At 44.4% G+C, this 144,179-nt stretch overlaps 2 protein-coding genes across 2 annotated transcripts; one reads left to right on the top strand and one right to left on the bottom strand.

Annotated features, from left to right (window-relative positions):
- Positions 1–22,387: 22,387 nt before the first annotated feature.
- Positions 22,388–23,312, bottom strand: LOC147424258 (uncharacterized). Its single transcript, XM_086501118.1, has one exon. It carries the CDS (start codon positions 23,147–23,149, stop codon positions 22,388–22,390), a length of 762 nt encoding a protein of 253 aa, XP_086357244.1. The 5' UTR covers positions 23,150–23,312.
- Positions 23,313–36,581: 13,269 nt separating this feature from the next.
- Positions 36,582–100,303, top strand: LOC147424257 (long-chain-alcohol oxidase FAO4A-like). The gene is made up of 3 exons (XM_086501077.1): positions 36,582–37,057; positions 37,357–37,626; positions 98,460–100,303. Exons 1-3 carry the CDS (start codon positions 36,800–36,802, stop codon positions 100,170–100,172), a joined length of 2,241 nt encoding a protein of 746 aa, XP_086357203.1. The 5' UTR covers positions 36,582–36,799; the 3' UTR covers positions 100,173–100,303.
- Positions 100,304–144,179: the final 43,876 nt, after the last annotated feature.

Below are 144,179 nucleotides of genomic sequence, written 5' to 3'. Positions count from 1 at the left end.
AATCAGGAAATGAAAGAAAAAATAAAAAGCTTGAGTTGGTTCATTCTGATGTTTGGGGTCCTGCAAGTACACCATCGCTTGGTGGCTCATTGTACTATGTAACATTCACAGACGATGCGACTAGAAAAACATGGGTTTATGTCATGAAGAATAAATCCGATGTATTTTCCATATTTCAAAGGTGGAAAGCCTTTGTGGAGAATGAAACAGGTACCAAGGTTAAATGCCTCAGATCCGACAATGGAGGCGAATATTGCAGCCAAGCTTTTGAAAGCTTTTGTGCTAGCAATGGCATTCGGTGGCAAAGGACAACCCCAAGGACACCTCAACAAAATGGGATTTCGGAAAATATGAACACAACAATCATGGAGCGAGCACGAAGCATGCGGCTACATGCAGACCTACCGCTTGAGCTTTGGGCGGAAGCTGTAAGTACGTCTGTGTACTTAATCAATCGGTCACCCTCAACGGCATTGGATGGGGGAGTTCCAGAAGAGGCATGGACAAGTAAACCGGTGAATTATGCATTTCTCAAAGTTTTTGGGTGTGAGGCTTTCATGCACATAGATAGAAGCCTAAGATCAAAGCTAGATGCAAAGTCCAAAAAGTGTTTCTTCATTGGCTATGGAGAAGGTGACTTTGGGTATCGCCTATGGAATCCTGAAGATGGTAAAATCTTAAGGAGTAGGGATGTAATTTTTAACGAACAAAATATGTACAAAGATTACTTGGAAAGAAAACAAACAAAAGAAACAGGTGATGAGTACATGGAGCTTGAGGACGGTGAAGACTCAAGGACTGCAAACGGTGACAATGTGCAACAACGTCAACCAAATGAGGAGCCTCAACCTATTCCCCGAAGATCTACAAGAGCAAGTAGACCTCCAGAAAGGTTTGTTCCTTCCTTCAACCATCTCTTGATCTCAGATTCTGGAGAGCCAAAATCATACGAAGAAGCTATGCAACATGAATCCAAAGAAGAGTGGACGAAGAGCATGCAAGTGGAGATAGACTCACTACATCGCAACCAAACATGGGAGTTGGTTGAGTTGCCTAAAGGTAAGCGGGCACTTCAAAACAAATGGGTGTACAAGGTGAAGGAAGAAGAAGGTGGGAAGAAAAGGTACAAGTATAGGCTTGTGGTAAAAGGGTTTTCTCAAAAGAAAGGTATTGACTTCAATGAAATATTTTCTCCTGTTGTAAAAATAAACTCAATTAGGCTTGTCTTAAGCCTTGTGGCTGCTCATGATCTAAATCTCGAGCAAATGGATGTAATACAGCATTCCCTCACGGTGACTTAGAGGAGGAAATCTACATGCTTCAACCAAAGGGGTATGAAGTAAAAGGTAAGGAGAAAATGGTTTGCAGATTAAAGAAGAGCTTGTATGGTTTAAAGCAAGCATCAAGACAATGGTACTTGAAGATTGATCGATGGATGTTGGATCATGGATTCACAAGATGCAACTCGGATCACTGCGTCTACACGAAGAATTTGGGAGATGGGAAAATCGTCATCCTAATGTTATATGTTGATGACATGTTGATTGCAAGTGCTAACATGCAGGACATCAAAGACCTAAAAGAGGAGCTTTCTAAATCTTTTTCAATGAAAGATTTAGGTGCTGCAAAGAGGATACTTGGTATGAAAATATCAAGGGATAGGACGAAGAAGACAATAAAACTATCTCAAGAAGATTACATCAAGAAGGTACTAGAAAGGTTTGCAATGCAAAATGCAAAACCAGTTTTTACACCTTTGGTTGGTCACTTTAAACTAACGAAGGATATGTGTCCAAAGACACAAGACGAGATAGCCTATATGTCTAAAGTTCCATATGTTGCAGCGGTAGGTTCTCTAATGTATGCTATGGTCTGGACAAGGCCAGACATGGCACATGCACTGGGAGTTGTGAGTAGGTTCATGGACAACCCAGGTAAAGAGCATTGGCAAGCTGTGAAGTGGATACTTAGGTATCTAAAAGGGACAACAACAAATGCTTTGTATTTTGGAGGAACTGATATTTTTCTAGAAGGGTATGTTGATGCAGATATGGCAGGTGACAAAGATACTCGAAGGAGCACTACTGGCTATGTGTTCATGGTTGGAGGCATAGCAGTAAGCTGGGCTTCAAAGCTGCAGAAAGTGGTTTCACTTTCTACCACGGAAGTAGAGTATGTAGCAATGACGGAGGCAAGCAAAGAAATTCTGTGGCTTCACAGATTCTTAGAAGAGCTTGGATTCAAACAAGACAATCGTGTCTTGTACAGTGATATCCAAAGCGCTATCCATCTTGTGAAGAACTCAGCCTTTCATTCAAGGACAAAGCACATTGAGGTGAGATATCACTTCATACGCACTCTTTTGGAAGAGAGACAGCTAAAGCTAGGAAAGGTGCATACAAGTGAAAATCCTGCAGACATGTTTACAAAGGTGGTCAACAAGGAGAAGTTGATCTTTTGCTCATCTTCAATCCGCATTCAAGGATAAGAAGCCAGGATGGAAAGCAGTCACACAGGTTTGGTTTGGAGATCAGTCTCCAAGTGGAAGATTGTTAAGTATGGAGCCTGATTTACCCTTGTAATTTTCTGTGGTAAAAGCGCACATTTGTAAGGCCCCCATTATGAGGAGAAGACATCGTGCGTGAAGGAAAATCACTCACCGGAAAATCAGGGGCCAGTGGCCGGTGGCTGGTCGTCAGAAGTCAATGGCCTGTGGCTGGTGGCGAATTCAAAAGCGGACTTGTCTTCTCAAGGGCGGCCACACATGGGCAGATTGGAGGGTCCAATTTGGACTTATTCACACAAGGGCGGCTACACATGGCTGCCTCTCATAAGAGAGGGCAGCCCTTTTGGCCTATAAAAGGAGGCTATTTCTACACACATTTCATTGTGTGAAGTTGATGCAACAAGGTGAGTGTGAGGTGGTGAGAGTGAAGCAAGGCGCGAGCTCCATTAAGGGTATAATCCCTTTGTAAACTACTTCTTGTTTTGAATTACTAAAGCCATTGAGTGGCTGCTTTCCCGTGGACGTAACCCACATTGGGTGAACCACGTATATCGTGTGTACTCTCTCTCTCTACTCTATAATCTCGTGTATGTAAATCTGTCTCTCTCCATTAAGTAATCTACTCAATTATCTATTTGGCTACATCTTATTTCCTAACATTGAAGACAGGATGATCATCATCAAAAATCTTCAAGAACAAATGAGAGAGCTCAAAAATGAAGCAGAGAAACACCAAAGTGTCAAGGAGAAGCAACAAAAAGAAATGGAAGATTAAGGAGAGCTTCTCAAAAGCTATCGGATACATGCAAAAGCAAGGACCGGCAGCTGACTGAAGTGACAAATGAACTTTTAATCACTACTCAGTCATTACAAAAGCTCCAAGTGCAATTAAATGTAGCAAATGCTTCATTTCAATACTCAGCAAATCAATGACCAAGTGGCATTCCTAAAGCAGATCACCAGCTGTAGCTTCACTCAAGGGAACAAATGAAGTCTACAAGACTTTGGAAAAGAGAACAAGGACTTAGAACTTGAGCTGAAGCTAGAACAGACACAAAGACGAGACCTCGCCTTAATGCATATGCAAAGAGAAGAGCAGTTGCTCAAGGAGATTGAGGAATCGTAGAGAGCTAACCAGCTGCTGGGAGAAGGATATAGGAAAGCTCAAGAGGAGGCAGGTACCTCTAAACAACCAATTATAGTCATACCATCAGTCTCCTTTGCAGATATGGAAACACAGCTAACAGAAGGGCAGATAGGAGAGTCTGAATTCCAAGTACCAATCACTAAAGAAGAACAAGTGCCAATGGTCCATCTTTCTAGAGCTGAAGAAGATGCACTTAAAGAGCAGATTGTCCATGAAGTGGATGCTGAATGGAAAGCGGCAATGGATTGGGAGTTGAGAGTTCTTTACTCAGCCAATGTAACACAGTTCACTCCCAACCAAATCAATGCTCAATGGCATCAACACTCCTGCCCTACACTTTGATAAAGGTGGAGCGATGGCAAGTCAAAGAAAGACTGTACAAGGATATGCAAGAAGAAGGGTCAGATGCTCTTCACCCCAAATGGAGGAAGAACTAGCTCAACAAGAACTCCAGGTACCTCATTCTGTTTACACAAGCACCTCAGCAATCTAGAAGGACCCGACATTCTATCCTATACCAAGTGTAAGGACATGGTAGCCACACGAAGCCTTAAATAAGAAGAGGTCGACTTGGCTCAATTACCCTAGACTGCTAGCTCCATAGCAAGGACTAGCAACTGAGGAATACATGGTGAAAACCCTAACGGGTGCCATGAACTTCTTCAAGAGCCTTCCTGACCTCTCATGTGCAATGCTATATAAAATTTTTAGAATGTTGTTCACAGGTATTCAAGTTTTTCATGAGCATGAGCAAGCAGGAGCCCCCTGGATGTCTTTCTTAGAAGGTAACAAGGGCTTGTGCTACGATTTGAGTGGACAGCCTTCAGAAGAAGTCCTCTACGGCTTCTATGCTAGATGTATGTTTTTGCCATCAAGCAACATTGGCATTCAAAGAGGCTTTTTACACAAGATTCTTCACGTGGTACACAAAGATATTCGGGCCAGTGATTAGCAATCTAATAGCAAAGGTTTGTTGGCTATCCTGCCATCGAACTTAAAAATAAAGTCACTATTCAATTTTTACAAGTCCATGAGAAAGAACGGCGGATTAGATATCAAAAAGCGTTACAAGCACTTAAAGACCGCCTCACCAGTCGTCAACCCGAAGACTATTTCGGTCCATGAAATTGTGTCAAGGGACGGTACGATCGAGGAGGGGGGGATGTTAGCAGCAAGCTAACCCATGTATCATTTTTTGGAAGCTTTTATTGTAAAAACACTTATTCTTTTGATAAATCGAGAATATTGTAACTCCTATTTTCTAAGTGGATATTGTAATCGATGAGCCCACTTCCAGATTGTATCAATTTATCCTTAGATAGAGCTCCCAAATTATTAGTCTTTGACAAAAGAAACCTTGGCTAAGGTATAAAAGCCAATTTTTGTAAGTTAATATTAAGCTTTTGGATAAGAAATACACAGCGTGAGCTAACGATGTTGACTTCTCTTCTTCTCATGCTTCCAACTCCCTTGTCAGTTATCACATTGCAATGTCGTCTGTTGTGTTGCAATCGCAGGTTAAATCTTTACACATTGACGTAAACATATCATGGTAAATTGTAGCTTTTGGCATTGCCAACCCGTGGCCTAATTTCATTATAAGTAGGAATTTAAGCTAGGAAATCACAAAGTAAGCATAGCTGGGATATTGGGGCATCATTGCTAAGCATTTGATGCATTCGGGGTCAAAAACAACTAGGTCAAAAACTCATTGCTGTTAATAATCATGATTTTTGCACTTCATCAGGTTTCAGACCATAAGAATGTGTGCTTAGGTCTTATATACTTGTCCTAGAAGTTTTGTAACATGCGGATGTCGTTTGATGTTGTAGCTGTCATGTTTTTTTTGTCGATTAGTGACTAGCTTTTAATGACTTAGATCATTTGAGTGTAGCTTGTGTTAGATGCGAGTTGTCTATTGTTTTCCAAGAGATTGACACCCTCTTGTAGCCTTTATGCACTAGTTGAGTCAACTTTGTTCCATGGATTGACAATTATGTTTGTAGTTCTCGCTGTGTCTGCAATAAGATAGAAGTGAGGTTAGAAATCCATCCCACAATATTGGTGTTCCAATGACGGACAAACTAAAACCCAAGGGGAAAATCTTTCAATGGGAAGAAGCTCAATAGAAAAGTTTTGATGCTTTAAAGGATGCATTAGCTACACTCCTATCAGGGATTTCATTAACGTGATCACGAAGATGTGAACACGTTAATAATGTTGAGTGATTGCACACAAAAAACATGTGATTATGTTAAACATTAACGTAACCCTCTTGGTAACTTGCAAAAATCGCTTCGATCGGTAAGCAATGAACTAATCTGTCTATAGTAAAAATTGGGTTGTCTTTAGATTTTGACTAGCAAATCCTTGGGGAGTGTATCCTACTGTCCGGTACATTTATTTCTCCTTGTGACCTGACCTAAGGTTACAGAGTCATAGGTCCTATTTTTGGGATGAATGTGATTCTTAATATGGTAACCACTTCTTGAAAAATTAAAATACTACACTGAAGGAAAAGGTACGATGCCAAACAAATTGAATCTTTTAAGAGTCATGCTCATTGCAACGAAGCCACTAGTCCATAAATGGGCTAAAGTTGGTTTTAAAAGATCGCATATTTGAAAAATGAGCTGTTAGTCAAGGGTTGAATGTCCTGTACTAGTGTGTAGGCCATATAAATATCCTTGAAGTTTTTTATTTCACACCATCATAGGTTGTAATTGATGTATAATGTTTGTCACTACACAATATGAGAGCTACAATTTTTAATTGGGTGAAAATAGCTTTTATATATTTAATCAAATGTATATGGGGGCTACAATCCTTGATTGGGTAAAAGTAGTTCTCAAGTGTATAATTGTATTAAAGATTTCATAGTTTTTTTATGCATAATGTTAGATAGAGACTGCATTGTGTATTGTGAAGAAAGATTGTAGGTGTATGAGGTTGAAATCATACATATTGTTACTTTTGTTTCTATTTTGCAAATGATTATCATCGTTTCAATGTCTAAGTTGATTATCATATGTTGCATGTGAAAATAAGTGAGCAAATTAAAAAAAAAACTAAACGGCTACATATAGACAATGTGATGTTTTTAAATGTGTCTTATTGTCTGCAAATCTTAGAGTGTGTAAAAGTAATCCTCAAGAGTGTAATTGCATTGAAAAAATCATAGTTTTGATAGAAAGTGCATTGCAAATCGCACAATGTGTAAATTTGATTGCTTTCTTAATGAAGAAATAGTTTTAATATATATTAAAAAGTAAATAATTGTTTTTATAGCTGAATATGTAGTTCTTATGCCTTCATCTATTAATGCAAGCAATGGACCAAAGTGCCAGCACAAGTAGTATGCAATTGGGAAAGAACAAAAAAGCTCCCGGCAAAGAGTGGGAGTTTTCTCACAACATAAGTGGTCGATATATGGAGTGGCAATATAAATTATACTTCACCACAAAATCAAGTCGAGTTTCACGTATTAGGGACCATTTTTTGGTAGTTTAAAAAAGAATTGTTGCAAATGAGATCATCCTTAGGCACATACAGTTGCAAAGCATTTGACAGAAGAGCTTTCGAAAAAGGGTGGCAAGAGGCAACTGATAGAGGAGTCTATTATAGATGCATGCCAAGAGCAGCCAGAGCTAAATACCAATCATGATAATCCTATAGTGAATCCAACAAACATTACATAGCAACATGTGCAAGGAGATAAAATACCAAGCAATGTTTCTTCTAAGCGCGCAATGAGGTTGGGCTTGGGTAAATGAGACAAAGATCATTGCACCAAAGCTTTCAAACAGGGATGCTAGAAGAGGCACAAAATGCACTTGCAAAAGAAATGTTTTTCACTGAGAGTGCATTAGTCATGGTTGTAAGCCATCTTTAAAAACATGCAAGGAAGAAAATTGGTGAGTACATTCCAAAATATTCAGCCCTTCGTATCATGCGATACAGAATGATCTCTTGGACAAACATTACGTTGAAGTGAAAGAGTGTGTTTCCAAAATAATTCTTGGGAATGTATCTCTTTCAGGATGCACAATTGTTAGTGACGGTTGGTCAAATGTTCAAAGAAGAACACTAAATGATCATTGTTATGTTGGTTTGTCCAAGGGGAGGTATATTCATAAAATCTATTCATAGTTTTGATGCTAATAAAAGTGGCAAATATATTGTTGAGGCTTTTATTAATATAATTAAAGAAATCGGTGTTGAACATGTCATCCAAGTAGTCATGGACAATGCAAAGAATTATAAAAATGTTGGCAACATAACCAAAAAGTGCTTTCACACATTTAAGTCAATGGTTGCAATACACATAGGTTAAACTTGGTGCTAAAACATTGGTGTGAAAAAACTACATGGTTTGCCAAAATAATTGACATAGCACGAAAAGTTTTGAAGTTCATCTTAAAACGACAAACAGTGCTTGATTTTTATAGGATGCACATATCAATTATTATACATTGCAATCACTCCTATGCAATAAGTATGTTGTGATTGATACGTTCAGTTTTGCAGGGCATTGATGAATGGAAGCTTGACCAATCTCAATGATTGAAAGAGGAAACTACGAGTCTACATGGATCCATAAACAAGCTTGCTTGGTGGCAGAGTGTAATGGATGCATACCACGTAATGATGCTAGTTATGTTTGCGTTTTGTAATCTTCATCAAAAGGTGCCAAATTTGGGCAAAGCGTGGATGACTTGGTGGATAGTTCAACAAAGTCTAAAAAATCTTGAGAAACTAAAAGAGTCCATAGTATAGAAGGAGTGGCGATTACCATTATCTGCAAAACAACATAAAGATTTGTCTAAATACTTTCATGCAAGGTGGAAGAGTGCTCATAGTCCACTCCATAGTGTGGCTTACATGCTAGATCTTGAGTATTGGAATTTAGACTTGATGTCAAATACAGACATGGTCAACAACTTCTACCAGGTAGTCAACATGTTCTACTCCGATGTTCATGATCGAATTAATTGCATCAAAGAGATAAGTGCATTCGAAGAAAAGGAAGCAAATTTTGCGAATGATTTTGTCCAGTCGATGTGGCAAAAAGAAACCTGTATGGAAGTGGTGGATGATGAATGGTGGGGAGCATTACTTGACTCTACATCCTCTTACAATGAAACTTTTGGTGCAATGTGTAACAAATTTGAGCTCAAAGATAAATTGGCATATGTACAAGTATGTTCATAGTACATCTCGCACAACAGGTTATTAGCAGACAGAGCTGAAAAATTACTGTACATGTTTTGCAATGAAAATATAGTTCATCATACTGAAAGTGTTGGCTATGAGAAAGAAATGCCTATTTGGGTTTATGATTGTCAAATAGAAGATGAAGGTGAGTCAATGTCCGTGCACTCACTGCACAATAGCCAAAATCGAAGAGAATCTCATGATAAATACACACGACTCAATAGAGGAAAACAAACAATGCTCAAACTCAGAACAAATCAATGACTGCACAGATTCAGCCTAAACGATCATGAGTTTTTTCCATTATTGCATGTGATGCTTGAGGCGTGTGGGTTACTTCAAGCAGGCTGTTATTTTTGCATCCTTCTCTACCAATTGTGTTGTCAAATTTCTTTTTCCTTTTTCAAATTTAGATCGACGCCTTCAACTATTAGAGCCAACTCTTCCCCTATGAATGTCACACAGCCCTCCCTTAAATCATGTGTGGCCACAGTTGACTCCTTTGAGGAGAAGTCTACTAGACATTGCTAGACAAATTGTGTGTATAACATTTTCACAAAGTACATTGCACAATTTGCATTGTGTAATGGATGTCCATAAATTTCTAAGTAGATTCTCTCCCCGTTTTTCTTGATTTCATGATGCTGGCACTTCGACACTTTCCATCAATCTTTCTTGATCTTTGCATCTTCACACAACCATATTGACTCAATAATTTTCTATGTCACTTCTTTAATGATGTCTTTCCATTGCACGTGGTTTGAATTGTCCCATTTTGATAGTCAACGAGTTGTGTGTGTCACTTGTTGCGCAAACATGTCGTGTGCTAGAGACTTCATGTGTTGAAAATCATTTACAACCAATTGGTGTTGATCTGCTGGCACAATTTGCGCTTCACATGCTTGCTTTTCCTCACCCATGGTGTCTCAAAACTCCAATTTCCAAATAGACAAATATTAAAGATCTTGGGAAAGTATTTTTTCTCTCGATTCAGTACTCTGTAAATATTCATTTCAAAGTGTTTATAAACCATGACAAGGTCTTGTCACACCAAAGATATCAGAATACTTCACAGTAGATAACTCAACTGACTATATATACTTCAACTTAAACACTTTAGCAAATGCCAAAGACAACTCCATTGATCCAAACATACGCAACTCAAAACATTTTAGCCAGCGTTGGAGATAGCTCCATTGACTATGGATAATTGATTCAAAATATACTTCTACTAACATGAACAACAATATCATGATCGATTATAGATAAATGGCTTAAATTAAAAAAACCCAAATGATAGATCATTTACGATAATCAAGAGCACCCTTCAAAATGTTTTAAGTCGAATAAAAAGATGGCATAAGTTCAATTAGAGGTCATTGAACCGGATTAGGGTCTTTCTTTAAATGCTCTTTAAAGAATAGTAAAATGTAACAAGCATTTTGCCTAGCTTCATGCTCTCTCAACTTCATCCAAGTGTCAAACCTTTTGCTGAATAGCCCTGAGAGTGTCTTGGTTGCGGTGACACAACACTTCATCTGAGAAGTATACGTTTTTAGCTGTACTCCAAAATTCTACCAACATCTCGTACAAAAAGTTTAATGCATATATTGCTAGCCTTTGTGTATGCATATGAGCATTATGGATCATTTATCTCTAGAGAAATCCATGGCTACTTTTGAAGCTCATGTTCTCTTGCTTTCTTAGCCTCCAAAATTGCAAATGAAGACTGAGCCACATTATGTACAAATTATTGGCAACCCGCTTAGTTGGGATTCTCAGCATCATACCCTAATCAATAATGCTCATGCGAGGTGTATTGCCCACCCACATGTGTACATACCCTTATTCTTTGTTATATATGAGAATAAGGAGCTCTTCATTATTACTTTCTTGAGGTTGCTCCACCCACACCGGTTTGTGCTTCTCCCCTTCTCTACATGCACGTATGCACGCATCCGTGCACATGCGCACTCACAAGGGGTATCAGAGCTACGACTCGACGGTGGAGGTGATCTCTCGGTGGGAATGGAGCTCGGTCAGAGCTCAAAGCTTCACGGCCCCGGATCGGGTTGATTCGGCGGCAAACTCGGCACAGATCAAATAGATTGATTCCCAACTACCCCGCGCGCAGCCCCTCTAGGCTTACAGGGCATCTTGAGAGATTTTGAAGGAAAATCTACAAAAACATAGTCGAGCAGTATGCAGAGAAATGGGGAAGAAGCCTAACAGTGCAGGGAGCTTCAAGTACAAGCTTGAAGGGCATTGCTGTGAGCAGGCAACATCATTTCCCTTCTTTAATTGCCACAACAGAGATGGCATTGTGGGGCGATCCTTTATTACGTATTATAATAAACACTACAAAGGTAGCGATAAAGATTAGAGGATGTGAAGGCGGAGTGGGAACGAAAGTGTAACATTGAATGGTCTAGTAACTTGTGTGTAGCGGAAAATAGCATGAACATAGTGAGCATTTCATTAGAATATCTTCCTAATGAGAATAACAAGAGTGCTTGGGTGGAGAGACCAAGAAAAAGTATAACACCTAGTTAGATAGCATGAACAATACTTCAAAAGAGAGAGAAATTAAGTAATTGACAACAGTTGAGGACCGGATTTGCATGGAGCCGGTCCCCCCTCCAAAAGGCTTTGTATTATGGTTTCTCCCATCAAGAGAGACATTTTACAATACAATTCTTTGTGTTCCTTCAATACTAGCTAGTGCAATGAAGATGAAAACTTCAAGCACTAAGCAAAACACTTATCAAACACAACATCAATTCCCTCATGGTCTCATACCCAAGACCTCACACACCTTCGAAGATGGTGAGAGCTAGCGGGGTATGAGAGTAGATTGAGAGGAAGAAGGAGTATTCTTACGAGAAAGATGTACATCTCCTCACATAATCACTCATATTAGCATAGCTTAGCTTAGTAATTAGCATGGTAGAGGAGATGAGCATGCATTGAAGCCTGGCATTTGGTTGGATTTGCATCACAAAGCCAAGAGTTGTTGGTGTAGGCCTCCCTTCTCACAAGCTTGGAGTAGGTGGTAAGCTTTCCATTAACGCTTGAGAAGGAAAGAGAGTCTTCTTTGCTTCACACATGAGATTGTGTGAGTATGTGTGTGATTATGCCTTGCAAAAATCAGCCCCCTCTCTCTCTTGGTCGACCTCCCTTGCTAATTACTCATGCTACAACCCTATTGGACCTCCCCTGGACTAGCCAATGGAAATTAAGCAGCATAAGTGATAGCCTTCAGACATGTATCCCCCTTTCCCTTTTTGTGAGAGCTTTAGGTAATTAATAAATGCAACTAAACTCTCATTGGACCCCTTTGCCTCCTGGCCAATAGGAATCAGGCAAGCCATAGGGCTGTTGAATGCTCATTGGACCCCTTGGGAGACTGTCCAATAGTCTTCTAGAGAGCTTAATTCTTATTGGCTCTTTTATAAGTGTTTTTAAATTAATTAAACTAGATTTACTCTAGCCTAATTCTCATTGGTCCACCTCCAAGGCCATCCAATAGGATTTGAGTACACCTTGTGGGCATCTGGGCTAGGGAACGGACATGTGTCCCTCTTTCCCCTTGTGTACAAATGAAGCTTGTGAGTGTGTGTGTGTGTGTGTGTGAGTTTCTCTATCATCCCCTACTTGCAAGGCTTGCCCCCTCCTATGTAGGGATTATGAAGACTTTTTGTGACACACACAAAGCATCCAATTCCGCTAATGTTTGACCTTTGGACACAACCTTTGAATTATGCAACCTTAGCATTTTGGAAGTCTTAAAGGGCTGAACCATAGGTTCTTTTAAGTCCATTGTTTCACATTGCTCTTTTGCAGATGCCCCCCCTTTGGATCCCTATTTTCCCTCCTTTGGATCCGTATTGTGGCCCGTCTGCTAGCTTAACCAATATTCTAGCTTTTTCTCCCCTGTCACTTTCCCATATTAAATGATCAGTTTAACATGAGAAAATCATTTAGGAGAATTAGATATTTATTATTATGACATTACCTCTCTCTTGAAATCATAGTCGTCCTCAACTATGGGGTAGAGAAAATAAAGCATATTCATTAGTCCTTTTTCCTAGCGGGTAGAGGATCCCTATGTTACCCTATGACATCGTTCCAGAATGGATGACTAGTCCATTTGGTGCTTGAGAGCCTAAGCTGCCACAAGCAAGTCTGCACATTAGTCCTATCAGTCTTCCATAGTAGAGTGACAAGCTCTACTTAGTGTTCAGGAGACGTCATCTCCACAAACTTAATCTAAGCATGCATACTACTTCATTTTTGTGCACAATAAGGAAAGAGAGTCTTATAAGACAAAAACTTTGTTCATTTTTAACATTTGTACATTTGCTTACTCTAGGGAAGCATTGTAAGCACTGACAAGGTTTAGGTTATCCTTTAATTGTATGCCTTGCATCCATCTAGCATCTTCAAAAGGATAATTTTTAAACTTAATAAGATATCATCGGATAGTCTTGCCGCCTTTTAGTACCTTGTCTTCATGTCGGAGAACGGACGTGGGCTGCAGCCTTTCTTCCTAGTCCTCGATCTCCGGTGCATCTTCAATAGTTGGTTCTTGAGGTGGCTCTCCTTTGTAAGGCTTTAATAGACTCACATGAAAAGCATTGTGTATGAGCCAATGACTGGGCAACTTGAGTTGATAGGCCATCTCATTGATTGGCCTAAAATTCTGAAGGGACCATAGAACCTTTTGGCTACCTTAGCATAGTACTTTTGGTGTCCCATAGGATTCTTGCCCGTGGTGTGCCTTAATCGAGCCTTGGGAAATTTGAATAAGACCCAATCATTTTCTTTAAAGGCTTGGCCTCTTCTGTGCTTGTCAGTAGTAGCAGCCTTTTGCCTTTGCTGTGAGATAGAGATAGAATCCTTAATCTTTTGGAAAGATCTTGTAGGTCTCGACTATACTCATCTGCAGCGAAGATCTTCCCGTGTACCTTGAGTAGCAAGGGACTTTTTGATCTTCCCTCAATTACCTCAAAAGGTGCTTTTCCCGTGGAAGTATGTACAGTGTTATTGTAGGCATACTCCACTAAGGGTAAGTACTTCTCCCATTGGGATCTTTGATCTACTTCAGTTACATAGGATTTTAGTAGATCGAGAATTGTTAGGTTAGCTATTTCACTTTGGCCATCCGTTTGCGGGTGATAGGCCAAAGAGAAGTTTAGCCTTGTCCCTAAATTCTCAAAGAGACACTTCCAGAAATTACTAGTCATTCTATGATCTCTATCCGACAGTATGGACATTGGCAAGCCATGGTACTTGAATATGTGAAATGAAGAGGGTTGCCATTTGATGGGCTTTGATAGTCTTTTTGACAGGTATAAAATGAGCTTGCTTACTGAATCTATCTACTATCGTCCATATTCCCGTATTCCCATGGATAGACTTAGGCAATCCAAAGATAAAATCCATGGATATGCTCTCCCATGGTGAATTAGGGATTGACAAAGGTTAAAGCAATCCAGGTTGCTTCCCTCTATCAAACTTCGTCTTTTGGCATACCACACATTTAGAAACATACTCTTGTATGTTTGCTTTGATGGTAGGCCAATAGAAATATGTTTCAATCCCCTTTAGGGTAGACTCAATCCCTCTATGTCCCACATAAGGAGGAGCATGAGATTCATACATTACTTTCTCATGGAGTGAGTTAGTAACGCATAGTCTATTGCCATAGAGAAGATAACCATCTTGTAAAGTAAATGGTTCCTCTTTCTTCCCTAGTGCAAGGGTTGAAATCACATCTCTAAAACTGCGATCAATAGCATACTCATCTATCATAGAAGATAGATCATTGTGAGTTTCTATGGAAACCTCATTCACTCTCGGCCATCTTGAGAGTGCATCGGCTACTTGATTATGCTTGCCAGCAATGTGAGCAATATGAAAATGAAATTGCAAAAGGAAATTTGCCCACCTCATCTATTTGTCAGAGAGCTTGGTCTACGTCATGAAGTACTTAAGACTTTGGTGATCCGTTCGCAAAATGAAAGGAGTCCCCAATAAATAGTGCTTCCATGAGTCTAAGGCATGTAGAACTACGAGGAGTTCCTTTTCATATATGCCTAGATCTTGTTCAACAGGGTCGAGCCTTCGACTTTCATAGCCTATGGCGTGCCCTTCTTGAAGCGAAACAGCTCCAAAGCAATCGCCACAAGCATCACATTGGACCTCAAATGGCTTTGAGAGATCCGGTAGTGTAAGCACAGGTTGAGAGATAAGCTTTTCTTTAAGCTTTTCGAAAGCATTGTTCTCTTTGGCAGACCATGTGTACCTAACGTTTTTCTTTATTAGGTCATGTAATGGTCCTGCTATTAGTGAGAACTTTTCTATGAAGCGTCTATAATATGTGCACATACCTATAAAGCTTCTTAACTCATGAAGATTCCTTGGTTTAGGCCATCCTTTTATTACCTCTAACTTTGATGGATCCATTTGGATGCCATCTTGAGAGATAATGTGACCTAAATACTGAATCTCTTGTAAGAAAAATTCACTTTTCTTTCGATTAACATAAAGTTTATTCTCTTTTAAAACTTGAAATATCACCTGGAGGTGTTGCTTGTGTTCGTCTAATGAATTGAGTAGATGATGATATCATCAAAGAACACTCCAGTAAAGGTTCGGTGAGGCCTGAATAGCTTCTCCATCAAGCGGTGGAATGTGGCTGGTGCATTGGTCAAGCCAAAAGGCATGAAAATGTATTCATAAAGACCAAACGTAGTGCGAAATGTGGTCTTTACAATGTCTTGATCAACTATCCTTATTTGATGATAGCCACTTTTTAGGTCAAGCCTACCGAAGTAGGTGGACCCTTTTAGCTTATCAAATAGGTCTTCTACTCGTGGAATGGGAAACCTATTTTTAATAGTGATCCTATTTAGTGCTCTATAGTCGACACACATACGATATGTGCCGTCTTTCTTTTGCACTAGTAGCACAGGAGAAAAAAATGGAGATGAGCTAGGCCTAACCATGCCCTTCTCAACTAATTCATGCACTTGCCGCATAATCTCCTCTCGTTGAGCTTGAGAAACACGATAAGGAGGTTTGTTAGGCGGTGAACTTCTTGGAAGAAATTCAATTGCATGGTCATCATTACCTCTTTTAGGAGGTAGCTCACAAGGGATGTCGTCAATAAAGACATCCTGAAACCCCTTGAGAAAATTGGATAACTCTAATTCCTTTTCATTGTGTATATTTTCTTTTGCTAAAACATTAGGTAAGGAAAGAGATGCTCTTCCCTCCCTCTTTGAACTTCTTTAGCTTGGACGACCTCTTCCATGCAGCATAGGATTTCCTATGGCCTCTTCTTTTTGATGGTTCAAAGGTTGCACCATCACTTTCTTCAGAAGATGAATAATTTGAGGAAGATGGAGAAGAGGGTGACCTCTTTCTCGCCTTTTTCTTGCCTTGATCTTCTTTATCTTAACCATGACTTTCATAAGAGGAAGAGGATGGAGAAGATGGAGAAGAGGGTGTCTCACCTTTTTCTTTTGTTGCTTTTTGCCATCCCCCTTTGAAGTATGGTGTGGAGAAGTATGCGATGGCCTTCTCTATTTTGGAGGTGATGGAGAGCGTTTAGCCCACCGTCTTCGTGGAGCCATCTCTGCCGAGGTGGAAGGAGACTCACTTCTTTCTCGTTCCTTCGATGGAGGCTCTTGAATTCTCCTTTGAGAAGCAGATGCGTCATCAAGGAGAAAATTTCTAAGCCCCTCATATAGATCCTCTTCTTCTTCCCGAATCAGAGAGAGGCCTATTTTGGAAGTCTCGCACGGAGGCTTCCCAGGTGCTCTCTCATCATGGTGGGGAGATTGGAGAATCCCATGAGCACGAAGCTGCCAATGCACTTCAGTTTGGAGGGATGGATTGCCCATGGCTTGTTGAAGCCTAGAAACAAGATAGTTAACAAGTATTGGGGCATCATTAGTAGCTTGCTCATTAGCAAAATCAAGGTTATCAACATTAATTTCATTCTCTTTACTATTGTCAGCCATTCTAACAACTTTTAGGTGTACTTTGGCACTTCAAGCCCTAGTTGCTACTCCTCTTTACCCCTTTAGAAAAAGCACTCAAGCTACTGTACCTGTGGCTCGAATACCATTAATTGCAAGAAATAGAAGAGAGGGTCGTTCAACACCAAAACAACACCGGCTCCTGTCAAGCTTCTAATAGCTCAATAGTGGTTAAGCCGTAGGCAAGCCCCGTAGGACTCCACTATTAAGACCATAGCTCTCAACGGTGATGCCCCATTAACTGCACAAAGGCAGGCGCACTGCAAGGCTGAAAAATCCCTATTCTACTTACTCACATGCAATTAATAATACTTACCATTTATAGCTAGCTTGAGGACCTCCCTTCGAAACTTTGTGCTCTGATACCAACGTAACATTTAAAATGGTCTAGTGTGTAGCGAAAATTAATAGCATGAACATAGTGAGCATTTCATTAGAATATCTTCCTAATGAGAATAACAAGAGTGCTTGGGTGGAGAGAGCAACAAAAAGTATAACACCTAGTTAGATAGCATGAACAATACTTCAAAAGAGAGAGAAATTAAGTAATTGACAACAGTTGAGGACCGGATTTGCATGGATCCGGTCCCCCTCCAAAAGGCTTTGTATTATGGTTTCTCCCATCAAGAGAGACATTTTACAATACAATTCTTTGTGTTCCTTCAATACTAGCTAGTGCAATGAAGATGAAAACTTCAAGCACTAAGCAAAACACTTATCGAACACAACATCAATTCCCTCACGGTCTCAGACCCAAGACCTCACACACCTTCGAAGATGGTGAGAGCTAGCGGGATATGAGAGTAGATTGAGAGGAAGAAGACGTATTCTTACGAGAAAGATGTACATCTCCTCACATAATCATTCATATGAGCATAGCTTAGCTTAGTAATTAGCATGGTAGAGGAGATGAGCATGCATTCAAGCTTGGCTCTTGGTTGGATTTGCATCACAAAGCCAAGAGTTGTTGGTGTAGGCCTCCCTTCTCACAAGCTTGGAGTAGGTGGTAAGCTTTCCATTAACGCTTGAGAAGGAGAGAGAGTCTTCTTTGCTTCACACATGAGATTGTGTGAGTGTGTGTGTGTGTGTGATAATGCCTTGCAAAAATCAGTCCCCCTCTCTCTCTTGGTCGACCCCCCTTGCTAATTACTCATGCTACATCCCTATTGGACCTCCCTAGGACTAGCCAATGGAAATTAAGCAGCATAAGTGATAGCCTTCAAACATGTGCCCCCTTTCCCCTTTTGTGACAGCTTTAGGTAATTAATAAATGCAACCAAACTCTCATTGGACCCCTTTGCCTCCTGGCCAATAGGAATCAGGCAAGCCATAGGGTTGTTGAATGCTCATTGGACCCCTTGGGAGACTATCCAATAGTCTTCTAGAGAGCTTAATTCTTATTGGTTCTTTTATTAAGTATTTTTAAATTAATTAAACTAGATTTAAAGATAAGAATTTTCAAATCATACTTGTCAAAAAAACAGTGCTTAGTATTCTGTGTCAAAATATTATACAGTAAAAGAAAAATTTATGAAACTAAACAACATAGCTTATGCCTGCCCCGTCATCCACATACTACCTATTCTAGTGTCGCATATCACTAGAATAAGCAGTATATGTCATACACTGATGAATCAGGATATCATTGGTCACACTCATCATTCTATAAATCAATACTCATCAATCTCAAGTTCAATTCCATAAATACTATCGTGACAGGAAATTGTCATATACTAAGTCCAAATCCAATATAGATCCAACTCCAAATATCTGCCAACATATACCCGGGTAACAAAAGCATGCTAGGGATAGTGGTGGCCAGCCACTGCAACATGATCTTGTGATCGGTGTTGCCTAAATCGACGAATCTACACCCGATGTGCTGCTTAAATCGGCAAATCGGCAATTGTGTTGCCTAACCGATGGATCTGCACTGACAACTGATGTTGCCTAAATCGGTGAATCTATACCAAGATGAGCGTTTACACAGTACTTTTTTTTGTCAGATACTTCTTAGAGAGCAGTCTTTTCCATATGCTTTGTGGTTCACTAGTGATTTTCAGAGGAGCCCGCAGTGGCCCGGTATATCCTATGCATTTGTCTGAGGTTTGAGACAACGTACTCTCGGTCTTGTTGTTGGCATGCTTTAGCGAGAGACGAGACATGTCTCTTTTGCAGGTGAGCTTCACCATGCTCACGAGATAGAGCATTTAGATGTGCAGGTCATGTCATTAGACTCTATAGAGATAGAGATAGAGCGGCATTGCTCTAGTGAGACACAACAGGTGTTGTCAGACTTTGTGCAGGCAAAGGTCGAACAGGTGTGCTCCCTAGAGACACAAACGGAGCTAATAGATATGGAGTTCTTTGACATGCTCATGTTAGAGGCTGAGTGTTGGTGCCAGGATGCACAGTTTTGCCTATGGGTGAGAGGGACATAGGTTTCCCAGTGTTGGTGTTAACACATCCATATCAGTGAGTACTCCTGATCATGCAGTGTTTGTAGATAGCGTAGGGGAGGCAAGTACAACCAGGTTTGTGTAGATTTTGTTAGCGTTCAGGCGTCTCATGTTCGACTTATTAGTGTCGAGGCCCGATCTAGCAACTGCAATGGGAGCATTTGCAGCAGGGATAGTCAGTCGTACGGTGATTGACACTAGCATGATGCTTCGTGGAGCTTTGTAGACCATACAAAGTAGTCTGTCAGATTTACATGCAGGCTGTAGTGTGGGTATGCACACTAGCCTACCACCAGAGCCAATACGACTCCGTGTAGATCGACAAAGTGAGCCAGTGGACATAGGTTGAAAGAGTCTCTCAACTAGTTTCATGTACATACTAGTATTTTAGCTACTAGTACGTCTCACTTATTGGCATATCGCCTTTAAGTGGGAGATTGTTGGGATAAAGGCGCAATGCCTTTTGCCCGCCCGGACGACCAGTGTTCGGCCGGCCGTCCACGTGTGTACATACCCTTATTCTTCATTATATTTGAGAATAAGGAGCTCCTCATCATTACTTGCTTGAGATTGCTCCACCCACACCGGCTTGTGCTTCTTTCCTTCCCTGCATGCATCGCACCATGCGAGCATGCATGCATCTACGCACACGCCCACTCACAAACTTGATTCACTTCAACAAAGTGGATTGATCTTGGACCTTTTCCTGCTTCATCTTCACCTTTTTCTCCTCCCACTATTTGTCCCATAGCTCTAATTTGGTCATATTGCAAGTGGGAGGCAGGTCTTCTTTTTCACATAAGTACTCATGGAATGCTGGAACTCATAGCTAATAGATGCTCCCGTTGACACACATGTGTCCAAGGAGAGAAGAATCGACCTTGTCAAAATTTCATAAAGAATCAAAGCAACACTATAACATGTATGATATCTTAACTGAATATGCTATGATGAGCAAGCTATTGTATCTTATACAAATAACTAAAAGGGTTATCTGAAAGGGTAGATAACCACTAGAGAGAATGCAAAAAACAATTGATTGACTACTTAGTATCAGAATGCATTAAAAGCCCTATGAATCCAGTACCTGGGGACAATGTTTCAGTTGATGTTGTCCCGTACATTTGAAACATAACTTTTGCAATTTGAATTTCTTAAAGTCTACTATTGAAAGTCTACTATTGAAAGTCTCCTCTTTGCCACATTGGCTGAAACTGGTTCGACGACTGCCACCACAGGTGTAGACACTGTAGCCTGTGGAATGCACGAGATGATCAACTCCGTAAGGTGATCCACCTTTGTAGCAAGCAATTGGACGCGAACCACCAATTTTCAAAACCGTTCTTCAAACTGTTGAAAGTCACGTCTTGTGACGTATTCTTTTTCGTCGATTAGATTGCTAGTATCCTCCAAAATTTCAAGCACACTTTGAGGAGATTCTCTTGAAGGAAGTTCAAATTCAACAATATGATTCTCAAAAAGTTCCTATCCAGAAAATTGAACAAGGAATCCATGACGGTTTTGTGTGGTGCTTTTTGTAGAAAATGGAATACCTTGGTTTCAAACAACGTTTGTAGCTGTAGTATAAATTGTAGACACCGATAAGTAGCTGTGCTAATTACGCCCGCAATCGTCCAATTTGTTAGCTTTCCAATTCAAAGATGTTCACCAAAAGATCGTGTCGATGCCGATTGCAAAATGCTTCATGACTTCATACGTGGAGGTTTTGGATGTTGCCAATTTTTTGCAGCTACAGCAAATGGGCGGCTTGCCAAAGATGTGTTGGAATTGTTGCCAGAACCTCCCAAACCCTTGCTGAAACACTTCACAACCCCGATGAAACAAGGAAAAAATTTCGTGGGCGCTTGCCCTAGGCTTCCACTTAATATTGCCCCGAGGCCAAAGGCCATTGGGTGCTCGATGTGAAAAAAACAAAATGAAGGTATGGTGGTGGTGCAGCATAACAGGGAGAGCGAAAGCGAGTGAGTGAGAGAGAGAGAGAGAGAGAGAGATAGATAGATAGATAGATTTAATTATTGTCCACGAAGGTCAGATATGACCCATGGGACCAAAACAAAACATTACATCTGTTCTTTCGGTGGAAGCATTAGATACATATCAGTTAGGGACTGAGGGTCCATCAAGGGTAAAGGAAAAGGAAAGGATACGGACAAAAAACAAACAAAACCTAGAGGGGGTCAGGTAGAGGGGGAGCTGGCTTGGGAGTTCGAAACTCTTGAATGATGGCTTTACTACCACGGTAGACTGCCCATTTACCTTGTTTACGAGCTTCATGCATCTTTTTGAGCTGGCTTGCTTTGTGCTTGAGTTGGTTTGTAGTCAATTCCTCAGCAATCCAAAGCTTTGTCCCCTTGAGGTGATAAGATTGGCGCAACAGCCGTGTCCGTTCTTCTTTTTTCTTGAAAGTGAGGATGCATTGGCCAAGAGGCACACGCCTATGTGTGTCGTTGATCCACGAGACAGTGTCGGGCTTGATATTGATTGGTTGAAGAATGTCATTGAGCTTGACGATGGATTCTTCGAGGGAATCCTCCTCGGTGCACCATGGTGAGGAGAGTCCTCCAATCCTAATTTTAAGGGCAAGGGATTCTTGTATCCGACATTCTTGTAAGGCTGCTTGTATGTCGTTCTCAATCTTCTTATGCGATGCCTTGTTGGATTCTTTCTGAGTTGTCTTGACAGTCTCGATGAGAGTAGCTTCAACTTCGAGTTTCTTTGTGAGCAAAATTTCAGCTTGAGTGACTTTTTCTTCGACTTCTTTCACTTTGTCTGTTGTGAGACCGACCATGGAATCAAAGCGTGCCTCGAGCGTGCTAAGGCGCGCTTTGAGATAGATAGATAGATAGATTATATTATCGTCCACGGAGGTCATATATGACCTATGGGACCAAAAAAGAACAAAACATTACAATGGATAGGGTTGTCATATACATCTCAGTTAAGGACTAAGGGTCCAACGGGGGATAAACAAGAAAAGAGAACAAGAAAAAACCTAAGAGGGAGCAAGTGGGAGGGAGGCTGGTTTAGGAGTTCGAAACTCCTGGATGATGGCTTTACCTCCTCGGTACACTGCCCATTTTCCTGCTGCACGTGCTTCGCGTACCTTTTGAAGTTCTACTTTTTTTTGTTTGAGTTGAGAGGGTGTAAGATCTTCCGCAAACCAAAATTTAGTGTCTTGGAGAAGCCTTGATTGTTGAAGGAGTCTGATTCGATCCGATTTAGTCTTGAGAGTGAGGATGGCATGGTTGGTTCGATACTCGTGTGTAACTACGGTGATTGCCTCTTCATCCCATTGTATCATGGGGAGTGCCGCTTGAATTAGAGGAAGTGCCTTACCAAATTTGATGTCCCCCTCCCCTTTCGAGCCGCTTGGAAGCCCGTCGATGCGGACATTGAGGGCGATGTCATCTTGCCTTTGTCGTTCGCGTAGCGTAGAAGCCACACGGGCTTCAACTTTGTTAGAGATGACCTCTTGCACGTGATTCTTGACAGCCTTTGTGAGGGTGGTTTCTACATCTACCTTCGTTTTCTTGAGCTTGGCTTCCATCTGCTCGATCTCTTCTTTCTTGTCTTTCTCCATTGTGGTGAGCCAAAGCTCAATGGCAACAATTCTCTGTTTCAGCTCGTCGTTCTCCTTGCGGAGCCTTTCAACTTCATTTTGGAGGCGGATAGTGCTGTCTAGCTTTGGGGGCGTTGCCACAACCCCGGCGAAGGTAAGTTTGTTGCGGGACGAAGCCCTAGTAGCCATGCTCATGTGATTGTGGCTTCTTGTGGTGTGACTCTGGTTGATGTTAGAGCTCGAGGCTTTTGAGGCCAGCAGAGCCAGTCAATGTTGAAAAATCGAATCGATGGCAGGCAAAGCTTCCCTCGCAAAAGACTACCCCTGTGATGCCAGTCGACGCGGCAATGGTGCAGACAGTCGACGCGGCAACGGCAATGGTGCACAGAGAGAGAGAGAGAGAGAGAGAGAGAGAGAGAGAGAGAGAGAGAGAGAGAGAGAGAGAGAGAGAGAGAGAGAGAGAGAGAGAGAGAGAGAGACCCGCAGGTCCTCGCAGAGTGTGGGAGAGCGGAGCTTGCTGTACTACAGACGGGAGGCGAGCTCGTGAGCTTAACGCCCCTCCACAGGCCGCCCTTAATCGTGGGAGGGACACACAAAGAGATCTAGGGTTTCTTCAAAGCGCAGGAGACTCGTAGAGAGAGAGAGAGAGAGAGAGAGAGAGAGAGAGTTCCTGTTGTGGTGCGGCTCGACGCTCACTGCTGTGACGTAAACCACCCCCACAGCCCCACACTCCCTTTGAGCCCGCCCTCGTGGCATTTGGCGGTGCTCGACCTTCTCTCCCCCCTCGTCGCAAGCGGCCCTGCACACGAGCCATCTCGGCGTTGACCTGCCCACTTGTGTAGAGTTCTTCTCCATGCCTTCCCTTGGTGCATGAACATGCAAGCAAAAAGTGGGTGGCTCTACGCCCTAGGCCCAAAATAGAAGCTCTGATACTAGTGGGAAGCCCCTGGTGGGACTGCCTTGGAATGAACCTCCCAACCTCCCTTTATATAGCCCCCTAGGCCTCATTCCCTATCCACACTACCAGCCGGCCCCTTGGGCCTAGTCCTTGACCACCGGGGTTTATGCCCTTGGCATGACATCTTAGATCGTGAATCCCATCCCATTTACTGAGGAATATATTCACCGTATCTTTGTTGCATTCTCTCCTCTCCCTTAAAAATTGGTGGTTTTGTATTTTTAGCAAATCATCCACCTCTTTTTGGGTGAGAGAGTGCAGAGAATCCGGATTGGGACCTTGCCCCCGATTGGAGCCTTGCTCTTGAGTAGAGCCCTTGGTTTGATGTTGCATATATTTAACTACTAAATCTGATAATTTAGTTACATTTTCATTTAAACGTGCAATATTATTCTCTAACATAGACATGCGTGTTTGCAATGCACGAACTCTTGTATGCCAAGAAATTCATAACCATCGTCCCCCGATCCAATCACCGTGCAGGTACCCTCCGTGAGAGTAGCCAGCTGTGTGGCGTTGGCAAATGGAACATGTGTAGAATTCTCAAAACTAAACATATGCTACGTGTCAATGTCTGAATCCATGGCGGTGATGTGCTAGAAAGAGAAAAGATAGTACCTTAGCTCATAGATCGCTGGATGAAAACTGAAGAACACCTGCTACTACCAATAGAGTAATTGGCCGTGCCAATCTCAAAACCGCCAAGACTTGGTGTCGATATAAAAAACAAAGACATAGCCTTTAGAAAGATCACTTTGATACTTTACCAACTTGCTTTGTAGTCTGGTCAAAATCGATCGAAGGACGTTCCAATTTGATCTTAGTAGCTATTCACTCTCAAAATCTTCTTTCAAAAGCTCCCAAGCATGTGATGTCCGCCATGTGATGTGTATCTTGCAACCTAGAGGGATAGGCAATCAGTTTTGGAATTTCTAGAGTTTCTAAAAATCACAAAAAAGTGGTTGCAACTCGCTTGTCGGTGAGGATTTCAAAGAGATGGCCGAATTCGAAGGCGAAACCAGTGAACACAATGAGCTTCGGAAAGAGTGGGTGAACCCCGCCTTGCAATGTCCAAAAGGGTTGGGCCAAATGTGCAGGCCAACCCAAACTTTTAAAAAAAAAACTTCAAAGTTTCCTCTCAAGCGATGATGGCCTATTGCACGATGCCGAAAAGAAAGAGAGAGAGAGAGAGAGAGAGAGAGAGAGAGAGAGAGAGAGAGAGAGAGAGAGAGAGAGAGAGAGAGAGAGAGAGAGAGAGAGAGAACTGTGTGGCATGTGGCACCATGGTGCTGTGAGGAGGTTTTCTCAGCAAGTGCTTGCGACCCCTGCAAGCCCACTCTTGCATTGTTTCGTTGCGATTGACTTCCTCCTTGTTCCCGACATTAGAATCTCTACACATGGCCCATTTGACCTCTTCTTCGACTGCTTCTTCCATGGCTTTGCATGGGCATGCAAAGTCAAGCACTTGAGAGACCATGCCTTTTTTCCCCTTTCCAACCTATGCTCCAATACCACTATAAGACCCAGGGAGACTGCATGGGTGATCCTCCTCCCTACCACCCTTTATATAAGTGTTGAGCTCCTAGCCCTAGCTTGCTTTAGGATCCCCTATCTGCTTGTGCAGTCCAAGCCTTTGTCCTAGGTCCGTGACCCCCTGGGTTGCCCTTGGCCTTAGAGAGAGGAATTCGGACCTCTATCTAGGATGATGGTGTTAAAGTTATAACATCTGAGTTTGATCCCAATATTTATTTTGGCTTTAGGTATTTATTTTACTTATTTGTCAAAGTCTTGGGTAGGGAAATTTATTGAGGGGGGTACTTAAAGGTCCCTAGGCTAGTATATAAGAAACAACTTTACCCCATTGTATAATCACTAGCTCATTTCCCAGTTGGTTGGCTTAGTTTTCTCTCTTTATGAATCTCTCTCTTGTGTGTTCTCCCCATTGCTCTACGCTTTCACATCGTCGACTTTGACGTGGTATCAAAGCTTGGAAGGAGAACCAACACGCTTTGAAGAAAAGAGACAAGTCGGTGATTCTTCCTTCGTAGCGTTTTTGGTCGACTGGCATCCCTTGGAGCGTTTCAAAATGCTAAGGCAACACTAGGTCAACCTCTTGGTCTTGCGTTTTGAAATGTTGATGAGAAATGGCTCAAAAGATGACCTTTTTTAGCTTAACTTGCAGAGCGTGTTGCAACATTGCCAACAAAGGGAGCATTTTTTCTAGGGTGGATTTTGTTGCATTTTGAAACGCCTTAGCAATAGTGGCTTGGAGCGGCCATCACCTCCTAGAGAGTTTTGAAACGCTACCAAGAAGGGCATAGACAGGTAGTGTGCTACCATTGTAGTGCATGCCTTTTCTAGTGTTTTGAAACGTTGTAGGGAAGGAGGGCTCTAAGTGGCGACTATTGGTTGGTTGTTTGCAAGGCTAAGTAAAGCTGGGTTTTAAACTGCTGGCAAGGGAGACTGGCACTAGAAATCTGCATTCAAGGAGAGTTTTTTTTTGCAAAATGGCATGGCTCTAACAACGACCAACCATTGACAAACACCAACCATCATATGCATGACTGAATTTCTCAAGGAAGTTTTCAATTTGTTTGGATGGGGAATATGAAGCCAAAGGCAAACTCACGAGTTTGCTAGAGGACAAAGGAAAAGGAAAGCTTGACAAGGACAGCAAGGTGAGTGCTCAGTTGGCAGCCTCGATATGCATGAGGTCCGAGAGCCCTTGTTATGAATGCAAGAAGAGGCTTTGTTTGGCTTGAGAATGCAAAGCCAAAGGCAAAAGTATTTCGAGGTTGTTTTAATGTCGATCTTAATTCTACCTTTACATAGTTTACTAAAACATTTATCTCAAAAAGCAACAAATTACAACTTCAAGTTAGGCCAAATTTGGTTGACAAGCCTCCACACCATCAGGTACAGGCATGTACAAATGGGATTGATGGTGAGGGTCATTCGGGCCGTCGAATACATTTTTGTAAATTCGGATTGGTGAGTAAAATCGCGACAAAAAGGAAATTTGGGTATCAAGTAAATTTGGGCAAGCCAAGTGTGCGCGTATGTCGTACATGTCAATGCAAGGACTTGCCGATACACTGTGTGCGAGCCACAAATGGCTCCAAGCACACAACAAGCCTAAACTAGTAAGCTCAAAGATGGCGATGGTATGTCACTCACTGCTCTACGCTTGTTGTCATGGAGGATTCCTCGCCGCAAAGAAGAGGGAGACGCCGCTACCCCGCTCTCAACCGCTTCACCGTCGTCGTGCTGTCGTCGCAATGCTCGATTGCACACACTCTCTCTCTCTCTCTCCCTCCCTCTCTCTCTCTCTCTCTCTCTCTCTCTCTCTCTCTCTCTCTCTCTCTCTCTCTCTCTCGCATGCACACACACACACAAGGAGATGATGATGAAGAAGATGGAGATGGAGCAAGAGCACTCTTCAATTGTACAAATGAGAGAATGAGTGAATTTTAGGTTTCGTTGACTTTTATATGAGCTCGCCCCATTCACACTTGGGCGCCCATGCTTAACCAACTAATCCCTTGAATGTTCCAATTAGAGTGCGCCTCTCATCGGCGATCACTCTTACCCTTTTCATATTGGACCGACAAGCCCGGTACTTGACTCTACCAAGTAAATAATACAATGTCCGTCGTAGGTTACAACGTCCGTCGTAGGTGATAGGGTGTCCATGAGCCGTGAGGGTTAACATGCCTAGCTCCCTTCTTGATGTAGATTCCGTCCTTGGAAGCTATTGAGTTGAAGCTTGTTTGTCGAGGTGGAAGAGCTTTTGAGATGAATGTCCTTAGCCTCCTTCAGTCACTACAAAATCAAACAACATTGGCACAGTAATTGCATTCTCATAAGCAATTAAAAAGCATATGCAGTTGTAGGCAGACAATTTGATTGGTAACAGAATTTTAAACCATTTGTCAGCAATAAACATTAAATTCCAATATAATCAAACGCAGAAACAACTGTAAAGGTAAAAAATTAAATAAGTATGGGGTCGCTAATTTAACGATCGAAAGGCACTAAAGACCGACTATTAATACCATGGGTAAGCTTCTTAATTTTCCCTGGTCAATTAAGTTGTTTAATCGCGAGAGCCAAGTATTTCATGTTCGAGGGCTGACTAGAGGCTATACCTAGAAGACCTTGTAGTTAAGCTACGATCAAAGGAATTTCTCATGAAATCATCGCCTGATTGATTACCTTTTCTTTGACCCCCCAAAAGTCTTTTCTCATTGATTTACTTTTGATGTGTGTGCTTATTTTGTATGCCTTGGGTTTTTTGCTTTTCAAGGAAAAGCGCCCACACTAGGAACCTCTAGGGCTCTAGTACAATAGGCGATACATGTGAGTGGAGTACCAAATCAAGCTAAGGTTTCTCTTCCAGCTTAAGATTTTACATAGTGGCACTTTGATTTTTTGTTTGTTCGTTTTCAGCATTTTAATTTTGTAACTTTGGGGGGTCATATAACATTGTTACCCTCCCCAGGCTCATCACACTAGTGAACTCCCTTTATAATACTTAAGCTAAATGTCAATAGGGACTAAGCCCACTAAAAAGCCCTAGTACATTTCACACAATGCTGTCTAAATTGGATTAAGAACCTAAGTAACCATTAATTATTAGGAAGGCATTCTCCATGGTATTAAGAGAAGATATCTTTTTAAACCTAGACAAGTGATTATGACAAAAAATTACATTGAATTTAATGTTTGATACTAAGCAAATGCGCTGAATATTATTCTACCAATTACAATTAAAGCAGACAAACATGGATGCAAAAAGATAAGGGGCAATGCTAATGGACAAGAAACACCTGTTTGTGTTGATGGTTGCGCTTGATTTGAAAAGTGGATGAGAGAAAGATTCCATGAAGGTCCAAATCCTAACCACAGCAACACGTTGCTATACACACGAGGAAACACAAAGAATACCTCTAGGAGGCACATCAGTGGGAAAAGGTACTTTGCTAATCACTAAACTCTAAAACAAAAACACTCCTATCGTACTAATCTTACCTACCCTCCATCACTCGAGTGATGAGGATCAAAGGTGTTTTATGACATAGGTTTCTGTTTCAGTGTACCGGATGTGAATGTGTAGGTTTGGGTCAATGGTTTGACTTTTATTGTGCATACTCGTTTGCTAATTGCTCTTACTCTTTATTATTTTTGTTTTTTGTGAGTATAAGGCTTTATATATACATTCCCTAAGATTGGGAGATTGAGAGGTCAGGGAGGAAGGTTGAGAGGGGAGTGAGTGAATGATGACTGTCAGTAAACACTCCCCCCTTCCTTGGGTAGATTATACCATTTGAAATGTGCTCATCACCCTTTGAAACCAATTGTTCCAGTTGGTAATAGATGAGGATTTTTGCCAGTAGTTTTCTATTACCTTAGGTGCCTCGTCGAGTTGCAAGGGTGGTAAGGTACTCTCCCAGGATTGAACTTGAAGTGGTTCAGCAGGTGATTCTTGAAAACTGGGAGGTGTGGATTCCTTTGTAGCTTTATGGAGGCCACTATTGTAGGTGGAGGATGTGGAGAAGCTTTTACCTGTATGGATTCATTACATGAGGAGATAGAAGCTTCATGGGACTCCCCCCTTCCTGAGCTAGGTGGAACAAATCGTTCTTTCTTCGGTACCCAAACTAGCTCTGGAGGGGATGTGTAGCATTCTATGATTTTTTTATTTCCGCGATCGTTGATTCGTTTTGGAGCTACAGGATTGGGCTCACATGGGTCGGGTGACAAGTAAGAACACAATCTACGTTTTGGCACCCAGATTTGATCATTTCCTTGATAGTAGCCTTGGGCTTCCAATAGTCGTTTAGGAATCCACCGCCACGTTTCCTTATATTTTTTGGGGCGAGTGGGACGTTTCTTACAAGACTTCTGTTTTTTAGTACTAGCTATGGTCGCTAAAGAAGCTTTAGGGACCCCTTGTATGTTTTCTTCGTTATATTAGGATGAGTCTTGTCAGAAGCTATATGCATTGCTTGTAGCATATTTAAGGGTACGGGCATTTCATCCCCCTCAGGTGTTACCCAGATCGTCCCCCTATTTCCCCAAGTATCTATGGGTGCTGCTAGGTGGACCCAATCCACATTGTTTGACTCAATCATCCTAGGTAGTACATCCATATAAGGAGAATCTTCCCCAACATCAGTGTCTAATTTACACGTGTAACAATACTGCAATGGGGCCGAGTGAACTGTGGTGTCGGATCTATGATCAATTCTAAACCTGTTTCCTAGAGGATGTGCTCGACCAATCACAAGATCCACTCAAATGACAGAATCTTGGAACTGCAAGTAGACATGGTTTTTAGACCAGTCATGCACCATTTTTGCTTCCCTCATGAAAGGACGTCCTCAGATCATCTCTGATGCCATAGTGTGTTTGGAGAAATCCATAACAATAAAGGTAATCCTTATTTTATGTCCAAAGACCTTGATCTCGAGATCTTCTAGCATCCCAATAGGTTTAACAATAGACCCATTGGCCATCTTCAGTACTATGGTTGTGGTCGCAAGGTGAGGTCTTCCCATAGTTTCCCATCAATTTTTAGTCACAATGCTAACCCCAGCGCCACCATCAAGGATTGTTAATCCCTTAGTAGTGATTGGTATGGTCGCATTGGATTCATCACCCTCAAAGTATTGTCCCAACTTGTTAACAGGTATTTCTCTAACAAGGTTCTCATCTAGGTTGGGTTGTGGATCTAAGTGTTCCTCCTCTTTTGGAATCTCACCAACTCCATCCATCTGTGCAAATTGTGGTAGCCCAAACTTCAGTTCTCCATTGAGGAAGGCTCGAAGAGCTGAGACTAGCTAAGGGTCTTTATATAGTTTGGACATGATGGTGGTTCTAACTTCTGAAGACATGAAATCCATCAATTTGGCAATGTTTAACGACACCTTTTTGCCTTGAGTCCCTTGACGTGGGAAAGATGGGATCTCCATTTCTTCGATAGGATCAAGTAGTCCGTGTTGTAAACATTCTTTCCATCAAGAAGTGAGTACGCCCACTTTCCCATGACTTCAAGTCACTTTCTTCTTGGATGACACTAGGTATGGCTAAGGGTCTATGGACTTGGTGAGGTTGTTGTTGCATAGGGAACACGGTGTCTGTAATCTGGATCTGCCTAGGTGCTAGTTCTAGATCCCTTTGGGTATCTTCTACCAAACTCCTTAATTTCTTGACTCGCTCAATCTCCTCTGTAGGGTTTGGATAAGTTCCTATCTTCTTCTTGGATCCCTGCCATTTTTGGTCTCCATGGTTTCACCTGAATTAGAATCTTCTTCAGCATCGTTCATATATACGAGGTCGTCACCAGTCCCTATGTTGGTCTTTGAACTGGGGTCTGACTTCGCTGCTTTTTGCGATCTCTTCCTTCGTGTTTTCTTCTTTTTTTGAGATTGGGCAATTGATGTCGTGTCTCTTTCCTCAAGAATATAATTTTGTTTTTGGAGCATCGATCGTGTGAGTTCGTTTACTGGTACCACATGTGTACTTTGTGATGGCTCCTCGATAACTTCAATCAAGTTTAATGGCGTGATCTTCGATACATTTGGATTATTTTGACATTGGGCAATCAAATGATCTATGCCACATCGATTACACATGAGTATCGGCATTGCAGACGTACTCGATTGATCGGTTTGCATTAGTGTGGCATTCTTTTGTAGCCTAATAGGACACTCGGCTACACGATGTGGACCTCCACACTCATAGCATTGAAGAGGTGGTCTCTTAGCAGTGTAATTGATATTTTGGCCTCTTGCCACAAGGGCAACTACTTGATATACAGGTTTGACTTGTCCCCAATAGTCCTCCATGTAGTATTGTGGACTTTCTTCAAGCACATCCATTCCATAGGCAATATTAGGATCTATATCTTCCTCACAGCCTTCCAACAAGCAATAGATGACTTACAACCCACTTGATTCACAGAAGTGATTCTCGGATGTGGTGGTTGCGGTCCTAGCACTGGAGGTGGTAAGGGTATTGTTTGAACAACATTTTGGGCCCTAGGGACGTTGTGATATTTGTTCAAGAGGTGGGGCTGGCATCAATGCAGGCACTCGAGGTGTGTCTGTCCATGCTAAGGTTAGTCTATTGGCCATCACGCGCTTAAATACTATGCAATCCTTAGCTTGATGACCATACCTCCCACAGGCATTGTAGTTCGCATTGAATTTTACTCTAAAAGTAGGGCATTCACTGGTACTATGCGGTCCATAGCATACTAAGCACCATTGTTGCTCCCATCTTGGATACATATGATTGTTTTGTAGAGCATGATTATCTCTAAGACTCTCTTGAATAGCCTTGGTGAGATCTGCTAAAGTCATCTCAGATATCTTTGGCTCCTTAGCAATAGGCTTTAGGGTCATTGGCTGATGCCCTGATGCTTGCGAGCTAATAGATTTAGGCTCAATAGACACTCTTTCTCCTTGAACCATTAAATTATCCTCCAATTGGATCGCATTGGTGGTGACTCCTTCCCAAGTGGTGATACCTCTAATGACTAGGCCATTATAGATATCCTCATGTCATAATCCTCGAATGAATCTATCAAGCAATTGATTATTATTGAAGCGCTCATTTGGATTACAACGAGAATTCAAATGCTTCAAGCGACTAATAAAGTCTCTCACCGACTCTCCTTCCTCTCGTTGGGCTTTCTGGAGCTGAGAGGCTACACCCCAAAACACTCCCTCTCGTATGTATTCTTTCAAAAACAATCTCCTAAGAGTAGGGTAAATCGTTTTTTCTTCCACCCTTAGGGTTTTATACCAATCCCCTACCTTCCCACTTAAGGTTAGGCTTAAAGCATTACTCTTATGCAAGTCATTGCGGTCTCCTAGAGAATCGCATATTTGTTCAAACACTTCGAGATGATTTCTCACATCCCCGTCTCCACTAAATTTTTGTGTGAGCTTGGCTATTCGTACTGCCTTACTTCTAGGCTCTCTATCAGGCGTGTTACGCATATTCTCAGCAATAGATCGACCAATAGCTTGAGCAAACGTTGCCAAGTCACCTAAGTGAGCAGGCACCGTGGGTGAAGGCGCTCCAGAGACTACATGTGGAGTAGGTATTGGCATTGGGATTCACATAGGAAGCCCTTGGGTTCCACATTGGGTACGATGTTGTGCCATGTGGTGGCCCAAAGTTCATATGTGTGGCCCTAGGCATAGTAGACGTCGGATGTGACATGCTAATGCTAGCCGGTATGGTCCCATGGAAATAAGAACTTGGGTGTTGTGGTTGTGGAGCATAGGTATTTGAAACCATGGGAGGAGTAAGGACTACATGAGTACGAGGACCCATGGGTGTATACGATTGGTACACACTTGTAGGTACTGTTGCAGGCATTGAGCTACCATGTAGTGGTGCTTTACTAACAAATGAGGTCCATGGCATATTTCTCGGCATGCCTATCACTCGGGTAGGCATGGTAGCTGTGGTGTCATCAAGGGAAAGATGAGCTAGACTTGGAAAGGTAAAGCTATCACTTGTGGGCTCAGATTGCACCGAGACCCCTGGCGAAACAACATATGGGGGATCCATCGGACTTACCGAGGGAGTCTCCATTTGCGATAAGGTCGGTTGTTTAGCCTTCCCTGTATCCAAGAATCTCATGAGACCCGTTGAAGGCATGTTGATCCCCTTGTTCTGTCTCTCTAACTCAATGACTCTATGGATGACCTCACAAACTCTTTGTTGATCATCCTCCACACTAGTAGCGCCCATTGTAGATTGTAGGACATCTAACCAACCCACGTGATAGGTGTGACCTGTGTATAGGTCGGTTAGAGTTTCCGTTTGTAGTTCGTACTCCCATTTCTCATTTAAGAACGCTCCATCTAGGATTGAGGTGCTAGGGGTGTCCTTTGAGCTAGATGCAATGTTGCTTTCTAGGGGTTGGCCCTTAGCGGTTGCTAAGTCAGGAGCACTCGATTGCTCTCTTAGCAAGGATATTGACATAGGGGCTTTCGCTTTTAACTCTCTTCGTTGCTCCGTCTTGCGTAAGCTCTCAACTTACTTTTCCCTAGCCGCAATGATATATCGCTCAACCTCTTGCACTTCGGTAAGGCTTCTACCATTCGGGTCTTGGTGTGTACTATCTTGGGTCCCCGCTGAGGGCCCAGAACCTAAGGTAGGTGGATATTGAGAACTCGCGTCAGCCTCCATCTCTAGCACACGACCAAAGCGCAGATGCATGTGCCTTTGGCACCCTACAAGCGTCGGCGAATAACCTTGAAGGTTAACCGCTTACTTTTTTAGGTGTCCGTTTTCACTCGTTTTATTTTTATTTTTATATGTTTTTTAATGTTTTTAATGTTTTTTAATGTTTTTAATGTTTTTTAATGATCGATTTTTTTGATTAAAGTGTGTGATAGCTCGAAACAAGCGTATCACTCAGAGGGTTGTGGTGTGCTTTACAACACAACGTTCGGACACATGAAGCTCCGTTGGTCCTCAAAAAAATCGATTTTTAGCTACGTGTGAAGCTAAAATACGTAATTTTAAAGGGCGACTGAGGCCTGAGCCTGAGCGTGAGCTTGGGCTTGGGTCTAGGAGATATTGCCGATCCCGGTCCTACCTTTAAAAATTTATTTATTTATTAATAAAAAGGATAAGGTCGTCGCAGCCTGCGTGAGAGCACACACACACACTCTACCTACCTACTTACAACTAATACACCTACTGTTACACACTAACACACTTCATTAGCTTTCACAGATCTACTTCCTACTTACTGTACTTTGCATTACACAGAACTAACAACCTTACTTCCTTATGACAGAGAAAAAACACAGTACCTTTGAAAACTCCATTAACAAAGAAATACACAGTAGCAACACAAAATCCTTCTTCTCAACACACACACCCTCCTTCCTTACCTTTTCTACAATTGAAATTGCACCTCAAAAGAAGCACAGAGTGCCATTCAAGCTTAGTGTATGGCATTCCCCAGCAGCGGCGCCAAAAATGTGCGCGTCTGTCGCACGTGTCAATGCAAGGACTTGCCGATACACTGTGTGCGAGCCACAAATGGCTCCAAGCACACAACAGCCTAAACTAGTAAGTTCAAAGATGGCGATGGTGTGTCACTCACCGCTCTACGCTTGCTATCGTGGAGGATTCCTCGCTGCGAAGAAGAAGGAGACGCCGCTACGCCACGCTCAACCGCTTCACCGCCGTCGTGCCGTCGTTGCAATGCTCGATTGCACACACTCTCTCTCTCTCTCTCTCCCTCTCTCTCTCTCTCTCTGACGCATACACACACACACACAAGGAGATGAAGAAGAAGAAGATGGAGATGGGACAAGAGCACTCTTCAATTGCACAAATGAGAGAATGAGTGAATTTTAGGTTTTGTTGACTTTTATATGAGCTCGTCCCATTCACACTTGGGCGCCCATGCTTAGCCAACTAATCCCTTGAATGTTCCAGTTAGAGTGCGCCTCTCAGCGGCGATCACTCTTACCCTTTTCCTGTTGGACCGACAAGCCCGATACCTGACTCTACCAAGTAAATAATACAACGTTCGTCGTAGGTTACAACGTCCGCGTCGTAGGTGATAGGGTGTCCGTGAGCCATGAGGGTTAACACGGGGTTAACACCAAGCTTATTTTGCAACTTGCACATCGAACCCACGACTTGCCCCGTGCAATGCATGAGCTGTAACCACCACGCTCGGATGCATTCATTGAAGAATAGAATGTTTCAAAGAATTACATTGTAAGTGTGAACCGATTTGAAAATTCGAGACCCGATCCCACAACCTACAATGCATGCATATCACGACTTTTCACCTCCACCCTTGATCCCATTTGAGCATGTTCGTGCCATATAGTGTTCTAGTAACTTTTTCATGATTACCATTGAAACAAACTTGACTAGTACTCCCTTTATCATAGATCCTCTTTGCAACCTTTCAAAATACAGGATGTAAATAAAAAACCTAATAAATGTTACAAACACAACCCTAATCTACTTTTGCATTGCACTTTCCTAAGAGCTGAGTCTCACTATGGGCCTGTGGGAGTAGCGGGGGAAGTAAGAACCCTTTTTAGGAAATCTCAAAATTTGCTCCAGAATCGTAGAAGTCCTGTTGTGGTTTCACTAACCATTCAAAAACGTCGAGATTAAGCTATATTGCAAGGCAACAATGAAGTAGCACAACTTTTGCAAGATCAGGCCAATCATTATAGTTGCTTTTCAGCACTGTTCTCGCCAGCTACATTACAAGAGGCTTCCTCCCTTTTGTGTGCGACCAACTACCTCCTACCACACTGTCAGCGCTACTAGCCATGGCACGGCCCGCGGCTCTAACAGGCCACGAGATCCTTCACCTTGTTTTTTGAGCACTGCGAGCCTCCACTAATTGCACCTCAAAAGGGTGCAATTGCCCTCCCATTTCGTGGGCGTGTGTGTGATCCCATCAAATTACAATTACCTTATTATTAGGATAATCATTTTTCTAGCGGGACTCGGCTCTGAGTGGAAGAGGACTTCATTAAATGTGAAGGAATATGATCGTGCTGTGCACGGGAGTAGCTTGTAGGTAAAAGTACACACGATCGGTAAAGAAGAGCAGAGTTGTTGGTTTGCGATTCGCGAATATTGTGATAAACATCGACGTTTTGAAGTTGAAGTTCACGGCTTAACTACACATACGAAAAGAAAAGGAGAGCACAAACCGACCTCATTGAGAGCAGCCAGCTCTGGCATTTATTCTTGAGAACCCCTTATTGCTACGTACCAGCTGACCAGCCTCCAGCCTCTGAGGGCAAGCCAATCCCCACCCATCCCCATACCATTTTCTCTCCTGCTGCAATACGGTTTCCCAGCTAGCTTCAATGGCTCAAAGCAATCCACCCACTGTTGGTGGCGAGACGAATGTGGTGAACGCTAATGAACCTCATCCCTTGCTCAGAGGTGGGCAGCCTCCGTATCCACATACCTTCTCTCCGCATCAGATGGAGGTCCTCACAGCTGTGTGTGATAGCATCTATCCTATGTCCTCACCTTGTCCAGCTCAAGAAGGCAGTACAGTGGCTCAAGAGCATGGCTTCCGACCCTTGTCGTCCTCAGCTTTGTTGCATGTCTCGGAGCATGTAAGTGTCAAAATTGTGTTAAATTTGTCCAGTCTATGAAGCCGTTGGCCTTTTTATTCTCGCTCAATGGCTCCCAGCATGTGTTCTTGCTCTCCATGGGTAAAGGGGCACCCTCTTTATGCTGGTTTGCCTCTGTTAGCTCTCTCTAAGGACATGGTGGGAGTATGTCGTTTTGTAAAGCAATGCTAACAAGATAGCATTTTGTTACTGCTGTTTTATCAAGGTTTACTTCTTAAAAGTAGCTCTCTTTAGAGATGTTGACTTTCTGATGTATTAAGCTCGCAGCGGTAGATGTGCAGGTTGCAGGTTTTTTGCACAAAGTTTTGAGGCCGCTCCAGTTGACTATGATAGGCTTTTTCTTGTTCTTGCTTTCAACCAGGCTTGGGACACTTGCTCTCTGTGGCACCAATGCTCTTGCCAAAGAATTCCCTTTTGTCAAATCTTTCCCGAAGCTGCCCTCTTTTAAACGAGAACAAAGCATGCGTGGTTGGGCCGTGAGTCGGTTTACTTCCATCCAAGTCATCTTCAAGGCCCTAAAAGGTGCTGTTGGATTTTGTGTCTTTGCCAACGTAAGCTTCTTCTCTTATACATTACAATCATACATGTAATCATCATCAGTTTGGATGTACGCAACAAATTTACCTTTCTTGTAATTGATTGCTACTTGTAGAGTACTATTTGAATCAACGAGGAGTTTTAGCATCTTTTAAGAAGTCAACAACTAACGCTAGAAGGTTGTATCAGCTCATGCTCAACAAAGTGCCTCTTGATGAGCGCTTGGAGCCATGATGATAGGCTTGATGACTTGTGTTGGTTTAGGATGTCGAGAGGCCTAAGACTGCCCTAGCAAGCACTCAACTTTTGATTGTTCTCTCCACGTTTGCTCAATGTGGACAATGTTTAACCTATCTCTTCTTATATGGTTAAGCATTAAGTTCATGTGCTTCGATTACATGCGTGTTAGTAATCACATATGAAGTAATAAAGCACAGTTCTTCACAGTGGTATTAGAGTGATTTTTTTTCCCGGGGCCCGAAGGTTGTGAGCCTCTCACCCTCTCCATTACCCTACCCTCTTCTCAGAGTTGTATGGAAGTAGAAGAAAGATGGAGCCCTTCTCTCGAAAGTCCCATGAGGTAACTCTTACCCTAAACTATTTGTAATACATAAATAATACAGATATACAGAGGATGGCATACTTGATGTGCGTGCTGAAATTTCCTGATGGAAGCCTCGCGATGCGCCTCTTCATCGAGTTGTGCCTCTTGGTAGCCGTCGGTTGGTACCTCTTCGAGTGCCCTTTCCTCGGGTGACACCCTTTCGCACCCGCCCCCTTCACGTGAAACGGCACCAGACAACAGGCTGCCACCTTTTTCCCGAGTGCTCACACCCTTTCTCTCTCGCTAGCACCCCTTCCCCAAGAGCCATGCCCCTTTGTGCAAATCGATGGGCTGCAATCACTGGGCTGCTTTTCTGAAATTGTCACGGACCCCTTCGCCGGTGCTCGCGGCTCTTCGCAGAGAGCCATGCCCTTGTTCAAAGCATTGGCCTGAAATCGATGAATTGCTGAAATCGCTGGCTGAATTTCTGCGTTTCTGAAAAAAATCCCATGCTGGCAACCCTTCGCCTGGCTCGCAATCTGTCAACTGCCCCTTGCGCAATCGCTGAAGTGCTGGCTGAATTCAGTGCTAGCATGCTGATCGCTGCAACCCTTCGTTGGTTTTTTTTAATGTAAAAAAAAAAAACGAAGCGTATGGTTTCATACACTATTAAAAAAAAAAAGCATCAGCAGTGCATAAATTTTATGCCATTGGATACATTTAATTTAATGGTTTAATTGGCCAGCCAACCACTCATTCTGAAAAGCACCCTTCCCTTGAACTTATGTAATAAAAAAATAATGAAAGCAAGCAGCAAGCATTTCCATGCTGCCCATCTCTCACCCTCTGGCACTGGTCCACTGGGTGGCCTCTGTGCACTATTGGAACTACACCCATGGCAGTTCATGAGTTCGGGGTACCTATCCCATATCTCTCGTACGTAGACGAGGTTCAACACGGAGATTTTCCTACCCCAAAGTTGGAACTTGTTCCAGAGTTGGTATCTATGGCATGTGCCGGAATTACCCGTTCCAGCTCCCGAAGTATCAGTCCTTAAGCTTATTTGGAGAAACAATCACTTTCTCTAAGCAATCGGCATTGCCCAATCTATCACGATTGTGACTTATTCTTTGTCTTTGTATTACTTTTTTCACTTGATTCTTTTGCAGATACGAAGACGTACTAGATTAGAGACCCTGTTCTCGAAAGGATGTGTCTCTTCGCTCAAGAGTCGCACCTATTCGGCGAATAGCCATGCCTCTTCAGCGAATGGCTGCACCTTTACGCGGAAAGGTCACGGCTCTACAACAGAAGGACAAGACTATTGGCCTAGAGTTATGTCTCTTGACCTATGGTCATGTCTTTTCATCGTGTCTCTTCGGTTTCTATATAAGAACGCCCTTGTAACAGATTTCAATCAATCAAAACACATTCAGTGTCTTGAGTCTTTGTCTCTAGTTCTAGTTCAATTTCAATTTTTATCTAAGTTCAGTTATGAATAAACACACATAGTAAGAGTGTTCTTCACAGCGGTATCATAGCAAATTTTTTTCTTGGGATCTGAAGGTTGTGAGCCTCTCATCCTCGCCGCTACCTCTCTCCCCTTTCCCGGAGTTGCATGGAAGTAGAAGAAAGGTGGTACATACACATACCAACATGAGGTAATATGAATTTTATTCTAATTCCATTACGTAAATAATGGACAGAAACACAGATGTGTTTGTGTGGCGTACCCGGTGCACTTCATGTACCCTTCCGTCAGGTTGTGCCCCTTCGCACCCGTGTGCTGGTGTTAGGTGTAGCGGAATGAATGTTTGCGCTTTGCTCAAGATGAGTGCTCCGAACTGTGCTTAAGGTTCCTTTTGTTCTTATGGAAGGTAGGGCCTTCCGTTCTTAATGAGAGAACTATGATCACAAACAAAGTGAATGGACACTGTGCGTGCAAGTGTATGAGGTTGAGAGATAGAGAGAGAAGAGATATACGACACCAGAGACAACGTAAAACCGTCCTCCGAAGGCCCCACTCTCGTCGGTGAGAGTGGTCTACTATTGATTGCACAAACTGAATGCATGGGACTGATGCAAGTCTAGGCTATGTCGGCGATGACGACGGTGATGACGAGACCGACCTAAGGGCTGAAATCTGCAATCTTTTATCTGCTGAATTTTGACTCTATGTCGATGACGATGTCGATGGCGACGATGCGAAGACGACGCGTTGAAAACACAGATGCTGAAATCTGCGTTTTCCGGGCTGAAACTGCGAACTTTGCGGGATCTGATCGTGCGGCGAGGATCTGCTGCGGGAAGGTGAGATCTGCGAGGTTCGGGACTTCTTCTGCGATGTCTAAAGGCTGAAAACTGAAAACGCTGATGCTTCTTGATGTTCTGTCGCGATGATCTACAAAAACGCTGAGGTTGTGCTGCAAAATGCTGAAATTGGTCCTGCTGTCGCCGTGGTTCTGCAAATGCAAAACGCTAGGCTGATCTGTTGTGTCGTGATGACGCCGGGGCTGATCTGCTTTGCACAAAACGCCAGGGCTGATCTGATGCAAAAACGCTAGGTCTTCTGTGGAGAGAAAACGCTAGGCTACTGAGGGGGTTGGTCTTTCTGAGAAGTTGCCTGCTGAGCTTGGCTCCTGTTGCCTCTTCTGCCATTTAGTGCTAGTCTAGGTTTGCTTATATACAAACTTACTCAATTTGCCCTACCTACTTTCCAACAAAAGTCACATAAAAATAATAAGTGAAAAATGTCAAAAATAGGCTAAATGCACTGGAAAATTCCCCTGATGGATTCTGATGGGAATGCTTTATGATCATGCTGTGTGCAACCAGAGGATATGCATCTCCACTAAGTGTCTGGGCATGCACGGTCTATGAATAGACTCACAAAAGTGTCAGATCACTTCTAACTTTAGATTGACTTGACTGACTGAACCCTGATCATGTTGTAGCTTGTCCACGGACACATAGGGTTAGATGTGTCATGTGACATCCCCTCCTTTTCAAAGTGAGGTACTGGTACCGAACTGTATGGCGTCGAGGGAGATCGCCAATAGCATCTGGAATCTTGGAAGGGACTCTTCGCCGGCCCACTTTGAGGTGTGGGTCGTGCAGGACTTGAATTTCATAAAGGTCTGCAACGCTTGGTTCTTTGGGCCGCGCCGAAAGTGACACATAGTCTTCTGTGGCTCCTTCAATGCTTCAACTTCGTCGAGTGTCATGCTTCTTTCTTCTTCAAGAATCTCCATGGCTGAAAATTCCTGAAACCACTTCCAACACAAAACCATGAACATACCTATTCCATGTAAAGTGAGTGGAAAAAATCTTGTCTTCCTCAAAGACTGTGCATGCAATGTAGATGAACAAAGAGACGGAGTGCTAAACCGTTCACCACATACACGCAAACAATGAGATCGAATCTTTCTTTTATGATCTAAAGCAATCAACTGTGATGCTCAAAAGCCCCATAGGTCATAAGATTCTCCCCTATCACTACCCGACCGGCCGTCCCCAAGCTCGCTACTGTTGCACGCTCCCCCCCCCCCCCCTGCTGCGCCATCGCTGCCCCTCCTCCCGCCCCCCTCGCCCTCGCGCATCCTCTAGCCCCCGCACTACCCTCCCTCCCCTTCGCGCTGCCTCCTGCCACCCCACGTTGCCCCCCCGTCGCCCTCACACTGCCTCCCTCACCCTCGCGCTGCCTAGCCCAACCCGCCCCTCCCCCGCCCTTGTGCACTGCTGCCAGCCGCCCTCGCCCCGTGTCGCCCCCCCCCACCCGTCCGCTGCCCTCCCCCCCCCCCCTAGCCGCTTCTTCCCCACCCCGCCTGCATCCTCTTGTCTCTCGCTCGCCGCTCTCTCCATCCCCCCCCCCCCCCCTCCCGTCGTCCTGACTGTTCCCGAAGGTCTTCTACACCTGGCTCTGCAGCATTTCTTCTTCAGACGAGTGCTCGGTGTACTCGGTTGCAGACTTCCTTCACCGTCCGCTTCTTCGACTCAGCAGTAGACACAGATGGAGGCCTAGCTCCGCCACAGAGGGACTCGCCTGAAGCCCCCTCGCTCGACCCCGCTGAGCCCACCATTCGACTTGCTCTTTCGCCGACAGAGCAAGCGAGCCTTGCCGCAGAGGAGAGCTGCGAGACCTTCTCCAGGCCCGCCTTCTCGTAGAGGTGGGCAAGATCTTGGATGTCCAGATTCTCGGACGGGGGTACTACCAGATCGAGTTTGAGACTTCCGAGATGGCCTCCAAGGTCATAGCTATGAGTCCACTGGCCATCCGAGCATCACGCGCCCACTTTCGACAGTGGCGACATGGTTTTGACCCGACTTCGAATGTGCTCGTAGAGGAGGCAGACATCCCCATCTCAGTTTGCTTTCCGGGTTTACGGAGGAAGTACCTTCCACTTCTCTCCAGGATTGGCTCCGCCATCGGGACTGTCCTGGAGACACCTCGTACGGCAGCATCAGTAGCTGCCAAGGTGGCTGGCATCCCTTCAGTTCGAGTTTTGGTCAGAGATACCCACACGCTCCCGAAGGTCATCCTTCTGTCTCGGGTGAGTGGGGGTTGGTTTAGATAGAGTGTGGAGTACTCGGGTCTCCCGAACCAGTGCTTCATTTGCAGACAGATGGGCCACCTAGCGAAGGCCTGTTCACGGAGGAGGCTACGACTTGCACCTCATCCTCAGCCCCAGCCTGCCAAGGCTGGGCCGCAGCTACAGCCAGCGGCACAGCGCACAGATTCAGAGCCATCCTCCGAGCCTGGGGCTCCAGTGGAGGAGGGGTGGCAGCAGGCCCGTGGCCGTCGACGCCAGGGGCCACAGCAACAGCCTGGCACTCAGAGTGGCCCTCAGGTGCCTACTCAGCAGCAGTGGGTTCCCACGGGGAACCGCTTTGGTCCTCTTGAGCAGGAGGAGCCCCCTACGCCAGCCTCCACCTCAGCTTCACCCTCGCCAGCCGCCCCACCTTCAGATTTCCCCTCCTCCTCCACATCCCCTCCCCTGCCCTCTGCTCCCGCCTACTCCCCTCCTCGCCCTCCTCTCTCTGTCGCCCCACCCCGCTTCTCTTCTCCTCCGGCCCCCCTAGTTCCTTCTCCCCCTCCTCCTGCTCCAGTACCACAGTCGACTCAGGAGACTGGTCCCTCGCCGGCGGCTAGGAGATCTCTTGGCAGCGCCTTTGCCACGAGTCGCCTAGCGAGAGAGGGTCAGCCCTTCTTGCGGTCCCCTCTGCAGATTCAGACATCTTCCCTTGCAGCTATCCCTCGTGGTCTGACGAGCATTGACCTCCGACGCCGCTGGGATTTCTTCGACTACGGGTTCACTCGCTTCCTCGGCGATTCCGCAGCAGACCACGAGGCAGCCTGCTTCAGGGTCCACGCTTTGTTCCTCGCCGCTAGGGGAACAGAGGCCTTGGACTCAGCAGTTGGTTTCTCCTTCCCCCTCTGTGGGAGGACCGAGAGAGAGTGGTCCCTAGACTCAGTGGTGGGATGGTTGCATACACAGGTTCTTGAGTTCTCTCACCACATGGGAGAACTTGGAGTTACAGATTTGCTGCAGACTTTGTGGCCACTGGCCAAGTTTGCGGAGACACCCCCAGACTCAGCAGGATGTAGGCACATTGTGGTGTACTTTTTTGCTGATACGCAGTGTTTGCCTTGCTATGTATACATTCATGAGGACTCCTGGACAGAGGAGGTTGCTTTACGCACGGCTCGCTCTGCTTGGGCTTAGGCCAGGCACTCACTGCAGTCTCGCCTATCTAGAGGACGCTCGGATGCGGATTACTCCCCATCCAAGCCAGCTTCGAAGATAGCCCGTCTTGCTGCTGCGGCAGCATCTGTTCTCTCTCGCTCCCCATGAGGATCGTCTCGTGGAACGTGCAGGGACTAGGTGGGCCCTAGTTTCAGCGACAGCGGGGCCAATTGCGTCAGGAGCTTCAGCGTTGCCTTGTGGGAGGAGAGATTGATCTCCTTATGCTTCAGGAGCACCATTTGTCTGAGAGCCGCATTTGGCGATGTGGTCAGATTTTGCGTGGACGGTATGATACCTTTTGGTCAGTTGCTTTTGGACATGGAGGCATCCAGGGTGGGGTATGTATGACTATTCCGGACTCATTGCAGCAGGCCATTGTGGGCAGAGGGATTATTGTGCCAGGCAGGGCTCAGTGAATTACTATGCAGCTTCAGGGTGGCCTTGTGGGCTTCCTGAACATCTATGCGCCCAATGTGGCGAGTGCTCGTGTAGAGTTTTGGTCACAGATTGTCGAGTCTTTGCCACAGGTTGACCATTGGTGTGTAGGAGGGGACTTCAACATGTTGGAGGACCCTTCTGACAGGATCGGAGGCAGCCATGCTATTGTGCATGGAGTCGAGTTAGCAGCTTAGGAGAGGTTGTGTATGACTTTGAGGGTCTCGGATACATGGCAGCATTCTGGCTTTGTGAGGCCTCCAGAGAGTCTTGCCTTCTCTAGATCGGACCGTAGAGTGGGAGGAGTGAATCTATCGCGGATAGATCGCTTCTACACTAGTGACCACTTCAGTGACTTGGGGGGCTCAGTGGGCATCCTGGCAGGGACATCCTTCTTGGACCATGCACCAGTGATCCTCACAGTGGCAGACAGGCAGAGGAGTGGGAGCACGATGCTTCGCATCCCAGTGCGGGTCTTGTTGGACTCAGCACTCAGAGAGAGGGTAGAGGCTCTCTGGACAGAGGGCATGGATAGCCAGGCTCTACCTGCAGACAGAGTGGCCTTAGGCCTAGCTAAGCTTAGCCACTTTTTTCTACAGGAGTCTCTGGCTCGACGGGCTGCAGCGAAAGAGGAGCAGTGTCTCAGACGAGGCATTGCTTCACTACAGAGGATGCAGGAGCAGCATCCAGACAGTCCATGGTTGGAGGAGCAGTTACATCAGGCTCGACAGGAGCTTGCTTGCACAGAGGAGAGGCGCCATGAGTTTGCCTTTCACCGACAGGCATCTCAGTGCACTCAGTTGGGTGACAGAGTGACGTGTTTTTTTTGAGACAGTGGGACCTCGGCACTCGCATGCCAAGGTCAATCAGTTGAGGAGACCAGATGGGTCAGTTGTTTGTGAGCCTGAGGATATGTGTGCAGTTGCTACTGACTTTTACCGTGAGTTACTGTCGGCTGAGCCCCAGTCAGAGAGACAGGATGCATACAGGGAGAAGGTTTGGGCACAGATGCCTTGTCTTGTGACTGAGGAGATGCGCCAGAGGCTAGAGATACCTCTTCAGCTTGAGGAGCTGCACACGGCTCTTAGGGCCCTCCCTCGTGGTAGCTGTCCAGGTGAGGATGGGCTGACTCCCAGTTTCTTCTTGGAGTACTGGGACCTGCTTGGCCCAGATCTGTGTAGTGCCTTTCAGTACATTCTGCTCACAGGAGTGATGCCGGATAGCATGAGTGAGGGCCTGATTTACCTCATTCCAAAGGAGGGTGGCTCCTTGGATGAGATTCGACAGTGGTGCCCCATCACCATCCTAAACTCAGCCTACAAAATTCTTGCCAAGGCTCTGAGTTTGAGGATTCAGCCACTTTTGGAGAGCCTTATACATGGGACTCAGACAGGTTTTGTCAAGGAACGCAGTATCCTTGACAACATCTTCACCTTCTGGGAGGCTTCTGCCCTGGCACGACTCCGTGGGGAGGACCTTGTGATTCTTCTTCTCGATTTTGAGAAGGCATACGACAGAGTTGACTGGGACTTTCTAGAGGGCACGCTACGCAGGATGGGCTTCTCAGATGCTTGGATCAGAGGGGTGTCAGCTTTGTACAGACAGGCTCACAGTCAGGTGCTTTTGGCAGGCGGTAGAGGTGAGCGCTTCATCCTCACACGATCGGTCAGACAGGGTTGTCCTCTTGCCCCCTTTCTCTTTCTGTTCTATGCGGAGGCGATGAGTAGATTTTTGGTGTCACAGCAGGTTGGTCTGAGGGGCTTAGCACTCCCTGTACGGGGAGATGAGCTTTTGGACGCTGAGTTTGCTGACGACTCGGCCTTGTACTTAGAGGGCCAGGAGGCCAATTTACACAGATGCGAGCAGGCTTTGGAGACCTTCTGCTGTGCATCGAGCGCACTGATCAACTGGAGAAAGACAGTGGCTTTCTCGGTTGACAGTGCTCCTGAAACCGGCCTGTTCAATGCAAAAAGGGCGGTAGACTTTACTTTAAACCTTGATTTAGCTTTCACCCATTATTAGTCGTCTATTTTACCTGTACTTTCAAGACACATCAAAGGGGAGAGGGATACAGGCTGCTAAATTGCACCTGTATGAGTAGACGGACACCAGATTGGCCCCTAACTTAGGCGCCCCTTTCGGTATTTCTTTATTATTCAAAAGAGGGAATAAACGCTGTGGTTCCTACAAGCTGCCCCGCACAAACTCGGCTGAATTTCCACTGTTCCAGCCCGATTTCGGCAGCATAACTGTACTAGAACCCTTCACGGTCAGTATTCCCACGCATTGACTGACTTTCCCGACGCATACGGGCACTTTGCAAAACCTGGCGAGAATCTGCAGCACGCTGAATTCTCTGTTTTCAGCCCTGAAAATACGCCAGATCGCCTGTACAGCGGTCCCCTTGCGTCCCCGAACCTCCTGGGGGTATTAGGGTCCGTTTAGGGCCAAAACCCTAAACCTGCAAAAATACACAGCAGGCTGTAATTCACTGTTTCGGGCTCCGTTCCGCGTGCCGGTCGCATCCCTAGCAAGTCCTCGAGCTCCCGCACCTGTAGGGCTACTTGCCCTTTGAATCGGACGAGATTTCTGGCGTGAAACCTCTCCGAATTCACCTGTACCTGCGGGGGGATTAGCCGCTAGCTAATCCAGTACCTGTGCAAGAGGCTCTTGCCTCGGCAATCGCGCATGAACCCACACAACTGTACATTGGTCAAATGAAGAGCCCACTAGAGGGGCATAACATACTGCCAAAGGGGAGAGAGAGGGCAGTGCGTAGCGTGCAGGGCATCACTCCTGGCACCGCACTGTGCATAAGAGGGAAAGCAAGCACTCCATAGCTCTTAACCTGTGACAGAGACTTGCAAAATGAGCCTCCCAGCTATAAATCACGTTTTTGCCTTCTCTATAAGTAGTAAACTGGCCTCAGAGTGCCAAGTGTCACTCATTTGTGCATTTTCCCGCTTTAGACCCTCGGGTCTAAAAATATCTCACCTGCAGCCTCTGTTGACTTGGCCACAGAGTAACAAAATGATCCCCATGTCAAACTGCACGTAATGACGCGAAGACATTTTCAGGTCCCAAAATAGCAGTTCCCTAAATTTTAGGAGATGCTGCCATTATATCTTTCTAGGTCATCCGACCCTCTTTGTACACTGTGGCCACATCCAAAACTGAAATGTAGCCTCTGTAGCAAAGGATTCCACTTTGGCTAGTCAATGACCCCACTTGGCTAACCATAGTCCTTGTCCAACCTTAGTGCTCTCTTGCCCTCAGGCCCGGACTCCCTCTGGACAGTTCCACACTAGCTATGCAATGCAGGGCAGTTAGATTTCCCGAGGGGTGTTTCCAAAAAGTGAAAGTAAATAGATAATAAGAAAGAAATCAACAAAAAGGATAGATAGTAGTCACACGCTGGTGACATACCCCCCTCTTGAAATCTCAAACGTCCTCGTTTGCATCTATGTCGTCCATGCTTACTGTCAACACTGATGTATTCAACACATGTCGACACATATACGACACATACATGCTCATTGTCAACCCTGGTGTATTCAACACCTCGTCGACTCATGTATTGCCTGCGTGTGAACCCTGTCCCAATGACATAGTGGTAGCTTCGCACTCTGCCATTGCTTTGAGTCACTAACTTTCCAATGACAAAATGGTAGCTGCACATTTTGCCACTGTCTTATAGTACACGTTGGATCCCGTAACACTTTCGAGCATACCCAAACCGACAGTTTAAGAATGCAGTTACACATGTACTCTTTAATAGAAGCAATCACTGTATCCTTGACAGACTGACAAGAAATACTCACTTCTATAGCACTAACCAAACTTTTGGACATTCCATAAGAGCAATTGCCAAACTGACAATCTGTACAGCTCTAACATTCATGTAACAGGTATTTGATTTGAGCTCACTTTAAATACCATGTACATCATTTGTTTCAGAAGCCATTGTCACACTGACAATCCATGTAGCTTTGAAACTCAAGGGGTCAAGGTAGGTTGCAAATCGAAGGCTTCCAGGTAAAGTGATAACACAGTTGGTGACTCTGCAAGTTCACCTTCTTCCATCCACTTAGCATCCATTGGTGGATAGTTTCTGAACTTTACCAAGTAACGCCTAGCAACCTTGCCTTTCACTTTCCTTTCTTTGTGTGCCAAAATCTGTTCCGGGACCAAGATCTCGTCAAGTTCCTCGACTTCCGGCTGATCTTCAGCTGGCATATCTTCTGGCACATCACCCACATAGGGTCTGAGAAGACTCACATGAAACGCATTGTGAATCTTCCAACTGTCAGGCAATTTCAGCCTATATGCAACATCACTGATTATGTCGCACACTTGAAAAGGCCCATAGTAACGCATGCTGAGCTTTGGAAAGAGTCTTTCCTTGCCCTTCATCTTCTTTAACCTTGCCTTTTCAAACCGTAGAAGCACCCAATCACCAAGTGAATATACCACTTCACGACGGTGACGATCAGCTGCTTTCTTTTGCTTTGCCTGAGTCCTTTCTAAGGCCACTTTGACCTTCTTGTACATTTCATCCATGTCCTGAACATACTTATCTGCTTCAAATATCTTGTCCTTTGTATGCAGTATGGGAGGAACTTTCTTGCCACCTTCAACTATCTCAAAAGGTGCCTTGCCAGTTGATGAATGCACTGTATTATTGTATGCATACTCCACCAATGGCAAATACTGCTCCCACCTTCCTTTATGCTCTGACACATAGCACTTCAGCAGATCTAGGACAGTAGAATTTGCCTCTTCCGACTGCCCATCTGTTTGAGGATGAAATGACGAAGAGAATTTGAGCGTGGTACCCATATTCTCAAACAAGCCTCTCCAGAACAAACTTGTCATGCGTGGATCACGGTCGCTAATAATCGACTGTGGCATGCCATGATACTTGAAAATATTGCTCATAAACAAGCGTGCCATCTGATCTGGCTTTATCTTCTTCCTGACAGGAATAAAATGAGCCTGTTTGCTAAATCTGCAAATAATGGTCCAAATACCATCATTTCCTGTCTGCGTTCTCGGAAGATCAAAGATAAAATCCATAGCAATACTTTCCCATGGTTTATCTGGAATAGGTAGTGGTTGCAATAACCCTGGTGCCTTTTGCCTGTCAAACTTGACCTTTTGGCATATTAGGCATTCTCGCACAAAGGCATCCACATCCCTTCTCAATGTAGGCCAATAGAAGAATGTCTCTACCGCTTTAACTGTAGCATCGATACCACGATGCCCTGCATACGGTGGGACATGACTCTCTTCCATAACTTTGCGTCGCAATGGCTTTGTGACACACAATCTGCCATGCATCATCATGAACCCATCTTTAAGAAGATAGTGTTCATGATGTTGTCCATCCATTAGTTGCTCGAAGACCCTTGCAAAATCTTCATCATTTGCATACTGTTCTCTCATATCATCAAGTTCATGATGATAAGGAATCGACACAGCTGAAATTTGTGGCTTCCTTGACAAGGCATCAGCCACAATGTTCTTCTTGCCTTCTACATGCACAATCTGAAAATGGAACATGGACAAGATATTTGCCCATCGCATATGCTTCTCAGATAACTTTGTCTGTGTCAAGAAGTATCGCAAGGTCTGATGATCCGTTTGGACAACAAAGTCTGCACCTAGCAGGTAGTGTTTCCAACTTAAGAGCGCATGAATCACAGCCAGTAACTCTTTCTCATAGACCTGCATGGTCATCTCTGGCCCTTGCAAAATTCTGCTCTCATAGGCTACTACCCTGCCATCTTGCATTAGCACTGCACCAATGCTACTACCGCAGGCATCACACTGGACCACAAATGACTTCCTAAGATCCGGCAACACAATGACTGGATCTGAAGTCATCTTTTCCTTTAAGAGATTAAAAGCTGAAATCTCTTTCTGTGTCCATCTGAAGGTGACTGCCTTCTTTTGAAGAGCATGTAAAGGTGAAGCAATCTCAGCGAAATTTCGAATAAACCTTCTGTAATAGGAGCATAGTCCCAAAAAGCTTCGGACATCATGCACCGTCTTCAAATTTGGCCATGACTTGATCGCTTCAACTTTTGCAGGATCCATTCTGACACCATCCTTTGAGACAATGTGTCCCAGAAAGTGAATCTCTTCCAGAAAAAACTCACTTTTCTTTGCATTGATGAGCAACCTATGACTGCGTAGCTCTTTGAACACAATGGCCAAGTGATGCCTATGCTCCTCTTCATTCTTTGAGTAGACTATCATGTCATCAAAGAATGTACCAACAAACTGCTGGTGTGGACGGAAAATTCTGTCCATCATCCTATTGAACGTAGCAGGAGCATTTGTGAGACCAAAGGGCATCACTAAAAATTCGTAAAGGCCAAACGTTGTTCTAAAAGCAGTCTTGTGCACATCCTCTGATCTAATGCGGATCTGATGATACCCACTCTTTAGATCTATCCTGCTAAACATAGCTGCTCCTTCTAATTTGTCCATAATATCATCAATTCTAGGTATAGGGAACCTATTCTTGATGGTATTCTTGTTCAGTGCACGGTAGTCGATGCACATACGCCATGAGCCATCCTTTTTCTGCACCAACAACACTGGAGAACAGAATGGAGATGAACTGGGCTGAATCAGCCCCTTTTCTAACAACTCCTGTACTTGGCCCATTATCTCTTTCTGCTGAGCCGCACTAACCCTGTACGGAGGCTTATTTGGTGGGCTACAGCCTGGCACCAAATCTATCGCATGGTCCTCGGGTCTCTCTGGCGGTAATTGAGACGGTAATGAATCGGAAAAACAGTCACTATACTGTTGTAAAAACATTGACCTTTCTTTATCTAGCACAGATAAATTTGATTCATCACAATCTGACACTTCACGTGCAAAAACCAAGTACGCAGAAAGATGCTTTTTCATTACAGAAGTAATAGCAGAAGCTGATACAGTAGGAATAGACTCCCCTTTAAGCTTTACATCCAGAATGTGAGTCTTTCCCCTGCTCTGTACAGTGATCTTTTTGTTGTAGGCATCCATGATTCCCTGTATCTTCAAGCCCAAAACTGACCAAGGCTCACTTCTATGGGAAAAAGTGATTTAATCCCGTCGATGGAACCATGAAACCGGCCTGTTCAATGCAAAAAGGGCGGTAGACTTTACTTTAAACCTTGATTTAGCTTTCACCCATTATTAGTCGTCTATTTTACCTGTACTTTCAAGACACATCAAAGGGGAGAGGGATACAGGCTGCTAAATTGCACCTGTATGAGTAGACGGACACCAGATTGGCCCCTAACTTAGGCGCCCCTTTCGGTATTTCTTTATTATTCAAAAGAGGGAATAAACGCTGTGGTTCCTACAAGCTGCCCCGCACAAACTCGGCTGAATTTCCACTGTTCCAGCCCGATTTCGGCAGCATAACTGTACTAGAACCCTTCACGGTCAGTATTCCCACGCATTGACTGACTTTCCCGACGCATACGGGCACTTTGCAAAACCTGGCGAGAATCTGCAGCACGCTGAATTCTCTGTTTTCAGCCCTGAAAATACGCCAGATCGCCTGTACAGCGGTCCCCTTGCGTCCCCGAACCTCCTGGGGGTATTAGGGTCCGTTTAGGGCCAAAACCCTAAACCTGCAAAAATACACAGCAGGCTGTAATTCACTGTTTCGGGCTCCGTTCCGCGTGCCGGTCGCATCCCTAGCAAGTCCTCGAGCTCCCGCACCTGTAGGGCTACTTGCCCTTTGAATCGGACGAGATTTCTGGCGTGAAACCTCTCCGAATTCACCTGTACCTGCGGGGGGATTAGCCGCTAGCTAATCCAGTACCTGTGCAAGAGGCTCTTGCCTCGGCAATCGCGCATGAACCCACACAACTGTACATTGGTCAAATGAAGAGCCCACTAGAGGGGCATAACATACTGCCAAAGGGGAGAGAGAGGGCAGTGCGTAGCGTGCAGGGCATCACTCCTGGCACCGCACTGTGCATAAGAGGGAAAGCAAGCACTCCATAGCTCTTAACCTGTGACAGAGACTTGCAAAATGAGCCTCCCAGCTATAAATCACGTTTTTGCCTTCTCTATAAGTAGTAAACTGGCCTCAGAGTGCCAAGTGTCACTCATTTGTGCATTTTCCCGCTTTAGACCCTCGGGTCTAAAAATATCTCACCTGCAGCCTCTGTTGACTTGGCCACAGAGTAACAAAATGATCCCCATGTCAAACTGCACGTAATGACGCGAAGACATTTTCAGGTCCCAAAATAGCAGTTCCCTAAATTTTAGGAGATGCTGCCATTATATCTTTCTAGGTCATCCGACCCTCTTTGTACACTGTGGCCACATCCAAAACTGAAATGTAGCCTCTGTAGCAAAGGATTCCACTTTGGCTAGTCAATGACCCCACTTGGCTAACCATAGTCCTTGTCCAACCTTAGTGCTCTCTTGCCCTCAGGCCCGGACTCCCTCTGGACAGTTCCACACTAGCTATGCAATGCAGGGCAGTTAGATTTCCCGAGGGGTGTTTCCAAAAAGTGAAAGTAAATAGATAATAAGAAAGAAATCAACAAAAAGGATAGATAGTAGTCACACGCTGGTGACAGCTCCTGTGCCAGATTGGATGCCAGGAGAGGGTTTCAAGTGGATTCCTCTAGGGACTGCAGTTCGGTACTTGGGTTGTCAGGTTGGTTTGGACTTGTCCCCTGAGCAGCAGATTGCTCCTCTTCTCCTGTCCATCAGGAGAAAGCTGTTACATTGGAGCTCAACACGACTTTCACTGGCTGGTAGAGTAGTAGTTGCCAACCAGGTGTTGTTGGCGACTATGTGGTACATCACTTCTTGTTGGATTTTCTCGAGTTCTTGTATCAACGAGGTAGAGAGGCTGATCAGGAACTTTCTTTGGTCAGGTCGCGACACTTAGATTGCCCGAGCCAAGGTGGCTTGGTCGGTCATCACACTTCCTTGTTCTCAGGGAGGGCTTGGGATCATTGATCCAGCACAGCATAGCAGAGCCCTTCTCGGGAAGTTCGTCGTCAGAGGACTTCTTCCAGGCGAGGAGCCCTGGAAGGAGTTCTTGCTGCAGAGGCTTCGTGCCAGGGTGCCTCAGTCAGGAGGCCCTTGGCAAACTTCGACCAGATGGATCTTTACAGAGCTGCGCCGAGTTGGTTTGAGCAGGAGACCGGAGGACCGATTTGCTGTGAGTTTGCTTCGATCTTGGGAGCTCTTACGGTGTGGCCTAGAGCAGAGACCGCCGACGTGCACGGAGGAGCGCCTACGGCAGCCTCTCGTCTGGAACCCCATGGTTAGCACTCAGAGAGGCCACTTGGTTGGGGTCCCATGGCAGCTGGTCCAGCGCGCTCTCTAGGTGACTGGCGAGAGTTCACAGGTTTGTCGGAGGAGGTGCAGGCTGTCCAGCTACAAGGCATGAGAGGGGTGCAGAGCATGTGTCAGGACATCTCAGAGTCAGTTCCAGCTGAGTGGCTCACGCCTCTCGAGCCAGTAGCACCCCGGTGGATGGGAGCCTTCACACGACTGGAGGTTCTCATTTCAGTCAGGGCTTGCTCAGAGACTGTCCCAGCCCTGTTCTTCGAGCTTCAAGGTGGGGGACGCTTACAGCGAGTTGCAGTAGAGGCCCCGCAGGTAGCAGAGTGCTGTTTCCAGAGGATCCGAGTTGTGGGCATCTGTGGGAGGACTTGCGTCTTAGACCCTGACCCAGCAGCTCTTGAGATAGGACACTGGAGGCTATGGGCTTGGGAGTGCTGTCCACTGGCACGAGTGCTATGGAGGGACCCCTTCTCTTCTGCAGACCGCCCAGGAGTCCCCTTCTTTCAGTACACTGTTCGGCTTGGACGTCATATACTTGCAGCACAGAGAGAGGCCCGCCCCGCTGCAGCACGTCATTGGCAGGAGGAAGGCCTCACAGTCGAGTTCTTGGCAGCTTTTTGGCAGAGGCTGTGGGACTCCAGACAGCCGAGGTGAGTCACCTTGTTTCAGTGGCTGGTCGCACATAGAGCCACAACAGTAGGGAGCTGGCTTGTGCATAGTGGTCTCTCGGCCACATGTGCAGCTTGTGACCATTTGGTGGAGAGTCAGCGTCACTGTCTTTAGGACTGTCCCTCGGCCCAGCAGGTGTAGCTACGAGTTCTTCGGCTGATGCTTGCTCTCTCCACGGCTCGACAGTACACTTGGGGGGCAGCGGCTTGGTCCACCCTCACGGGCCCGGCACTTCAGTTTGAGCTATCTTCCACCAGCAGGATGATAGTGATACAGGGGGGGCGACCTACACTTTAGCCTGCTACAGAGATTACTCCACTGGAGTGGTGCAGTGAGAGAGAGGAGTGTTGGGAGCTCATAAGTGGCCTGACACTTTGGTTCATTTGGCGGGCCCGTTGTTTCCGCATCTTTGAGGCTCGCCCTGTGCCACCAGCAGAGACTGTTCGTGACTTTTGGCTAGAGCTGATCCATACTCTCAAAGGACAGCTTGAGGGACTACAGGGTAGCTCCGACCGCATGCGGGAGCGCCGCGAGGCTTTCCTTCGACTCTGGCGCCCTGGGCCTTTCTACACCATAGTCCAGGGGGTGCTCAGATGGCACTACTGTCCACCTGTGTGGCTTTTCCCTCCTCCCATCTCTTGATTTAGCCCCATTGTATATATGCTGTTTTTTCATTGGGAGAGTCTCCCCATCATGCTTGTTGTAGCCCTCTCTTGCAGAGGTGGTTGTAGCCCTATGGGCAGTTTTCATTAACTAATAGAAGGATCTTTTTCTCGGAAAAAAAAAAAAGCAATCAACTGTGGCAATTCACAACGGAAATGCCCATGCTTGGTGCTCATACTTTCATGTGCTCTTTCTACAAATGTGTCATGCCAAGGAAGAGACATGGAATGTGACGTCCTTGAATGTATACTTTTCAGCTTTTCATGAACAATCCGCATACATTCGTGCTCATTCATGAGTGAAACGTGCTCAACGTACAATATGTCATGCCTAGGAAAAGGGATCACATAAAGACGCCGACTAAAATACAGGAAACGATCACAAATGAAACACTCGAACAATGCGTGCGTATCAATCATGCGAACACATAATACTTCCTCTGAGGTTTCTTTGGACCTAAGCTCGAGAGCCAAGATCGGTTCTTCTTGAGGGGGTTCTTTGGACGTAGGCTCGAGAGACAAGATCGATCCTTCGTGATTGATCGAATCTGCAACAAGATTAGCTTTGCTAGAAAAAGCAGCTACTAACTCATCATCCTTGTGAACAATCACATCATCTTTATGCAAATCATCATGCTTGTGAGAAATCACATCTTGATCATGCAAACCATCATGCTCGTGAGAAATCACATCTTGATCATGCAAATCATCATGCTCATCATTATCATTTAATTCATCATGCTTCTCATAATCATGCAAATCCTGTGTGTCATGCTTTGGAGAAGAAGAGACTGAGAGAGTCTCCTTTTCCTGATTCTGTGCAAACTGCGCCGGCACAATAGAAAAGAGTCGCAAGAATTCTTTCATGTGTTGGTCGCTCTTTTCTTTGATGGCTTCGTTCTCGCGATCAAATTCTGCTTGTCTTACTTTGTTCTCGCAATCAAATTTGGCTTGACTTTCTTTGTCTTCCAAGTCGTACTTACGCTCTATGGCTGCCATGCTTTCTTCGTATTCACGATCTATGGCTGCCATTTCTTTTTCGCAGGCCTTTCTTTCTGCTTCTCTTTCTTCGCGTTCTAACTTTCTTTCCAGAAACAACTACTGCAAAGCCTCCATAGGAGTTAGTGCAATCCTTGACGTAGATGGGGAAGAGGGAGGGTCGAAAAAACCTCCTGGTGGGGAAAATTCTTCTTTGCCTCTCTCATGCTCATTACCTCCAAGCGAAGTATCCATTCTGCTTCGAGTGGTGACCATCCACGGAAGTCGTGGGTTCTTGTGGTCTTGAGTTCTTAAGTTCACGAGGAACTTGGGTTCTTGGGGGTCTTGGGTTCTTAAGTTCACGAGGAACTTGGGTTCTTGGGGGTCTTGGGTTCTTAAGTTCACGAGGAACTTGGGTTCTTGAGGTTCTGGAGGTTTTCTTTCGCTTGCAATCTGTGTTTGAGAAGGATCTTCTCTTCACCCGAGTTCTGCTCTCTCCGTGGGCGCACCCCTTGGCCGCCTTGCGCTCACACCAAGGTTGCTTTTTCCCACCTCACGTCGATTGGCTGGCCGCTAAGTGCACGGTCCGCTCTCAATGAGTGAAAAGAGGCACAAGGGGAGGCTGGACAAGCCCTTCTTTCTTGGGATTCCTGTCACTCTTCAAAACACGATTAGGAATCGACCTGCCCAAGCGAACTTGGGTTCGTGCGACCGCAACAAGCAAAAAAAATTCTTGTGATTCTTGTGGTTCTTTCCTTGAGTGATACAAAACACTTCCAAAGCTCTGATACCAATGTTAGGTGCAGCGGAATGAATGTTTGCGCTTTGCTCAAGATGAGTGCTCCGAATTGTGCTCAAGGTTCCTTTTGTTCTTATGGAAGGTAGAGCCTTCCGTTCTTAATGAGAGAACTATGATCACAAACAAAGTGAATGGACATTGTGCGTGCAAGTGTATGAGACTGAGAGATAGAGAGAGAAGAGAGATACGACACCAAAGACGTTGTAAAACCCTCCTCCAAAGGCCCCACTCTCGTTGGCGAGAGTGGTCTACTATTGATCATAGTAACAGGGAACGGGTGGAACGGGGCCCTCCTGTAACAGACTTGGACACTCCAAGTCAAGAATCAATCGCGATAGCACCAAATAACCACATCAAAACAATTCACAGATCACAATAGATTTGCACTGGCCTGGCGGAGTTCCGTGCCTAGAGGAACAGGTGGAACGGGGCCCTCCTGTAAACAGACTCGGACACTCCAAGTCAAGAATCAATCGCGACAGCACCAAATAACCACATTAAAACAATTCACAGATCACAATAGATTTGCACTGGCCCGGCGGAGTTCCGTGCCGCTTTCGGTATTTCTTTTTGTATTAATCAGTTCAAAGTACAAGAGAGTGGCTCGGATTTCACTCTCAGACTCTGCGTCCAGATGCTCTGAGAAGTGAAGGCCCAAGCCACTTATTTAAATGTTTACAAGGGATGCCAAAAGTAGAGCCCCAAAAGCTTGAAAGCAAAAGCCTAAAAGCTTTTCCCCCCCTCTCTCTCTCTCTCTCTCTCTCTCTCTCTCTCTCTCTCTCAATGAGAGTTAAAATAAAGCAATTCAACTCTCTTTCTCTCATCCAAAATCCTTATGTAGCAAAAAGCTAGGATTTGCGTCGCTCATTTATTAAAATTTTTTCCCCCCCATCTCCGCGATTTCCGGAAATTAGGGTTTTTGACAGAAATTAGGGTTTGTAGGAATTTTAGGGTTTCTGGTAGAAATTAGGGTTTCTATTGTCCGTAGCCACGTCATCACTTTGTGACATACCCCCTCTTGAAAGCATTGTAATCGACCGCGATTACGCCTGCAAAACCGACAAAAGCCATAAACCGTCTTAGCAAACACTGACTGTTAGTATCTACGTACTAGGAACACACATCTAGCACATGTGCAAAATCGACAGTCACATCACACGACATCACAGGACATCACCAGACATCACAGTACATCACATGATATTCAACATTCATTTGGATCTTAGACCATGATTTATCGGCAATGTAGCTAGCAATCACATATAGGTCCAAGCGGGACCTCATTGATGTCCGATTGACTAACCCCTATTGCAACCATGTCTATTCGAGATCAATCAGACCAAAATGCTGTAGTCATTTCGTCTATCAGTTCCTGCACTCAAAAGAAGTGAAGAAACAAATCAGTATCATTATCAGGAATTCCATTTCATAAAGTCATCCAGCATAATACTGTCAGCTCTCAGTATCCCTGAAGCTCAAAGAGACATCAGTGACTTTAGTATCAAAATCAAGGCATGTGCTGACAAAGGAGCGGAGTAACTCCCCTCTTGTGCATCCCACTACACCAGATCTTCGGCCAAGCTGAATTTTTGGGTTCTGTTTGGAGTAGACTATGCTAAACCAAAACATCGAGGTAAAGTTTCACAATCCGAGGAGTATCTGCTAGGTCCTCCTCCATTCACTTCGCATCAAATGCAGGAAAGTTCTTGAACTTAACCAAGAACCACCTTCGGACTTTACCTTTCGTCGTATCCCTATGTGCCAAAATCTGTTCAGGAACAAGGGTCTCCTCGTTTTCTTCCACTTCAGGTTGCTCATCAGGCTCCCCATCATCAGGCACATCACCCTTAATAGGTTTCAAGAGACTCACATGCAATGCATTGTGAATCCTCTAAGTATCTGGCAGTTCAATCGGAAGGAGACATCATTTATCTTTTCAGTGATCTGGAAAGGTCCGTAGTATCGCATACTAAGCTTTGGAAAAAGCCTCTCCTTTCCATTTTTCTTTCTTAGGCGTGCCTTCTCAAAACGTAAGAGCACCCAATCATCCTCCTTCAATTTCAAGTCGCGACGATGGCGATCCGCTGCCTTTTTCTGTCGTTCTTGAGACTTTTGCAAAGTCTCGCGAACCTTGGCAAAAGCCGTATCCAAATCTCGCGAATATTCATCCGCTTCAAATATCTAATCTTTCGTGCTCAGGAAGGATGGAACCTTCGCAGCACTTTCAACAATCTCAAATGGCGTCTTCCCCGTCGAAGAGTGTATCGTGTTATTATAGGCAAATTCCACCAAAGGTAAGTTCTTTTCCCATCGAGTCTTCTGATCCGAGATACAACACTTCAATAAATCTAAAACCACTCAATTGCCTGTCAGTCTGCAAGTGGAACGATGACGAGAACTGCAACTGCGTGCTGATGTTCTCCCAAATTGCCTTCCAAAACAACTCATAAATCTGGGGTCTCTGTCGGAGACAATCGTCTCAGACGTGCCATGTAATCGGAAAATCATCGTGATCATTCTCTGTTCTCGGGAGATCAAAAATGAAATCCATTGCAATATTTTCCCAGGGGCGGGTGGGTATGGGTAAAGGCTGTAACAATTCCTGTGCCTTATGTCTGTCAAACTTGACCTTCAGGCATACTGCGCACAAACTCTTTCACATCCTTTTTGAGTCTCGGCTAAAAGAAGTATCTCTCTACCCCTTCATAGTGGTAGCAATGCCGCGGTGACTCGTAAAAAGTGGACAGTGGCATTCAGTCATAACCTTTTTCCGCAACGGCTGTGTAACGCACAACATAGTCTTTCTCATCAAGTAGCCTTCCCGAAGGGAGTATCTAGCTACTGTCTCCCCATCTCGTATCCGTGTGAAAATATATCTGCAAAATTTGTATCTGTGGCATACTGATCGACCATATCCTCGAAGCTCCTATGATGTATCGCGGAAATAGCCAGAAGCAACGGCTATCGAGACAAAGCATGTGCCACCACATTCTTCTGTCCCTGCACATGGACGATCTAGAAGTGAAACTGTGACAAGATGTTCGCCCACCGCATCTGCTTTTCCGAAAGCTGCTTCTGTGACAAGAAGTAGCGCAAACTTTGATGGTCTGTAAAGACAGTAAAATCCGCTCCGAGTAGGTAATGCCGCCACTGAGTAAGAGCATGGATAACCGCCAAAAGCTCTTTCTCATATATCTGTGCTATCATCTCCGGCCTAGAGAACAATCGGCTCTCGTAAGCAATGACATGGTCTTCTTGCATCAAGACCGCACCCAGACTACGACCACAAGCATCACAATATACTTCAAATGACTTCTGCAAGTCCGGCAAAGTCAAAACTGGTCCCGTAGTCAATTTCTCTTTCAATGTCTGAAAGGCAGTCACCTCTGTGGATCCCCACGAGAAAGGGACTCCTTTTTGTGTCAAGATATGCAAAGGGGAAGCAACCTCTACAAACTTTCGTATGAACAGTCTGTAGTACGAACATAGTCCAAAGAAGCTTCCAACTTCATGGACATTCTTCAAATCGAGCCAATCACGGATAGTGTCTATCTTGGCCAGATCCATTTGCACTCCTGCTCTGCTGAGACAAAGTGTCCCAAAAAAAATGTATCTTTGAAGCAGATGATCTCTGTGTTCTGCCTCATTCTTGGAGAAAACAATGATATCATCAAAGAAAGTGCCAACAAATAGCTTGTACTCTCGAAAAATCGTGTCCATCATCCGGTTAAATGTCGCAGGAGCATTGGTTAAGCCAAAAGGCATCACCAAAAACTCAAATAACCCAAAAGTCGTCCGAAAGGTTGTCTTGTAGACGTCTCCCGGCGCGATTCGGATCTGATGATATTCACTCTTCAAGTCAATCCTGCTAAAGCACGAGGATCCCTGTAACCTGTCGAGTATATCATCGATCCTAGGAATTGGAAATCTGTTCTTGATGGTGATTTTGTTGAGAGCGCTATAATTGATGCACATTTTCCAAGATCCGTCTTTCTTCAAATCCAACAACAGTGGACAACAATACGGTGAAGTACTATGTTGGACAAGACCCTTTTCCAAGAGGTCTTTCAGTGGGTTCATAATCTTTTCATTCTGTACTCGGCTCACATGGTAAGGTGGTCGGTTCGGTGGCGTGCTTCGAGATATCAGATCAATGGTTTGATCTTCAGGCCCTGTGAAAAGCAATCGGCATGAGTGTGGAGAAAAATCTTCGCGTTCTTTTGATCAGGTCAAAACATATTCAATCTTTATCCATCGTTCAGTTCTCTCCCAAAAGAATGAGTAAGAAACTGAAGTTCATCAAGTACAATCTCTGAGCCCTTCATTTATCAAAGTCGCTTTCTCGGCTCGGTAGTCAACCACGGCGTAGTTCTTGTGGTACCAAGGGATCCCGAGTAGAACGTCACTCGCGTGCCCTAAATACCCCTGTCATTGCAAACGAAGTTTGCCAATGCTCGGTGTAATGGCAAAATCCCATCCGGGTGCGAGTCGAACTACCTCCGCCTGTGGCGTCAGTCTGTTGGGCGTAATTCCAAATCGAGCCGCCAATTCCAAGTGAAAAAATGTTGGCCTTGGCTCCTTCAAAAGAGCTTCCTGATCCTTCACTTTGCCCCAAAAGCGGCAAAGTTTGTACTTTCATTCATTAGATTCGGTGCAGGTCCCACGCCATGTGGTACCAGTTCTGCTTTTCTATCTGCCTTTTTTGCCACGTTCCTCAGTTGCTCTCGAACTCTCAGGCCTGTCGTCTTTATCATTCTGTTCTTTCTGTGCCTTTATAGGGCACTTCACGATGATATGTCCATGTCCCCCGCATCCAAAGCACTTCCCCTCTCTGATGAAGCGAGCTCTCTCCTCAGGAGTAAGCTTGGGTCGTGCATCCTTTTTCTCTGAGTTGCTCTTCTTCTTTCTACTTTCATTCCCAAAAGTCATTTCGGCTCGTTGTGTCATGGCCTCATCTGTGGGGTAGGTCAGATTGCCAGAGTGAATGGCAAAGCCCCGCTTCGCATGACTCATCAACTCGTGAATAGAAGCTGACTTCTGTTCCAAGCAGTGATCTCGGATCTCTGTAGGTAGACCCAAGGTGAACTGCTCAATCTGTTCTCTGAACGAGATCTTCTTGAATGAAGAGGCGGGTAGAAAAGAGCTCCATAATCTTTTACAATAAGCATTGATTGTATCTTTCTTGGTCATCCGAAGATGGTTCCAAGTAGCTCGTACATCTCGTTCATATTCTTGCGTCAACCAAGAAGAAATAAAAAGCTTTTTTAAATTTCAGCCATTTAACTGGTGCAGTCTTATTTAAAAGAAGCGTGGACCACCAAGTACGAGCATTCCCCTTAAGGTAAGAGGTAGCTCTCCGAATCTTGGAGTGCTATGAATAGCGTCCTCCCGCAAAAGCAATGTCAAACTGCTGTATAAACGACAAAGCCTTTGAAGTATCTGAGTATCTTGAAAAGGTATCAAAATTGATTGAGTGGCCACCTTCCTTAAACTCTTGGACTTTCTTGCTTTTATCTTCGAGAAAGTCATACTGGTTGGCTTTGTAAAAGTTCTTCTTGTTCGCATAGAAGTTTCCATCATTAGAATCTGAGCTGTCTGTAAACGAGTCCTCAGTAGAACTGTCAGTCTCTGGGCGAGACTTAGTCTTCTTTGCCTTTTTCTTGCCCTTTCCGAAGCTTTGTTTCTTGCTTCGCTTTTTACCTTTTCTGTCTTCTTTGCTCGAATATGAAGAGCTAGAAGAACTGTCAGAAGAAGAAGAAGAAGAACTGGGTACTCCTTCAAATTGAACACGCTTCTTCTGTTTCTTTGCCTTGTCAGAAGTCGACTGACGACTTAAATATCCCGGGAAGTCAGTGCTTTTCTTCTGCTTTTTGCCGTGCTTTTTGGCTTTCTTTTGCGCGTCAAAAAGCTGGGCAATCCGTGCATCAACCACCTCTTCTGATTCCTTCTCTGAATATTTCTTGTGAGCAGAAGGTTTCTTGAGAGTGGGTGTAGTGGTTTTCTGCCACTGCTCATGCACTTCTTTAAAAGAAGTCTAGCTCATATATTTTGCAAATTTTGGGTCCTTCGCAAAATTGAGCATCATCTTCGTTGCATCGCCGATCAACTAGCGACGCTCCATCCCTCGCCGCTCCGCCTGAGTAGGCCGAGGCGGGCCATACTCTCTGCCGGAATCTTCGTTGTGATCCCTGTCCGCATCTCCAGATGCGGAGGGAGTCGATTGATCCTTGCGTGAAGCCATAGGTGCCACGGGAAAAAAATTGGGGATCGGATTTCCGGTAGAAGAGAAATCGGCCGTGCTCTGATACCACTGTAACAGACTTGGACACTCCAAGTCAAGAATCAATCGCGACAGCACCAAATAACCACTTCAAAACAATTCACAGATCACAATAGATTTGCACTGGCCCGGCGAAGTTCCGTGCCTAGAGATATTGGCCCCAAAGACTGGTGCCCCTTTCGGTATTTCTTTTTGTATTAATCAGTTCAAAGTACAAGAGAGTGGCTCGGGTTTCACTCTCAGACTGTGCGTCCAGATGCTCTGAGAAGTGAAGGCCCAAGCCACTTATTTAAATGTTTACAAGGGATGCCAAAAGGAGAGCCCCAAAAGCTTGAAAGCAAAAGCCTAAAAGCTTTTCTCTCTCTGTAAGGTGCAACGGAATGAATGTTGTTTTTTCTCAAGATTAGTGATCTTTATTGCTCAAGGTTCCTTTTAGTTCTTAGGGAAAGAGAGAGCTTTCCGTCTTATGGAGAGTGCTATGATCACGAACAAAGTGAGTGGATATTGTGCGTGCAAGTGAATGAGACTGAGAGAAGGAGAGAAAAGAGATACGACACCCGAGAGGTTGTAGAACCCTTCTCCGAAGGCCCCACTCTCGTCGGCGAGAGTGGTCTACTTTGATTGCACAAAGGTGTACAATGCGTATGCAATGGACTGATGCAACTTGGACTATGCCGATGAGGACGACGACGACTTGGTGGCTGAAATCTGTGGTCTTCTAACTGCTGTTTTTCGTGGTTGTTTCTAGGGCTGAAAATGGCTGTTTATGGCTGTCCTTAAGGGCTGAAAATGGTGGATCTGACGGGGTTCCTGCTGAGGTCAAAAATGCTGATCTGATGTACCTTTTGGCTGCGTTTAGGGCTGGTTTTGCACCTTCTGAAAACGCTGGACAGCAGGTCTATTTGATGCTGAAAATCGCTGCAATGGCTGAGGTAACCATGCGGAGAAACATGCTATAAAAACGCTGAAATCTGCTGCTGAAGCTAGCGTTAGTAAAGGGCTGAAATCGCTGATGATGATCAGGATGAAAAACTCCAGGTTCAGGTGAGTTGGTCACGGGAAAACACGCCAAGGATGGGGCTGATCTGCTGGGTAACAAACGCCAGAAGGGGAACTCCAATGGTGATGCTGATGCTGTGAAACTGTGGGAGAAAATGCCAGGTATGGGGAGATGGTTGGCGCTAGGGGGTCATGAGGGGGGGTACTGCTGAGAAGTTGCTTGTTGAGCAGGAAGCTCCTGCTGCCTCTTCTGCCAGAAAGTTCTAACTTGGGTTTGCTTATATATTAACTTAGCAAAATTGCCCTACCTACTTTTGTTGGAAAGTCACTTAAAAATAATAAGTGAAAATAACCAAAAATAGAAAAATAGGCTAAATGCACTCAAAAATTCCCCTAACTGATGCTAATGGATTCTGATGGGAATTCCGATGATCATACTGTGTGCAACCGGAGGATATGCATCTATGCTAAGTGACTGGGCACGGACGGTCTACGAATAGACTCACAAAAGTGCCAGATCACTGCTAATCTAAACTTGACTGAACTGACTGAACCCTGCTGTGGTGTAGCTTGTCCACGGACACATAGGGTTGGGATGTGTCACGTGACACTCTCTCTCTCTCAATGAGAGTTAAAATAAAGCAATTCAACTCTCTTTCTCTCATCCAAAATCCTTGCGTAGCAAAAAGCTAGGATTTGCGTCGCTCATTTATTAATTTTTTTTTTCCCACTTCCGCGATTTCCGGAAATTAGGGTTTTTGGCAGAAATTAGGGTTTGCAGGAATTTTAGGGTTTCTGGCAAAAATTAGGGTTTTTGGCAAAAAATTAGGGTTTCTGCTGTCCGTAGCCATGTCATCACTTTGTGACACCTCCCGTTGCCGGAACGCGTTCCCAAGCCCGACGGCTCCTCAAAACGGGAACGGGACCGGAACGCCGTTCCCTTGCCAGGCATAACCGGAACGGCAGTCGGAACGGGGCCCAGAATGGCAAATCCGAAACAACAAGATTTAAAAAAATGACAGTTTGGGACAGTTTTTTGAACTTTTGGGGGGGTGTTATTTCCATCCTCTCCTATGTAAAGAAGGGATTTAAACCCTCTCTCTCTTGAGGCTCCATCACTGGCAATTACACGAACGGAGATTAATATAATCATCCGTCAGGATCTTATACAGTTGGATACTAAGAGGACATGGCTAGACCCTACACAAGAATTGGGCACGAAGATGGCCGACTACAAAGAAAACTTCCTACAGCTATCTGAAGATGGATTTGTGATTCGCCCGAGCTACATGGATATCACTTGTCTCATGGTTTGAGATGTGCTATTGGTCAGATTCGTACATCCTCACACCAGCTGGAAATTGAATTTGGCAGATTTAGGGGAATCCCACCTGAGAGCAAAATTTGCAAGTTATGCGGAATGGAGCCGGAGACAGAATTACACTACATATGCCATTGCACCGTATACTATGAGATACGTGGGCGTTTCCATTGCCTATTTAAAGAAGGCTTTGGACCTCTAGATAGAGTCATGCAATACCAAGATCAAAGATGTCTAGGCTTGTACCTACTGGAACTACATCGGCAGAGGGATAATCTAATGAGAAGACAAAGAGCACTACAGCCTCAGAGGCAGATCACAGATTTCTTCGGATCGAGAGAAGCAGGAATGGAAGGAGAAGCAAGAGGCCAGCAGCCAGCACAAAGGAGTACCCACATTCATACCAAAGGCACCCTCATTGACAGGGCGATTGAGCTTAGGAAATCGAGACGACCACAACCGAGATGCAGAAGCACACTTCAGCGGAGGAGACTACAACAAAGGATTAGAAGCATTCTAGCCAGACACCCAGAATGCTCCTAAGAAGTTTATTTAATACTTTGTATTTAGTTTTTCACATTTATTTTCACACTTTCACACTTTTCACACATAGTACATTAGTACTAAGGTACCCAGACATTGTAACAGATTCACCACTTTTGTATCAGTTTGGTCTCATAAGTCATTCTGGCCTTTTGAAGACGTTAATATAACATTTCATTTCATTTCTCTCAAGCTCTCTACCTCACTCTCTCCCTCAAGGCTCTCTCTCCCTCTCCCTGAAGGCTACCGTTCCGGCCTCTGTTCCCGTTCCGCCACCCCGAGGGCCCAGCGTTCCGGAAACGTCCCGGAGCTCCCCGTTCCCGTTCCCCGTTCCCATTCCGTGTAACTATGCTATTGATTGCACAAACTGGTACAAACTGAATGCATGGGACTGATGCAAGTCTAGGCTATGTCGGCGATGACGAGACCGACCTAAGGGCTGAAATCTGCAATCTTTTATCTACTGAATTCTGACTCTATGTCGATGACGATGTCGAGGGCGACGACGCGCTGAAAACGCAGATGCTGAAATCTGCGTTTTCCGGGCTGAAACTGCGAACTTTGCGGGATTTGACCGTGCGGCGAGGATCTACTGCGGGAAGGTGAGATTTGCGAGGTTCGGGACTTCTTCTGCGATGTCTAAAGGCTGAAAACTGAAAACGCTGATGCTTCTTGCTGTTCCGTTGCGATGATCTGCAAAAACGCTGAGGTCGTGCTGCAAACCAAAAACACTAGGGCTGAAATTGGTCCCGCTGTCGCCGTTGTTTAGCAAATGCAAAACGCTAGGCTGATCTGTTGTGTCGTGATGACGCCGGGGCTGATCTGCTTTGCACAAAACGCCAGGGCTGATCTGATGCAAAAACGCTAGGTCTTTTGTGGAGAGAAAACGCTAGGCTACTGCGGGAGTTGGTCTTGCTGAGAAGTTGCCTGTTGAGCTTGGCTCCTGTTGCCTCTTCTGCCATTTAGTGCTAGTCTAGGTTTGCTTATATACAAACTTACTCAATTTGCCCTACCTACTTTTGAACAAAAGTCACTTAAAAATAATAAGTGAAAAATGTCAAAAATAGGTAAAATAGGCTAAATGCACTTGAAAATTTTCCTGATGGATTCTGATGGGAATGCTTATGATCATGCTGCGTGCAACCAGAGAATATGCATCTCCACTAAGTGTCTGGGCATGCATGGTCTACGAATAGACTCACAAAAGTGCTAGATCACTTCTAAATTTAGACTGACTTGACTGACTGAACGCTGATCATGTTGTAGCTTGTCCACGGACACATAGGGTTGGATGTGTCACGTGACAGCTGGCACCCCTTCATGCGAGAGGTTACTAAACACTGGCAGGCGGCCACCTCTTCCCCAAGGATTGCACCTCTTCTCAGTTATCGCACCCCATCCCAGGAGACATGCCCTTTGCACAATAGCCTTCTCCCACGCCGAGATACTGAAATCGCTGGGCGGAAGCACTGGGCCGAAACGTTGCGCTGGTGAAAGTGCCATTTTGCGTTGCAAATTCTCTTCGCTTGATTTTTTTACGAAGACAGCCAACAACACCCTCTTGTTGAAACCATTAAAAAAAGAAAAAGCAAACTTTTTATGCCCAAGTGGCTAGACACACTTGGCTGGACTGCCCCAATTTTTAAAAGCCAGTGTCCTGCTTTATTAAAAAAAAAAAAAACCAGCAGTAGCGTGAGAATTCACGATGCAGCATGGGCAGTGATTTGCAACATTTCAGCCTCCTTCTGCTCTTGCAGCACGGGCCACTTGTGTCCCTCCTACCTGTGGTACTATTCACGGCCATGGGAGATGCCCATATCTGAGTGCCTATTTATATCTCTTGAAACTAGATGAGATTCGCGACGAAATCTTGCCAGAGATCTTAAGTACTCCGTACTCAGCCAGAGCCAGAACCCGCTGCAGAAACAGTTTCCGCTTTCAAAGTATCAGTTCGTGAGCTTATTCTAAGTTATCAGTTACTTTCGTTGAGCAGTCAGCATGGTTGAATCAAAAGATGGCGATGCTAATATTATATCCGAGGATCCGATAGCAGTTCTCAAAAAGCAGACGGCAGCAATTTCAACAAGCCTCGCATTGATTCACACTGGTAGTCAGCTAATTGCTTCTCGGACTATACATGCTACTCCTCCGCCATCTTCTTCCGAAGCTTCAGTGGCCGACCGGGAAGAACCGCTCAAACCAAGGTTTTCCAGCCCAAATTTTCTCACCAAAAGCATGGTTTCTTAGAGACAACTGGACACAAAGTAACTTCGTGTGAGCAACAAAAGTCTCAGCATGAATATTCTTGGAAATGTTACAGTTTCCGGCAACCAACTTTTATTCGAATCATCAGCAACATTAGCAACAACATGAAGCTTCTGAAACCGGCCCGTAGTGTCACGTGACACATCCAACCCTATGTGTCCGTGGACAAGCTACAACAGGATCAGGGTTCAGTTAGTCCCGTCAGTCTAGATTTAGAAGTGATCTGGCACTTTTTGTGAGTCTATTCGTAGACCGTGCATGCCCAGTCACTTAGTGTAGATGCATATCCTTTGGTTGCACACAGCATGATCATCAGTATTCCTATCAGAATCCATTAGAATCAGTTAGGGGATTTTTCCAGTGCATTTAGCCTATTTTCCCTATCACTTATAATTTTAAGTGACTTCCCAACAAAAGTAGGTAGGGAAATTTTGCTAAGTTTGTATATAAGCAAACTAGAGCTAGCACTATTTGGCAGAAGAGGCAGCAAAAGCACTGTCACGTGACACATCCCAACCCTATGTGTCCGTGGACAAGCTACACCACAACAGGGTTCAGTCAGTCCGATCAGTTTAGATTAGCAGTGATCTGGCACTTTTGTGAGTCTATTCGTAGACCGTGCATGCCCAGTCACTTAGCATAGATGCATATCCTCCGGTTGCACACAGCATGATCATCGGAATTCTCATCAGAATCCATTAGCATCAGTTAGGGGAATTTTCCAGTGCATTTAGCCTATTTTCCTATTTATTGGGATTTTCACTTATTATTTTTAAGTGACTTTCCAACAAAAGTAGGTAGGGCAATTTTGCTAAGTTCCTATATAAGCAAACCCAAGTTAGCACTTTCTGGCAGAAGAGGCAGCAGGAGCACCTTGCTCAACAGGCAACTTTCAGCAAGACCAACCCCCGCGACTACTCTGGCGTTTTCTCCACAGAAGACCTAGCGTTTTTGCATCATATCAGCCTTGGCGATTTGTGCACAGCAGATCAGCCCCGGCGTCATCACGACACAGCAGATCAGCCTAGCGTTTTTGCATTTGCAGAACCCCGGCGAGAAAAGGACCAATTTCAGCCCTGGCATTTTGGGTTTTGAGTAGCAAATTAAGACCTGCATTATTCACCTAAAGTGTAGCAGATTCAGCCTGTAAAGACCATCAGTTTTCAGCCCTAAGAAACCTCATTTTTCAGCCAAGAAAATGCAGCCAAAACAGTCATTTTCAGCCACCGAAACAGTCCCGAAATTCAGCGATTAGAAGATCTCAGATTTCAGCCATCGTCGTCGTCGTCGTCATCGTCACCGTCGTCGTCATCGGCATAGACCAAGTTGCATAGTCCATTGCATACGCATTGTACACCTTTGTGCAATCAAAGAATAGACCACTCTCGCCGACGAGAGTGGGGCCTTCGGAGGAGGGTTTTACAACCTCTCGGGTGTCGTATCTCTTCTCTCTCCTTCTCTCAGTCTCATTCACTTGCACACACAATCCACTCACTTTGTTCGTGACCACAACACTCTACAAGATGGAAAGCTCTCTCTTTCCCTAAAGAACTAAAAGGAACCTTGAGCAATAAAGATCACTAATCTTGAGAAAATACAACATTCATTCCGTAGCACAAACATTGGTATCAGAGCTTTGGAAGTGTTCTGCATTACTCAAGGAAAGAACCACAAGAATTTTTTTTTGCTTGTTGCGATCGCACGAACCCAAGTTTACTTGGGCGTGGCGATTCCTAATCGTGTTTTGTTGAAGAGTGACAAGAATCCCAAGAAAGAAGGGCTTGTCCAGCCTCCCCTTGTGTCTCTTTTCACTCATTGAGAGCGGACCGTGCACTTAGTGGCCGGCCACTCGACGTGAGGTGGGAAAAAGCAACCTTGGTGTGAGCGCAAGGCCGCGAAGGGGTGTGCCCGCAGAAAAGGGTAGAACTCGGGTGAAGAGAAGATCCTTCTCCAACGCGATTTGCAAGCGAAAGAACACCTCAAGAACCCTAGATTCTCACGAATCAAGGACCTCAAGAACCCCAAGAACCCAAGTTCCTCGTGAACTTCAGAACCCAAGACCCTCAAGAACCCAAGTTCCGTGAACCCAAGAACCCAAGAACCCACAAGAACCCACGATCGCAGGACGATCATCACTCGAAGCGGAATGGATACTTCGCTTGGAGGTGATGAGCATGAGAGAGGCGAAGAAGAATTTTCCCCACCAGGAGGTTTTTCCGACCCTCCTCCTTTCCCATCTACGACAAAGATTGCACTAACTCCTATGGAGGCTTTGTAGCAATTTTTTCTGAAACAAAAGTTAGAACGAGAAGCAAGAAATGCAGAAAGAAAGCGTGAACATGGAGAAAGAATGGCAGCCATAAAGCATGAGTACAAAGAAAGGAAAGCCGCCTTGTTGCAACTCTTTTCTGAAGTGCCGGCACCGATGCACGAAATTCAGGAAAAGGAGACTCTCCGTTTCTTCTTCTCCAAAGCATGACACACAAGATTTGCATGATTGTGTGAAGCATGATGATGATGATTTGATTGATAATGATTTGCATGATGATGAGAAGCATGATGAATTGAATGACAATGATTTGCATGATGATTTGAAGCACAATGATAAGCATGATGATTTGGATGCCAATTATTTGCATAATGATTTGGATGACAATGACAAGCATGATAATTTGCATGATCAAGATGTGATTTCTCACAAGCATGATGATTTGCATGATCAAGATGTGATTTCTCACAAGCATGATGAGTTGCATGAAGATGATGTGATTGTTCACAAGGATGATGTGTTAGTGGATGCTTTTCCTAGCGAAACTAACGTCATTGTAGATTGGATCAATCACGAAGATCTGATCTTGCCTCTCGAGCTTAGGTCCCAAGAACCCTTTCACGATGAACCGATCTTGGCTCTCGAGCCTTGGTCCAAAGAACCATCATAGGAAGTATTATGTGTTCGCATGATTGATATGCACGCATTGTTCGAGTGTTTCATTCGTGATGGTTTCTTGTATTTTAGTCAGTATCGTTATGTGATCCCTTTTCCTAGGCATGACATATTGTATGTTGAGCACGTTTCTCTCATGGATGATCACGAATGTACGCGGATTGTTCATGAAAAGTTGAAAAGTGCACCAAGCATGGGCATTTCCATTGTGAATTGCCACAGTTGATTGATTTCGATCGAACAGAAAAGATTCGACCTCATTGTTTGCATGTGTTTGATGAACGGTTTGTCACTCCGTCTCTATGTTCATCTACATTGCATACACAGTCTTTAGAGAAGACAAGATTTTTTTCCTTCACTTTACATCGAATGGGTATGTTCATGGTTTTGTGTTGGAGATGGTTTCAGGAATTTTCAGCCATGGAGATTCTTGAAGACGAAAGAAGCAGGACTCTAGACGCAGTTGAAGCAAGAAAGGAGATTCAGAAGACTTTGTGTCGCTTTCGGCGTGGCCCAAAGAAGCAAGCGTTGCAGACCTTTATGAAGTTCAAGTATTGCACGACCCACACATCAGAGTGGGCCCGCGAAGAGTCCCTTCCAGGATTCCGGATGCTGTTGGCGATCTCCCTCGACGCCATACAGTTCGGTACCAGTACCTCAGTTTGAAAAGGAGGGGATGTCACGTGACACATCCCAACCCTATGTGTCCGTGGACAAGCTACACCACAGCAGGGTTCAGTCAGTTCATTCAAGTCTAGATTAGCAGTGATCTGGCACTTTTGTGAGTCTATTCGTAGACCGTGCATGCCCATTCACTTAGCATAGATGCATATCCTCCGGTTGCACACAACATGATCATCAGAATTCCCATCAGAATCCATTAGCATCAGTTAGGGAAATTTTCCAGTGCATTTAGCCTATTTTCCTATTTATTGGGATTTTCACTTATTATTTTTAAGTGACTTTCCAACAAAAGTAGGTAGGGCAATTTTGCTAAGTTTCTATATAAGAAAACCCAAGTTAGCACTTTCTTGCAGAAGACCTACCGTTTTTGCATCAGATCAGCCTTGGCGATTTGTGCACAGCAGATCAGCCCCGGCGTCATCACGACACAGCAAATCAGCCTAGCGTTTTTGCATTTGCAGAACCCCGGCGCAACAGAAGGACCAATTTCAGCCCTGGCATTTTTGGATTTCAGCAGCAAATTAAGACCGGCATTATTCACCTAAAGTGTAGCAGATTCAACCTGTAAAGACCATCAGTTTTCAGCCCTAAGAAACCTCATTTTTCAGTCAAGAAAACGCAGCCAAAACAGTCATTTTCAGCCACCGAAACAGTCCCGAAATTCAGCGATTAGAAGATCTCAGATTTCAGCCATCGTCGTCGTCGTCGTCGTCATCGTCACCGTCGTCGTCATCGGCATAGACCAAGTTGCATAGTCCATTGCATACGCATTGTACACCTTTGTGCAATCAAAGAATAGACCACTCTCGCCGACGAGAGTGGGGCCTTCGGAGGAGGGTTTTACAACCTCTTGGGTGTCGTATCTCTTCTCTCTCCTTCTCTCAGTCTCATTCACTTGCACACACAATCCACTCACTTTGTTCGTGACCACAACACTCTACAAGATGGAAAGCTCTCTCTTTCCCTAAAGAACTAAAAGGAACCTTGAGCAATAAAGATCACTAATCTTGAGAAAATACAACATTCATTCCGTAGCACCTAACAAGCACCTTGCTCAACAGGCAACTTCTTAGCAGAACCCATCAGGAGGACCTAGTGTTTCCTCATCAAGACCAAGCTAGCGTTTTCTGCAGCAGACTGCCCTGGGCGTTTTTTGCAGCAGATCATCTAGCGTTTGCAGAACTCCCAGATCAGCCTGGCGTTTTTGCAGACAATAGAACAGGCCTAGCGTTTTTGCAACTTGGAGCCCAGTCTGGCGATTTGCAGAACCTCGGCGATAGAAACACCATTTTCAGCCCTAGCGTTTTTGCATCTGCCAGCAAGCTCAGCGTTTTGCAGATCTATCGCGACAGAATCAGCCCTAGGACCAGCGTTTTCAGTTTTCAGCAGTCAGACATCGCAGATCAAGTCCCGAACCTCGCAGATCTCACCTTCCGCGGCAGTTCCTCGCCGCACGGTCAATTTCCGCAAGGTTTACAGTTTTAGCTTGGAAAACGCAGATTTCAGCATTTGCGTTTTCAGCGCGTCGTTGTCACATCGTCGCCATCAACATCGTCACCGACATAGAGTCAGAATTCAGCAGATAGAAGATTTGCAGATTGTAGCCCATAGCGTTTTTGGACAGCAGTAGGAAGATTTCAGATTTCAGCCCTTAGGTCGACTCCGTCATCACCGTCGTCATCGTCGACATAGCTTAGACTTGCATCAGTCACTTGCATTCATTTGTACCAGATTGTGCAATCAATAGTATACCATTCTCGCCGACGAGAGTGGGGCCTTCGGAGGAGGGTTTTACGTCGTCTCTGGTGTCGTATCTCTCTTCTCTCTCTATCTCTTAGACTCATACACTTGCACGCACAGTGTCCATTCACTTTGTTTGTGATCATAGCACTTTCCATTAAGAACGGAAGGCTCTTCTTTCCATAAGAACTAAAAGGAACCTTGAGCACAGTTCGGAGCACTCATCTTGAGCAAAGCGCAAACATTCATTCCGCTGCACCTAACACGTAGGGCGGTAGACGTAGGCTTTCACCCGAAACTTTACTTTAGACTTTAGGACACAGAGAACTTTGCAAAAGAAAACCTGTAACGGGAATTGATACTTCAAACACACACGGCTTGGAAGCTAGAGCGCTACCAAGCAGACGCGGACACTTGTTGGCCCCAAAGACTAGTGCCCCTTTCGGTATTTCTTTATTGTATTCAAAGAGAGAATAAAACTTGTGATTTCTTGAGCTGTCCAGCACATCCGGGCTGAAAATGACTTGTTCTTGTTCGAATTCGGCAGCATAACTGTACTAGGAAGCTTCATGGACAGTATCCCCTAGAGGACTTTCCTGATGCATACGAACACTTTGCAAAACTTGGTGAGAATCTACAGCACGCTGAATTCTTTGTTTTCTGCCTTGAAAATCACAGTAACAGGGAACGGGTGAAACGGAGGCATTCCGTACCGAAACGGCGTTCCAAACTGCTTAAATCGAGGAAACGGTGACGGGAACGGTCTGGCGTTCCGGTCCGACAACTTGACAGGGGAATGGCGTTCCAGCCAGCTGGTACGGGGGGAACGGGTCGGAATGGTGGCGGCAGTTTTGAAATTTGAAAAGTGGCGGCAGTTTCAAAAATTGAAACTGAGTGGCAGTTTTAAACGAGTGCCATCCGTTTGAACTTTGCGGGTGGTTCACACTAGAGGTGTGGGTGTGTGTGTGGGGGGGGGGTGGGGGGGTTCTTTTTCTCTATAAAAGCTCACCCTCACCCCTCACACTTTCATAGCTCTCACTCTCAAGCTTGAAGCCACTCTCTCGAGTCTCACCCTCCCTCTCAAGCTTGAAGCTTGAAGCCACTCTCGAGTCTCACTCTCACACCCTCTCTCAAGCTTGAAGCTTCAACAACCTTCAAGCCACTCTCACCCTCTCTCTCAATCTTGAAGCCACAAGCACTCAAGCTTGAAGCTTCATCCCTCTTGCAAGCTCCATTCCTTCATCGCATCCCTCTCTCAAGCTCTATCCTTCTCTCAACTTTCAAGCTCCATCCCTCCATTCCTCTCTCGAGTTTCAATTCTCAAGGCTCAAGCCTCAAGCACCATCAATATGGCACAAGCTTCCGCATCACATGAAGGTGCCTCGGTTGTTAAGAGAGGAAAGGAGGATGAGCCTTCATGGTGGGATGAGGTGCACTCTGAAATCTTGGGCAAAGACGGCGGTGCAAGATCATGGACGTGCAAACTACGTGGCTTCCACCGCAAATCCGGGACAAGCAAGGTTCAAGCACACCTCCTTCACATAGTGGGGAGGCAAGTGAAGCATTTTAAGAATGTGACGGCTGAGAAGAAGCAACAGCTTGAGATCAAGGATGCCATTTTGAGAGCCAAAGCAAATGATCGACCCAAGTGGCAAGCCATTGACCCCAATCACTTGGTTTTTCCTTCTTCTACCACTCATTTGCAAGCTTCTGTTGGAGGTAGTAATGCGACGACTCAAACATCATTTCAAACCATTACTCCCTCTCTTCCCACCCATCGTCAACGAACTCTAGATGCGTCATGGGTTCCAAAAAAGGAGGACGTGGATGCCGCCGTTGCCCGCTTTTTTTATCATGACCATATCCCTTTCATAAAGGCTCGGTAAGTTCCAAGTTCTCAATGCTCATACATATTATGACCATAACTAGTAGTAGTAGTATGTCCGTTTTCCATTCAACATTGTCTTGACTTTTGACCTTTGTGACATGTACATTGTATAGGTCGGACTACTTCAAGGCAATGTGCACAAGGATTGGGGATTACGGGCCACACTACGTGCCACCCACTTCAAAGGCCCTCGGTACTACTCTTCTTGATAGAGAGAAGGCCGTTGTGGAGATGGCAACCGTAAATATGAAGCGACAATTGGCCAAGTATGGAGTGACATTCATTGCAGATGGATGGAGCTACATGTTAAGTGCAACGGAATGAATGTTTGTGCTTTGCTCAAGATGAGTGCTCAAGGGTTCCTTTTATTCTTGTGGAAGGGAGAGCCTTCCGTTCCTTTAGTGAGAGAGTGCAATGGACACAAACAAAGTGAATGGACACTGTGAATGGACGTGCATGACACTGAGAGATAGAGAAGAGAAATACGACACCAGAGACGTTGTAAAATCCTCCTCCGAAGGCCCCACTCTCGTCGGCGAGAGTGGTCTACTTATGATTGCACAAACTGGTACAAAGTGAATGCATGTGACTGATGCAAGTCTAGGCTATGTCGGCGATGACGACGGGGATGACGAGACCGACCTAAGGGCTGAAATCTGCAATCTTTTATTTGCTGTCCAAAAACGCTATGACTGAAATCTACAAACTCTTGACAATGTCGATGGCGACGACGACGCGCTGAAGAATCTGCGTTTTTCGGGCTGAAACTGTAAACCTTGCGGAAACTGACCGTGCGGCAAGGAACTGCTGCAGGAAGGTGAGATGTGCGAGGTGCAGGACTTGATCTGCGATGTCTAAAGGCTGAAAACTGAAAACGCTGGTCTTATGGCTGATTCTGTCGCGATGATCTGCAAAACGCTGAGGTTGTGTTGCAAACCAAAAACGCTAGGGCTGAAATTTGTCCTGCTGTCGCCGGTGGTTCTACAAATGCAAAACGCTAGGCTGATCTGCTGCGTCGTGATGACACCGGGGCTGATCTGTTGTGCACAAAACGCCAAGGCTGATCTGATGCAAAAACGCTAGGTCTTCTGTGGAGAAAACGCCAGAGTAGTCGCGGGGGTTGGTCTTGCTGAGAAGTTGCCTGTTCAGCAAGGTGCTCTTGCTGCCTCTTCTGCCAAATAGTGCTAGCTTAGGTTTGCTTATATACAAACTGACTCAATTTGCCCTACCTACTTTCCAACAAAAGTCGCTTAAAAATAATAAGTGAAAAATGTCAAAAATAGGTAAAATAGGCTAAACGCACTGGAAAATTCCCCTGAAGGATTCTGATGGGAATGCTTATGATCATGTTGTGTGCAAGCAGAGGATATGCATTTACATTAAGTGTCTGGACCATAGTTACCGGGGAACACCCCCTAGCCCCCGTTCCGGCGTTCCGGGGGGGCAGTTCCCTTCCCGAACGTTCCGAAACGTCCCGAAACGTTTGACGTTCCGGGTGGCCAATGCAAACCGGAACGGCCGTTCCGGAACGTTCCGAACGCCCCCAAAATGTTCCGGAATGCCCCTGGAACGGCCAATGGCTACAAACAAATTTGGCAAAAATTGAAAAAATTGAAGTAAATGTTTGGGCTTCTTTTTGAAGTGTGCAAGGCCTCAAGGACTCATAAAATGCACGCCCCTCCCCCTTTCTCTCCACAAGCTAATCCTCAAGGCTCAAGCTCTCTCCCTCTCACTCTCTCAAGACTCACTCTCTCAAGGCTCAAGGCTTTAAGCCTTCAAGCTCTCTTCCTCTCCCTCCCACTCTCTCAAATCTCTCCCTCTCCCTCTCACTCTCTCGAGTCTCTCCCTCTCTCTCTCTCTCTCTCTCTCTCTCTCTCACATCATCTAGTCATAGCAAGATTGAATGGTCTTCAAAACGAGTTTTTTGTGAGTATTAGAGTCAAAGCACTCTAATACTCCTTGTATTTAAACACAAGAAGCTAAAAAATGCACTATTTGGGTGTTTTTATACCTCCCGTTCCGCGCCGTTCCCGTTCCGAACCCCTAGCCGTTCCCCCGTTCCGCGGGGATCCCGTCGCCGTTCCCGTTCCACATTCCGGGTAACTATGGTCTGGACATGCACGGTCTGCGAACAGACTCACAAAAGTGCCAGATCACTTCCTATCCTAGACTGACTTGAGTGAACTGAACCCTGATCATGCTGTAGCTTGTCCACGGACACAGAGGGTTGGATGTGTCACGTGACATCCCCTCTTTTTCAAAGTGAGGTACTGGTACCAAACTGTATGGCGTCGAGGGAGATCGCCAATAGCATCCGGAATCCTGGAAGGGACTCTTTGCCGGCCCACTCTGATGTGTGGGTCGTGCGGTACTTGAACTTCATAAAGGTCTGCAACGCTGGCTTCTCTGGGCCGCGCCGAAAGCGACAAAGTCTTCTGTGGCTCCTTCGATGCTTCAACTTCGTCTAGAATCTTGCTTCTTTCCTCTTCAAGAATCTCCATGTCTGAAAATTCTTGAAACCACTTCCAACACAAAAACATGAACATACCCATTCCATGTAAAGTGAGTGTAAAAAATCTTGTCTTTCTCAAAGACTGTGCATGCAATGTAGATGAACAAAGAGACAAGAGTGTCAAACCGTTCACCACACACAATGAGATCGAATCTTTCTCTTTTGATCTAAAGCAATCAACTGTGGCAATTCACAACGGAAATGCCCATGCTTGGTGCTCATACTTTCAGGTGCTCTTTCTACAACTGTGTCATGCCAAGGAAGAGACATGGAATGTGACTTCCTTGAATGCAAACTTTTCAACTTTTCATGAACAATCCGCATTGTCACGTGACACATCCAACCCTATGTGTCCGTGGACAAGCTACAGCACGACAAGGGTTCAGTCAGTCCAATCAGTCTAGATTAGAAGTGATCTCGCACTTTTGTGAGTCTATTCGTAGACCGTGCATGTCCAGTCACTTAGTGTAGATGCATATCCTTTGGTTGCACACAACATGATCATAAGCATTCCCATCAGAATCCATTAGAATCCTTCAGGGGAATTTACCAGTGCATTTAGCCTATTTTACCTATTTTTGACATTTTTCAGTTATTATTTTTAAGTGACTTTTGTTGGAAAGTAGGTAGGGCAATTTTGCTAAGTTTGTATATAAGCAAACCTAGACTAGCACTATTTGGCAGAAGAGGCAGCAGGAGTATACGCTCAACAAGAAACTTCTCAGCAGAACCCCCCCTAAGAGACCTAGCGTTTTTGGAGCAGAGCCAATACCTAGCGTTTTCAACACCAGATTAGCCAACGATTTGCACCTGCAGATTCCGGCGACAGCAGAACCTCAGATCAGCCTAGCGTTTTGCATTTTGCAGAGTAACCGGTGACAACAACAGAATTTCAACCCTAGCGTTTTGGTTTGCAGACCAGCCCCGGCGTTTTGCAGATTTACCGCGACGGAACATCAGCGTTTTCAGTTTTCAGCAGGTAGACCCGCAGATAAAGTCGCGAACCTCGTAGATCTCACCTTCCGCAGCAGTTCCTCACCGCACAGTCAGTTTTCGCAAGGTTTACAGTTTCAGCCCGGAAAATGCAGATGCTGATCTGCGTTTTCAGCGTGTCGTCGTCGTACCGTCGTCATTGACATCGTCACCGACATAGAGTCAGAATTCAGCAAATAAAGATTTGCAGATTTCAGCCCTTAGCGTTTTCAGATTTCAGCCCGTCTTGTCATCGTCCTCACCGTCGTCGACATCGTCGGCAAGTCCAGATTTGTGCAATCATAAGTAGACCGCTCTCGCCATAGAGAGTAGGGCCTTCGGAGGAGGGTTTTACAACATCTCTGTTGTCGTATTCGCTTCTCTCTATATCTCTCAGTCTCATACACTTTCATTCACAGTGTCCATTCACTTTGTTTGTGATCATAGCACTCTCTCATTAAGAACGGAAGGCTCTCCCTTCCATAAGAACAAAAGGAACCTTGAGCACATTTCGGAGCACTCATCTTGAGCAAAGTTCAAACATTCATTCCGCTGCACCTAACATTGGTATCAGAGCTTTGGCAGTGTTCTGTATCACTCAAGGAAAGAACCACAAGAATCATAAGAATTTTTTTGCTTGTTGCGGTCGCACGAACCCAAGTTGGCTTGGAAATGTCGATTCCTAATCGTGTTTTCGAAGAGTGACAGGAATCCTAAGAAAGAAGGGCTTGTCGAGCCTCCCCTTGTGTCTCTTTTCACTCATTGAGAGCGGACCGTGCACTTAGCGGCCGGCCAATCGACGTGAGTTGGGAAGACGGAACCTTGGTGTGAGCGCAAGGCCGCCAAGGGGTGCGCCTGCGGAAAGGAGTAGAACTTGGGTGAACAGAAGATCCTTCTCAAACACAGATTGCAAGCGAAAGAAAACCTCAAGAAAGACCCTCAAGAACCTCAAGAACCTCAAGACCCTCAAGAACCCAAGACCCGCAAGAACCCAAGTTCCTCGTGAACTTAAGAATGCAAGACCACAAGAACCGACAAGAACCCACGACTTCTGTGGATGGTCATCACTCGAAGCGGAATGGATACTTCGCTTGGAGGTGATGAGCATGAGAGAGGCGAAGAAGAATTTTCCCCATCAAGAGGTTTTTCCGACCCTCCCTTTCCCATCTACGCCAGGATTGCACTAACTCCTTCGAAGGAGTTGCCGCAGTTGTTTCTGGAAAGGAAGTTAGAACGTAAAGCAAGAAGAGTAGAAAGAATGGCAGAAATGGATCGCAGACATGCAGAAAGAAAAGCAAAAAGAGAAGAAGAAAGAAAGGCACCCATAGAGCGTGAGCAAGAGTTCTGGCGACTCTTTTCTCAAGTTCAGGCACAGATGCAAGAGATTTGGGGAAAGGAGACTCTCTCAGTCTCATCTTCTCCAAAGCATGACACAGGATTTGAATGACAATGATTTGCATGATGATTTGATTGACAATGATAAGCATGATGATTTGGATGATAAAGATGAGCATGATGATTTGCATGATCAAGATGTGATTTCTCACAAGCATGATGATTTGCATGAAGAAGATGTGATTGTTCACAAGAAGGATGAGTTAGTGAATGCTTTTTCTAGCGAAGCTAACCTCGTTGCAGATTCGATCCATCACGAAGGATCGATCTTGGCTCTCGAGCCTAGGTCCAAAGAACCCCTTCAGGAAGAACCGATCTTGGCTCTCGAACCTAGGTCCAAAGAACCCTTACAGGAAGTACTATGTGTTTTCATGATTGGTCAATACGCATTATACGAGTGTTTCATTCGTGATCGTTTTCTGTATTTTAGTCAACGCCTTTATGTGATTTCTTTTACTAGGCATGACATATTGTACGTTGAGCACGTTTCACTCGTGAATGAGCACGAATGTATGCGGATTGTTCATGAAAAGCTGAAAAGTATGTATGTAAGGAAGTCACATTCCATGTCTCTTCCTTGGCATGACACATTTGTAGAGCATATGAAAGTATCAACACCAAGCATGGGCATTTCCGTTGTGAATTGCCACAGTTGATTGATTTAGATCAGCAAGACAAGAGTCGATCTCATTGTTTGCGTGTGTGAGGTGAACGGTTAAGGACTCCGTCTATTTGTTCATCTACATCGCATGCACAGTCTTTGAGGAAGACGAGATTTTTTCCAATCACTTTACATTGAATAGGTATGTTCATGGTTTTGTGTTGGAAATGGTTTCAGGAATTTTCAGACATGGAGATTCTTGAAGAAGAAAGAAGCACGACCCTCGACGAAGTAGAAGCATTGAAGGAGCCTCAAAAGACTTTGTGTCGCTTTCGGCGCGGCCCAAAGAAGCAAGCATTGCAGACCTTTTTGAAGTTCACGTATCGCATGATCCACACATTAGAGTGGGCTGGCGAAGAGTCCCTTCGAGGATTCCGGATGCTATTGGCGATCTCCCACGACGCCATACAGTTCGGTACCAGTACCTCACTTTGAAAAGAAGGGGATGTCACGTGACACATCCAACCCTATGTGTCCGTGGACAAGCTACAACACGACAAGGTTCGGTCAGTCCAGTCAGTCTAGATTAGAAGTGATCTGGCACTTTTGTGAGTCTATTCGTAGACCGTGCATGTCTAGTCACTTAGTGTAGATGCATATCCTCTGGTTGCACACAGCATGATCATAAGCATTCCCATCAGAATCCATTAGAATCCTTCAGGGGAATTTACCAGTGCATTTAGCCTATTTTACCTATTTTTGACATTTTTCAGTTATTATTTTTAAGTAGAAAAGGGCAATTTTGCTAAGTTTGTATATAAGCAAACCTAGACTAGCACTATTTGGTAGAAGAGGCAGCAGGAGCATACGCTCAACAGGAAACTTCTCAGTAGAACCCCCCCTAAGAGACCTAGCGTTTTTGGAGCAGAGCCAATACCTAGCGTTTTCAACACCAGATCAGCCAGCGATTTGCACCTACAGATTCTGGCGACCGTAGAACCTCAGGTCAGCCTAGCGTTTTGCATTTTGTAGAGCAACCGGCGACAACAACAGAATTTCAGCCCTAGCGTTTTGGTTTGCAGATCAGCCCCGGCGTTTTGCAGATTTACCACGACGAAACATCAAGGAACATCAGCGTTTTCAGTTTTCAGCAATTAGCACCCGCAGATAAAGTCCCGAACCTTGTAGATCTCACCTTCCCGCAGCAGTTCCTCACCGCACAATCAGTTTCCGCAAGGTTTACAGTTTCAGCCCGGAAAACGCAGATTTCAGCATCTGCATTTTCAGCGCGTCGTCGTCGTACCGTCGTCATCGACATCGTCACTGACATAGAGATCACTTGTACAACGGTCCCCTCGCATCCACGAACCTCTTGGGGGTATTAGGGTCCGTTTAGGGCCAAATCCCTAAACCTGCAAATATACACAGCAGGCTGTAATTCACTGTTTCGGGCTCTGTTTCGCGTGTTGGTCGCATCCGTAGCAAGTCCTCGAGCTCCCGCACCTGTAGGGCTACTTGCCCTTTGAATCGGACAAGATTTCGCACGTAAAACCTCTCCGAATCACCTGTACCTGCGGGGGATTAGCCGCTAGCTAATCCAGTACCTGTGCAAGAGGCTCTTGCCTCGGCAATCGCGCATGAACCCACACTACTGTACATTGGTCAATCTGATGAGCCCACTAGAGGGGCATAACCATAAAGAATAGGGGAGAGAGAGCAGTGAGAGGTGTGCAGGTCATGACATCCTGTACCTCACTGTACATAGAGAGTAAGCCAGCACTCCATTGAAGCTCTCCCACCTGTGAGCACTCAAAAACGAGCTCACAGCTGAAAATCACGTTTTTGCCTTCTCTTTAAGTAGTAAACTGGCCTCAGAGTGCCAAGTGTCACTCATTTGTGCATTTTCCCGCTTTAGACTCTCGGGTCTAAAAATATCTCACCTGTAGCCTCTGTTGACTTGGCCACAGAGTAACAAAATGATCCCCATGTGAAACTGCACGTAATGACGCGAAGACATTTTGCCGTCCAAAAATAGCAGTCCCTAAAATTTAGAAGTTTCTGCCATTACATTCTTCTAGGTCATCTGACCCTCTTTGTACACTGCAGCCACACCCAAAACTGAAATGTAGTCTATGTAGCAAAGGATTCCGCTTTGGTTGGCCGATGACCCCACTTTGGCTAACCATAGTCCTTGTCCAACCTTAGTGCTCTTTAGCCCTCAGGCCTGGACTCTCTTTGTACAGTTCCGCACTGGCTATGCAATGCAGGGCAGTTAGATTTCCAGAGAAGTGTTTCCAAAAGATAAAACAAACAAAATTCCCGAAAAAAAGAGAAAATAAACAAAAATGGAATTGCCACTGGTTGGTGACATAGAAATCTTTGTTTTTATCTCCTTAAATGCTCCAGATCACTTGTATTACTATTCTCTAGTTTCCCCAAAGCTCTTGAGACAAAAAGGCATCAAATAGGGTCAAAACCCTAAATCTGCAGAAAAATACAGCAAGCTGTATTTTCTTCTTTCGGGCTCCGTTTTGCGTGCCAATCGCACCAATTCATAGCCTTTGATCTACTGCATCAGTAGGACTACTTGCCCTTTGATTTACACGAAATTTCTCGCAATAAATCTTGTTAAATACTCCTGTACCTGTTTTGAATTAGCCTTTAGCTAGTTCGGTACCTGTATGAAATCATTCCAAGTGGAAGGAGTTTGTCCTTGTAACAACAGTGTATTCCACCACTGACTTGCATTTTTTTTTTCCAGAAAAGTGGCAGATTTCCTGACTTTAAATGCTCCTTCCCACAAATGCTTTGTCAAACTGTTCGAGGAAAGAGAAAACCTTTGTCCTCTCATCAAAAGCCATTGAATGTGTCAATGGACTCACTGATCATCTTCTTTGTATGGCTTTAGCTTATCCATTGACTCCAAATTGTCAAAAGAGACAGTTTGCATAATGGGTACACCTGTGGGAGCCATCTGTACTCCCTGGCCAGTAACATAATCATGTCCAGGTGTCATATTCACTGATGGGATTGAAAAACCAGCCATACCCAAGTTGCCTTGTGACACCCCAAATTGACCTTGTGTGCCCTGAAATCCTGGGTGCAAACCAATGTTTGCATACATGGGGTTGGGCACCATGCCTTGCATACTCCTAAACACTGTTCCTGGCATGCAAAAACTGCCTTGAACTTGATGTGCTATTGATGAAGATTGTATGAACTCCATAAATCTTGGATTATACATCAATTGCTTGAACATGGTCACATCAGTAACAACCTACAAAGCTTTCTCTGCTTGGATTGGACTCTCGCCAATTTCATGTGCAGTTGGAATAGGCTATCTATCCTCTGAAGAGGAATCCCTCTTCCTTGTTGCCATCCATCCTGTATCCAAAGAAAGACTCGTAGTCTTTCTCACCTGTATCCAAAGAAAGACTCTCGTAGCCTTTCTCACGTGTAAATCCAAAGAAAGACTCGTAGCCTTTCTCACTTGTATCGACTCTCGTAGCCTTTCTCACCTGTAAATCCACTCGATCTACTTTCAAACTCTGTGTTTTCAAGGTCATCCCAAACTCTCTCTGTGTCTTTAACCCAAACTGACCAAGGCTCACTTTTTGAGGAAAAAGTGATTTAATCCCGTCGATGGAACCATGTACCCGGCCTATTAACTTCAAAAAGGGTGGTAGACTTTAGTTCAAACCTTGATTTAACTTTCACCCATTATTACTCGTCTATTCTATCTGTGCTATAATGACACAAGAGAGGGGAATGGGATACAGATGCTAGAATGCATCTGTATGCGAGTCAAACACCAGACTGGCCCCTAAATTAGGCGCCCCTTTCGGTATTTCTTTATTCTTTAACAGAGGGAATAAAAGCTGTGGTTCCCTACAAGCTGCCCCGCACAATCTTGGCTGAATTTCAAGTGTTCTGGCCTGATTTCGGCAGCATAACTGTACTAGGACCCTTCACAGTCAGTATTCCCACGCATTAGATGACTTTCCTGACGCATACGAACACTTTGCAAAACCTGGCGAGAATCTGCAGCACGCTGAATTCTCTGTTTTTTGCCTCGATAATGCGCCAGATCACTAGTAGAGGGGTCCCCTCGCGTCCCCAAACCTCTTGGGGGTATTAGGGTCCGTTTAGGGCCAAAACCCTAAACGTGCAAATATACACAGCAGGCTGTAATTCACTGTTTCGGGCTCCGTTTCGCGTGTCGGTCGCTTCCGTAGCAAGTGCTCGAGCTCCCGCACCTGTAGGGCTACTTGCCCTTTGAATCGGACGAGATTTCGCACGTAAAACCTCTCCGAATCACCTGTACCTGCGGGGGATTAGCCGCTAGCTAATCCAGTACCTGTGCAAAAGGCTCTTAACCCCGCAATCGCGCATGAACCCACACAATTGTACATTGGTCAATCTGATGAGCCCACTAGAGGGGCATAACCATAAAGAATAGGGGAGAGAGAGCAGTGAGAGGTGTGCAGGTCATGACATCCTCAACCTCACTGTACATAGAGGGTAAGCCAGCAGTCCATTGAAGCTCTCTCACCTGTGACAGCACTCAAAAACGAGCTCACAGCTGAAAATCACGTTTTTGCCTTCTCTTTAAGTAGTAAACTGGCCTTAGAGTGCCAAGTGTCACTCATTTGTGCATTTTCTCGCTTTAGACCCTCGGATCTAAAAATATCTCATCTGCAGCCTCTGTTGACTTGGCCACAGAGTAACAAAATGATTCCCATGTGAAACTGCACGTAATGACGCGAAGACATTTTGCCGTCCAAAAATAGCAATCCCTAAAATTTAGGAGTTTCTGCCATTACATTCTTCTAGGTCATCTGACCCTCTTTGTACACTGCAGCCACACCTAGAACTGAAATGTAGCCTATGTAGCAAAGGATTCCGCTTTGGCTGGCCGATGACCCCACTTTGGCTAACCATAGTCCTTGTCCAACCTTAGTGCTCTTTAGCCCTCAGGCCTGGACTCTCTCTGAACTGTTCCACACTGGCTATGCAATGCAGGGCAGTTAGATTTCTAGAGGAGTGTTTCCAAAAGATAAAACAAACGAAATTCCCCAAGGAAAGAGAAAATAAACAAAAATGGAATTGCCACTGGCTGGTGACATAGAATTCTTTGTTTTTAGCTGCTAAAATGCTCCAGATCACTTGTATTACTATCCTCTAGCTTCCCCGAAGCTCTTGGGACAAAAAGGCATCAAATAGGATCAAAACCCTAAAACTGCAGAAAACAACAGCAAGCTATATTTTCTTCTTTCAGGCTCTGTTTTGCGTGCCAATCGCACCAATTCGTAGCCTTTGATCTTCTGCATCGGTACGACTACTTGCCCTTTGATTTACACGAAATTTCTCGCAAGAAATCTTGTTAAATCATCCTGTACCTGTTTTGAATTAGCCTTTAGCTAGTTTGGTACCTGTATGAAATCATTCCAAGTGGAAGGAGTTTGTCCTTGTAACAAGTGTATTCCACCACTGACTTGCATTTTTTTTTCTAGAAAAGTGGCAGATTTCCTGACTTTAAATGCTCCTTCCAACAAATGCTTTGTCAAACTGCTCGAGGAAAGAGAAAACCTTTGTCCTCTCATCAAAAGCCATGGAATGTGTCAATGGACTCACTGATCATCTTCTTTGTATGGCTTTAGCTTATCCATTGACTCCAAATTGTCAAAAGAGAGAGTTTGCATAATGGGTACACCTATGGGAGCCATCTGTACTTCCTGGCCAGTAACATGTTCATGTCCAGGTGTCATATTCACTGATGGGATTGAAAAACCAGCCATACCCAAGTTGCCTTGTGACACCCCAAACTGACCTTGTGTGCCCTGAAATCCTGGGTGCAAACCAATGTTTGCATACATGGGGTTGGGCACCATGCCTTGCATACCCCTAAACACTGTTCCTGGCATGCCAAAACTGCCTTGAACTTGATGTGCTATTGATGAAGATTGTATGAACTCCATAAATCTTGGATTCTACATCAATTGCTTGAACATGATCACATCAGGAACAACCTGCAAAGCTTTCTCTGCTTGGATTGGACTCTCGCCAATTTCATGTGCAGTTGGAATAAGCTGTCTATCCTCTGAAGAGGAACCCCTCTTCCTTGTTGCCATCCATCCTGTATCCAAAGAAAGACTCTCGTAGCCTTTCTCACCTGTAAATGCAAAGAAAGACTCTCGTAGCCTTTCTCACCTGTAAATCCAAAGAAAGACTCGTAGCCTTTCTCACTTGTATCGACTCTCGTAGCCTTTCTCACCTGTAAATCCACTCGATCTACTTTCAAACTCTGTGTTTTCAAGGTCATCCCAAACTCTCTGTGTGTCTTTAACCCAAGCTGACCAAGGCTCACTTTTTGAGGAAAAAGTGATTTAATCCCGTCGATGGAACCATGTAGCTGGCCTATTAACTTCAAAAAGGGCGGTAGACTTTACTTCAAACCATGATTTAGCTTTCACCAATTATTAGTCGTCTATTCTACCTGTGCTATAATGACACAAGAGAGGGGAATGGGATATAGATGCTAGAATGCATTTGTATGCGAGTCAGACACCAAACTGGCCCCTAAATTAGGCGCCCCTTTCGGTATTTCTTTATTCTTTAACAGAGGGAATAAAAGCTGTGGTTCCCTACAAGCTACCCCGTACAATCTTGGCTGAATTTCAATTGTTTTGGCTTGATTTCGGCAACATAACTGTACTAGGACCCTTCACAGTCAGTATTCCCACGCATTAGATGACTTTCCTGACGCATACGGACACTTTGCAAAACCTGGCGAGAATCTGCAACACGCTGAATTCTCTGTTTTTTGCTCCGAAAATGCGCCAGATCACTAGTAGAGGGGTCCCCTCGCGTCCCCAAACCTCTTGGGGGTATTAGGGTCCGTTTAGGGCCAAAACCCTAAACCTGCAAATATACACAGCAGGCTGTAATTCACTGTTTCGGGCTCCGTTTCGCGTGCTGGTCGCATCCGTAGCAAGTCCTCGAGCTCCCGCACCTGTAGGGCTACTTGCCCTTTGAATCGGACGAGATTTCGCACGTAAAACCTCTCCGAATCACCTGTACCTGCGGGGGATTAGCCGCTAGCTAATCCAGTACCTGTGCAAGAGGCTCTTGCCTCGGCAATCGTGCATGAACCCACACTACTGTACATTGGTCAATCTGATGAGCCCACTAGAGGGGCATAACCATAAAGAATAGGGGAGAGAGAGAGCAGTGAGAGGTGTGCAGGCCATGACATCTTGTACCTCACTGTACATAGAGAGTAAGCCAGCACTCCATTGAAGCTCTCCCACCTGTGACAGCACTCAAAAACGAGCTCACAGCTGAAAATCACGTTTTTGCCTTCTCTTTAAGTAGTAAACTAGCCTCAGAGTGCCAAGTGTCACTCATTTGTGCATTTTCCTGCTTTAGACCCTCGGGTCTAAAAATATCTCACCTGCAGCCTCTGTTGACTTGGCCGGGCTGAAATTGTAAACCTTGCGGAAACTGATCGTGCGGCGAGGAACTGCTGCGGGAAGGTGAGATCTACGAGGTTCGGGACTTGATCTGCGATGTGTAAAGGCTGAAAACTGAAAATGCTGGTATGATGGCTGATTCTGTCGCGATGATCTGCAAAAACGCTGAGGTTGTGTTGCAAACCAAAAACGCTAGGCTGATCTGCTGTGTCGTGATGACGCCGGGATTGATCTGTTGTGCACAAAACGCCAAGGCTGATCTGATGCAAAAACGCTAGGTCTTTTGTGGAGAAAACGTGAGAGTAGTTGTGGGGGTTGGTCTTGCTGAGAAGTTGCCTGTTGAGCAAGGTGCTCCTGCTGCCTCTTCTGCCAAATAGTGCTAGCTTAGGTTTGCTTATATACAAATTGACTCAATTTGCCCTACCTACTTTCCAACAAAAGTCACTTAAAAATAATAAGTGAAAAATGTCAAAAATAGGTAAAATAGTCTAAATGCACTTGAAAATTCCCCTGAAGGATTCTGATGGGAATGCTTATGATCACGCTGTGTGCAAGCAAAGGATATGCATCTACACTAAGTGTGTCACGTGACACATTCCAACCCTATGTGTCTGTGGACAAGCTACACCACAGCAGGGTTCAGTCAGTTCATTCAAGTCTAGATTAGCAGTGATCTGGCACTTTTGTGAGTCTATTCGTAGACCGTGCATGCCCATTCACTTAGCATAGATGCATATCCTCCGGTTGCACACAGCATGATCATCGGAATTCGCATAAGAATCCATTAGCATCAGTTAGGGAAATTTTCCAATGCATTTAGCCTATTTTCCTATTTATTGGGATTTTCACTTATTATTTTTAAGTGACTTTCCAACAAAAGTAGGTAGGGCAATTTTGCTAAGTTTCTATATAAGCAAACCCAAGTTAGCACTTTCTGGCAGAAGAGGCAGCAGGAGCACCTTGCTCAACAGGCAACTTCTCAGCAAGACCAACCCCCGCGACAACTCTGGCGTTTTCTCCACAGAAGACCTAGCGTTTTTGCACCAGATCAGCCTTGGCGATTTGTGCACAGTAGATCAGCCCCGGTGTCATCACGACATAGCAGATCAGCCTAGCGTTTTTTCATTTGCATTTCCAGACAGCCGAGGCGCGTCACTTTGTTCCAGTGGTGGCTGGTTGCACACAGAGCCACAACAGTAGGGAGCTGGCTTGTGCATAGTGGTCTCTCGGCCGCATGTGCAGCCTGTGACCAGTTGGTGGAGAGTCAGCGTCACTGTCTCTGGGACTGTCCCTCGGCCCAGCAGGTGTGGCTACGAGTTCTTCGGCTGATGCTTGCCCTCTCCACGGCTCGACAGTACACTTGGGGGGCAGCGGCTTGGTCCACCCTCACGGGCCCGGCACTTCAGTTTGAGCTATCTTCCACCAGCAGGATGATAGTGATGCAGGGGGGGCGACCTACACTCCAGCCTGCTACAGATCTTACTCCACAGGAGTGGTGCAGTGAGAGAGAGGAGTGTTGGGAGCTCATCAGCGGCCTAGCTCTCTGGTTCATCTGGCATGCCCGCTGTTTCCGCATCTTTGAGGCTCGCCCTGTGCCACCAGCAGAGACTGTTCGTGACTTTTGGCTAGAGCTGATCCATACTCTCAGAGGACAGCTTGAGGGACTACAGGGCAGCTCCGACCGCATGCGGGAACGCCGCGAAGCTTTCCTTCGACTCTGGTGCCCTGGGCCTTTCTACACCATTGTCCAGGGGGTGCTCAGATGGCACTACTGTCCACGTGTGTGGCTCTTCCCTCCTCCCATCTCTTGATGTAGCCCCATTGTATATATGCTGTTTTTTTTCATTGGGAGAGTCTCCCCATCATGCTTGTTGTAGCCCTCTCCTGCAGAGGTGGATGTAGCCCTATGGGCAGTTTTCATTAACTAATAGAAGGATCTTTTTCTCGGATTTTTTTTTTTTTAAGACCGGCATTATTCACCTAAAGTGTAGCAGATTCAGCCCGTAAAGACCATCAGTTTTCAGCCCTAAGAAACCTCATTTTCCAGCCAAGAAAACGCAGCCAAAACAGTCATTTTCAGCCACCGAAATAGTCCCCGAAATCAGCGATTAGAAGATCCCAGATTTCAGCCATCAAGTCGTCGTCGTCATCACCGTCGTCGTCATCGGCATAGTCCCATTGCATCAGTCCATGAGTGGGGCCTTCGGAGGAGGGTTTTATAACCTCTTGGGTGTCGTATCTCTTCTCTCTCCTTCTCTCTGTCTCATTCACTTGCACGCACAATCCACTCACTTTGTTCGTGATCATAGCATTCTCCATAAGACGGAAGACTCTCTTCTTGCCTAAGAACTAAAAGGAACCTTGAGCAATAAGGAGCACTAATCTTGAGAAAATACAACATTCATTCCGCTGCACCTAACAAAGTTTCTGGACATGCACGGTCTGCGAACAGACTCACAAAAGTGCCCGATCACTTTCTATCCTAGACTGACTTGATTGAACTGAACCCTGATCATGCTGTAGCTTGTCCACGGACACATAGGGTTGGATGTGTCACGTGACACGACACCAAGAGGAGCTCCATTCATGGGCTTGTGGCTTATTTCAAGGGAGAGATATATTTTGCCCACTCACATGATGCCACAGAAACCGGGAAATCCGCGTATGTGCTTGCATGAGAGTGGGCGTCTGCCATAGAGATCGTTGGCCTAGAGGTGGTGTTGCAGCTTGTCATGGATGGGGAGGCATCAAATAGGCAGCCGGCGCCATTTTGGAGGTCATGTATCCCCGCATCGAAGTGTCATTTTGTATGGCACATTGTCTTAACAACCTTTTAAAGGATATAGGGCGCCTACCTTAGATTGAGCCACTCATTACAAGTGCGTCCAAGCTAGTGTCCTTCATCAATAATCACAATCTCCTGCGTGCTGCATTCTTGAAGCGGTCAGGGGGCAAGGTTTTCTTGAAGTACTGTGAGACGCGCTTTGCCTACAACTACCTAATGGTTCATCGCATGTGCGAATGTCAGAGTGCAGTGCGGCAGACCCTCCTCAGTACGAAGTACACTTCCTCATCCTACGCAGGTTCAGTCGTAGGGATCTTATGTGCAGGCAAGTCAAAGGATCCCCAGTTTTGGGAGTCATTGAAGACTATAGACCAAATGGTGCAGTCTGTACTCCACTTGCTTCGAGTAGTTGATGGCATGCAACTTTGCATTGGCAAGGTTTATGAGGCCATGGATCGCATGGTGGAGGCCCTCCAAACACTCGAGACAGGTTTGAGGAGATTAGCCAGCTTTGTTAGAGCAGATGGGACTCCTATGCTTCCCCTTTCCATGGTGCGGCTTTTGTGCTAGATTCAGAGTTTCAAGGTGCAGGACAGGAGCTTGATGGGGAGGTGACCAAGCAATGGAACAAGATCTTGAGCATGTTTCACCCTGATCGAGAAGAACGCCGCAAAATCAAGGATCGGCTTGCTATGTACAGGGATATGCGAGGATCATTTGGGCTTGCCGATGCCCAAGTTGATCGCACCAAGATCTCCTCAGTTTTGTGGTGGGCCAGAGCTTTAGCGACTCGCTATCTGCATCCTCAGCCAAGCGGTTAGCTCCTCTTGCTTGGAGCAATTGTGGAGTGTTTACAACCATGTTGCATCCAGGAAGAGAAACCTTCTTTAAATTCTCGAACTTTCTTGCTTTTATCCTCGAGAGAGTCATACTGGTTGGCTTTGTAGGTTTTTTTTTTCTTTACATAGAATCTGTGATCATCGGAGTCCGAACTATCTGAAGACGAGTCCTTTGTAGAACTGTCAGAAACTAGGTGAAACTTAAGCTTCTTTGCCTTTTTCTTGCCCTTTCCGAAACTTTGCTTTTTGCTTCGCTTTTTTCCTTTCCTGTCTTCTTCGCTCAAGTCAGAAGAGTTAGAAGAACTGTCAGAAGAAGAAGAAGAAAAAGAAGAATTGGATACCCCTTCAAATCACACATGCTTCTTCTGCTTTCGTGCTGAGGCAAAAGTAGATTGATGACCCAAATAACCCGTGAAGTCAGTTCCTTTCTTCTGCTTTTTGTCGAGCTTTTTGGCTTTGCTGTTCGCGTCAAAAGCTGCGTAATCCGTGTATCAACCACCTTTTTCAATTCTTGCTCTGTAAACATCCTCGGAGTAGGAGGTTTCTTTGAGTGCCGGTTTGACGGGTGGCTCTATAGCCTTTTGCCTCTGGGAGTGCACTTCGTCAAAGGATGTCTGAGTCAAAAATTTTGTAAGTTTCGGATCCTTTGCAAGATTGATCATCATCTTTGTCGCATCGTCAACCAATTGTAGACGCTCCATCTCTTCAATCTCTGTTGAGTAGGCTGAGGCGAGCCGTACTCGTGAGAATCTTCTTCGTGATCTCTTCTCGCATCCCCAGATGCAGAGGAAGTCGACTGATCTTTGTTTGAATCCATAAGTGTCGCGAGAAAAGGATCGAATTTCCCGGTAGAAGTGAAATCGGCCGCCTCTGATACCACTGTAACAAACTTGGTCACTCCAAGTCAAGATTCTAAGCGACACAGTAGAGATTCACTTCAAAATAGTTCACAATTCACAATTGATTCGACACGGCCCGACGGAGTTCCGTGCCTAGAGATATTGGATCCAAAGACTGGTGCCCCTTTCGGTATTTCTTTTCGTATTAATCTATGCTCAAAGTACAAGGGAATGGGAGGGTTCTCACTCAGACTCTGCGTCTAGATGCTCTGAGTTGTGAGAGCCGAACCACTAATTTATAGCTTACAAGGGATGCCCAAAAGTAGAGCTCCAAAAGCTGCCAACTTCTAAAGCAACTTAAAAATAAAGCAATTTATCAAAAAGATTCTCCAAGCCTTGCGTAGAATTTGCGTAGGGCAAAAGCTGGAATTCCGTACAGCCTTTCCGTACGCATTGCCACGTCAGTTGCTGTCAGTGAGATTTCCGTCGCAAATCACAGAAAGCCGTACACTGCCACGTCAGCATGTTTGCGGATTTTCCGGGACTGCCAGCCAGCCGGAGAGGGTGTGTGTATGTGCTGCCACGTCACCCATTTGTGACAGGTTCATTCCTAGGACAATCCTTTTTCATGTGACCTATTGTGTGACAACGAAAACACCTACGCTTCTTTGCATACAATGCCCGTTCTTCACTTAATTGACCACCTATGATTGCTTGAGCAACTTTCTCATCAGGTGTGGATTTAGGTTTATCAGATTTTCCTTTACCCTTGTCACTCTGAGATTGAAATGTAGATGGAGAATTAGACCGAGACGAAGAATTTGAAGAGTTCTTTTTATTGTTACCATTTCCATAAGAATTTTTATCCTTGTCTTTAGAGGAAGAGCTACCATTACTGTAGGCCGTCTTGGGCTTACCCTTGTTGTGCTTCATCTCTTGGAGTTGAGCTGAGCATACCGCCTCTTGCAATGTCTTTGGATCATAGTTTCCACGTCAAACTTGATCAAGTGGTCCTCCAATTTTTCCTCATCCGATTTCCTCAATTGTCTACCTAACTGGGACACACGGTTAGCATACAACATCACATATTTACCTTGTTGAGACAAAGCCCATAAATCTTCCTTCAATTGCTTCAGGTACTGTGGAGGCAAGAAGCGAGTCTTTAGATCCTCCTCGAACTCCTCCCAACCAAACTCGGGGGGGGGGGGGGATGAGGAGACTCAGAATGGGCTGCCTTGTGGGCGTCGTCCTTCTCCATCCACTCATCCTTCCAGGTGATAGCGTCACCCGTGAGATGTATGGAAGCCAAGAGAATTTTGTTATTATCAGACTTTTTAACAACAACAAAGTAAGATGTAGATTGATGCAACCACTGTTGCACCCTTGACCCGGTTACTCAAGAAATCATCCAAGCTCATGTAGTAAGAAGATTTCTTCCTTCAATTGACCCAACGCCATAACCTGCTCTCTAAGCTTAGTATCTAGCAAAATCCTTTCTAGGATGCCTAGCATGAGGTTGCCACTCCACTGTCAATCTGACAAAGTAAGCATCATTGGCATATGATCTGAAAAAGTAGTCCTTGGAATGAGCAGGGGCTTGGTGGACCCCATTTTTACACAAGAGGGGTCGACCGAGACAAGAGCGTCTCCTTGTCGCAATGAGACTTTTTGGTCAGCTACTTTTGGGCTTGGAGGCATTCAAGGAGGTGTATGTATGACTATTGCGGATGCATGGCAAAAGGCTATTGTGGATAGAGGTATTATGCGAGTGCACGGGCTGAGTTTTTGGTCACATATAGTGGAGTCTTTGCCTCATGCAGAGCAATGGTGCATTTGGGGAACTTCAACATGCCTGAGCCTTGAGGACCCATAGGATTGGAGGTAGCCATGCTATTGTACACAGAGCTGAGTTGGCTGCTTGGGAGCGCCTATGTATGACTTTCAGGATTTTTGATGCATGGAAGCATGCGCGCTTTGTGCAGCCTTCAGACGTCCTCTCTTTCCCTCAATCGGATCGCAGGGTAGGAGGGGTAAATCTATCTAGGATAGATCGTTTTTACACTAGTGACCACATCTGTGACATGAGCAGTTCCATGAGACAATCCTCATGGGGTCAGTGAGAGAAAACTGATGCTACTGCAGTAGCTAACCTCGTAATCTTTGAGGCCGGCTTGGATGAGGAGTAATTTACATATGAGCTACCCGAGATAGGCGTGCCTGAAGGGTTCATGCCCAAGATGATCGTGTAGTAGTCATCCTCTGTCAAGGTATCCTTACGTACATATACATAGCAAGGTGCACTCTGGGTGTTTGCAAAAAAGTATACCACAATGTGTCTGATCACACAGAGTGGACCATGCACATAGTTTTGGAATCTGGATTGGCTCAAATGTCCACACTCGAGCTCTCTCACCACATGGGGACTTGGGAGTGACACTTGATATAGACACTATGGACGCTGGCCAAGTTCTCTTTGACACCGCCTGATGTAGCTAGTTGTCCTGCCACATAGCAGAAAACAGAAACCAAATGCCAGAAAAAGACATGTTTTTCGAAGCAAGTTGCCTCGAGGTGAGGAGATGGGTCACCAAGAAAGCTTGTAAGGAGAAGCCTGCACCAAAAGTGGCGTCCTCAAATAGGGCTATCCCTCTTGAACTAGTCGTGTAAGGTGCAGCGGAATGAATGTTGTATTTTCTCAAGATTAGTGATCTTTATTGCTCAAGGTTCCTTTTAGTTCTTAGGGAAAGAGAGAGCTTTCGGTCTTGTGGAGAGTGCTATGATCACGAACAAAGTGAGTGGGTATTGTGCGTGCAAGTGAATGAGACTGAGAGAAGGAGAGAGAAGAGATACGACACCGAGAGGTTGTAAAACCCTCCTCCGAAGGCCCCACTCTCGTCAGCGAGAGTGGTCTACTTTGATTGCACAAAGGTGTACAATGCGAATGCAATGGACTGATGCAATGGGACTATGCCGATGACGATGATGACGACGGCGACTTAGGCTGAAATCTGTGATCTTCTTGGTGGCTGAAAATGACTGTTTCGGGCTGGTTTCATGGCTGAAAATTACTGTCTTTGTCGGGCTGAGATGAGGATAAAAAACGCTGATGTAATTTGCTCTTTGGCTGCGTTTTTGGAGAGAAGCTCTTGGCTGAAAAACGCTGTGACAGCAGTTACCTTCTTGCTGAAAATGACTGTTTTGCAAGTGTTAGTAAACCCTTACCGGCTACAGTTATTCTGCTGTAACTGATGATGAAAACGCTGATCCTACTGAGGTGTTTCCTGGCGTTAGCAAAGGCTGAAATCGCTGCAGATCTGCAAGCAAATGCTAGCGTTAGTAATTCTTGAGGGTGCTGCTGCCAGATGGGGGTAAAACGCCAAGCAAGTGTGGCCTTGGGTGGCGATGGCAGGCTCTAGAAAAACGCCTAGGAAGGGAGAGGCAGGCTATGGTGAAAACGCTGGCTTTGGTGGGAGTGGCCTCGCCAAGGGAATGGAGAGGGTCTTACTGAGAGAGGGTGGGACACCTATTGCTTGGGGAAGCCTGTTGTGTCTTTGCTCATCTGCCAATTTGTGCTAACTTGGGTTTGCTTATATATTAACTTACCCAATTTGCCCTACTGAATACCCAACAAAAGTCACTTAATAAATAAGTGAAAAATGTCAAAAATAGGGAAAAATGGGATAAAGTCCTCTGAAAAATCCCCAAACTGACTCTGATGGAAATGCTTATGCTTATGCAGTGTGCAACCAGAGGATATGCATCTACACTGAGTGACTGGGCATGCACGGTCTATGAATAGACTCACAAAAGTGCCAGATCACTGCTAATCTAACTTGACTGGACTTGACGGAAACCCTGTTATGGTGTAGCTTGTCCACGGACAATAGGGTTGGGATGTGTCACGTGACAAGTCGGCCATGTACCTACTGCCAGCCGTTAGCCGACTGGCACCCATGTCTACAGAGGTGCCAGCCCGTGCACCCGAGTCTCTGTCTGCTGTGCCTGGCCAGCCTTGGTAGGTTGGGTTTGTGGTGTGGGTCAGGTTCTCTTGCAAGGAAAAGCCTTCGCAAGATAGCCCACCTCTCTACATATAAAGCAATGGTTCAGGAGTCCCAAATACTCCACGCTTTGGTGGAGTCATCCACTACTCACTATAGGTAGTAGAACTACCTTCGGGAGAGAGTGGTGTCCCGGACCAAAACGCGTACTGTCGGTATACCAGGCCGGGGAAGCAGACTGAGATGGGCAAATCTGCTTCCTCAACAAGAACATTAGAAGCTTGGTTGAAACCATGGCGCCACTGTTTAAAAATGGGCCTTGACTGCTTGGATGGCTAGCGGCCTCATCGAAATGACCTTGGTCGCCATCTCAGGAGTCTTAGACTCGATCTGGTAATAGCCACGCCCAAGGACCTGTACGCCAATGATCTTTCCCACCTCCGAGGGAAGGCGGGCCTAGAGGAGATCGCACACCTCGCCTCTGTTGGCCGAGTGCGGATAATCTTGCAGATGATAGAGGTGGCCTGAAGGCACTCCACCTCTGCTGCAAGCTCGCTTGCTCCATTGGCGAGAGAGCAAGTCGGATGGTAGGCTCTGTGGGGGGCGGGCGAGGAGGCTGCAGCCTGCATTTAAGTCCTCTAGGGTGGGGGCAGGAGCCTCCAGCTGTGCTTGAAGCCGAAGGCAGAGGCAAAGGTGAAGGCGTTGATTGCGAGGGCAATGCTACGAGCACACACCCGCACACACACTCCACTCCCTTCCACAGGGAAGGGTGAGAGGAGGTGGGGAGGCGAGGGTGGGGATGTTATGGAAGGGGGGCGGGGGGCTGTGCACTCGCAGGAGGGCAGCAGTTTCAGCGAGCTTTCGGCTCAATTCTAGATAGGTTTTTTCTTTTCAGAACGCTCTTGCATAAATGGTTTGTACACATGTTGGACGAGTGTTGTTACACCTGTGCTGAGGCTGCAATGCTAGTAGGGGCTTGCCTTGAGGCAATCAATTTTACTGCTTCAAATGCATGAGCAACTTGCTTGCCCTAGGTCGAAGGTACAGAATTAGAGGCTGAAAACTGAGAAAGAAAGAAAGATATAGTAACATTTCTTAAAGGCCAGCATCGCTCGTGAGACCAGAAGAAGGTAGAATAGCTCAGAGAGCTCATGTTGCACAGGGGCTTGATTTGTTGAAGCTTTGCAAAGTTATTTCTGAGTGCCGAATGAAGGTTTTCCACGCAGGGTCAGAAGCCTGGCAATAGTGTCCATAAAAATCTCAAGCCAGGTGGAAAGTGTGCGCCTCCTTTAACGAACCTTACCAAACATACTATGTAGGAAAAAGAGATGGGGGATGGCTATTGTCTGCAGCACAGAGACGTGTGATATGGGAGGCGGTGACATATATTGAATTAATGTGCCCCCCTTCAAGTAGAAGCTTACTTCCAGCTACAAGACAGCTGGTAGTAGAGAATGGAGCTTACCTCGGAGTTCTCACACACTCTCCCTCCCTTCTACAATTTATCTTGGCATTTCATCTTTTTTGTTCTAGAAGCTACACACTTCAAAATCTACACTGAACTTCTTGATTATTTTGTACTTTGAGAGCTAATATTTGTTTTTGGATGAACATGCAGGCTGATAGTCATGGTCACAATCCCATTTGGAAGGAAATAGGCTACCACATACCCCATAAGGAGAATTCAACTAAGCAACAGAAAAGACCTCTAGAGGGCAAAGTAATTGATGTCAAGAAGGAAGCAGCATTATGTGACAGGCTGAGAGAATTTGGTTTCTCTGCCAATGTGAAAGAGATCAACGAAAGGCACCGTATTGATGTGAGTGTAGAGTGTGATGCAGTGGTAGTAGGATCTGGGTCAGGAGGGGGTGTTGTGGCTAGTGTCTTGGCAAAAGCTGGCTTTAAGGTCTTGGTAATCGAGAAAGGGGACTACTTTGCAAGGGGGGATTACTCTCTAATTGAAGCTTCGAGTGGCATGGCAATGATTGAAGGCCCTAATGCTCTTTTATCCAATGATGGATCCGTAGTTGTGAAAGCTGGATCTACTGTTGGAGGTGGATCTGCCATCAATTGGTCTGCTTCATTGAGAACCCCTGATCATGTGCTAAGAGAGTGGGCTTACAACGAAAGGCTGGCATGGTTTAAAGATGATAAGTACCAGAAAGCTCTGGATGCGGTTTGCAACAGAATAAATGCCAAGGTGGAGTCGAGGAAGGAGTCTTTACAAAACAAGGTGTTGAGGGAAGGCTGCATCAAGCTGGGGTATCATGTGGAGGATGTGGCTTGCAATGTGGTGGGAGAGCATTACTGTGGCTCTTGCGAGTTTGGGTGTGTTAGTGGGGCAAAGCAATCCACTGCAGAGACATGGCTGGTGGATGCTGTTGATAGAGGATCACTGATATTGTCGGGCTGCCGGGCCGAGCAGGTCTTGCATTGCAAGGGAAACAAGAAAGAGAGGCAAGCCACAGGGGTGGTGGCAGCTACTCCAAATGGGAAGTTATATGTGCAGGCTCGAGTTGTTGTTGCAGCTGCAGGAGCTTTGCAAACACCATTGTTACTGAGGCGAAGTGGTCTTCAGAATCGCCACATTGGACACAATTTGCATTTACATCCGGCTCTTCTTGCGTGGGGCTACCTACCAGCAACTGCAGGAAAGGATGGTGATGCAGACTGTGCTTTTGAGGGTGGAATCATCTCCGCATGCTGTCGAGAGCTGGCACTAGCGAACTCTGGTTATGGAGCCATTCTGCAGTGTCCATGTGTCCATCCAGGTGGTTTCTCCTTCATAGCCCCATGGGTTTCAGCCACGCAGTTTAAACACATGATGCAAAGATATTCTCGCACTTGTGTTGTATTTACACTGATGCGGGATCGTACTTGCGGGGAAGTGTCAGAAGGGGCAAATGGGTCTGTAAGAATTGACTACGAGCTATCCCCAACAGACAAAGCCATGTCACTGCGAGCGGTCCAGCTAGCGGTGCGGATATTGGCGGCATCCCCTGGTGTTACAGAGGTGGGTACGATGAGTATGGATGGGGATTCATCAGATCCTGCTCATGTTGAAGACTACGTGGCCCGGATAGCATCGCGTGGTTTTCATGGACTCAACTACAGCATCCAATCTGCTCACCAGATGGGCACATGTCGAATGGGTGTCGACCCAAGCGACTCAGTGGTGGATTTAAATGGAGAGTGCTGGGAGGTGGAAGGCCTGTTCGTGGGAGATAGCAGTGTCTTTCCCACAGCCATCGGTGTCAATCCCATGGTGACTGTCCAGGCCATTGCGCTTTGCATCTCCCAAAACATAATCAACTTCCTCAAGTCATCATAGGCATTACAATTTACTAAGATAAAGAGATGCACAATCTGTATCTGTATAAGCTATATATCTCTGCCTCCTAATTTGAGACAAAAAATAAACAGACATGGCATAAATAAACAAAAGAGGAGTTCATGGCATTCTCCTAGGAACTGTTATGGATGTGGACGCCGGTAGGCTATTCTTTGACCCATCTTTCTTCCTTTGAGTGGCAGTGTCTTTCTAAAATACCGATGGTGGATAGTAATGCTCTCTCAATGCGGAAGCCACAAGTGCCCGCAAAGATACGAAAACAGAGAAACATGGGTGAAGGAGGGATTAAATGGGCTTTGAAAGGCAGCATGAATTTGCTAGTCAGGTGACAATTAGAAGGATTGGTCCATAATATTTTTGTGCTAAGGATGTGGTCACACGAAGCATAGTTATTAGTAAAATAACTATGCTTAGGATGTGGTCACGCAAAGCATAGTTATGAGTAAGATGTTATTGATGCAACTATTCCAAAATTGGCTTAAGGTCTTGTATAATTGTATATAAGGAAAATGACTAGTGCACGTGTGACCAGTCACCATGTGCAAGTCACAATTATTTCTAAAAGACTATGCATTGTGTGACCATTGATCCTTATGATATAGAGATGCTCTTCTTGCTACATCTTTTCCCATAGTATGTCTTAAATAAGGCTTGGCCCTCCCTTCCCCTTCCTTTTCCTCTTTTCCAAAAATAAGTTTGGCCTGTCAAAGCTCGATACTTTTCTCAATTATGGAAGATTGTCCATATAAATTATCAAATTTTAAGATTTTTGGAGCACATATCAACATTTTCAAAACGAAAACCACCTTTTCAACACACCGAATCTTTCTTGGTCACGACTCAGACAGAACCATGAGCCTTGCAAATTTTTGCCACTGTCTTTCAAGAGAAAGGTAGTGTTTATGCAAAGCACTTTTGAGTCTATGTATAAGGGAGTTTTCTTTCTTCATGAGTATGCAAAATAAGCAAGACATTCGCTCTCATGTCTACATGACCTCACTCGAAACTTTGCCCTCTAGGCTATCTGTCTCTCTCACATATAAAATGGGCCTTGAAGGAGAACTTAAGAAAATTGATGTATGCCATCAATTTTTTGCTTTCGAAAACAAGGTGAGGAGTCACGAAGGCATGTTGAAGCTAAGGGGGGATTAGAGTTTGTAAAAGGTCCTTTCATTTGAGAGCCTCATATGGGTCCATCCCATTAAACTGTTTGAGAATGCCAATGAGATCCTTCACCTTGTTTTAAAATGCTAGCGTGAACCTTCACCTTGTTTGTGTTAATGAGTGTGTTGTGTGCATGCACACTTATCTATGTACCCCCAACCTTAAGGACACTAATATACACCCCTCGTGATACAAAGAGAAAGCTAAACATGCATGGGATACTCTTTAATTTAGGACATGGGAAACTGTCACACAATACACAAATAGATTTTAGCACATTCTACTTGCTCTTCAAGATGTAGAAGAAGTTTCTTGCTCTACTTTTAAACACAAATATATTGCCAGATTAGAGTATACTTTGAGTGCTGAGGTTAGAAATTTTAGTCCACATACATTAGAAATAACTATTTCTTTAGCTCATGATGTTGAAGTTGCGAAAGTGAAAGATCTAACTCCAAAGGGAGCACTAATCAGAAAGTGTTATTCTTTTCTTCCACCACCACAATGTACAAATCCTATTACTCCTCAACCAAGGATTAGCGTAGCCAATGGACAATGACGAATGCAACATTATAATCAATATCGACTGAAATAAAAAAATTCTAATCAAAATGCTTTTGAGCAAAGGAAGGTAAATAACAATGATTCAAGAAATGCTTTATCTTTTTCTTTCTTGAAGTGACACAACAAGGTTTTGCATAGTCACAACAACAACAATAACGACAACAAGAATAATGTAAAACTTGATATGAAGGCTGTTGTTTGCTACACTAGTCACAAGATGGAACATACCGCTAACAAGTGTCCTAAAAGAAAGTCCGCACCTTCCACACACTTTGTTGAGGGGATTGAAGACGATAACGATCATCAAGTGCACAACATGGAGATGGATGCCAACATTTCTAACACTTTTTGACGATATAAATCAAGAACCTCAAAGTAGCTTAGACTACCAAGATCACACAAGTACTCCTACGTCTCAACTACACAAGCTTTTATGTATGCAAGTTAAGATTGGTGATGATGATATAAAGTTATTACATGATGATGTGAGCACACATTATTTCTGTTACCATATACATGTGGTAGTGATGTGTGTGAACACACTAGGACCGCCGGGGCATTTTTGTCCTCTTTAGGAGGTTTTTCCCCCCGTGCATTGTATATACGCCCATCACTCTAGGGCTATCTATCTTTCCATTGCACACTAAGTAACACACTCTCTATTGTGTGCCTTGAGCTTCCTTCGTCTTCTCCAAGCTGTGTGTGTTTCTCTGCAACCCTAATTCCAACAATTGGTATCAGAGCAGGTCACGTCCTCCCGGGCTTAGTCGCCAGCTCCTCCAGCACATGCCCGCTCACTTTCTCCGATTTCAGTGAGCTTTGGCGAGCGTTCGTAGGTTAACAAAAAATTTGGGCAAGCTCGAAAAGCTTCGTCTGCTCAGAATTTTGATTTGGGCTCATTTCGGCCTCCGTTTCCACTACAGGCAGTACTGCACCGGCTATTTCGTCATTTTGTGCAGAATTTCTGTCAGTGCTGTTTCCTGCATTACAGGTGCCTTATAGTCTTCTACGATTTGTGCTATATAGCACAGGTTGTTCCCGCTCCGTTTCTCCTATTTTCGGGCAGTTTTCACATCAGGTGCAGCATTTACTACCATGGCTGACAACAACAACACAGATGTGTTCAAGATGTTTTCTGCTGAGGACAGGTTGGATGGGGACAACTACCCTATGTGGGCTTATATGATGCAACATGTTCTTGTGTCAAAGGGTGTCTGGAACATTGTGCAGGGCATTGATGTACGTCCTGGTTCTGATGATGTAGGCGATGTTGAGGATGTTGCAGGTCTTGCTGCAAGGATTGCAGGTGTTAGAGTTGTTTTGCCTACGACAGAACAAGCTCGTTGGGATGTTAAGGATGCGCAGGCTCATGCATTGATTGCGTTGTCTATGAAGCGCACCATTGTTCCTCACATCCGTTCATCAAAATCTGCAAAACAGGCTTGGGATATTTTAGCAGGTCTTTATGCAAGCCGCAATGAGGCTAAAATTGCTTTGCTGCATAAAGAGCTGGAGTCGAAGATTATGCATGAGGAAGATGATATGGACACTTTCCTTGCTAGTGTCAAGGATATCAATGAGCAGCTTATTTCTGCAGGTGAAGTCATTTCAGACAGTTCCCTTGTGCAGACTGTTCTTGATGCCTTACCAGATTCCTACCAGACTTTTGCTAGTACTTGGAGACTGATGACCCAAAGAAATCCCGAAGTTGTCAAGTTTGATGCATTATGCACATTCCTGTTGCAAGAGTCACTTTCTAGAAAAAACAGGACTAGGCAGCGTCCAGTTGAACAGGATTTTATTGCTTCTCAAAGAAAGGGTGGTAACAACAATGCAGCCACTTCTTATGGTTCTGCTGCGAGCGGCAAAAATTCTGTTCATAATGCTTCTACTGGCAGCACTTCGTCTGGCAATTCTGGTGATAAGGGCAAAAAGAAGATGCGTTGCCATTATTGTAAAGCCAATGATCACTTGATCAAGTCGTGTCCTAAGTTGAAGGCCAAAGAGGCTAAGAAGAAAGAGGGTGGTTCCACTGCAAATGCTGGTTCCACTACAAATGCAGCCATTGTTGAGTCTTCTGTGAAAGGAGACTGTGTTGCTGATGTTGATGCAGAATGGGCGTTTAGCGCAAAGTGCACTTACAATCCTGCTGTCCATGATGCATGCTTGTCAGTTGCTGCTGCAGATTCATATGTGTGGTATTTCAACAGTGGTGCTACAAAGCACATTACCTCACATCGTGAATTGTTTACCTCTCTCGAGTCTGTTCCTCATGGGAATTCAGTCACTTGTGCCAACAACGCCTCTTATCCAGTTCAGGGAGTTGGAAAGATTGTGCTCACTGCTGCTAATGGCAGTTCCTTCACACTTGTTGATGCACTTTATGTACCTGGGATCAAGAAGAATCTCTTGTCTGTATTCGCACTTGCTAGACTTGGACTTGTAGTCAAATTTGTGGATGACAGATGTACAGTTCATGATCTCAGTTTTGGTGATGAAATTGTTGCATCTGGGCTTTTGTGCCGTGGGTTGTATAAGCTCACTTTGTATGACAAGTGTGGAAATTTTTTTGCAAATGCTATTGCAGATTCAAGGGCTATTTCAGATGCAAAACTTTGGCATGCACGTTTTGGTCATCTGAATTTTGCCAGTTTGCTGCGTTTGCAGAAATCTGATATGGTTGCTTCTTTGCCACCTCTTGAGGCACTTGTCAAACATGTTTATGAAGGCTGTATTTTGGGTAAGCTGCAGCGTTCTAAGTTTCCAAAGGATGGTTCAGTTCGGGCCACATGCAGGTTGCAGCTTGTGCATAGTGATGTTTGTGGGCCCATGCAAACTCTGTCCTTGGGAAACTACCTGTACTTCGTGACTTTCATTGATGATTACTCCATGCATGCATGGGTATTTCTGCTTAAAGCGAAGTCTGAAGTTTTTATGTGCTTCAAAAAATTTCTGGCTATGGCTGAAAATGTCTCGAAATGTACTATGGACACCCTCCATTCCGATCGAGGGGGGGAGTATATGTCTCATGAATTTAATGCATTTTTGGCTAGTCGTGGGATAAAACACCAATGTACAGTGCCTTATACACCTCAGCAAAATGGTGTTGCTGAGAGGAAAAACAGGTCACTGACGGAAATGGCACGATGTATGGTCAAAAGTCAAGCTTTACCGCATTCTTTTTGGCTTGAGGCCATCATGTGTGCCACTTATGTACTTAACAGGTGTCCTACGAAAGCTTTGCAGCCTATTACTCCATATGAAGCATGGCATGATAGAAAGCCTTCTATTGAGCACATGCGTGTTTTTGGTTGTTTGGCATATGCTTTGGTGCCACAAGTGCAGCACAGAAAATTGGATGATAAGGCTGTCAAATGTATTTTTGTTGGTTATAGTGCTGAAAGCAAAGGTTACAGGTTGTATCATCCCCAAACAAAACGTATTCTGGTTTCTCGGGATGTAGTGTTTGTGGAAGATTCTGTTCAGCCCTTGTTGTCATGTACTAGAGACAGTAATGTAAGCTCAAAGGACATTTATGACACTTTGTTGCCTCTTTTCAGTGGTGGAAATACGAATGTAAGTTCCAATGAGGCAAATGTACAACCTATGGGGGTTTTTGAAAATGTTCTAGATCAGCCTATTACTGATGTAGATGTACATGATGTACTTGATGAGGAAAGGGCTGAAAATGAGTAGTCTAGAGGTATGCCAAAATGGCTAGTGCACACTTTGCGTGACAGTAAATTGGATGCACCTTTGTCTAGTCGTACTCATTCAGGCTCTCGTCATGCCTCTTATGCATCAGATTGTTATGCTTTGGCTGTGTCTAGCTTACATGATGTTGAGGAGCCTCTATCTTTTGATGAAGCACAGAATTCAGAAAATTGGATGGGTGCCATGCAATCAGAATATGATGCACTTATAGAAAATGACACATGGACTTTATGTGATTTGCCTCCTGGAAAAAAGGCCATTGGTACGAAGTGGGTTTACAAGTTGAAACGCAAGCCGGATGGTGAGATCGATCGCCATAAGGCTCGACTTGTTGCAAAAGGTTATGCACAACAAAAAGGCATAGACTATGAAGAGACTTTTGCTCCCACTTGTCGTATGACTACTGTACGTTTTCTATGTGCATTGGCAGCTCATTTTGGTTGGGATGTACATCAATCAGACATTGTTACTGCTTTCTTGAATGGTGACATATTTGAGGAAGTTTATGTAACGCAGCGGTTTTGTCATAAAAGGACAAGAGGACAAAGTGTGCAAATGTAACAAGGCTTTGTATGGGTTGAAGCAATCTCCTCGTGCTTGGTATGAGAAAGCTGACACTCATTTGGTCAAACAAGGCTTTCGTAGTCCAACAGAAAGCACATTGTATGTAAAGTGTGAGGGTGATGTACTTCTCATTGTGGTTCTTTATGTTGATGATTTGCTGATCACTGGACCAAATGAGAGACATATTGCTGAATTTAAGGCTGATTTGAATGCTACTTTCAAGATGAAAGATTTGGGGCTGTTGCATCATTATTTGGGTATACAGTTTAAGCAGTGTGATGGTGGTATTGCCTTGTGTCAGAAAAGTTACATAGAGACATTGCTATGTAAGTTTGGACTTGAGGATTGCAAACCTATTGCCACTCCCATGGAAACAGGTTTGAAGTTGAGTCTACATGATGCTGGTGATCCTGCTGATGTCACTCTTTACCAAACTGCTGTTGGCTGTCTCATTTATGTATGCAACACGAGGCCGGATATTCAGTTTGCAGTCTCACAGGTCAGCAGATTTATGCATAGCCCAGGGTCTAAGCATTGGCAGGCTGTCAAGAGGATTTTCCGCTACCTTAGTGGCACTTTACATCTTGGCTTGTTTTATCCCAAGGGGGGATCATTGCCCCTAGACTTACATGCTTTTGCGGACTCAGATTGGGCTGGTTGTTTTGACACGTGAGTGTCCACAAGTGGTTTTTGTTTCATGCTTGGCAGTTCATGTATATCATGGTTGAGCAAGAAGCAACCTACTGTGGCCACTTCGAGTTGTGAGGCTGAGTACAGGGCAGTCTTCACAGCTACGGTTGAGTGTGTATGGCTCAGACGCCTTATGGCTGATTTGGGTGTTGGACAGGACACTGCCAACACTATCTACACTGACAGTCAGAGCGCATTGGTAGTTGCGAGGAACCCAGTTTTTCATGCTCGCACAAAGCACATTGAGGTGCATTACCACTATGTCAGGGAGAGGCTCTCAGCAGGAGAGATCAGCTTGGTTTATGTGCCAACACAAGACAACCTTGCAGATCTTTTCACAAAGGCATTGTCTCGTGAGAAGCTTGAAGCTTTCCGCAAAGCTTTGGGCTTACTCCCCTTTGTGGACTAATCCTGTCCTCAGGGCATGGCACTTCCCTTTACTCATGTGCCAGCTCTTGTTCACCGCATCACTCCAGGGGGGATTTGTTACCATATACATGTGGTAGTGATGTGTGTGAACACACTAGGACCGCCGGGGCATTTTTTCCCTCTTTAGGAGGTTTTTCCCCCCGTGCATTGTATATACGCATGTCACTCTAGGGCTATCTATCTTTCCATTGCACACTAAGTAACACACTCTCTATTGTGTGCCTTGAGCTTCCTTCGTCTTCTCCAAGCTGTGTGTGTTTCTTTGCAACCCTAATTCCAACAATTTCATTTCTACACGTGTTGCACAAACGTTAAAATTTCATATGACTCATGAATTATAAAGTAAAAATAACTTTCCAAGGAACCAAAATAAACTGTGTATATGATCAAAGATTTGCAATACCAATTAAGAGACTTCATTGAATCATGAGATTTCCTAGTAGCACCATTAAAAAACAAAGATTTAATTTTTTAGAGACATCATTAATCCAAAGATTGACTATGATGAAACATACACTCATTGCCACACATAATGAAAAATCTTTCACATTACAAGCTAACCAAAAGATGAAACTAGAACTCCTTTTTAGTCACACTCAAGCTAAAAGGTTAGCTCGAAAAGATAACGAATATTTTTACAGATATGGCTCTGAGACAAATTCAAGCGAGTTTTATTTTGAAAACTCAAGACACCTCGCTGCAGCACAGTAACCAGGATAGACAATTTCAAGTTTTCTTGTCTTTCTATGTTTTAACTTTTAAGTTGGCAACGATTGCCTATTGTACAAAGAAAAGTGCTCTGACAACATTTATGAGACGCAAGGCGTCTAACTCGTGCCAAGATCCTGCCGTTGACTTCAAATCAACGACATTGGCACACAATTCTGGGCATTCGACAACGTGCAGAAATAAGCTTATAAATTACTCTCGTGCATGGCATGCCAATGAGAATGACATAATTCCATCTCATTACTATTTACGCTTCTATTATAATACTAACTACCCTGTCAAGGACATGGTAAGTGATTGATATCTTAAAACATTTTTTATGTTTATTCACAGGCAAAGTGCAATATTTGAGTCACCCTGATACAGTCACGCTCACTTACCAGGTAAGTGGGTTAAGATGTGACTTATGGTATCTCTCTCTACTAGAGCGTTGTACACACACATTGTCGTATGCATATAGGATAAGCTATGATTCAGACCATGTTTCCACATATGATTTCGTAAGGTGCATACAACACATTAGAATAAGGGGTTTTCCTCAACCCAACATTCTCTCTCTCTCTCTCTCTCTCTCTCTCTCTCTCTCTCTCCACCTTCATTGCGGGCAAGGTGAAACTAAGCATGGTTTTATGTCAATATGGTAACAAGAAGGGCTAAGAGCCGTCTATTACCACCTATTTTGGAATGGCTAAGATCCATCTATTTGTAATCCATCAGTGATGGTTTTCAAGCTCGAACAAATCTATTTGGTGTAGTACCCATCGATTATAATAGACAAGCAAGCGTCCTACCAGTAGTGATTTTTTCACTATGAGAGATCGTGGTGTTTACCGCGGGCCATTACCGCAAAACAAGAGAGAGGAATTCAAAATGAGGAGAGAAAATCCTTTTGATGCTCAAGCTGCACTTTACCGCAAATATTACCGCATGCATTTCCACGAATATTGCCACGCACATTACCGCTAAGGCTAGACCCCCTTCCCCCTCCCTCTCCCGCGGGTTTCCATTTAAATTCAATACAACTCAAAATGTATTTACACACTACAACTCCTACACTCTCCAGAATGCTTGCTCACTTCACTTAATCTCTCTTTCACTCTAAAAATTCTATACATAAATCATTGAACTCACAACAAAACCATTACAAATACTATTCATAAGCACATAACGAAACATTTGCAAATTAATCATATACTACACCAAGTGAAAGAATGGAGAGTTTTATTAATTCTCATCTTGTATAAGATCTCTAAAAGCACTAGGATCCATATTTAGACCCATAGTATTCAAATCAATAAACATATTTAGAGATTCTTCCTCCTCTCCATCACCTCCTGTAGAATCATCATTGCTTTCTCCCTCTTCCTCCTCCTCAAGATGACTATTTGAAAGGTTTGGCTGACCTTCTTCAACTTCTACTACATCTTCCTCTGCATCTTGTGGTGATGGTATGATGGGATCAATTACTGGCTCAATGTCCGTCTCTGCAAAAATAGATCTACCCCGCGGCGTGACTGGAATGACATACCAAAGTCTTCTTTGATATATACATGGCACATAAAAGACCTGTACGTCAAACACAAAGAATAAGCTGATATACATAACTTAAATTTTTAATTTAAGTTAATTGCACATAGCCTAAATTACCTGCTCGCAACTACTAGGATACACCAAGTTGTCAGTTTTTCCCCGATGGAATTGGGTGGAATCCACCATAATGAGCCCATTTTCATGTCTTTTGACCTCACCTTTAAACCATCGGCACTCAAAGAGGAATTTGTGAAAAGATCTGAAATCCACTTTGATTATTCTCTCTATAGTACCACAATATCTGACCTCATCTGTTTGTAGACATGTAGTAGTGTTAGTGTGTATACGCGCTTCACTAGGGGCACTTTTCTCCCATTGGGTTTTTCCCCCTGGACATCTGGTGTGAAATGACACCTTATCTCTTAGGGTTTCATATAAGCTTTGTAGCTCTGAGTTTGTATACACTATTATTCCAATACAGAGAGATAGACTACAGAGATCTCGTACGCAAGCTCTGTGTCTTCTCCTTCTCCATCTTCTTCCTACTCTGAGTTGCCGTCTTCCTTCTGTTTCCTGTTTCATCATCTTCAACAATTGGTATCAGAGCGAGGTAATTTCCAGAGCCTCTACTTGCGTTTTCGCGTCCGCGCGCGTAATCGCAGTTTTTTTCAGGCAGTTTTCAAAAAATTTTCTCGTGGGAGCATCCTCGACGTTCCGGGAGTATTCTGAGTAGGCGACCTGGGGTTTTACCCCCCTTTCGAAGCCGTTCGAGCCCTCATAATTTTGTTCTGAGCAGCGTAGCAGAAGTTACTTTTCGGAGGCGTTTAGATCAAGAGGGTGTGCTCATTAGGAAAAATATGAACCCTCTAGGGGCCCTTTGGGATTAAGGTTAATTAGAGGCCAGCCAATGAGAAGAGGGTGGTGGACACACTCTATGCCCTCAAAAATGTAGGGGGACAAAGTAGTCTTACACTTTTTAAATGGGCTCTTACCTAGTGAGAAGGTGGGGGGGGGGGGGGGGGGGGGGGTGGGCCATATGGAACCTCCAACTTCCTTCCTTTTTGATTCGGTTTTGAAAAAATCCCAAAAATTTGAATTTTTTCAAAAATTTCAAAACTCAAATTTCATCTTCTAAAAGCATTTTTTGATCTCAAAAAGTCAAAACGTGCATCCAAAAACCCTAAAATTCAAAATTTTTAAAAAACTTTTAAAAAATCTTTTTTTGCTATCCAGAGCTCCCCCAAAATTAGTTATTAGGCAAAAAGGAATTTTCTCTCTCTAGAACCTCTTTTCCAACCCCTCCTTGGTTGCAACCATCACACTCATCCTCTACTCCAACACACTCTCTCTTTACACCATCTCCATTGCTGCAGCAAGGAAGCTCCTCTCTCCTCCCCTACCACCTTCCATTGCCACACCAAGCAAGGCTTATCCACCTTCTCCTCCCAGTGCCACACCAAGCAAGGGTTGTCCACCTTCTCCTCCCATTGCCACAAGGGTTGACCATTTTCTCATATCACTTTATCACACCTACATTGTAGCAACAAGCAAGGTTCTTCTCCTCCTCCTAGTTTGCTTTGCTCAACCATGGCCAACTCTACTTCGCAAAGGCGACCAAAGGATGAGGTCACAGCACTTGCATGCCACAACACTAGAGGTGCAGATGATGAGTGGGTGCCACAAGAGTTCACCAAAGGTGCTTGGGTATACATGCAACCATCTGCTATTGGCCCTTATCGTGTGCGGAATCGTGCAAACTTGGATCTTCATTGGAAAGAAAAGCTCCTTGGCTTCAAGAACCGCAAAGACAAGGGGACCATAGCCATTGTGCAACATGTTTTCTCAATGTCAACCATGCACTTGCAACAACCACCTCGATTTCCAACACATTGTAAGTACATGTTTTGAGAATACAAAGCTAGGTGTGAAATCACAGTGTAATGTTATTATGGATTCATACTTAACATTTGTCATGCATTTATAGTCATATTTCCATCCACGTTGGTGGAGGAGCAGCCACTACATAGTCTCTCCGGCACATTCAATGCTATACATGCGGATATTGGAGCAATAATGTTCCCGCATCTTTGCCCAACCAAACTGGTTCAAAGAAGGATTTTCTTCTATTCTCACTCCTATATTGTCCCTACTTCTACACAAGCATTTGGAACGCTTGAACCCATCAAAGTAACTTCCTTATTAAGTATGGAGTGGCCGGTCCCAGATTTGTGGTCGGTAGCATCTTTCAAGCAAAAGATGATAATGGATGTCCAAAACTCTTTGAAATACTCTAAAGCTTCTAGGTCTGTGGGCTTGAGCTGGTGTTTGTCTATTCATTGTTTTGTGCACATTTTTAAAGAGTTTGGATTTGTGGAGACTACCACAATGCTTGTATGTAAAGATGCGCATTACGAGGAATTAGGAAGGCTTTTAGAAGAGGACTGGGGTTTTGTGGAGGGCATGCACAACGGGGACCGGTACCGTTGTAAGGTTGGAGCTTCAGGTATTGGAATGCGCTATTTGAAATCCCGCACCTCCTTGTACATACGATTTCACTATGATCGTTGGATGTGCAAGCTTGGAGTGTGGACTCCCTTACAGAGTGTAGACAGCGCTATTGCAAGCTTTGACATTGCAGTGAAGATGCCCAACGATGCTTTGGAGGCAGTCCAAGTGAACAAGCATTGGACTCTCAGTAATGCTCGAGAACATTTGGTTATTATGGGTTTTGAGGCCCTTCAACAAGCACAATTTCGTTTACAAGGTCACAAGGTGAGAATCCTTCCACCACATTTTCAATACATCATGGTTTGTCGATCATTAGATGCTTATTGTAATGAATGTCCGCAGATTGGGAAGAGACTGGAAGACAAATTGAAGGTCGAGGAGGACTGGGGGATAGATGGAACTATGCTATTGATCTTATAACTTTGTAACTCTTGCAATTTTCATATTGATCCCCGCTGTAATCAACATGATTTGCTTCGGCAAATCATGCCTTTGAATATAATTTTTTGCATTGGGATGAGAAATCATTTTTTGGTGAAAGTGCCTTTTTTTTTAATGTCTTAAAAAAAGGGTACATTATAAAAGGGGGGCCACCTAACTCATTCACTATTTTCACTTTTGCAACTCCTGAGCTCCTCCACTCTCTATCCACACCCCAGGCTAAACATGGATGCTGCCACAGCCTCTGCATCTGTACCCACATCCACCCCTTTGTCACGCTTCATCCTCTTCCTCGAGGACACCAAATACAAAGGGAAGTTGGACCTCCACACCTTTTTTACTCGTCTCCCTGACCTTGACGCCACAGTTGCCCTTCACATGGATGCATTTGAGGAGATTTCTGCGTTCATGGAGGAGCACATCATAAAATATTCTGTATCTATCCCCCCACATGCAGGGATCTGGGTGCCTTGCGATCTTTTGCGCTATATACACAAAGGTGATCGCCCATTCGCCAAGCGGTTGCAACGATTCCAAGAAATTGCAACCAATGCAGGCCATTACTTGGACGAGCAAGCCCCTGGGGTGTCAGCGCTCAAGAAGCGCAAGTTGGGGGTGGAGTACCTTTCTCGGCTCGCAACATTTATCTTCTTGGTGAGCGAGGAACCTGATTTGGAGGAGCTCCGCTTACCACACCTTCAAGTTGGGTCCTTTATCAAGGACACCAAGGAGCAGCAGGTTATCCCCATGAACCCTGCAGCGGAAGGAAAAGCACACCAGCTCGAGTACCCTAGGGGTCTTGAGGAAGTGGTTGAGAAATCCATAGTTGCGGCTGGCCCTAGTGACACTCCAGTGCCACTACCACTGACGGATGTGGCTATCCCAGAGGTAGAAATTAGCCGCTTCTCCTCAGTGTTAGTGGATGGGGAGGAGTTTGTGTTCCTGCATGATTTGGAAAAAGCATTTGGCCTGCGCATGGATGAATGCTTGAGTGTGCTATGCAACAGCAGCAAATGTCCCTTAGACAATACGCCAGATGCCCTAGAAAGCAAGCTCTTGCTAGATGGGGACTCTGTTGCTGACACTATTGCAGTTGTATGTGCGGAGGTCCTGGCAGCAGAGCAGTTGCACGTGGCTGATGAAGATTTCCAAGCCACGCAAGCCAAGGTTGAGGCTGCTAGGATGCCTATGCCATTATGCAACCTCCCATCTGATGATCCAAAGCTTGTATCTGTGGTGCATGGGACCATTGACTTGGATGCAAAGGGCAACAGGGAGGAGGATGACAAGGAGCAGGAGGTAAACTGTATCCTAATTTTCATGTTACTATTTTATCCTTCGTTGTCTTTTTTCTCAACCTTCATCGGTTTATGACAGGATGTTGTGGAGGTTGATGATTTTGCTGCAAGGACGGGTGGCAAGCGGACGGGCTTCGGACCTCAAGCTTCCCTTGCGCATTACCTCGGACAACTCCCCCCTGGCGATGTGGCCATTATCCATAATGAATTTACTCCCCAAGCCCATTTTATGACTTGGTCGTTAAAAGCTTTGAGCAAGTTTTTGTGTTTGAGTACCATTGCTCAAACTGCGCATCAAGTGTTCCTAGTGCATAGATCCCTTGTATGCACAGCGTTTGGCACTGGCTTTCGTGGTAAAGTGCTTGCCCAGATAGGGATACATGCTTCCATTGGCTCAACTGACCCAAATGCCATAGCGCAGTCCCTCTTGACTAGGGAGTTGCCTTACGCGCAAAATAGGCGCCAGGAAATGGTCAAAAAAATTCTGAACTCCTCAGATACATGATGTAAAATCACCGTGCTAGAAGGAATAAAAAATATTTGAAATTGTCTCTCTATATTGCAAATTCTTTTCAATCTGATTTGTCAATCTTGAAAATTGTTTCAATTGGTGATATGAATTGTTTTTTGACTTTGTTATTTCAAGGTATGTAATTGCAGTCAATTTGAGTATAATTGTGATTTTTAAGTACCCTAGGGGGTTAGATTAGCCTATAAGGGGCAAAAAATGCCTGGCCACAAGGGCGCGCAAATGGCCCATCCATCAGTTTTGGATGGGCCATTTGCGCGCCCTTGTGGCCAGGCATTTTTTTGCCCCTTATAGGCCAATCTACCCCCTAGGGTACTTAAAAAGCACAAATTTATTGCAATGGATTGGTTTTGCATCATTCATTTAAATGCAACCTTTTTATGGCAATTCCAGTATATGTTCACACTCAAGGACACTAGAAAAGCTCAAATCAATTATGAAATGAAGTTTCCAGCAAACTATCACTTGCTTTAGTTCTACCTACTACACCCTTGCACCAAAAAGTCAAATTACATTGGACACTTGGTTTCCCAATATGTTATTTGTTTTGATATTCGATAAGGAATTCAAAGCTTGAAATGACCAAAAAAAGGTGTCCATAAGGATCCATATAAAATATTGATGCAAAACCAATAGGTTTTAGTAAATTTGGTTGTTTTAAGTACCCTTGGGGGTAGATAAGCCTACAAGGGGTAGAAAAAGGCCTGGCCACAAGGGCGCGCAAATGGCCCATCCATCAGTTTTGGATGGGCCATTTGCGCACCCTTGTGGCCAGGCATTTTTTTGCCCCTTATAGGCCAATCTACCCCCTAGGGTACTTAAAAAGCACAAATTTATTGCAATGGATTGGTTTTGCATCATTCATTTAAATGCAACCTTTTTATGGCAATTCCAGTATATGTTCACACTCAAGGACACTAGAAAAGCTCAAATCAATTATGAAATGAAGTTTCCAGCAAACTATCACTTGCTTTAGCTCTACCTACTACACCCTTGCACCAAAAAGTCAAATTACATTGGACACTTGGTTTCACAATATGTTATTAGTTTTGATATCCTATAAGGAATTCAAAGCTTGAAATGACCAAAAAAAGGTGTCCATAAGGATCCATATAAAATATTGATGCAAAACCAATAGGTTTTAGTAAATTTGGTTATTTTAAGTACCCTTGGGGGTAGATAAGCCTACAAGGGGCAGAAAAAGGCCTGGCCACAAGGGCGCGCAAATGACCCATCCATTAGTTTTGGATGGGCCATTTGCGCGCCCTTGTGGCCAGGCCTTTTTCTGCCCCTTGTAGGCTTATCTACCCCTAAGGTTACTTAAAATGCACAAATTTACTAAAATTGACTACAATTACATACAGAACTTGAAATTACAAAGATAATAGATAGAGTAGACACAATTGTTGATCATATTGTCAATGGAAAGTCAAATCATTACAAAGATAAGGGTGTGCAATACAAAAAGAGGGGTAACTTCGGCTAATGCTCGAAGTCTCGTCGCAATCGTCGTGCAAGCTGCATATCTTTTGGCTGTATTGTCACTCGCTTTGCATGAATGGCACATAGGTTGGTATCTTCCAACACTGAAATGATGTGGGCCTCTGCAGCTTCTTGAATAGCCTCTAGCGCTATTGCTTGCATTCTATACTGATTTCCATAGCTTTGAAGCACTTCCTTCACAGTGCGAGCAAAGGGGGCGCTTCGAATCAAGAGCTCCGTCGTCTTCTGGTAGTGGTGGATTTCTGCAAATGCCCTTGCTATTTTTCGGCGCCGCTGCGGTTGTCTTGGGGGCACTTGCACATTTGCTGGCGGGCGGCGTGAAGGCTTCTTGAAAAACTTAGACTTGCGTCTGTTTACATGCTTAGGGGCTGGTTCTGCAGCCTGTTCTGATTCTTCCTCTTCCCTTCGTTGCCGATCTTGTCGTGTGGGGAGAGCTCCCTTGCCTTGAGGCAATGTCTTCCCCCCAACGGCCACCCGGTGTGTGCGCGGTATGTTTTCTCGCGGCCATGGTGGCTCACTCTCTGATTCGGTGTCTGTATTGACCACCCGAGTCCTGGATGGTCCTGCTTGTGATTGGGGGCGCGACGGCTGCTCCCTATCGGACTCTGATGTTTGCTGGCCCTCTGCTTCTCTCTAGCGCTGGGCACGTTGCTTCATTCTCTTTCTAGGTGTTATATCTTGAGGAGGTGGAGATTCAATAGTCCTTGATGACTCTCGTGCCCTACCACCATGCCCACTACCAGAAGAGTTCCTGGAACGGCCAGGTGTTCATGGCCGTTTTCTTGTGCCTTTAAGCCATGACGGCTTCTCACATCCTTGGAGGGTGTTTTTGTTGGCAGGCGGATGCTGTTTCGCGGTTTGTTTGGTGCGCGCCATTTCGTTGGTAAGAGCTCACCTGTTCTTAAGAAATGAGTGATTTATGAGAGCATGCAATATTTATAAGGGCCCATTTAAAAAGGGCCCTGTTCACACTAATTTTTTTAAAAGAAGTATTATTTTTAAAATAAACATGTCGCTAAGAGTTGGACCCTGCGTTCACGTTTAGTGACTCGCGTAGTATCCACTTTGATCCTTGTCGCACTCTGCATCGCCGCCGCCAGCATGCTTGGTGGGACCTTGCGACATTTGCCACTTGTTGCTATGCTCTTGACGACTCCATTTGCGCACTTCAAATGCAATCTTGGATTGTCGCGCACGCTCCATTGTGAGCTTACGAGCAAATGTTGTGCGAAAAAACCAGTTGAACATCTCCTCCAAATAATTGGATTGCACCATTCCACCACCATGTCGAGTATTTTTGAAGTACACTCCCTTTGCTCGATAATGGGACTTCTCCATGCCTTGAGTGCTAAAAATTTCAAGCGATCCATACTTGTGCATAAAAAATGCACCATGCGCAAACAAGATATGCTGTTCACAGGAGCAAACGATCCACATTAGTAAATAAAAACAATCCCTTGTAATGAATACACCATGAATGACTTACCATGTAATGTGTGATGTTATTTTCACCCCAAGAAAGGGTGAAGACCTTGGTAAAATCCGTCAAAGCTTCTTGAAATGATTGCCGTTGTTCTTCTGTTGTGCTGTTAAGGCTCATAAGCTTGACCATTTTATCAAAATGGGCCCAAACTTGCTTGCGCTTGTTTGCAAGCTCGCCATTTGAATCATTGTCAGTAGTAGCTTTGCATAACTCCTTCCAAAGCTCCCAAAGGTTACCTGCCTGTTGGTTGGAGCTGCTTTGAGCATCATATCGACTTGGCTTTCCTTGGGAAACTTTCTTCAAAAAGTGTCTAGCTTTTTGTCCACTCATTGACACTTGTTGAGCAATTTCATGGGCCTCCCCTGTGTTCTTTGCAGCAACTATAGACACATTTCCACCATGACAGCCAATGGAATTCAAGAGTACCTCCACTCTTTCGATCGCTTCCTGGGACTTTTCCAACGGTTTCATTGTGAAAGCATAGTCAATGTGGAGCTTCAATAGCCTATCAAAAATACGCATGAATGCGTGTAATGTACAAAAATGTACATTCGATAGAGGAAATCGAAAGATTGGATTCCAAGTGTGGTCCTTTTGATCACGGTCTGGGGCATTGAGCATGGGACATCTCAGAATAGACGCTTCCCATTCTCTACCTTCATCTTCGACATCATGACAATCTAACCCTTGTTCTCCATGCCCTTGCCATGGAAGCATATAACTGGCCTTTGCAGTGCTCTTATGTGATTTTTGTCCATTAGGTTTGTAACTCGAGTGCAAAATGGACAAGGCATGAGAGAAGAAGCCCCTTGTTTGCAGCCAAGCAAACACTTTATGGTCTTCAAATCCCCACCTAAGTGCCACTCCACATCATAACTACCAAAGCCCTCAATCTCCAACTTCTGACCTGCAATTTGGGAGTGTATTACTTCTGTGATCCATGGAGTTCTCTCAAAAATCCACGAAAGTACTCCATTGGTCTCTTTGGGCACCTCAATAGCACCCAACCACCAAATGTCTTTCTTTGATTGCACGCTAAAAGATAGGGTGGGATATGGCTCGACTGAATCCCTTCGCTTGGTTTGTAGAAGGGCCTCGTTCATTAGAGTGACACTTAGCCTCTCTAACCTTCGGCCTTTCACTATTTGACACTCATCGAGTTTCAGCACAAAAGCGACTTTTGTGCCAAGCACTACAAAATAATTAGTGCTAAGACCTTAAACTTCAGCTTCTATGAAAAGAATAATACCAAAGAAAAAAGTAAAGTGTGTCACCTTCTTCGGGTAACTCGTAAAATCTAAGCATGGCTTCTTGAAGCCTTCTAAGATCCACGAAAATATTGTTCTACATTGTGTAAGGAAAGCCCTTATTCGAAGGTCTTATGGATTGTTTCTTACCTTTTCCCCTTGTCTTTGTTGCGCACGAAGCATAAAGGGAAGTTGGCATTGTGTCCTCAATGTGTAGGTATGTCCCAATGCGGGAGAACACATCTTCGTTTGTGGCCTTCTTTGCGAGCTTGACCTTGTGAGGAACGGGAAATAGGTTTTCCACAATGCCATGTTCTTTGAGGGCATCCTTTAGGAGTTGAAAAATAGCCTGATAGGCTTTGGTTCTGATTCCAGCCTCATCACAAGCTTGTTGAACGTCATCATCATTAACCACATTTCTTAATTTACGCATAAGGTCCTTGGTGACTGCATCCTTAATGTGCTTACCTCCAGGTGATTGTAAGATAGAAATAACGTCCTCGGTATTGAGACAACTAGTGAGAAGGTTGACTCGATTATCTTGGCTTGTTCCACCACATGCCTCCTGGATGCAGTTTCTAGCAACAAATAAACATAAATGTTAGAAAATAGTGTGAAGTAAGAATGCAGCATGCAAGTAAAGACCAAATCACCTTGTGGCTGTAACTCGTCGTTTGCGTGCTCCTCCGGAATGTGCAAGAGTTTCAATGGATGAATACGGGCGTTTGCGTTCCCTTGCACCAAGGGGTGTTTCTTTCAAGTATGTGATGGTGTTGGTAAGATTCTGGATGTGGGACTCCTTTTCTTGCATTTGTTGTTCAAGACTTTTAACTACCCTCTCCGAAGAGGCAACACTCTCTTGTAATGCCGTCGTCTTGAGGTGAAGAGCTTGACATTCGTGCATCCACATATGCAAAGAAGCACCTGCACCCATACACAGCCGCTTGCAATAGCCTAACAAGCCTGCTTCTCCCCTCCCAAGAAATTGAAGAAATGTGGAAAGGCTATTAAACGGTGGATGGAAGTGGCTTATAGGATCGTAAGGGTACAAATGGCCATCCACCCAAATGTCAACATTGGTCTCACAAGCGGTGCGACGTTCCTGTGATGACCTTTGATCACCTTCACTAGTGGTCTTTGATGCAAATGCCGTGGGTAAGCGAATATGTATGCTTTTGGTGTGCGGAGTACGTGGTGGTGGAAGCAAACCATTTGTGATGTCCGTGAGCACCATGGAAGCTGTTGCGTGAGGAAGAAAATGATGAAAAGATAGAGGGGGAAGGGTGGAGAGGCCGAGCAGGATGGGAGGAGAGAAGGAGGGAGGGAGGGGAGGGAGAGATTGGGGAGGAGGAGGAAGGTAGGGGCAGAGAGGGAGAGGAGAGGGAGAGGGAGAGAGGAGGGAGGAGGGAGGAGGATGAGAGAACAAAATGTTTATTACTTTTTGGGGGAAAAGATTTTTGAAAAAATGGACTTTCTAAGCTTGTGGGTTAAAAAATGGGTCAAAAAATGATTTTTGGATATGTATATATCTTGGGAGGGAGTTTTAAGTAAAAAACAAATAAAAATAATTTTTTTTAAAAAAAGTCAAAATTTGACTCTTTTTGACCCACGGAATTGCTGATGTGGACACACCCCTATGCTTCCTTCACTTTAAAAAAAGCTAGAGAGAGAAAGCAACCTTTTAGGTCCACATCCTACATTTGTCTAAAAAAAAGGCTAGAAAAGCCTACTCAAAACTACCTTCTTCAATGCCCTTGCCCCCTAAACCCCACACAACATTAGCCTTAATCCCTAAAAATTAGGATTCCTTACAAGGCCCATGCAAGGTTCATATTTCTCCTAATGTTTTTGACAGATTTTCTTCAGGTAAACAGTTCTTTTGGGAAGCAGCTTGTCTTAGCTTTGTGCTGAGATTTTGTGTAGAGTTTTGCTTGGATTGGAGAGGAGATTTTTGAATCTCTTGGAGGTTCTTTTGCTCTCTTGTGTGCATCCACAGTATGGTTCAATCTACGGAGAAAGAGATTTTTGGTGTGTTTACATCCGAAGACAAATTGGATGGTACCAACTATTCTCTTTGGTCTTTTATGGCCAAAAATGTTTTGGTTGGTAAAGGATTGTGGGATTATGTATCTGGAGATGAAGTGCGTCCAGTTAGCATTGCACCTGCCATGCCTGGTCGTGGTGCAGCTGTTGGTGCACGACCCTCACAAGTCACTCCAGAGCAAAAGAGATGGGATACTAAAGATGCACAAGCTATGGCTGTGATTTCCTTAACCATAAAGAGGACAATCACACCACATATCAGATCTTGCAGAACTTCTGAGGATGCTTGGAACACTGTGCAAGCTATGTTTGGAGGAAGAAACGCTGCCAGAATAGAGTTTTTGAAGAAACAACTTGACAAAATACAGATGGACGAAGGTGACGATATCGTCGAGCATCTTACAAAAATCAGGGATCTTAAAGAGCAATTGCTTAGCATTGATGAAGTGATTCCAGAGAAGGAATTGGTTTCCAAAACACTCAATTCACTACCACCATCTTATCTGACTTTTCAGACTTCTTTAACTCTGTTTTTGCGAGCTAATCCTGAGCCTCTTCATTTTGAAGAGTTAGTGGCTTTGCTATTGCAGGAGGATCAATCACGTAAGAACAAGTCTTTACAGGTGGATGGTATGGATCATGCTCTTGTTGTACAGAAAAAAAACAAGGGTAAAGAGAGTGCTCATTACTCCAAGTCTAGTGCAGGACAATCTTCAAAGAAGTCTAAAGGTGATTCCGACAAGTCCAAGAAGAAAGGTAAATTTCACTACTGCAAGAAACTTGGTCACTACATTAGTGAGTGTAAAAAGCGAATTGCTAAAGAAAAGAAGAAAGAGTCAAGTTTGGTTGTTTCAGCTTCTGGTGATTCTTCTACAGCTAAAGAAGAGTCTACAAACTTTATGCAGGATTCTTATGCTTTAGTAGTATGTTCAGATTTTTCTGCTTACAGTGTTGACAAGACACAAATGATTTGGTACTTTGATAGTGGTGCATCCAGGCATATTACTTCAAGGAAGGATTTGTTTTGTTCATTGGATGCAGCTCCAACAGGAAAGAAGGTGACATGTGCAAATAATGCTTCTTATCCAATCAAAGGCGTTGGTAAGATTTTGATTACCATTTCAGATGGTTCAGATTTATGCTTGCCAGATGTCTTATATGTTCCAGGGATCAAGAAGAATGTGTTGTCTGTATCCTCTCTTGCAAAAAATGGTCTTCGGGTCATTTTTGAGGATGACAGATGTGTTGTACGAGATCGAGAGAATGGTTATTCTCTTATCACTACAGGTATGCTGGAAACTGGACTATTTGTGCTAGATCGTTATGAAAAGCAGATTCAGGTATGTATTGCAGAAACAAAGACTCAGGCCATGCAGGATGCTGAGTTGTGGCATGCTAGATTTGGGCATGTTGGTTATGGCAGTTTGATGACTTTACAACATCATAATATGGTGCATGATTTGTCTTTATTGGAGATGCCACCAAGACATGTATGTGAAGGTTGCATTCTTGGAAAGATGCACAGATTTGCATTTTTGCAGGATGGTTTAGTTAGAGCGACACGAAAGTTGCAGCTTGTACATAGTGATGTATGTGGTCCTATGAGGACGCCATCTATAGGAAACAGCCTTTATTTTGCGACCTTCATTGATGACTTTTCCAGGTTTTGTTGGGTGTATCCACTCAAAGCAAAGTCAGATGTGTTTGCAGTTTTTCAACATTATGTTGCCATGGTTGAAAATGAAACAGGTTGCAAAGTACAGACTCTTCGTACCGATCGAGGAGGTGAATACATGTCAGGTGCATTTAAGGATTTTTTGGGAAAGAAAGGCATTAAACACCAATGCACTATGTCTTTAATGGAGACGGCTAGATGTATGCTCAAGGCTAAGAGTTTGCCTCATAAGCTATGGATGGAGGCAGTTGCTTGTGCAGCACATGTTTTGAACAGGTGTCCTACTCGTGCCTTGAAGACCATTACTCCATATGAAGCTTGGTATGATAGAAAACCTTCAGTCAGTTATCTTCGTGTTTTTGGTTGTCTTCCTTATGCTCACATCCCTCAGCAGTTACGTGGGAAGCTTGATGATAAGGCAATCAAATGTATATTTGTGGGGTATAGTAGTGGAAGTAAAGGTTATAGACTTTACAATCCTGCTACAAACAAGATTTTTGAAAGTCGTGATGTAATTTTTGCAGAAACTACTACTCAACCTATGGTTGCTTTTGATGTACCTCATATGTAGACACATGATGTATTTGAAGGTTTGCTTCCTTCTTTTGTGGAGAATCAAGAATCACAACAAGTTGATAATCTTGATCAATCTTTTGATCAGCATGTGACACCTCATGATGTAGAGGAAATTGTGCGTGAAGAGCAAGAAGTTCTCAGGGAAGAAAGAACCTTGCCTAAATGGGTTCAAAAAACTTTGCAGGATAGCAAGTTGGATGCACCGTTGCCACGAATAACACGTGCTGGTACTACTTTTGGCAGAGAGCAAGTAGATTTGGCTTGCTTTAGCACTCTTTGTGATGCAGATGAGCCTGATTCATTTGAACAAGCTTTAGAGTGTGTTCAGTGGAAAGATGCTATGCAACAAGAAATTGATTCTATTCACAAGAATCATACATGGGATCTAGTGGACTTGCCTATAGGTAAAAAGCCTATTGGTACAAAGTGGGTTTTTAAGGTAAAAAGGAAACAAGATGGTACTGTTGACAGGTACAAAGCAAGGCTTGTGGCAAAAGGCTATGCGCAACAGAAAGGCATAGATTATGATGAAACCTTTGCTCCTACTTCTCGTGCGTCCATAGTTAGATCACTAGTTGCAATTGCTGCTCATCATGGTTGGAAAGTGCATCAGTTGGATATCAAAACTGCTTTTTTGAATGTTGATTTGCAGGAAGAATTTTATGTAAGTCAACCAAGTGGTTTTGTTGTAAAAGGTCAAGAGCAAAAGGTATGTAGATTGCGTAAAGCTTTGTATGGTCTCAAACAGGCTCCAAGAGCATGGTATGAGAAGATACATACTTATTTGATTGGCCAGGGATTTTAGAATAGTCCAACAGAAAGTACTTTGTATGTCAAAAAGAGAGATGGAGTTCTCATTATGCTAACACTATATGTGGATGATATGCTTCTTACAGGCAATAGTGCAGATGAAATTGAAGCATTTAAAGATGCTTTGAGAAAAACCTTTGAGATGTCTGATCTTGGTTTGCTACATTATTACTTGGGTATTCAGGTTGTGCAATCAGAGGATGGCATATACATGTTGCAGGCAAAATATTTGCATAAAATTTTGGACAAGTTTGGTATGCAAAATTGTAAACCAATCTCTACACCCGTAGAAACTGGATCAAAGTTGAGCATGCATGATGCTGGAGAACCTTTTGATGTACATAATTATGCAGCAGCAGTTGGTTGCTTGATATATTTGGCAGGCAACACTCGTCCAGACATTCAATTTGGGGTTTCACAAGCAAGCAGATTTATGTACAGCCCGGGTATGCATCATTGGCAGGCTGTGAAGCGCATACTTCGTTAACTTTTAGGTACCCCTAATCTTGCCATGTTCTTTCCAAGGGGGGATATGTATGGAAAGCACATTTCTATGCAACTTCTTGGTTATAGCGATTCAGATTGGGCTGGTGATTTTGACACACGACATTCCACAAGTGGCAACTGTTTTTTCTTGGGAAATGCATGTATATCTTGGCTAAGCAAGAAGAAACCCACAGTGGCTACATCAACTTGTGAAGTTGAGTACAGGGCAGCTTTCACGGCAACAGTTGATAGTGTATGGATACGTAGGTTATTGGCAGATCTTTGTGAGTGTCAACTGGCACCCACTACCATTTTCACTGACAGTCAGAGTGCTATGGAAGTTGCAAGGAATCTAGTATTTCATGCAAGAACAAAGCACATAGAGGTTCACTGCCACTATGTCAGGGAAAGGCTACATGCAGGGGAGATCACACTAACTTACTGTCCTACACAGGATAACATTGCAGATCTATTTACGAAGGTGTTATCACGAGAAAAGTTTGAAGCTTTCCGAAAAGCTTTGGGCTTACTCTCATACACATGATGATCTGCTACCTTGTACGGATTCATGCTATCACTACAGGGGGGATTTGTAGACATGTAGTAGTGTTAGTGTGTATACGAGCTTCACCAGGGGCACTTTTCTCCCACTGGGTTTTTCCCCCTGGACATCTGGTGTGAAAGGACACCTTATCTCTTAGGGTTTCATATAAGCTTTGTAGCTCTGAGTTTGTATACACTATTATTCCAATACAGAGAGATAGACTGCAGAGATCTCGTACGCAAGCTCTGTGTCTTCTCCTTCTCCATCTTCTTCCTACTCTGAGTTGCTGTCTTCCTTCTGTTTCCTGTTTCATCATCTTCAACACTGTTGTTGTGTCAAAGTTTCCCATCACGCCACAATCATTAGTGGTCCGACGCTCATCTATCTTGTGGGTGCGAAAATGTCGGCCTTCAGACCAAATGGAGTTGAAAATGAGACCCTACAATCACAATACATAAGAGGTTACATCGCATTTCATTAAGTGATTTGCATACATGCATACATAACATATACACACTCACCTTGCGCAAGCATCCTCGCGCATACTCCCATTCTTTAGGGCTTATTTGTTCTCCTTGTGCTTTGGCATTGGTCATGGCATTATGGATCCACTCTACTTGAATCAAATCAGGATATTTTGCAAGATCTTTAGGAAAAGAAGGTGCACGTCTACCTCCATGGGACCTCTTCCATGCATCTCTATCCATTTCTCTAGCTGCGCGGGCTTCCAAGTACATATTGACCCATTTGGTCATGATAGTGGCATTGAGTAAAGAGTAGTTGTTGAATATGGCATGAAACTCTCTATCCATGACCAAGAGTGAGCCTTTTCCACTGGGAATGGTTGAGTGCTTGCTAGGATCCTCTTCTTCACTCCACAGACGAGGCAATGATGGATCCACTGTGATGAGATACTGTGAGACATACACAAATGCCTCTTGCACCACCCAACCTTCTGCCATGCTCGCCTGAAAACATTAAAACCACATATTTTTATTAGTAACTCCATAGCGTATAAATGCTATCTATATTTTATTGATTTTTCATACCTCCGGTTGTGACCTCAATCTAACAAAATCCTTTAAAGTCTTCAAGAATCTCTCCAAGAAGAACGTCCATCTAGAGTGAACCACCCCACAAATGGCAATCTCCTCAACAAGGTGAAGCAATAGGTGTATTTGGCTAACAAGGATTATTGTACGTGAGAATGCATCCTCAATAGCACACACTGCCTCTACTGCTAGCTGATGGGCTACTGGTATGGCTTCTACTTCTATCTCCTTGGAGCTCACAAATCTACAGGGCAAACGTTATATAGTAGATGAAAAAAATTTCCAAAGTTCATGCATGCACAACATGATATAGTACTTGAAAAAAACCCATTACCTCACAATCTCACCCACTTTGAATATTGCAGCCTTCACCTTAGTGTCCCCATAACCACTAATAGTTATGGGAAGTACAAACTACAAACAATAAAACATCTTAGTGAATGTCAACCTATATATAAGGACACATAGACACCACAAGCTGTTCTACTCTTACCTGAAGGATTTTATGCCAATCATGGGATTTCAATCCATACAATTGAGTGGAGCCACCCTTTTTGGTTTTTGTGAAAGCACCTTTGAGTGACCGCATATATCCCGTTGGAGTTCTGATGGATGCAATAACTTGCTTTGTCCGCTCTTGGTCTGCCTTTGACATTATCCACGATGCTTTTGGGAGAATCATCTTTCCCTGCTCCCCCATGCGGGGCGTGGCTGAAGGGGGGAGACGTCTAATGGCTCTTAAATCTTCCCTAGCACCCAATGAATCCTTCTTGCCAATTATGTGATCCCATAGAGCTTGCCCAAAATTTTTGAATACATGCATAGGGTCCAATAAGTGCTGAATTTTCAACAAAGCCCAATAGGGGAGCGACAAGAAGATTGAGTACCTCGACATACCCTTTGGCAACCCATTGGGAGGCGGGGAGGTACCATGATGCTCCTCCCAATGCTTCGCCCAATCAGCCATGCTCCAATGGAATGGCTGCACTCCATTGATAGGGGGAGCATATCTACGATGTGAAGCAGGTAGGAAGCGATGGTTGTTGGGATAGATCACCTTCCCAAGAAGAGGAGGTCTCTCTGTCACAAGGGAAGGGCCACAAGTGGGACACACACTATGTCGAGATGTTGCCAATCCTGCCAAGAGGTAAACAAATGTTACACATGAGATGATAAACCTAAAGCAAAGAGTACAATTAAAATGTGCATACTTACCAGATACCTCTCCAAATCTCGGGTAATCATGCATGTTCCACATGAGGATGCACTTGATGATGGCTTTGCGGTCTCTCGTGGTGGCCGTGAAATGTCAATGAAATCTATGCCTCTCCATAGTTCTTGAAGCTCATCAATAAGAGGCTGCAGATATACATCCATGTTTTTTACCTTGTGCTTTCCTGGAATGAGAAGTGATAGTAAAATGTTTCCCTTTTTTGTTGCCTCCCAAGGCGGAATATCGTAGTTTACAACCACCACCGGCCAAGTGCTCCATGAAGTAGAGTGGTGCCCAAATGGATTCACTCCATCACTAGCTAACCCAATCCTCAAGTGACGAGGCTCATCCCTGAACTCTGGCCATGTGTCCTCTATGTGCTTCCACGTTGGTGAGTTAGCTGGCACTCTCATAATACCATCTGTGGAGCGATTTTTTGCATGCCAACTCAAAAGCTCGCTCGTACCCTTCAATCTAAACATGTGTTGGATGCGAGGGATGAGTGGAAAATGCCTCAAAACTTTATGTGGAATTCTTTTGCTTTGCATTCCTTCTTTGAACCTAGGCTCCCCGCACGATGGACATGTGTCACAATCAGCATGCTCATTACGAAAGAGCACACAATCGTTCACGCAAGCATGAATGCGATCATAATCCATCCCTAATGCAGTCACCACTTCGCGGGCTTTTCGTTTATTCTCTGGCATGTGATTGCCAGCTGGCAGCATCTTTCCTAGCAACCTATCACAAGAAGAAATTACATTAGAAGCTAATTTATGCACTCCACAAGAATCCTTCACAATCTGTATACATACCTCAAAAGTGCGTCAACACTAGCATTGCTCCATCCAAACATCGCCTGAAGGTTAAGGACTTCGAGAGATGCCCTTAAAATGGAGTAAGAGCATCTATCATATAGTGAGGGGTGTGCCGAATCGAGTAACTCACTCCTCGTTCTTTCGGAAGCTCCTTCGCATGCACACTCTGGTTCATGCTCCTCCTCTCGTGCAAAGAGATCCTCAACCATTCTATGCAAATGGTCGTTTTCTGCATCCACATAAGGAGATGGGATGTGGTCACTCGGATAAGAGGGAGCAGTAGTACTTGGCTGATTTGATGTGCTTCCTCCCTCTCTAATGGATTCCTGGCGCATGCGCATGCGCTCTTCCACCCTCTTTTCCCCTCCTCCACCAACCACACGCCAATGAGGGGTGACGTCAATAGCCACTACAATTCGCGGATCGTTTGTTTCCATCCGTGCACGCTTGCGAGGATCGTCCCATAGTCCATAATCTTCTACATGGCTCAAGCATATCCGTCGAAGTCGAGCAATGACGCATTTGCACCGCACGCATGGACATGGTAATTGCTCGGCCAACTACCGTGATCTATCCGGTTTAGTGGACGGGCCAAAATCATCCCAAGCAACCTACATTAATAAATTACATACACTAATTAAAATCAAATTACCAAAGAATGTTAATAAAATATCAGTAAAAAGTAAAAATTAAACTTTTAGGTAAAAATGTCATTTTCAAAGTACTAGGAATACTTTCATTTTATATATAGTTTATAAAAAACATAGTACCAATAGATTTTGAGGATCAATAGTAATAATGTCAGAACGTGGCCCTCTGTGTATATGGCCCGAATTTGCGCCGCGGTAATAGGTGCGGTAATGATCACGGTAAGGCACGCGGTAATAGGAACGACAAATCAATTTTCAAATTTTTTTATAAATAGGGGCACCCGCGTGCCCCGTGAAGTTCAAAGCCCTAAAATTCGAATTTCATCGTCTTCTCCACAGAAGCCGAGAGCGCGAACCTCACAACCTTGAGCTCTACCTCCATCTCTACTCTTCTACTCTCCACCATCTCTACTCTTCCACTCTCCTACCCTCTCCTACCCTCTCCCAACAAGCGCTCCAGGTTCCATGTAAGTTTTGTTGTTATGTTTTTTGATTTTTTCACACGCATACACACACATGCATACACACACACGCATACACACACATGCATACACACATGCATACACTCATACACACGCATGCACACACATGCATACACACACACACACTAATTACACACACTAATTAGTGCATGTGTTTTTTACACACTAATTGCACACACTAATTAGTGCATGTGTTCTTTACACACACTAATTAGTGTGTGCATTATTCTAATGCACACACTAATTAGCGTAAGTAAAGACACACCAAAACCTAAATTTGTTAATTATTAGTTACTTGCAAAATCTAAACTTGTTAGATTTGTCAAATTTGTTAAATTTATTACTTGCATAACCTAATATGTTAAATTTGGGATTGGCCATGCACACACTAATTAGTGTGTGCATTGGCCAATGTGATTGGTCAATGCACACACTAATTAGTGTGTTATTAGTGTGTGCATTGGCCAATGTGATTGGTCAATGCACACACTAATTAGTGTGTGATTAGTGTGTGCATTGGTCAATGGGATTGGCCAATTCACACACTAATTAGTGCTCATTAACACACACTAATTAGTGTGTGATTAGTGTGTGCATTGGCCAATGTGATTGGTCAATGTACAAACTAATTAGTGTGTGATTATAGTGTGCATTGGCCAATGGGATTGGCCAATTCACACACTAATTAGTATGTGTTAACACACACTAATTTGTGTGTGCATTGGCCAATGTGATTGGTCAATGCACACACTAATTATTTTGGGATTAGTGTGTGCATTGGCCAATGTGATTGGTCAATGTACACACTAATTAGCGTGTGATTAGTGTGTGCATTGGTCAATGAGATTGGACAATTCACACACTAATTAGTAACCCTAAACACACACTAATTTGTGTGTGATTAGTGTGTGCATTGGCCAATGTGATTGGTCAATGCACACTCTAATTAGTTTGTGATTAGTGTGTGCATTGGTCAATTGGATTGGCCAATACACACACTATTTAGTGTGTGATTAGTGTGTGCATTGGTCAATGGGATTGACCAATTCACACAATAATTAGTATGTGTTAACACACACTAATTTGTGTGTGATTAGTGTGTGCATTGGCCAATGTGATTGGTCAATGCACACACTAATTAGTTTGGGATTAGTGTGTGCATTGGTCTTGATTGGATTGGCCAATACACACATTATTGGTCAATACACACATTATTTAGTGTGTGATTAGTGTGTGCACAAGCCAATACACACATTATTTTGTGTGTGATTAGTGTGTGCACAAACCAATTGGATTGGCCAATACACACACTATTTAGTGTGTGATTAGTGTGTGCATTGGTCAATTGGATTGGCCAATCACACACTATTTAGTGTGTGTTAACATACACTAATTAGTATGTGCATTAGTGTATGTTAAAACACACTAATTAGTGTGTGCACAAGCCAATGCACACACTAATTAGTGTATATTAACACACACTAATTAGTGTATGTGAACACGCACTAATTAGTGTGTGCACAAGACAATTACACAAGCCAATGCACACACTAATTAGTGTGTGCACACACTAATTAGTGTATGTTAACACACACTAATTAGTGTATGTTGAAACACACTAATTAGTGTGTGCACAAGACAATTACACAAGCCAGCACTAAAACACACACTAATTAGTGTGTGCACAAGCCAATTACATTGGCCAACACTAAAACACACACTAATTATGTTAAATAAGACAACAATCAACACAAAAACAGAAACATACCTCCATGATTAAGTCGTAGGTGACGTATTAGGCCCCAATGGCCGTCCAAGTGATCACGTAATCGGTCACACTAATCATAAACACAATAATCTCTTATTAGTCAATACACACACTAATATCTTATTAGCACTCAAGGCTTTGCAAGGCTCTTTTATAGGTTGTAGACACACATTGGATTCTTTCCACATTGGATTCTTTCAACATTGGATACTATAGAGAATCCAATGTTTGAAAAAAATCGATGTGTAAATTTTTAATCATATATTCAAATTTTATACCCTAGTTTAATCCTTGTCGTAATAAATGCAGACCATGTATTCTTCTTCCACACCGCGTTTTCGCAGCATTGAGGATTTCATGGTAGACGGGATATCATATCCCGACGCTTTCTCTGCCTATCATTCACAGCCATCGCGTCAACAGTCATCATCAAGGTTCGGCTGGTTTCGGGACGCTCTAGGTGGGTCCGCTGTCGTACCTGTGACCGATCCAGATGTGGAGAGGGCATTGCATCTTCGGACTGAGTGGTTAGGTTCGCAGAAGACCCTTACACAGCGCTATTCACCGGTGCAGCTAGTAGCTTTTGGATTATCAAAGGTCTCTACTCCGACTGGTGGCTCTCCATACCTGCAGAGTTTTCCAGCTACAGCTCCAGGTTTAACTTTTCCTTCACAGTGTCCAACGCCCCAGGGTCCGACGCCGTTGGGTGTGACGCCATAGGGTTCGACGCCACGGGCGTCCACCTATCCATCACCTATCCCACCTTCTGCCCCAGATTCACGTCGGCACTCTTCTCGCAGTCAGCGTCAGGGTAGCTCGCGCGCTAGCGCCGATCGATCTCGACGAGGGAGCGGAGCTAGTTGTTGTTTGGGGGGGGGGGAGTACTACAGATTCTCCTCCAAAGTCACCGCTCCTTGCTCCAGCAGAAGATGAGGACCATGACATGCCTTCACAAGATGCTCACGGGTTATACTACCAGGTTTATAGAGGAGGTATGGTGGATCTCGGGACAACGCAGGGCAGGAGATTCCGCACACACGTCAACCAATTAATCCACTCCACATATATCAATTGTTTTCTCAAATTTGATCAGCAAGATCCCTACAACCTCACATATATAGAGACAACCATGCACATGCGTTTCCCCAACCCTGAGGGGCAACAATTCTCAAGGAAATGGTTGCAAGAGCACGTCAAAACATTTCTGAAGAACAAAAAATCTAGTGTGAGGAGAGCTGCAAAGAAGACAATGGAGTCTCCAGAGCATAGCTATCGGCGAGGAAATGTCCATGATGTGGAGTGGGAGACCGCTATGGGCGAGAAAGAGGACGAAAGGGCAACAGGTGCGAGGATGTATACGCGTCAAGTTGAGGCCAGATCCCATCAGACTCCTACGCATTATGGTTCGGGAGGAAAAACGGCTCGGAAAGACAAATATGTAAGTAAAAATATTAGTTTTATTGTAAAAAATCTATTGTTTTTTATTTAATTTATTGGTTGCTATTTTTTGTCAGTATAACATTACCATGAGTCGCCCGACCAGAGATGTGCAGAGATATAGAGAGAACCATACCGAGTATCAAACTTGGTGTTGGTTGTTTGAAAATCAAATGATCTCTCGAGAGGAGTTCGAAAATGTGTGCAGAAGTCTGCAACATGTAAGTTTAATTTTATTTAAATAATCAAATTGTTGAATTTATATCAAATATTAAATAACAAAGTGTTAATTGTTTCTTTTTTATGGTTTTGCAGAGTCAAGGAGTTCCACGCGAAATGCCGCCAACTCCCCCATGAGCATCCTCTATTTTGTATACGTGGGCCCCGTTTGCCTTATCCCACATGACCATACTCTATTTTGTACACACAGGCTTTTTTTGCCCTTTATGTAAATGCAATACCTATCATTTTTTGGCTCAATACCTCCCTCAATTGTAATTCCACTTATGTAAATGAAATTATCAATCTTTTTTTGGCTCAATGTATTGTCCAATTGTGATATTTTGTTGTAATTAATAATAATTTTGTAAAATAAGTAAAATAAATAAAAAATAGATGACCTTTTGGATGGTCCTGTAAAGGACAATCCAAACGGTCATCTCTTTTTTTATAATAAATCCTGCCGCGGTAATGCCCGCGATAACTCACACGCGGTAATGTTTGCGGGTATTTTTGCAGCAAAAAACGCGGTAACGGTTGCGGCTATATTTCCGCGATCATTACCGCGGAAGTTACCGCTAGACCATTACCGCAAACTTTTCCGCAGTGTTTTCCGCATACGGGAATTTTTATATTTCAAGTTTGTTTGTTTTTTTGCGGTAATGTGAGCGATAATATCGCGCATATGTTTTAGTGTTTGTGCATGATTGTAGAACTACACTCCTTAAGTGTGAGGATCAAGTGGAGTTTTTAAATGTCTTAAACTCGTAAGGGCTTCTCTCCACCAAGGTGTATAGATGTAGCCATCATTTTAGACAGCACGACTGTTCACAAAAACTCAAGATTACTTATTTTTTAGGTTTGGAAAAGACCTATTGATGAATATAATTCCACCTTCAATGGATCTCCTAATTCATCTATAGAACTAAGAGTGTCTATATGTGTACAGTTTGTGGGTAAGACCCATCTCATGATTACTAAAACGCTTATTATAATGGTCAATTCGTGGAATCTTCCAACTTGCACTTTCAAGGAAATTTTGAGATGTCGAGCTCTACACCTTGAGCTGGCATCCACTGCGGGTCTTGGCCGCTTACGGCATTTACTCACTGGCGCGTTAGGTGACCGACACGGAGGATCTCTGCCAGTGATTCTACAGCTGGACTACACTTATAGTGCCATCCTAGTACGCTTCTAGCAAGTTCACACTTAGTGACCGCATGTACATATGTGCTACTTTTCAGCTTTAGCACTTAGTCATTTTGTACTCTCTTTTTTGTGAAGAAGAAGAAGAAGCTTTCACTCTCTGTGTGCTTTGTGCTTGTCTTGTGTAGCTCTCTTGCATCCTCATTCTTTACATGGTATCAGAGCCTGGTGCAGGCAAGAGAGGCTAAGAGAGCACAAAATGTACGCTTGATTGTGGACACCCGTTGAGTGTAGAAAGCATTACAAGTACCACGATAGCAGGTTCAACAGATTTGCAAGTTTTTGCAGATTGCAGCTATTTTGTCTTAGTGCTTCAAGATGTCTGACGGTTTCAGTCAGATTGTTACTGAGAAGCTTGAGAAAAATAACTACCCTGCATGGAAGTTCAGAATAACAAATTTCCTAAAAGGAAAAGGTTATTGGGACTATGTAGAAGGAGACAATGAAAAGGAACCAGAGATTCCCGAGGCAAATGCTACAGCAAAACAAAGGAAAGCTTTGAGGGACTGGCAACAAGGCCAGAGCAAAGTGATGTATTGGCTTTCTATGAGCATCACAGATGGCATGATGGGCAATCTACAGGATGTTGAAACCCCCGCCATTGCATGGAGAAACTTAGGCAGAGTGTTCGAGGTGAACACCAAGGCCAGAAAGCTTCAACTAAAGTCGGAGCTAAATCAGGTTAAGAGGAACAACCTCTCAATCAATGATTATGCCTTGAAGATCAAGAGTATCATTGAGACTCTTGGATCTATTAAAGTCTCAGTGGAAGACGATGACATTGTTCGTGCATGCTTGGATGGTCTAGGAGATGAGTATGTACATTTTAGGTCTTCCATGAATACAAGAGACGACATCTCCGTGTTCCAAGATTTGATTTCTATGCTTATTCTTGAGGAGAAGAACCTTGACACATCTTCTTCTCATGGCAGAAATAATTCTGAACAGGCCTTCTATTCTAACTCCAACAGAGGTAGAGGTAGAGGTCGTGTTCGAGGCCCAAGGGGTTGCAGGGGCCAATTTCTAGAAGGTCAATCAAATCAAAACAATACAGGTGGCAGGGAAAACCAGTCTCAAGGAAGGGGGAGTCAAAGAGGTCGTGGTGCACGATCAAGCAGGCAGCAACATACTCCAGATAGCAGAGAATGTTAGACTTGTGGTGAAAGAGGTCACATGTCACGTGACTGTCCAAAGGGAAAAGCAAGTGGAAAGAGAGAACAGGGCAACTATGCATCTACTAGCAGAGATGCAGATGACAGCAAAAACGAGTGCATGTTTGTTATGCAGCATGTAATGAATACAATGACTGCAAAGAATTCCACCCAAGATGATGTTTGGTATGTGGATTCAGGTGCCTCTAATCACATGACGTCTCGTGGAGAGTGGTTTAGAGATATGCGCAAACCAGATGTGTCAGGCTATGTGCAGACAGGAGATGACACAGCTCGCCCCATTGCTCATGTAGGGGACATACCTCTAAATACGAAGAGTGGGAAATCAAAGTACTTAGCAGATGTACTTCATGTCCCAAACATTACAAAGAATCTTGTTTCTGTTGGACAAATGGTTGAGCAGGGTTTGCAGGTTCGCTTCAATCCAAATGGCTGTTATGTAGAAGATTTCCAGAATGGCTGTAAGATGATCACAGAGGGCAAATGTGTGGGCAGAATGTTTACGCTGAATGTAGACATGCCTGAGGTAAAAGCTGCATTATTTGCACAGGGCACAGGTGTTGTGGCTGATGTTGACATTCGGCACAAACGCATTGGCCATGTCAATGAGTAGAGATTGCGCAGCATGCAATCAAAACAGATTGTAAAAGGTTTGCCCAAATTCAAGGTGGATGGTATGCATAAAGTGTGTGTAGCATGCCAGTTTGGAAAACAGTCAAAGGGCTCATTTCCACATGAGCGCAATGTATGTAAAAAGCCACTTGAGGTGGTGCACACAGATGTTTGGGGTCCAACGTATACTGCAAGTATACATGGTTGTAGGTATTATGTCTCTTTCATTGATGACCATACAAGGAAAGTATGGGTCTACTTCATGCGTAACAAAAGTGAAGTGTTTGGTCACTTTCAAGACTTCAAAGTCATGATTGAGAAGGAGACAGATATGCAAATCAAGACATTGAGGTCAGATGGAGGGGGAGAGTACTTCTCCAATGATTTTTCAGATTTTCTACGAATGCATGGTATACGCAGGCAGTTTATATGTAGATATACTCCACAACAGAATGGGGTCGCAGAAAGGAAAAATAGGCACATTGCAGAGGTTGCACGTGCATTGATGAATGAGAAGAACATGCCTCATCATTTCTGGGCTGAAGCCGTAAATACAGCTGTGTACATTATGAACAGGACACCTACAGCTGCGGTGCATGATGTAACACCTGAGGAAAAGTTTACAGGTACAAAGCCTGATTTGGCACACTTGAAAGTGTTTGGCTGCATAGCTTACGTGCATGTACCAGATGAGTTGCGTAGGAAATTGGATCCTAAAGCAGAAAAATGTATTCTTGTGGGATATTCCCTTGAACAAAAGGGGTACAGGTGCTACAATCCTACTACACGAGAATTACGAGTGAGCAGAGATGTAGTCTTTGATGAGATGAGCAGCTGGTACAGTAATGCACATGGCACTATTGGGGCTGATGTAAAAGATGATGTGGTTGTACAAAATGTGAGGCCACAGTCACAGGTTTTGAGTGGACCACAAGAGTCCTCTTCTCGTGGCTCTGTTGAGAAACCATGGAATGGTAGACTACGTACGCAGGTCACTCCACCAACAGGTACAGGGAATGTATCACGAAAAGGAAAGGAAAAGGTTGATGAACCTCCCTTTATGGCTGATGCATCATCAGGTTTTTCACATGTAGACATGGATTCAGATGGTTCTGAACAAAGTCTTGATGAGGAATTTGGAATTCCGGCTGTCAGGACACCTGGTGTAAGGAAAGTACAAGAAGATGCTAGAGGGCAAAGGAGTGACCTAGGACCGCGCAGATCTAATAGAGTCAGAAATCCAGTTCAGAAATTGACTTATGATGGGTATCTAGCGCATCACCAAGCCTACATGGCTAAGGTGATACAGGATGTGGAGCCCACATGTTTTGAGGATGCAGTTGGAAATGTGCATTGGGATGATGCAATGAATGAAGAGATGGCTGCATTGGAAGCAAACGACACATGGGAGTTGGTGCCATTGCCAAGTGGCAAGAAAGCTATTGGCTGTAAATGGGTGTATAAAACCAAGCATAAGGCTGATGGTAACATTGAGCGTCACAAGGCAAGGCTGGTCGCAAAGGATTATGCACAGACGTATGGCATAGACTATGAGGAGACCTTTGCTCCAGTGGCAAAGATGACGACTGTGAGAGCTGTCATAGCAGTGGCTGCATCTAGAGGATGGATTATGCATCAAATGGATGTACTTCTTGAATGGTAAGTTGCAAGAGGAAGTGTATATGGATCAGCCACCTGGTTATGTCGATCCAGGTTACCCAGATTATGTATGCAAACTTCTCAAAGCTTTGTATGGTTTGAAGCAGGGCTCTAGAGCATGGTATGATAGGATTGCCAAGTATCTTGTCAATATTGGTTTTAGGAGAGCTCATGCTGATCATTCACTCTATGTACATGAGAGTGATGTGGGGATTGTGGTCATTACCATATATGTAGATGACCTTATTATTGTTGGTGACAATGCTATGGAGATTGACCATGTGAAGGGTCTTCTCAAACAGGAGTTTGAAATGAAAGATTTAGGCGAGTTGTGCTACTTTCTTGGCATTGAGGTGATCAGGACTCCAGAGGGTGTATGGCTATCACAGAGACAGTATGCTTTGGACATGTTGTCAAAGTATGGTATGGCTGATTGTAAGCCAATTTCTATTCCCTTGGATGTGAATGCAAAGGTGAGTGCAGAGAAGGGTGATGTTGTTGAGGATGTCAACATGTACAGGAAGATTGTGGGTAGTCTAATCTACTTGACTATCACCAGGCGAGACTTGAGCTACACAGTAGGCTTGGAGAATCAGTTCATGCAGCTTCGGAGGAATCCACATTTGGATGGAGTACGACGCACACTTAGGTATGTGCAAGGTACTCTTGACTACGCATTGTTCTATGTAGCAGATGCACCATTAGCATTGTATGGGTATACAGATGCAGATTGGGCACGTAGCATTGTTGATAGGAGATCTACGAGTGGCTTCATGTTCTCTTTTGGGAGTGCTGCTGTTACTTGGAGCAGCAAAAAGCAGCCTACGGTTGCTTTATCGAGCACAGAGGCCGAGTACAGAGGTGCAGCAGTTGCGGCGTGCGAGGTAGCTTGGCTACGCACATTACTTGAGGACTTGGGACTGCAGGTGGACCAGCAGATTTTCATCCATTGTGACAACCTCAGCAGCATGCAGTTGGCTAGGAACCCAGTGTTCCATGCCAGGACCAAATACATAGAGGTCCATTACCACTACGTTCGAGAGCGAGTGTTGGCGGGTGACATCGACTTGGTCTACGTCAGCACAGAGGAGCAGATAGCGGATATCTTTACCAAGGCCCTCGGAGCTGAGAAGCTTCGACGTTTCTGGACTATGCTTGGACTCTACGACATGCAGAGCTCGAGGGGGAGTGTTGAGATGTCGAGCTCTACACCTTGAGCTGGCATCCACTATGGGTCTTGGCCGCTTACGGCATTTACTCACTGGCGCGTTAGGTGACCGACACGGAGGATCTCTGCCAGTGATTCTACAGCTGGACTACACTTATAGTGCCAGCCTAGTACGCTTCTAGCGAGTTCACACTTAGTGACCGCATGTACATATGTGCTACTTTTCAGCTTTAGCACTTAGTCATTTTGTACTCTCTTTTTTGTGAAGAAGAAGAAGAAGCTTTCCATCTCTGTGTGCTTTGTGCTTGTCTTGTGTAGCTCTCTTGCATCCTCATTCTTTACAGGAAAGAAGTCCATAAAGCTGCCAAGGGCTAGTGGACATTTTCAACTTCCAAAGTTGAATTCAGATACTGTTGGCTGCTAGTTGAGCAGTTTCTATACTAAAGTCTAACCAAGGGGTTTGGCAATGTTGATTTTAATCCAGGAGTTTGGATTGCATCGGCAACACCCAAGGTTACATGTGCAATACTACTTGCATTTTACTACATTTCAAATTAGTGGTTCCAGGACTTTGCATGCGGGAAATTTGGGCAGGTGCCTTTCACAATGGATAAGTGAACACTATGTTCAACCTCCAGGAATGCATATGATTTGGTTTTGTTTCTTTTTGTTTGCTTTTCCACGTAGAATGCATAAACTATGTTTTCATCCATTTTTTCTCTTAAGAGAAATGACAAGGGCATGTAAGAGCCAAGCAATTTGGGCCGTAGTGTCCAAAATAAGTTCTCTTCACTATGCAATTATGAACCCACTTGTAGGGTTTGATTTGGCACATGGGATACAACATGGTCTAGAAACTCAGGGAGTTCCGTTTAGCTAGTGTTGAGCATGGATAATAAGGGTCCCTCTCATGCATGTCACATGCATGTTTACAATTACCTCCACACTTAAGTAGATCTCGCACTTGAAGGATGTTCTTTTTTTCTTCTTCCAAACATCCTTATCTGAGACATATTCCACATGTGGAGAATATTAGTCTCTGGGACTGACACTGGCGCCGCTACTTCAATTATGTGTCGCAATGATGTCCCTAGGTGCTGGTCGAATCCATTTTCTAGACCATTTTTGGCACTTCATACGAGGAACAATCTTAGTGGCCAGAGATTGTTGGATACTTACAACGACTTGTTAAGGTACAAGTACCGCTAAACAACCTTAACGGATGGTTGTTTATGCCTATAGCAAGGCTATGAGTTGTTAATGAAAAGGTTTCATTGTTTGTACCTAGACGTGATTAATGTTTCACCTTCTATTATGGTTCACACGTTTCAGCAAAACTTGCAAATGATTGCAGCAAAAAGTATTTAGTTTCTTTTCAGAACTATTTACACTCCTCTTTAATGTGTGCTAGGAGCATCACATTCGCCATAAGTATTGGCAAAGATGATAATGAATATACAGGTTCGGATCTGTTTTTTGCTAAATGCATGCACACTAGGTGTTATGGGGCCTAGTGTTTAGGAAAGGCTGATTTGCAACGGCATGCATATTCATCACATTGGTACTATGAAGCATTTTGCACTCTATGTGCAATATCTCTATGAGTTTATGTTTGGATCTACCGATCACCACTAGAGTTCATGGCTCGATTTGGGTGCTTGTGGATCTTTCAAGATAACCAAGATGGTTATTCAGGACATTGTTATTTTCTTAGCAATGTTGTACGACATTGTGATCCCCGTTTACCAGTCATTTGGAAGATTGTCTATAAACCGTGGGGAATCCCATGCACCTCACTACTGTCAATATCCAAGGGGATAAGCAGGTTACCAAAGTTATGCTACTGTCAATATCCAAGGGGATAGGCAAACTTGCAAGTGTAATCTTGTGCTAAAGGATATGCAAAGTGCGTACGTTAGCACCAAGAAATCCAATTAGTAAGCATTTATTGATCTAGTTGAAGTTTGCTTACAGTAAGTTAAAGCAAGTTTGCGACTAGCTTTAGTCTCTTCATGTATAATTCAGGTTCTCAACCTTGAGCACTAGTTATGGTGGGGTTGTTTACTGATATGAGAAGATAACAAGTCAAGGACTTAAACTTGGCTGATGAGTTACGTCAGCAAGTTACTTTCATGGAAAGTGAGAAGAGGTACTCTTTTGGGTACATCTTAGTTTTGATAACTCGTTTAGCATACTTAGTGAGTGATTTTATACGCTATGTTGTATATGAGACGTTTACACCAAGATAGTTGCAAAGGGACAACAATGTGAAAAATTAGATTGTTATTCATGATTTTGTTGAACCTCTTGCAGAACCATGTTCCCGACAAATGAACAGCTGGATCCATGAAGGATGCCATTGTGGAACACATTAGTGTATCACCACTCTTGTTTTCGAGGATGAAAACGGTTCTTTAAGTGGGGAGTAATGTCATGCCAAGGGAATAAACCCCGGTGGTAAAGGACCAGGCCCAAGGGGCCGACTGCTAGTGTGGATAGGGAATGAGGCTTAGGGGGCTATATAAAGGGAGGTTGGGAGGTTCATTCCAAGGAAGTCCCACCAGGGGATTCACATGAGACGCACTCTAGATGTAGTCAAGGCACTGCAAATAAGAAGTCTTACGCTAGAAGGCAAGGCCGACAAAGGGTGGTTGTCTCTCAAAGAGAAGGGCATCATACCACAAACTTGGGCAACCTTTGAGACTATATTTAAAAGAGAATTTCTACCCACAATTGAAGCGGAAAAAAATTGGTATGCTTGGGATAACTGTTCTATGCATCATCATAAAACATTTTTGGAGTATATCTTGCACTACTGGATATTATTCTCAAGCTCGAGGGGCTAGATACCTTTCGGCAAGTGCGTGATTTTTGTAATGGAATTGATATTTTATTATTTAATGTAGCTGACAGATGGAAAAAGCTAACCGAGCTATGGACTATGGCACAAGATATATATTTTATGTACATTTTTTATTATTCAAGTTCTCTTTATGAGCATTGGCCATTTATGACCGGCCGGCCAGTTTGTACTCATTTTGAGCATTCAAGAATCTATAAGTAAATACGTGCAAGAGGAAATGTTCACTCTTGCACGGGGGGAGATTGCACCCAGTGCCTGTGTCTATTCTTCTCTCCCCTCCTCTCTTCTCTCTCGCCCTACCAGTTTAGCACTCTGCTTTAGGAGGTGCACTTGCACGTGCTCTCTCGCTCTATCTCACTCTCAGTCTCTCTCTTTTTGCATATAGCTTCAATTACGTGCTTGTGGATGTGCCAAGTATGCATAAATTGTCAATTTTATGGATTGTATTAATTTATTATTGATATTTACAAAGCTCTCGGTGCTCCCGTTTGTATGGTAGTGGTATCAGAGCTTTGGAAATGATCTTGGTATCACAATTGTGCAAGTATATCACGAGGAAAAGAGCTACAATTATCAGAGCTAAGCTATCTTGACTTTTTCTTTCATATATGGGAATGCATGCTTATTTTGTTTGAAATGTGAACTTTGAATTGTCAAATGAGCACATACAAACTAATTTTTGATTAGGAAGCCTGATATGATGATTATTTTTAATCTTGAATTGCTTATAGAGTACGTAGCTTGCAAAATAATTGGAGGGTAGAATGAGGTTCAAATGTTTTTTTTCTAGTAAGATTTGATGACCTGAAATCAAGATCACACAGATTAGGGGCCTAACTTAAACTGTAAGAAGAGGAAGGAGAAGGCTATAGTAGTTTTAATATCACCAAAATCATCCAAGAAACCGCCCAAATCTCCTCTTCAAAAGCATGAAAGCATGGGAGCTAAATCGATAAACTGAATAAAAGGAGCAATAGCAGTAGCAAAAATCAAAGAAAATTTAGCATGACACAATCCTAAGAGACCTTGATAAACTTCGGGATGAGTTGTAGGTACGATTCAATCGAGCATGGGAAACAACCCCAAGAGACTTCAAAAGTCTCAAAAGATATTTGAGGGGCCTGGTTGTCGTCCTGCAGACTGAGTGGGTAAGGCCATTTGTGAGGGAAGGAGCGCAACCATAATAAGGCTGTGGAGAGTAGCAAGTGCTACCATTAGTGGTGCCATCACAAGGTGGCTCAACACCGCCAGTGGTGATGATAGGAGAGAAAATTTATGATGGCTTGTGTCCGCACAACGGTAGTAGCCATTCGACGAGATCTATGCAGTGGCGGCTTGCCATCCAACAACGTCACCAACATGCAGCTATTTTGCATGCACGGGTCACCCATACCCACTCGCACTAATTAAAGTAGCACCCACCATTCCCTTCACAAGCAGCTGCCCAGTGCCCACCACCGTCCACCCAACCATCTATCTATCTATCTATCTCTCTCTCATCTCGTGATGCACCTGCACTGGAACTCCTAGTTGATAGAGCCATCCAAAGGCCGAGCACTGCACTCCATTCAGATCTGCTACAACCACTTGATACGATCTGCTACAACCACTTGATACAATGAGTACACAGATTAGTGGCCGACCCAACTTCAAGTCATAACCGTAGTAATAGATGCACTGACTGCGTTGTTCAATCATTGCATGGCTGCACTGTAAATCAACTAGCTTACACACACACACACACACACACACACACATATATATATCTCCCTCGAAGTATAGCCGCCATGCATATTTTCAAAAGAAAAAAAAAGGGGCGGCCCACCTACAGTGTTATCTCCGTGCCCACCTTTTGCCGTCATGCATCGTAGTCGCCACCCACCATGACGGGAGAAATTCAGCCTTTTTTTTCTCTTTGGCCTACTGGCAGCCACAGACACACATTACCTGTTTATCTCTCTTCTCTCTATTGACCCTTCATGTGCTACATGGGTGCACACACACCGCCACTCCCAACCCACCATGCAACGTTCTCTCTCTCCCCCTAACACTACTGCCCAACACTCTATATATCCCTCACATGCAGTCGAGTCTCGCTCACGGTTTCTAGTGGCATGCAAGGCGGTCTTGATTTACATGGTTGCCCTATTGATTTACATGGTTTCCCTATTGCTACAATAAATTACCACAATTAGAAGCCGTGATCACATGGGAAGGTTGAGCTTCTACTACACTCGCTCTCTTTCTCTCTCTCTCTCTCTCTCTCTCTCTCCACACATAAGTGACACACATTATTCTTGGAGCCTGAGATAGTAATCAAATATGTGATGCTACTGATAGAGGTGCTTTGGATAAGCAACTACCAGTGTAATATGCACACAAAAGAAAATTTTGATGATCTCCTCTTTGGGTTGCTGAAGGACCTTGTAAGATGATCACTAGGCTAGTGCAGGCCCTGGCAGCTACTAGCGGTCTTGGTGGATCATCATCTAGATTACGGCCACTCTGCCTCTTCTTCTCCAAGTTTATATGGTTGTAATGTACTCAATTATTCACTAGAGACGGCCATTCTCCTTAGCTTCCCTCTCATCTCAAGTCTTTCTCTTCCAACCATATTCACGGAACCATCATATATATCATACCTTAACCCCCACCACCTCATGAGAGGAGCTGCTTCCTCCACATCTCATGTAATTCTGTCTCTCTCCACATCTCCTCTCTCTCTCTCTCTCTCTCTCTCTCTCTCTCTCTCTCTACCAACCAGAGGGGAAGTTGGGTACAATTGTTAAGGCATCCACTTTCAGCCACTTTGTTATAACTATATCAATATAAACATGAACCAAGCATTCTCATTCATAAGCTACAATTGGTCAGAATAGCCCATGACAACCCAATGTTAGTCCAATCTTGTCCTTGCTGGAACCCAAAATACTCTCAGTAATACGTATGATGACTTCTATTTCGATTGCTAGCAAGAGAATAAAACTAAATTATCTCCCAAAAAGGAAGAAAATTATTGTCTCCTCTCTATCTGCATGAGCCATTACTTCAGTAATGAATGATTATACCCAAATGATGTAATTAGATTTTCATTCTGATTGCTCTACAAAATTGTCTTAAATGTTGCATCATATGGTAGT

This window comes from Adiantum capillus-veneris, chromosome 26 (assembly GCF_014529385.1).
Source record: "Adiantum capillus-veneris isolate H3 chromosome 26, ASM1452938v2, whole genome shotgun sequence".
NCBI classification, from domain to species: Eukaryota; Viridiplantae; Streptophyta; class Polypodiopsida; order Polypodiales; family Pteridaceae; genus Adiantum; species Adiantum capillus-veneris.
The sequence above is the reverse complement of the archived record's forward strand: the minus strand, read 5'-3'. Positions and strand labels throughout refer to the sequence as shown.

Excerpts from the sequence above, each read along its gene's own strand:
- LOC147424257 (XM_086501077.1), top strand. The coding sequence starts at position 36,800 with ATGGCTCAAAGCAATCCACCCACTGTTGGTGGCGAGACGAATGTGGTG. Across the intron at positions 37,058-37,356 it reads TGTTGCATGTCTCGGAGCAT|GTTGCAGGTTTTTTGCACAA; the intron begins GTAAGTGTCAAA and ends GTAGATGTGCAG. Across the intron at positions 37,627-98,459 it reads GATTTTGTGTCTTTGCCAAC|GCTGATAGTCATGGTCACAA; the intron begins GTAAGCTTCTTC and ends ATGAACATGCAG.
- LOC147424258 (XM_086501118.1), bottom strand. The coding sequence starts at position 23,149 with ATGAGCATGGCTACTAGGGCTTCGTCCCGCAACAAACTTACCTTCGCC.